This window comes from Malaclemys terrapin, chromosome 5, assembly GCF_027887155.1.
Source record: "Malaclemys terrapin pileata isolate rMalTer1 chromosome 5, rMalTer1.hap1, whole genome shotgun sequence".
Classification (NCBI taxonomy): Eukaryota; Metazoa; Chordata; order Testudines; family Emydidae; genus Malaclemys; species Malaclemys terrapin.
In genome coordinates, this window is record NC_071509.1 from 61,132,887 (window position 1) to 61,256,031 (window position 123,145).

General features: G+C 42.4%; 2 protein-coding genes across 4 annotated transcripts; both read right to left on the minus strand.

Annotated features, from left to right (window-relative positions):
• Positions 1-2,961: 2,961 nt before the first annotated feature.
• LOC128838596 (cytochrome P450 4V2) lies at positions 2,962-30,670 on the minus strand. Its single transcript, XM_054030909.1, has 11 exons — positions 29,679-30,670; positions 21,350-21,462; positions 18,049-18,134; positions 9,433-9,623; positions 8,919-8,988; positions 7,606-7,732; positions 6,365-6,556; positions 5,261-5,363; positions 4,634-4,768; positions 4,301-4,480; positions 2,962-3,275 (listed from the first exon to the last, which is right to left on the minus strand). The coding sequence occupies exons 1-11, from the start codon at positions 29,887-29,889 to the stop codon at positions 3,100-3,102; spliced, it is 1,584 nt and encodes a 527-aa protein (XP_053886884.1). The 5' UTR covers positions 29,890-30,670; the 3' UTR covers positions 2,962-3,099.
• A 5,623-nt stretch (positions 30,671-36,293) lies between these two features.
• On the minus strand, positions 36,294-114,511 carry FAM149A (family with sequence similarity 149 member A). 3 transcript variants are annotated; one of them, XM_054030906.1, is made up of 14 exons: positions 113,829-114,511; positions 59,943-60,050; positions 52,327-52,459; positions 51,879-52,021; positions 48,038-48,163; positions 47,419-47,595; positions 45,957-46,147; positions 44,052-44,206; positions 42,038-42,141; positions 41,606-41,833; positions 41,190-41,310; positions 39,480-39,608; positions 38,915-38,993; positions 36,294-37,268 (listed from the first exon to the last, which is right to left on the minus strand). In XM_054030906.1, exons 1-14 carry the CDS (start codon positions 114,305-114,307, stop codon positions 37,195-37,197), a joined length of 2,247 nt encoding a protein of 748 aa, XP_053886881.1. In that variant the 5' UTR covers positions 114,308-114,511; the 3' UTR covers positions 36,294-37,194. The 3 variants fall into 3 exon arrangements, with proteins under 3 accessions (XP_053886881.1, XP_053886882.1, XP_053886883.1); XM_054030907.1 differs by lacking the exon at positions 113,829-114,511 and adding an exon at positions 63,682-64,016; XM_054030908.1 differs by lacking the exon at positions 113,829-114,511 and adding an exon at positions 63,581-63,664.
• Positions 114,512-123,145: the final 8,634 nt, after the last annotated feature.

Sequence of the window (123,145 nt, forward strand, 5' to 3'; positions counted from 1 at the left end):
CGATAATAACACTAAGGTTTAATAACACTTAAAGATACTCACATTTTGGATTTATAATGCTGAAAGACATTATTCTTTATTCTTTGGCACCAAGAAACACAATTTTCCAAGGTATTCGCTCGATTCTTAACTATCTACCTGCGATGTGTGTTAAAATGTATCAACTTGCAATATCTCCACTCTACATGAATTTCTGGCTATGCAACCTTGACGTATATTCGAATTAGATGTCACTAGCATTGCAGCTCTTGCTGCTGGCAGATGTGTTTCATTGTGGCTGAGTTATTGCTTATCAAAATTACAGAGTGGGTCATCTTGACCCTACATTGCAAATTGAAAAAAAAATTGCTAAAATATTATTTATTTTTGCAGTAAATAAAAGATTTGACATATCAATAAATTCTCAGAAATGTACAGAAATGAATTATAATTCATATTCCTCCATTTGCGCACAGGAATTGAAATAATGACATCTTCGTTATTATATTTGTATTTTTTTCATCTTTTTCTTTTTTTTTTAATTTGTTTTTTTCCCTCAAATTTGGCACCCCATTTAACTTGACACCCTAGGCGACCGACTAGTTCGCCTATATGGACGGGTTGCCCCAACCAGGAGGAAAGAAACTGTGCCTTAGAAGCAGCTGACTCTCATTACAGAGTAGCTGGGAGAGAAATAGCTGGCAAGCCTTTGCCACCCACACAGATTTACCAAAAAGACAGCTTTGTTTTGTGTGTGGTATAATCTGGAAGACAGCTACTAAGCAAGCCTACCAGATTAGATAAGATAGGAGGGAGACCTCCTAGACTGAGGCTCCTGCTGGGGTTTAGATGTCCAGCTGCTCGGCTGTATCAAGACAAAGGTTGCAATTCCTAGTCATTCATGATGACAATGGATAATCATGGGCTAGAGAAAAGCCAGACAATGACTCCATAGCCCAAACCCTGCAACACAGCTCAGAAGCAAGGCACTTTCCTGAATGTGGAGAGTATCTGTGAAGTTCAAATACATTATCTATATCAATAACTGGCTCTGTGGATGAGGGGAAAGCAGTGGACGTGTTATTCCTTGACTTTATCAAAGCTTTTGATACGGTTTCCCACAGTATTCTTGCCAGCAAGTTAAAGAAGTACGGGCTGGATGAATGGATTATAAGGTGGATAGAAAGCTGGCTAGATCGTCGGGCTCAACGGGTAGTGGCTCCATGTCTAGTTGGCAGCCGGTATCAAGCGGAGTGCCCCAAGGGTCAGTCCTGGGGCCGGTTTTGTTCAATATCTTCATTAATGATCTAGACGATGGTGTGCACTGCACCCTCAGCAAGTTTGCAGATGACACTAAATTGGGAGGAGTGGTAGATACGCTGGAGGGTCGGAATAGGATACAGAAGGACCTAGACAAATTAGAGGATTAGGTCAAAAGAAATCTGAGAGGTTCAACAAGGACAAGTGCAGAGTCCTCCACTAGGGGTTACAGTGGACAAGAAGCTGGATATGAGTCAACAGTGTGTCCTTTTTACCAAGAAGGATAATGGCATTTGGGGCTATATAAGTAGGAGCACTGCCAGCAGATCAAGGGACGTGATCATTCCCCTCTATTTGACATTGGTGAGGCCTCATCTGGAGTACTATGTCCAGTTTTGGGCCCTACACTACAAGAAGGATGTGGAAAAATTGGAAAGAGTCCAGCGGAGGGCAACAAAAATGATTAGGGGGCTGGAGCACATGACTTATGAGGAGACGCTGATGGAACTGGGATTTTTTAGTCTGCCAAAGAGAAGAAAGAGGGGGGATTTGATAGCTGCTGTCAACTACCTGAAAGGGGGTTCCAAAGAGGATGGATCTAGACTGTTCTCAGTGGTACGAGATGACAGAACAAGGAGTAATGGTCTCAAGTTGCAGTGGGGGAGGTTTAGGTTGGATATTAGGAAAAACGTTTTTACTAGGAGGGTGGTGAAGCATTGGAATAGGTTACCTAGGGAGGTAGTGGAATCTCCTTTGTTAGAGGTTTTTAAGGTCAGGCTTGACAAAGCACTGGCTAGGATGATTTAGTTGGGATTGGTCCTGCTTTGAGCAGGGGGTTGGACTAGATGACTTCCTGAGGTCCCTTCCAACCCTGATATTCTATGATTCTATGATGAGGGAGGGAGAGAAATGAATCCAAGTCTCCCACATCCTACAAAAGTATCCAAACCCCTTGTCTAAAGGTTTCTAGGAAGCTCTTTCCCCCACCCCCTCTCATGAATCCAGCCTTTGTTTTAATAAAAATGCCCAAAACTAGAATGAAAAACTTCAGCTCAAAACATTGTGTTTTAACCCAACTTAAAATTTGTTGGCTGTTCAATATGCTGAATAATTTCATTAATGGTTCAATCCAAAACAAAATGTTTTTTAAAAAGAACAGGAGTACTTGTGGCACCTTAGAGACTAACAAATTTATTTCAGCATAAGCTGAAGAAGTGAGCTGTAGCTCATGAAAGCTTATGCTGAAATAAATTTGTTAGTCTCCAAGGTGCCACAAGTACTCCTGTTCTTTTTGTGGATACAGACTAACAGGGCTGCTACTTAGAAACCTGTCAAAATGTTTTTTGTTATTTTTTTTTAAATTGCCAGCAAACTTACAAATCCATTATTCATGCAGCTCTAAGTATGATACAGGCTTTAATTACATGATCAACATGCTTGTTTTTCCACAGGACCTGGGTATCTCAACAGATTTTGACCCTGCGTGCTAAATTGTTAGAATTATTTGTGCTGGCAACCAAACTTCCCATTTTGTGCACAGGCCAGGCAGATACAGAATCCCTACCTTGTTCTCCAGTACCTGCTCTATTAAGGGAGGGAGGTTACACTCGACACTACCTCCATTTTTATTGTATCCTAAGGAAAGAAGTTCATGTGGTGAGGATTGCTGTGTGAACAAAGTGCCAGAAACAGAAATTGAACAACAAGAAAAACCCCTTCTAGTAATTTGATACTGAGTTCCTTTATAAATGGTTACAATCATTTAAAATGCAGAGATTTACATAAATCTCAATGAGAATCAACTGCTAGCTGAGATTATTATAGCACATTTTAAGATCTAAAATCCTTGAGAGCTTTCTTCTAATGACACACACACACTCTTCTCCTCTTCAGTTGGATCCAGATGCCCTTATTTGGGCGAAGTATTAGTTCTCCCACAAGGCCAAGCCCTTCTCGCTCTTGACTAGTTTCCACCCAAAAGCGCCGTAGGATGATGGCTAGAACAGCTTTCTCTTCCATCTGTGCAAAGCGCTGGCCTTCAGGTTAAATTGGAACAGAAACAGTAGTAGTTTAGTACTCGTAATTACACGGCAAAGGTTTCCACAAAATCCAGCATGGGGATAACTGTGCATCTGGTGTCACACATTATAAACCAATATGAGCCAAATTCAGGGTTGAATGGATGTGCACGCACAGGAGGAAGAACAGAATTATGTCTATTTATTTATCCTAAAAGTAGAGTGTGCTGCTGTGATAGAGGGGGGAAGAATTAGGCAGATGATCAATGGTTTACGAGAAAAGAGGAGGGGCGAAAAAATAGAAATAAAAAAAAGAACTAAGCAAATTGACAAGGGTCACGGACCAGACAATTTGCCTGAGTCTACAGTAGAGATTTACATCAGTATAGCTATGTCTCTCAGAGACGTGAAAAATCCACTTCCCTGAGAGACGCAGCTATACCAACCTAACCCCCGGCGTAGACAGTGCTGGGTCGATGGAAGAATTCTTCCGTCGCCCTCGCTACCCCCTCTCGGGGACATGGATTACCTACGCTGAGGGGAGAGTCCTTCCCATCAGTATACGCAGTGTATACACAGAATGCAGCAGCTATGCTGCTGTAGTGTTTCAAGTGCAGACAAGCCCTTAGCCAAAGATTTAACTCTAAAGAGGTGTGGAATTAAAAAAGTTGTCTTATGCTGTATCTCACCCTTCCTTCAACCCCTTCTCTGTACATTATCTATTCAGACTGCCATCTATCTAGGCAGGAATCTTTATGTCTGCAAAGCGTCCAGATTATTTTGGGTGCTCTAGAAACAATAATTAATTAGCCTGGGTATGAGAAATTAGATCATCTGAAGAACCCCACGGAAAGAAAGAAAATGTTGTGACAATGAAAATGTGAGATACTGGTAAAAATTGCTCTGCTGCAGTTATCAGCCACAGAGACCTGAAATCTCCATTCAAATTCATAGACTCTGTTATGGGTACTACAGCAAAGGCATCTTCACCTAAGTGGTAAGAAAATAAACACGTATGGGACGTATTACACTTTACCACCTACCAATACAGTTTCTGGGTCCAGCAGAGAAGGGCACATATGCATATGGGTGCCTTCCCTTAGAATTCTCAGGGAAGAATCGCTCAGGCCTAAATTCTTCTGGGTCTGGGAAAATCTCCGGTTCTCTGTGCAGCACATAAGGAACCACGACTACCTCTGTTGCTTTTGGTATCTTAAATCCTCCTGCAAAAACAGTATCAACATGCCAGTGAAGTCGCTTTCTCTAAATGGATACAAAGCTCAAAACCAATTCTTGACGCAGACACAACCTTGATGGAGCAGATATTTATCATACCTAACATGATAAATACAGACAAAAGGCTGAGAACTACTTACTAATATGGCAATCTTCACTTGTGGTGCGGGCAAAGAATGGAACAGAAGGGAAGAGACGAAGGGCTTCTTTAACAACACACTCAAGATATCGGAGCTTCTTCAAGTCATCCATTGTGACAGGCCGGTCAGAATTCCCTGATCAGAATCACAACAGGGATGTGAGAAACAACTGTCCTAATCAGACTAAACACACAAGCTATCTTAAGAGGCTCACAGCTATCTTAAATGATGACCAAACTACAACTGCACCACTGTGCTTATGGGTTTGAAACATTTATCTCAATTTTCATTCTTGTGATGTCCTTAAACTATTATTAGTATTGAGATCGCATTGAAGAGCCCCAGTCATGGACTAGGACCCCATTGTGCTAGCCACTGTACAAATATAGAAGAGATGGTTCTTGCCCAAAAAAGTTTACAATCTAAGTACTGAAATCTGTCACAACTCCCTTAGCATCCAACCAAGTCCCAGAGACATTGATATCGCCACATAAGAGTTACAGCACATACAGTGGCAGTACTGTGGTTTATTTGCCTTTTTAAACCTCTACACAGAAATGAATATGTAAACCATATACTGTACCATGCAAACTTACACCCACATCCAAGAAAAGAGTAGACACTTACCAAACACTTCATCCAATTCTCTGTGAACTTTCTTCTGGGCTTCAGGATGGCATCCAAGTAAGTAGATGGCCCAGTTCATAGCAGCAGCTGTTGTATCATGCCCCTAGAGTTACAGATTTACTCAGATGTTCAGATCTGCATTGTCTTCATGCATATGAAGATAAATATATACAAAGAATTAGGGATATTATAGGAGATATTATAGTGGTGTAGCCTAACTGTACAGATACAGAAGAAAAATTAAGACTATATGAATCATGTAACAATTTGGCACCTAAGACTGAACAAGACATAACCAGTTATGTAATAGGATGGATGGAGACTAAGATGAGAAAAAAACGGAAGTAAATCATAATATTTAATAAGCAGAAGTCCCTTTGCCAGCCCTCTTCTATTACTTAGCTTTTCTATGTTGGCTGGGTGAAGGGTCTTCCTCTGCGTTCAGTTTCTGTAAGGAAGAGGTTTGCTATTGCTTCCTTGTAGATATAAACTTGTTGACCCACTAAATCTCTCTCGACAGTCACAATAATTTAAACACTATATAGCAATCTTAAAGTCACTATTTTTTCCTCAGTCAACTATTGGAAGTGCATTTGACTTTCTTCACCGCTTTACAATGAAATGTAAATATACCTGACTTTTTAGTTACTCACTATCTTTACTATCCCACAATAAAATATACAGTATTACCATCAATTACCAGAAGAGGGCAAAGCAATTTAATTTTGCTAAGATTATATATTACAAACATAAAACTCAGCCATTCAGGTACTATATGCTAAAGAAAACAAGAGAATGTTCACTAGCAACAGATTTTAGTACAAGTAGTTTAATTTTAATCAAATGTACTCTAATTATGCCATAGAGTAATAGCAACCACAGTACAATTAATTCCATTGCCTCCAGGAGTACAGAGTTACAGCAGCAAAAAACTGGAGCAGTACGGCAGGGAACCACACCCAGTGTGAGCATTTCCAGTCATCCTGTATCCCAACCGATATAAGTGTAATGGAAAGGGTCAAAAGACAGCTGACAAAAGCGATCAGAAGTATAAAGAGATTCATTGTGGGAAGAGATTGGGACCATTCCGTTTAGTTGGAGTACCTCAAACATGAAAGTATCCACTTCCTCTCGAATATCCATGTAGCTCAGTTTGTTCCCTTCATCATCAGTTGTACTGAGAAGCATATCAAGAAAAGCCCTTCTCCTTTTGGGCACACTTTGTTCGCAGTTGTCATCAAAGTCATCTTTCTGTTGTGTGTCGTTCTCTATTTCACGAGCTTTTTCTGCAATAACCTTAAATATAAATAAATCAATATATTATTTTTTCCACAGTTTAGATTCCACAATCTAAGTGTGTGGCCACTGCTTTAAATACACGTATTTTAAAATACACGTACTTTAAAATAACTTTTATCCCAGATATTTAAAGACTGACTCTACCGCTGACTCCATACTATGCACTGGTTGGTGATATTAAGAAACATCTATAACCACCCCCTTAGTATTTCCCTTAGTATTTGTTTTCCTATTGTACACTGAGTTTGCACAGGTCAGGGTTGTGAATCGTGTAGAATCTGAGTTTTTAAGTCCATGCTGGCTCTTTGCTTTGATTGTCCTTCATTTCTGAGTCTTCAATACCGTGTCTGTAGTAGAAAGAAAGGATTTGAATGGTAACCCATGTTAAGCACACCATTGTAGCTCGAGAAAATGAATTAAAATCAGATGTTACTTCTATGGATTTAAAATTAAGAGAAAATAGTGGACTTTTATAAAAAATAGGTCATCTCCATGTATTTTTTCCTTGCTGAAGTGTATTCATTGAGGTTTTTATATTTAAGTTTTCCATGCAGTCCAAATTTCTATAATTTTCTCAAAATTCAGATCTGAACTGAAATATTTAAGTACTGGGCAAAGCACCAGAACAAAGCAGAATGCCATTTTAAAATATTTTAGCTGTTACAAGCCTTAGGGTGAAGTGCTCCGATTATTTTAAAATGTTCAGAACGTTGCATGTTAAAGCAATTAGGATGATTCTATGTGATTTTTTTTTTTTACCACCAGTTACAACTAAGTTCTACTATTACCATGTGAGGGTGACCCACTGGCTAAAACCAACACTCAAGCAACAAGTTCTAAGTCACATTATCTCTCCTCTTCAGAGGATTTCTTTAGAGACTGAATATCATAAAAATTCAGTTCTCCTATTATATATGTACCACAGATAAGGTAATGTTCCCAATGGCTGATTCTCTGTCACCACATTCACAATCTGGAATCTCTATATTTACTACATTATTTTCTTCATTGATGGGAACACAGTAGAAAAAGGAATAACAGGTTACATTGTCAGTAAAACTGTGAAGGATCTTGAGGCTTCTAGTATGTTCCCTTCCTTCTTGGAACATAGGGTACATCAAGTTAGACCAAAGCCAAGGAGACTTCTGTCTATGATGAATGAGGTCACTCATCCTAGGGTAACAAAAATAGCATTATAATATTTATTTCTAAAAACATATTCACAACATGTCCACAAGACCCCTAACAGGGTCAAAATTCCTGGTCCTGGACAGATGATGCACTTGATGCTGCAGACACAAACCATTTTGTCTAATCTTTAGGGATGCCCTCAATCCACTTTTAATTAATTGTAATGCTCAGTACCGGCTATAATACTTTTCACATTTTTATTTATAGAAATGTTTCTGTCCAGTGAAATCTATTTTCCCATACAAATCAGTATTAATCCAAGAAGTTTGCCACCATGAAAAAAAACCCTAGGGTCAACTTTTTCTCTTGGTCACACTAATGTAAATCTGGAATAACTCTACTGAAGTCCACAATATTAATCTGCATTTCCAATAGGATCAGTCACAAAACAAATCATTATATTACCAATGCAATGCTTGTTCTAATATAATCTGATGTAGACCTGTATGGTCTGATTCTTATGGTCACTAAGGGACCTTTATACTGCTGTGGCAATAAAAAGGGGCCTTGGAATTAGAATAAATTACACTTACACCCACTGTAAGGTCACTTTACACTGCTACGGTGTGACTCTAAATTATTTTCACTTCACTGTTGTGTTGCACCTCCTGTAGTCTTTTACACTAATGCACGACGAGTGAAAAACATTACAATTCTAACCTGAAACCATTTCACACTCACTTTGCACTATGTAAATGTTTATACAAGGTGCAAATCAACAGTGAGTTGGGCTCAATGTGCTATATAGATTCAGTGTCCCCCCTCCTCCGCCTCCGCCCCAAAGAAGGCTCAAAGGAGCTGTGGTGACTAGTCCAGCCAATGTTAGCTATGGAAGGGCTGATTTTCAACTGCAACCTGTTGACACGTTATAGCAGCTGGCCTTGTGGCGCAATTACAGAGGTCTCTTCTGTGCATGTACAGCTTGCATAGGTTCTACCATCGTCCTGCCACTCTACCTCTATATACACTCCCCAATCCCCACACATGGGTAATGAAAGACCTAAGTTGCACAGCGGGCCTTGTGCGTGAGTCTCTTGTTGCTCTTGTTCCGGCCTGGTTGTCCTACCAGATTTTGCTTTAGGAAGATTTGAGGTGCTATAGCTGACGTTGGCATTCTCAATCCTACACCAACAAAACTATAAGACAGACTTGAAAGATCTACACTTACTTATAAATAGCACGGACATATTCAGAATCCCTATTGTTCTGCGCACTAACATTCTTGCCCATCGCAGTTTCTAGAAAGAGAAGAGAGAAACTTATTAAGAATACGTTAGCTGGATGGAAAGCCAGAAGTACATTGAGAACATACGGCCAGGTGTTGCATGAAAGCATTGCAGCCATTTACATCCTCATCTCATGGCGTTTCTCTTTTTTTAGAATGTGTACTCTCTTTGTGAGACTAGTCCTAATATTCCTGTTCCTTTAACTCTCCCTCAGGTTAGATTCCATATTCCTGTTCCACCCCATAACACAATGTTTGATTGTTCAGATAGATACAAACATAATTAAAACAGAAAAGATGTGTTCATTATTGATAATACAAAAGTAGTGGTACAAGACCAGCAGGGTTTTTTTGTCAATTATCTCAACAAATGAAACTGTAGCATTGTGGACAGCTGTAGTCTCCTCATCGTTTACAGCACTTTTATAGCAACTGTTGAATCATCACCAGGACTTACCACAGATTATATCCAGGGCACAGAGAGTGATGTCTAGAAAGCAATCAAAGGGCTCTTTGTCAACATGCTTTTCAAGTTTATCAACCAAAATATTGGCTTGTTCGTTCATAACTTCTAGAAAATCAGCTAAGATTGTGAAGTGGAATGTGGGAGTTATCATTTTCCTTCTGGAACGCCACTTATCTCCAGTGCTACAAAATAAAGAGTTGGAAATTAAGTATAAAAAAGCCTCATCAAAAAGGAAACAATTAATGGCTTGTGGAAGTGCTCAGTGGATATACAATTTCTGGCACTAGAGTAGCTACAACTGGTAGATAGATTCTTAGAGCTAATCTTTTCAAACGTTGTCAGTAGACCATGTAGTCTTTGTCAGTCTATCTTTGCTGATGACAGTAAAGAGTGGCGCTAATGACTTGTAACATTTTTCATACATAAATTAATGTTGGGAGTTGCAGCCACCACCACTCACTATAAGGGGCAAAATGGAAGTACATTTTGCTACAAAACTCTTCTAATCATACAGTGCTCCTAACAGCTTGATGCTAACTGTAGCTGCTGCAAGACAAATATGGTGAACAAAAAGTTACCCTAAGGCAAGGGCTCACATTGAGAAGGCATTTGGGGTGTAAGTGGGTAAGGAGAAGAGTAAATAAGAAGTCCCTTGTTAAATATTTAGCAACCCAGCTCCAGCTAAGCCCATCTTTACTGATAATAGTAAATGGTGGCTGCCCTCCTGTTACGGGGTGGTCACCCGCTCCGGCCCTGAAAGGGTTACAGCCAACCCTGGGAGAGTGCTAGGGCTATGAGCCAAATACTAGGCTGATGGGGGAGGCAGCCACAGCTGAGGCCACGCCCCAATCAGGCCACAGCAGGCCCTATAAAATGTTGTGGGCCAGGAACTCAGAGAGTCTCTCTGTAGCTGTGGAGAGATGGGCCTGGCTGCTTAGGAGCTCAGCAAGGTACCTAGAGTGGATCAGGGCTGGGAAAAGGCCAGAGGAGCTGGGGAGCTCCAGGATGGAAAACCCCCAGGCTGCAGGCCTTGTTAAGGGCTGGGAAGGGTAGTGGGGTTGCAGAGGTGCAGCCCAGGGTAAGCAAAGGCAGCAGGTCCAAACCCCACCTTGCTGATGGTGAGTGGTTTACAGACTGCAGTCTGCCCCAGTGTGTGGGGGCTAGATGGTGACTGGCAGTAGCCACTGAGGCAAGGTTGGGATAGAGGGTTGGGGATTCCCCTATGTGGGGAGACCCAGAGAGTGGGGGTACTGCCAGGGGTCAGCACCCATGATAAAGGGGCACCGGAGTCTGGGAGGGACACGGGGGTCTGAAGCATGTGGGATACTGGCCAGCAGAGGGCATTCCAAGGCTGGAAAAGTTAATTCCCTGAATGGTGAGTTGCCGCCTGCTACACGGTGGTGGAGAATGCAGGCAAGTGCAGTCTGCCCCGATATAAGGGGCAAGGCAAGGACTGGGACAATTGCTGAGCAGAGAGAAGAAAGGGGTGATGGATCCCCAATAAGCGGAGGTATTCTTTGCAGAGGGTTCCTATGCCATTCCAGGCTGGGCTCCTGGGTCTGGTCCCCTGAGGAAAGGGGCAGTCTGACAGCCTGAGAGGCTGGAGAGACTTGTACAAGAACTCAGGGAGACTCAGCAGAGATAGTGGGAGGTACAGTGGACCTTGGAAACACAGTTGGGGTGGCTAGCAGAGGGACAGCAGGCCCTGGGGAAACTCCTGTGGAGGGAGTTCCCAAAAGACCGCCGAGACTGGTGGGAGAAACCCAGCGCTGGGGCCAGGAGGCCCGGGGTAGATTGCCAGACGTGTTACACCTGTGGGCAGTGCGGACATGTAAGGGTAATTTGTCCCTACTGGGAGGGGGGCAGAGAGCCACACCCATGCTACACCTCCTTTTTCCACTATATAGAAAAGTGAGGTTTAGGGATAGTTACTGCCTAATGTCCAGTTTATTACATCAGTATCATCTACCAAACGTTTCTCAAAGAAGATTCATCTCCCACAGAGCTTTTGAGGTGATGGGACAGAGACTAAAAAATTGCGGATAAATTAAATTAATTCTTTGCTTCAGTCTTCACGTTGAGGATGTTAGAGAGATTCCCAAACCTGAGCCATCCTTTGTAGGAGACAAATCTGAGGAATTGTCACAGATTGAAGTGTCACTAGAGGAGGTTTTGGAATTAACTGATAAACTTAACAGTAACAAGTCACCAGGAGCAGATGGCATTCATTCAAGAGTTCTGAAAGAACTCAAATGTGAAATTGAGGAACTATTAACTATGGTTTGTAACCGGTCCTTTAAATCGGCTTCTGTACCCAAAGACTGGAAGATAACTAATGTAACGCCAATATTTAAAAAGGGCTCTAGAGGTGATCCCGGCAATTACAGACCGGTAAGTCTAACCTCAGTACCAGACAAATTAGTTGAAACAATAGTAAAGAATAAGATTGGGCAAAAGTCAACATGGATTCTGTAAAGGGAAATCATGTTTTACTAATCTATTAGAGTTCTTTGAAGGGATCAACAAACATGTGGACAAGGGGGATTCAGTGGACATAGTGTACTTAGATTTCCAGAAAGCCTTTGACAAGGTCCCTCACCAAAGGCTCTTCTGTAAATTAAGTTTTCATGGGATAAGAGGGAAGATCCTTTCATGGGTTGAGAACTGGTTAAAAGACAGGGAACAAAGGGTAGGAATAAATGGTAAATGTTCCGAATGGAGAGGGGTAACTAGTGGTGTTCCGCAAGGGTAAGTCCTAGCACCAATTCTATTCAACTTATTCATAAATGATCTGGAGAAAGGGGTAAACAGTGAGGTGGCAAAGTTTGAAGATAATACTAAACTGCTCAAGATAGTTAAGACCAAAGCAGACTGTGCGAACTTCAAAAAGATCTCACAAAACTAAGTGATTGGGCAACAAAATGGCGAATGAAATTTAATGTGGATAAAGGTAAAATAATGCACGTTGGAAAAAATAATCCCAACTATACATACAATCTGATGGGGGCTAATTTAGCTACAACTAATCAGGAAAGAGATCTTGGAGTCATCGTGGATAGATCTCTGAAGATGTCCACACAGTGTGCAGCGGCAGTCAAAAAAGCAAACAGGATGATAGGAATCATTCAAAAAGGGATAGAGAATAAGACAGAGAATACTGTATCTTATTGCCCTTATATAAATCCATGGTACGCCCACATCTTGAATACTGCGTACAGATGTGATCTCCTCATCTCAAAAAAGATATACTGGCATTAGAAAAGGTTCAGAAAAGGGCAACTAAAATGATTAGGGGTTTGGAATGGGTCCCATATGAGGAGAGATTAAAGAGGCTTTTCAGCTGGAAAAGACTAAGGGGGGATATGATAGAGGTATGTAAAATCATGAGTGGTGTGGAGAAAGTGAATAAGGAAAAGTTTTATTACTGTTCCCATAATATAAGAACTAGGGGCCACCAAATGAAATTAATGTCCAGCAGGCTTAAAACAAATAAAAGGAAGATCTTCACACAGCGCACAGTCAACCTGTGGAACTCCTTGCCTGAGGCGGTTGTGAAGGCTAGGACTATAACAGATTTAAAAGAGAACTAGATAAATTCATATAGGTTAAATCCATTAATGGCTATTAACCAGGATGGGTAAGTAATGGTGTCCCTAGTCTCTGTTTGTAAAAGTTGATGGCAGGCGAGAGATCACTTGATCATTACCTGTTAGATTCACTCCCTCTGGGGCACCTGGCATTGGCCACTGTCCGTAGATGGATGGATGGACCTTTGGTCTGACCCAGTATGATCGTTCTTATGTTCTTATGACTGTCCAAGTATATGTTCCTGTGGTCCCTGTCCCCTGCAAGTAGCTGTTTCTATTGCAGTGAGACCAACTACTCTCCCTCCTCCCATAAAGCTCTTTCAGGATGCTTGGTCCCAGCCTCCCAAGCCATCTGGCTTATTCTGGGGTGGGCCAAGTCTACTCCACCTTCCCCCTCTGCTGGGGTGTCTAGTGGGGTGTCACTGATGCTTCTCCAGTCCCCTCTCCCAACTACTGCTAGTCTTTGAGGTATGGATGTGCTTGATCTTGCACCATCACAACACTGCCCGGCCAAAGGAGCCAGTGGGCCTTCTCTCCTTAGCTACTCTAGCCCAGGGGTAGGCAACCTATGGCACGCGGGCCAAAGGTGGCACACGAGCTGATTTTCAGTGGCACTCATACTGTCTGGGTCCTGGCCACTGGTCCGGGGGGCTCTGTATTTTAATTTAATTTTACATGAAGTTTCTTAAACATTTTTAAAACCTTATTTACTTTACATACAACAATAGTTTAGTTATATATATTATAGACTTATAGAAAGAGACCTTCTAAAAATGTTAAAATGTATGACTGGCATGCGAAACCTTCAATCAGAGTGAATAAATGAAGACTCGACACACCACTTCTGAAAGGCTGCCGATCCCTGCTCTAGCCTTTCTGCTCCTTATGCTGAATTCCTGCTGCAATCTTAAGAGGAGTCCTAGCCTGTGTCTCAGATGGTTTCAGCAGGGAACACAGCATCTTCCTGTTTTGAGCAGGGGAGCTCACAACCACACCCCCACTCCCCGCGCCTGATATCTCCTATTTTTGAAATGTCCCTGAACTGATCCTCCTTTCTCTATAGAGTGAAAGTCAGGAATGCAGCACTGGTGAGATCCAGCCACAGTGTTAGTTTATTCTGAGTTTCTAAACAGCAAAAAATTATGGGGGAAATAATCACAAAATATTTACAAAAGATCAGAAATGGCAGATACCTATTTTAGACTTGTGCTTCCAGAATAGCATAAGTAGGTACTATTGCACGGGGGAGGAGTAAAGTGGGGCCTAGCCAGGGCCACCTCTCCCTCATGAATGACATCCCCAGAACTGTACAGGGGAGACATCCACAGTGGACATTAGGTGCCTTCCCACCCCAGGCACATGTCCTCTGGGGCAAAAAACAGCAGAGAGGAGCCAGCCAGAGGCCAAAGCCAGCAGAGCAGCAGTAGAAGCAACTGAAGCAGGCACCCATGAACACTGATAATATTTTCCACAGCTTTGACTGGACTTTCTTTGCCTTGTGCTGATTGGGGGAAGGGACTGGAGCAAACAGCCAAAGTCGCTATACCTCAGCTTCCCTCCACATCTGACTTGCCCCATATACCTTCCTCCCTTCCCTCTTCTCATCTGCTCTATCCCTCTCATCACTCTCCTTTCCTGCCTTTTCTGTGGTGTGAAACTCCTCCTAACCCCCTTCAGAAAAAATCATAGCTCTACTATGACATTTGTGCTTCCACATTATTCACTTCACTTGTGGGTCATATCCCTTTCCCTCACCCTGTGTCTGTCTTGTCTACTTATACTGTAAGCTCTTCAGGGAAGGGAGTATCTACTGCTGTGAATGTGTATGGTGCCTAGCAAAAAGGGGCCCTGATATTGGTTGGTCCCTTGGCATTCTCCTAATAATCATGATTCATAATAATAGGAGACTATCCCTTCAGCAGAGGTGATAAGTGTGCATAATGGATAAAGGTGCTGTGTTTATGTATTTGATATAGCACATAAATCCAAGCTGACTGTGTGAGTCAGATTCTGTCTGTAAGCTTACTTTTCATTACACCCCAGCAGCCGCACTTAAGTTCTAAGAACAATAAAGTTCTAAAAGCATAAACAAAGGCAGAATTTAATAATTCGGAATCAGATAACTGGCAAGGTGCTCAGGGTGTGCTTCCCAAGGGGGAGTTAGGTGCTGAATTCAGATACCTTGTGCAGAATTTAGGTCTTCCCCAAGGGTAAGTCCTAGCACCAATCCTATTCAACTTATTCATAAATGATCTGGAGAAAGGGGTTTAACAAATCTTAGAAAACAGGGGAAATGCCAAAGGATTAGAGCATTGCCAACGTAGTTCTAGTATTCAGAAGGGGAAAAAAGGGATGACTCAAGGATCTATACACTGGATAGCCTGATGCTGATCCCAGATAAAATGATGGAATGGTTAATTTGGGACTCTTATTAAAAAAAGAATTAGAGGCTACAAATATAATTAATGGCAGTTAACATGGTTTCATAGAGGGTAGGTCTCATCAAATTAACCTGATTTCCCCCACCCCCGTTTTTTTTTTTTTGTTTGTTTTTTGTTTTTTTTAAGAGCACAGTTCTGGTTGACAAAGGCAACTATGTTAATATAGTATACTTGAATTTCTCCAAGGCATCTGACTTAATGCCACATGACATTCTGATTAAAAAGATCACATTATATATGGTATTAACAGGGCATACTTTAAATGGATTAAAAACTGACTCACTGACATCTCAAAATGTAGTTGCTAATGGGGATATATTAGTGAGTGAGACCATTTCTAGCTGAGACCCCTGAGATTGGTTCTGGGTCAGCAGCTATTCAATACTTTTATCAGTGATGTAGATGATAATATCAAATCTTTGCTGGTAAAGTTTTCAGATGACACAAACATTGGTGGGGTCATCAATAATCAGGCAGACAGGTTACTGTTACAGAGTAATCTGAATCACCTGATTAAATGGTCACAATCCAACTAAATGTGTTTTAAGAGAGCCAAATGAAAGATAATACTTCTGGGAACAAGGAATGCAGACTATACCTACAGGAGGGTCACCTGGAGAGTAGTGACTCTGAGAAGGACTTTTCAGTCATTATAGAAAATCACCTCCAGATGAGCTCTTGGTGCAATGCTGTGGTAAAAAAGACTAGTCTGATCCTTGGATGTCAAGAAGAGGGAATAGCAAATAGAAGTAAGGAAGTGATCTTGCCTCTGTACACAGCATGGGTAAGATCGATACTACAATACCGTGACCAGTTCTGGTGAACATTTGGAGCAGGGGCTGTCTTTTTATTTTATGTTTGCACAGTACTTAGCACAATGGGGTTCTGGTTCATGACTGGGGCTCCTGGGCACTATGATAATACAAGTGGAGGAAGAGGAGGAAAAGGACAGCTTGAAGGAGGGCCACAAAAATAAACCAGAGGCTGGAAAACAAGACTTACAATGTGAAGCTTTATGAGCTCAATTTGTTCAGCTTATCAAAGAAAAGGATGAGAGGTGACTTGATCACTGTGCACAGGTACTTACACACGGAAAAGATATCTGATAGAGGGGAGCCTTTTCAGCCTTGCTGACAAAGGCAGAACACAATCCAATAGCTGGAAGTTAGACAAATTCAACCTTGAAATAAGATGCCATTTCCTAGCCGTGAGGGTAATTAGACTTTGGAACAATTTACCAACATAGGTGGTAAACTCACCGTTGCCTGGAGTCTTTAAAATGAAATTATATAGCTCTCTAAAAAATACATTTTAATCTATCTTCAGGCTGGATAGTCATTGCAGGCTCTTTTGGCTCAGAATCTGTGAATTTATGAATCCCACCCTTCGTCCCTTTTTTTCATGGACGATGGGGAGAACAGGTGTGTCTGCATTGCCCTCAGCATGCTCATTTACAGCTCTGTGTTAAGACAATGATTATAATCCAATCTCATTTTCAGGGTTTCCTCAGTCACCTGTAATCATCAGGGAGGAATTTTTTCCCCAATTCACAATTGGCCAGATTTATTGTGGGGTATGGTCGGGGGTTCACCTTTCTCTGAAACATCAAGGATTGGCCACTACTGGAGACAGCACACCAGACAGGGTGGACCACTGCTCTGAGTGGTACAGAAAAACCCTTTGGTGGATTGGAAGGACTGACTCATACCAAAGCCCCTGCTGGAGTAGAGCGTGATGGCTGTCATCTTTGGTAAGCTTTCCAGCATGTGTGTAGGTTCTTTTATTCTTTTTAATATGTTTTCCCTGTAATCCTTTCACCTTAAAAATAAATGTGCCTGCTTAGAAAGAGCTGTGTGGGAACTTATAACTGTGTGCAATTAAACTGTCTATAGCCTTTGGAGAAAAAGCAAAACACAGACACTGGCCTGTTCAGACAGTCTGGCTTGCTGGGAATATCACAGTATAGGCAGGGAAATGTGCAGCCTAGAAAAACCCCATCAGGAAGGAGAGAGACACGAAAAAGTGATGGGAGAGGAGTTGGGAGCCTCGAGTGGGTGCCCTTGCACATGGCTCGCCTTGAAGTTCATGAAGTTGAGTCTGAGGACAGCTGAGGGCTACATCAATGAGACTAAATGTGTCATTTGTGTGGGGAGAATATTTGATATTGCTGGATTATAATTGACTGATATTCTTTTGCTGAGGAATTAAAAGTTCTTTCTATCAATTATGAAAACTCGAGCTCGGTGCATCCGAGTGAGGTCTTGCTACATCGTTTGCTCTAAAGTCCCATTTACAGTCCTCACAGCGCACGATCCTTTCAAGAACTGATCCTTTCTAGGCTCCGGATGGTGGCAGGAGGACCCCATTTTATGGCCCTGCCGGCAATATGGGCCTAAAGCTGCTTTTTGGGCATCCGTACTTTAGATTCTAATATTCAGACCATAATTATGCTTTTATTCTGCTTATTAGCAAATAAAATATAAGACATTCTAATCTAGGCAGTAAATATATATATATATCTTAGAATTAAACTTTGCATAACTTTAAAGGTACATGACTCTATTTATATATTAAGATACCTTGTTAGAAGTCCTGTGCCAAGCCATGGATGTAGGAATTTGTACGGAAAAGATTTTTCTATGTGCTTTGAACTGTTTAGAACAACCTACCAGCAGGAGAAAAAACAGAGGGGAAATATCTCTTTAAAAGAAGTTGGTAACACTGTATACTCATTTCATTTTTTAGGAGGAGGGTATTTGCAAAATATATTCAAAGCTATGACTGCTCTCCTATAAGCTTGAACACCCATTTACAATCAAAGATAGCTTTGCATTGCGCAGTCAACTTTACAAACCCTGGAGGTACAGGAGAGATCATTAACAAGGAAATATTTATCAAAATAAAAATACATCACTTTGATACTACACTGTAAGAGCAGGAAAATGTTCCAATGGATTGTAATAGTCAATAGTATGAATGTGACATTCCTTTTTAATATATTGCAATATCTCCCAGGCCAAAGGTAAGCTGGATATTTGGACTGACAACCTGAACTGCAACAGAGGTTCTGTCTCTCTCATGTAACTGGTAAAAGTACATCTACTTAACAGTAATATTAAACATGAGACACAGAATATAATTATTTATGTAATACATCTAAAATCTTTGCCCAACTAGAGTAGGAGTCTTTCTTGGGGAATGACACCATCTTGTGAAGAATCTAAGCTTTCATTTTTAAAGTTAAGTTTCTAGCCCTTCGGGTTGTGAAGATAACTTGATTTCTGGTTGGATGGTTTACACCAAGGCAGCAACATCTTCCCAGACAAGGGAGGTCAGTCTCTGAAGCGGAGCTGAGAGCGATAACCACAAGTTTGTGAAGAAGAGTCCTTTCAAAGGCAAAAAATGGGTTGCTTTCTTGGGAAAGGGCGGGGATCATTTTGCCAGCCTCCTGGATTTTTAGTTGGGCTAGTAGATTTTTATAGGAATTCTGCAGCTTTAAGCTGGTGCAAGTAAGAGCAGAATCAGGCCCTAATCACTCCTTTTGGGTCCATTTCCTCAGCAGCCTTTCTTTTTGAGCAGGTTATAAAGGCTATCTGTTTACCAGGCTTTTTACTGAGGGTCTGAATGGGGAGGGTCTCAGGGCTCCATCCTCCTGTATGTGGGACACAACTCATGTAAGATACAGATACAGACAGACATCATCTTCCTTTCCAACTCATGTAAGGTATTTGAAACTCCATGGATTTCAACTCATGGAGTTTCCTGTGAGACCTCACCATCTCGGAAAAGGCATTAGGGTACTGCTTTCTTAACCTACGTATCATTCAAATCTACTCAGTTGTTGGCAGCCTACAAGAGACAAGTGACGCCTGTTTGGAAGCCTCTCCAGTTCTTGCTGGCATCTGAAAAACCTGGTCACTGTGAGTGTGTCTACACTGCAGCTGGGAGCGTGCTTCCCAGCCTGAGTAGGGCACACACTAGCTCTACTCCAGGTTGCCAACCCTCCACGATTGTCCTGGAGCCTGCAGGAATTAAAGATTAATCTTTAATTAAAGATTATGTCATGTGAAACCTCCAGGAATATGTCCAACCAAAATCGACAACCCTATACATGCTAAAAATAGCAGTGGGGATGTTAAGGCCCATGTGGCAGCATAAGCTTGCAGCCAGAGTACAAGCCTGCCCGACCCCCTGGGCCTGAGCTTGGGTGGCTAGCAGGGTCCACACTGCTATTTTTAGCAAACTAGCTCAAGCAGAGCTGACACGTGTCTCTCTACCCAGCTGGGAGGCTCTCTAAAGGTGCTGTGTTTCCAGGGGCTCCCCCCAAACCTGGATACATTTTGAATCCTACATAAAGGGCTGATCTCAACAGGGAGAAAATAAAGCACAAGTTAATACGAACTCAGGGTGTTTCCCAAACCAGTATAGGAGAAGGAGAGTCCACGGAAGCCCAACAGCTCATTCAACTACCCCTCTTAAATCCACAGAACTGATATATTCCCAGAGGCATTTCCATGGGGTCAGGAGGAATGGGGGAGCATACTGAAGAGGCAGATTTACTCCAGTCCATGGCATAGGGTAGAAGGGGCTCCTAGGGGTGACACTGGGTCAACCTGAATTTCTTGGGCATATATTTAAAGACTAAATTACATATACACCTAGTGGCTGATGTAGTGGGCACATTTTATACACTGAAATACATAAACAAGTGTCCTGATAATCAGTGGCAGAAGAGATACCTGAACAACAGAGTTGCCTTAAGGCTACTCTAAATAATGCATCCTCCTTTATACAATAATGCCTATGGTTTTAATTAAAACACTTTTTTCAGTTTTAATCTGATTGATGCAAGTTATATCATTTCCATCAGCCCTCAAGTCCTGTTGAGAGATTTCTTTGTATGCACTTTATTTAATAAATACAATAAAATGTATCTCACCCGTATATCACTTGCTAATAAAAAAACAACTGTACCTCGAAGATAATAGCACAACACTGATGTTTTAAACTAGTGGATCATTAACACAGTAACTGTATTCAGAACCTGTTATGTTGATAATGCGAAGTGAAGTTCAAGGTTTTCCACAGTCCAAAACCTGGATAAACATTTCCTCTCACTTAGTCGAGAATCACAGAAGTATTTTTAATCAATGTAAAGACAGAAGAAGAGATTTTGCATTTATCTCCAAGCGAACTACAAACTATTCAGGGCTAGACTGTGCCATCCCTTTAGCTCATGCAACATACCACTGGGATGAGCATCTGGCATGCAGTCCCTGTGCTCCCGAGTGCCTAGAGTTAAAAGCACCTGCACAAAAGTAGGGAGGGAGGGAGGGAAAGCAAGCAGGGAGGAGGAAGAGACCAACATGAAGCCTAAGCTCTAGACCAGTGGTTCTCAAAGCCGGTCCGCCGCTTGTTCAGGGAAAGCCCCTGGCAGGCTGGGCCAGTTTGTTTATCTGCCGCGTCTGCAGGTTCGGCCAATTGTGGCTCCCACTGTTCGCTGCTCCAGGCCAATGGGTGCTGCAGGAAGTGGCAACCAGCACATGCCTCGGCCCGCGCCGCTTCCCGCAGCCCCCATTGGCCTGGAATAGCAAACCGCGGCCAGTGGGAGCCACGATCGGCCGGACCTGTGGACACGGCAGGTAAACAAACTGGCCAAGGGCTTTCCCTGAACAAGCGGCGGACTGGCTTTGAGAACCACTGCTCTAGACGTAACAAGAAGTTTGGTGACTGGCATCTGTCCTTCATGACCAGCCATTTTCGATGTTTACTGTAAACTCTGGAGATGAAACAACACAAAATTTCAAATTAGGGAATAACTGTCATAAATTGTATGACTTGTACAAACAAATCTATTAAACATGAGATAGGAACACTCACCTCCACAGCATCTGGATGATATAAAATCACAAAAGGTAATGGTCCTATCCAAAGTTTTAGCAGGGGTAGATTCCTGTATTCTTCTAAGTTGTTTACTATTTGTTTAAAGAAATCTGTGGGGGGAAAAATCAATTTGAATGGGCCAAAACCAGAATGTCTGTAATCATGTAATTGATCATGAGTTCACTGTAGTGTTAGTTTTGCTACTGTGACAAACCATGTATGTTTTCCACTTATTTATTATTTTGATTATAGTAGCACTTAGGGGTCCCAGTCGAGATTGTGATAAACACTGTACAGACACAGGAATCTTGCAACCTAAATAGAAAGGACAAATGAAAGAGAGTATAAATATTTTATCCCCTTTTTACAGATGGGGATCTGACACACAAAGAGATTATGTAACTTGCCCAAGGTCACATAGGAAGTCTATGGCAAAGCTAGAAATTAAATACATTTCTCCAGATTCCCAGCCCAGTGCATTAGCACAAGCCCATCCTCAACTGATTAATTTTTCTGAACAACATGATAGATGGGATATAAATCCTTGGGGTTAAGGATCATCTATTAAGTACAAGAGAACCTCTACTGATTGATTTTAAAGACCTTAACTGAGTTCCTCTAAAATGGCACCAAGAGCATCTGAGATAAAAGGGGAAATGAGATTGTGCAGATTAATAAATCATTCCACAATAATGCTAGAGTCCACATTGGAGAGAAATTTCTACACAAAAGACCGGAGGGTCACCACCTATTATTATCATTGCCTGACACTTTCCACTATAAGGCCTCATTTTTAGTTGCTTATAATTTTGCTAAACTTTAACAGTTTGGGTTGCAATTTTCCATGCCAGGTGCTCACCACAAGCCAAATTTAAGCCAAAACCATTCAGTTGATTTCAAGAACAAGTCTAAGTAAAAATATGTTGTTGTTTTACTCATGTTAAAAAAATTCTTGAGATCTTTACTTTTAAATGCCTTAACACCTCCATGCAGGGGAATGGACTGTGTGTCAGGAATGTACCTTGTGCCATCTCACTAAAAATCCACCCAAATTTGATCATTTTTAGCCTTTGAAAAATCACATTTTGTATTTGTTCAGTAAAGACTTGCGGGATCTTAACAGCTAAAAATCTCTGAAGATTCCTTCTTCACTGAACAAGCTTGAGTCTCTCACAGCTCGTGCGTGTGACCGGACCAACCAAAGCGTATGTGCCATCCCTACAGAGCAACCGAGCCTCATCCCCCCACCCTCACAGCTCCTACATGTGACAGGACTGCACACATGCCCTCCCCACAGAGCAACTGGCTATGCTGCATCCCCTCCCTGCCCTCACATGTGACCACACTATGCATGTGCCATCCTCACAGTGACTGAGCTGCCTCTATCCCCTCAACAGCTCCTGCATAGGACTGGACTGCACATGCCCTCTCCAGCCACGGGTTAGGAGGCTAAGAAGAACTTTACCCATAATGGCTGCTTCAGCCTAGGGTGCAACTGGGCACCATAACTCAGAGCAGGGAGACTCTCTCTTCTGTACTCTCCATGACCCTACTGCTGGTACTCAGGCAGCATGGAGGAGGAAGCTGCAGACGGGACAAAAGTCAGACCGGGGGGGGGGGGGGGGGAGAGACAGGAGGGGGAAGGAAAGGAGTAGATTGGGACAAGAGATCTCATGAAACTGGGACTGTGGGGGGAGAGAAACTCTGACTAGGATTGGACAGGGAAGACTGGGCTGACTGGGCAAGGAGACTGGGAGCTAGGGAAGGAAGGCCATGTTGGGATTTGTTGGGTGGGGAGGCTGAGACTGGTTAGGTGGGGAGACAGGGACTAATTGGGCAAGGAGAAAAGGAATCATTGAGAGAAATGGGAAGATAGGGGACTAGGATACAGTTAGCTGGAGGATTGGGTGGAGGGAGGGAAACTGGGACTGTCTGGCCACAAGACTGATACAAGGAACCAGGGGGAAATGGGAGCAGGTGAGAGAAGAGACAGATCTAACAAGGAACTGGGGTGGGTGGAAAGAAATGAGACTGGCTGAGAAAAGAGACTGAGACGAGGAGCTAGGGAGGGACACTGAGACTGGATGAAGAATCCTGAGAGGGAGACTGGGACCAATAGACAGTACAAGAGGGAGGGGAAAGGCAAATCAGATGAGGAGCCAGATGGGAAAACTGAGTGTTGCTGGGCAAAGAGATGACAACTGGATGTGGGGATGGGGAGAGACTTGGAAACATGGGGATATTTGAATTCAGGCAGCGAGACCGGTGGGAAGACAAAGACTGGCTGGGTAAGACTGGGACAGAGACAAAAAGCCTGATATGAGGTGACTGAGTAGGCAAGGAGGCCAGGGCTGGAACAGGAACCCAGGAGTGAGGAAGATATAGGACTAGAACAGAGATAGGAACAGGTTGGAGGGGACAGGGAAGAAAGGGATCAAAACTTGGGGAAAACAGGCAGAAGAGTTTGTGGAGAACATGACCCTCCAGAGTCTGGAATAAAAACCAAGATTCCTTAATCTCATCATTCCTTTGCTGCCAACAAACATCTGTGAAACTGACTAGAAAAGTCTGTGTCTCATCCCTCTCTAGTGCTGGCCCACAAAGAGATGATATTGTACTATTGCTATCAGATAATCCATTAGTTTAAGTGGCAGAGGTCTGTGTGGTGGATTTAATGGTCTCAACCTTGCTGATGAACTATGTGGGTGTCAATTCAATGCCATATGATGGAATTTCTGGTGTTTTCAGCTTGCTTTTTTAAAAATTCAGAAAATTACACACACACAAACTCTGTTTAAAAACATTGTTCAGGTTACAAAATCAATCACTCAAAAGTTAGGAAATGCCAGAGTTAAGGTTCCCTGTGCATCCTTAAGAATATATATTATGACACAGTCTTTAACTACCTGATCACATATTTTTTCCATGGGCCCCGTGCCTGATTCAGTGCATGGGATGGACCTGCTCTGAGGATTAATTAAGTGAAGGAATCTGCTGTCTATAGGATCCGTACTCCATTTGTTATAGAAGTTGGAAGGCGCATAGTTAGGGCCATACCAAATTCACAGTCCACTTTGGTCAATTTCACGCTGAAAGTATTTTTAAAATAATTAATTTCATTATTTCAGTTATTTAAATCTGAAATTTCACAGTGTTGTAATTGTAGGGGTCCTGACCCCAAAAAGGAGTTGGCGGGGAGGGGTCACCAGTTTATTGTAGGGAGGTTTGCAATACTGATACCCTTACTTCTGCCCCGCTGCTGGTGGGGCACTGCCCTCAAAGCTGGGCATCTGGCCAACAACTGCTGCTCTCTGGCCGCCCAGCTCTGAAGGCAGCGCAGAAGTAATGGTGGCAATACTGCAACCCCCCACCTCCCTAAAATAACCTTGCAACCCTCCTGCAAGTCCCTTTTGGATCAGGACCCCCAATTTGAGAAAAACTGGTTCCCCCTGTGAAATCTGTACAGTATAGGCTAAAAGCACACAACAGACCAGAGTTTGTGGGGGGAGACCAGATTTCACAGTCTGTGACGCGTTTTTCATGGCCGTGAATTTGGTAGGGCCCTATGCATAGTGAATGAGGGCAGGGAGTTGCAGGAAGAGAAAGGAGGATCTAGTGGTTAAGATAGTGGAATTCTGCGCTGGAGAACTGGCTTCTATCCCTGCCTCTGCCACAGAGTGTGATGCTTTGCAGGTCCCTTAACCCAAATTTTCCAAAGGTAGTCACTAATTGTGTGTTCCTCATTTTCTGGGTGCCCAAGTGAGGCCTGCTCAGGAGAAGTGCTGAGGGCTCATAATTGCAGCTGAAGTCAGCGGGAGCTGTGCTTGAATATATAAAGGGTGATACACTGTTAAGTACTATAAAAAAATCACATCTTCAGCATCTCAGATTGGACACCTAAAATTAGTGGATTTTTTTTACCTTAATCTCTCTGTGCCTCACTTCCCCATAATAATACCCCCTCACCTCACAGTGGTGATACAAAAATTAATTAATTAATGTTTGGGAAGCAGATGAATACTACTGTGATCAGTATCATAGAAGAGCCCTTTCATATCACAGTTCGAGTAGCATGCAGTAAATACGGCCTATGGCAACATACTGAACTGTGTGGTTAAAATAAAACATTGAATAGCTGCTCATTAATTGAGCACTGTCCATCCTACAGCAGAATGAGGCTGGGATCCTATGGAAAATATAGTATGTGATCACGTAACTAAAGTCTATATCATAATCCATACACACAAAGGAGCTCTTTTAAGTTTGTATAGCCAGCCTTAATGCTGGCATTTTCTAACTTTTGAGTGCTTGACTTAAAAACCTTCATAATGTTCTTTTAAAAGAAAAGTGTGTGTGCGATAGATATAAATGTAGCAAATGCTGTCTTAGGCCCTGAACTTGCAAGGAATTCCACACAGGCAGCCCCCTGCACCTCTACAGAGCAAATGGCAGGATTGTGGCCCTCATGTATGGTTTTTTAACCACTTATGTCATAGAACAAAGTCAGAAATGACATGTAAAAAGAGCAGTTCAGCCAACTAGATCTTCATCAGAATGTATGATGCAAAATAAACATATTTAAACAACCCAGAGCCTTGAAAATTTCCCTGGCACTGGCAAGACATTCCTACAGAAGCATTATTTATGCTTACCCTGATCAAAACAAAATTCTGCTTTTAAAGACACTCATTGGCTTTCCAAATAAAATACTATAACATTTCCAAAACTGAGACCTGTCTGCTCTATAACTGGTTTCCAGGCCCGCCCTGGGCCAGGAATTCAAACAGGAAGACCTGGAATCTTCCCTAAGTGAGAGCTATTGGTTTCTGTAGAATCTATGCTTTTTGCTCCTTGTGGTTGTGGAGATAACCTTCCAAACATGACCCAAGTATGATTTGATGCAGCATTGCCTGGTCTTTCTAAATCAACAGAGAGACTGTGCCAGTTAGGCTTTTGGAAGGGGGAACAGCTGCTACCATTAGGAGCAGGGTTCTGTGTGTATGAGTATGTAGGAGGGCTGCACTTCCCACCTACTGGAACAGAGGCTTGAGTGCGGTCTTACCTCCTGAAGCAAAAGTCCATGGGAGCATTCAACCACCCAAGTAGAAGGCTCTTTGTGTGTAGGTGGGGACATCAACAACACCCAATCGCCCCTTAGAGACAGCTCTGTGGAGAAGAGTGTCTCTTGCCACAGCAACAGAGGATTCAGGGAGGAGGATGCCAAGTCCACCAACCACAACCTACCCCAAGCAGAGGTTCATCTAAAGGGGCACAACATAGGGCTGTGTGCTGGAATGTCTGCTCATGGTTTTAATTGACCCTTACAGGAGTTTGATTAAAGGATAAAGGGCCCCTGGGTCTCTGAGGCCTCTTGAGGGGCTGGTGCTTCAAAGCTCCACCCCCAAACAACTTGTGCTGGCCTAGTGGCTAATAGAAGCTGCTCTTTGTGAGTTGTTGTGTACCAACTGGGACCCAGAGTCTCTAGATGGATTCCCTGCCCAAGTGTAAAGGTCCAGGCCATTGTAGTTTCTCATGGTAGCTGTGCTGCGGCAAAGAGCTCTGGGGCAGCTTGGAACTTTAAAGCTCCACATCTAGAAGGCCTGTGGTGGCAGCTGTTGGGGCCATGGAGTGGGAGGTGCTGAGAGGAGCCAATGTGCTGGCTGCATTTGCCTTAGCTCCAGCAGGTAGGGAAGGGTCCAAAAGGTTACATAACAGTTATTTACAATGTGCTATAAATGGACTTTGTGTTGTTTCTCTAGTAAGAGAGTTGTGGTAGATGTATGTTAATTACACATAAAATAATTACATAAGATACTAAGTCCAGGAGTTATTTAGTTCTATAAAATGTGGACTTCATATTTTGCAGATAGAAGAACACAACGTGAAATACAGCTCACAGTTTATAACATTATTTATTAATATCTCTTTAGAACCATATTAGTTTTGGAAACTAAGTTATTCTATCCGTCTTATTTCTATATCATCTAAAGAAAGCAGAGAGCCATTTAGAGTCTGTCTAGGAGATCAGCTTGCAGCTCATGGTCCCGTATATGCAACTGTTGGCAACAGAGCCAAATGGAAAATTCTCTCTTACCTATAGTACATCTACTATAGTTCTGTTTTGCCACAGAAGCATTTTGCAGATGCAAGACTATATCTTAATCTATACTTTAATGAAAATTCTACAAGTGTGAGAAGGCAGGACTGAGCCTGTATATTTAGCAAAAAGCTAACAATAAAGCAGATCAGCTACCTTTGGGATATCCAGACACCAGATAAAATTCACTGGGTTAGATGTTCAGTTGGTGTAAATCAGCAGCGCTCCATTGAATACACCGGATTTACACCAGCTGCAGATCTGGCCTATTGTTTTCCCAAATGACATTAACAAGAAAAAACTTCACCAGCAGGAGCATTAAACTCACAAAATTTTGCAACACACCTAGAATACTTTGGACAGTTATTAATAAGCTGATGTTAACAGAACAATATATTAATGTCATAATGTAAACAACAATTTGACAAGACTAAAATACAACCTTGATTTGCTTTTCTAGGATTACACAGGATAAAGGGATGGCTGGGAATATTAATAATAATTATTATTATTTGTATTACCATAGCACTCAGGTGCCCTAGTCATGGACCTAGACCCCACTGTGCTAGGCGCTGTACACAAACAGAGCTAAAAGGCAGTCCCTGCCCCTCAGAGCATACAATCTGAAGCCAAGGGATGAGGTCTTGTATCTTATCTTAATGTGGGTGTGCAACTTCCGGACAATGCAAGGGTATCTACAAACAGCCCTCTGTCACAATCATGCCAGTTCTGCCAAAAATAGTTGCCTGTTTCTAAGTTTGTGACAGAAATTGGCCCTATACATTTATAGTATTGTCTTCTCCAGCACAACCACCACACCCACCCTGCAGCAAAGTTAAAGCAACTAAATAACCCTTTTCCTTCATTCCACTTCAGGTATAATTTAACTGAAAGATCCCTTTTGTTAAAAAAATCAAGACTCAATAATATAGCACAAAAGCCCATATTTGCACAGGTACAATAAGAACAGAAATCCATGCACATTGATATTTTTACTATCTCACTGTGGAGAAAGGCACAATAACTTCAGCACCTTACTAAGGCTCATAGGAATATAGAAAAATCTCACAGTAGAAAAAGAACTAGTAATGTGTGATTTGTCTTGAAAATCAGAGGAGCATAATGAATGGATGCATAACACCTAATGTGGAACTGTTCCAGTTTTGAGTAAATACTGCTACACTTTGAAAGTTTGTTCTGAAACAATAATTTTTATAAACATAAGAGGCTCATCTAATTATGTAATTATCCAGCGCTTTAGCATGACTCCTTTACCTTATAATCTAGTGGAGAAACATGTACCATGGCAGTTGTTTTTAAATGCATTAACCATAAAGAGGCTGACCAAGGGTATCTAAAGTTTCACTGAAAGGCAAGAAATGGATTTCAAAGCATACAGGGGTGGAATGGAACGGTAGCTTCTGAAAAAGGCAAACTTCAAAATATCCTTTTGAACTCTTGAATGTTTATTCAAAAATATTTGACATCAGTTAGGAAATATTTGGTAAAAATCAAAACAAACAATTCGTCCAAGTGTAATGTTACGTTTGTTCCAAGACATAGAGGGAGCTGAAAGCAACACAGCTGTCTGCCGTAGTAACTATTATTACGGCTGCAAAAGAGAAAGTAACAGAAGGGAGGCTTTGCAATGGGGTGAAGGGGGGAGGTGCTCAAACAGTTAAAGGGACAGGACATCACAATTAAGAGCTTGTTTTCAAGAAACAAATTATCATCAGATTATAAACTCTTTGGAAATAGCGGGGGAGGGGGAATACCTCAGGAACCATAAAGACTTGCCAGAGGTTTCTGGGGGAGGTTTTAGTTGGTTGAAGCAGAGTCTCGGTAATACTGCCTGGCTGTTTTGGCTGGATCTAGAAATGCAGCAGGATGCCGAGTATTGAACTGTTTTGTTTTTGTTTTCAGCTTGGGGGAAAAATCTTTAACATAAGAACAGCTCATTCCTACTCTGTTATTCTATAACAACAATTAGTGATGGGGCCAGTCCAGTTCCACTGCTGCAAATAAGCTCCTACCTATACAGACCCCGGAAATCCCCAGCCACTTCCCGAGCACCTAACAAATGTCTACACCGCTGTACGCCCTGTTGCCGGGGCTGATCCCCAGGGCATTGCGGTCTCCCTGGAGAGAGGATGCTTCAGGCAGCAGCTCCAGGAGGAAGAGGGGTTTGCACTGCAGGCAGTTACCGCTATGTCTCTGAGCGGCCGTTACCTTCCCCTTTGCGCTCGAAGAGCAGAGCATTTCCCAGCAGAGGGTAACAGGGGCTGACCCCTGGAATCGGCTTCAGCGCTTTCCACTTCCCCAGGTAATCCAGCAGCAGGCGGAACGTGAAGGCTGCCAGCAGCGCGAAGAGCAGAGTGACGACTCCGGCCCCCCAGTAGAGCAGCCGGTCCCACTCCTGAGCCAGCTGCAGAGCCCCCATCGCTGCCCCGAGCCCGGCCGCTGGGCGTGCACTGAGTCGCAGTCCCGCTCTCCCCGCCGCCGGGCCGGGGTACTGCGCCAGGGGACTCAAGGAGGCGGAGCCCGAGCCCCGAGGCTGGGCAGGAGGGAAAGAGGCTGGGGAACAAAGGAGTGGCAGGGAAGGAGGGCTCCCCAGAGAAGTTTGCAAGAGGGAGAAGAGCAGCAACTGTAGCAGCAGAGGAAGGAAACGCTGCTGTGATCTATGGCTGCTCTTGTTCTCACTGTGTAACCAGGGATCGGCAGCAGGTGGTGACACGACCACAGGGCAGTGGAAAGACCACGAAGGTGGGAAGCATCAGAGAGGACAGACTCAGCGAAGGCACAGAATCCATGCAACTCCCTCAGCTTCAGTTAGGCCACATGCCTGCAGCAAAGGGCAAAGTGTGGACCCAGAAGTAAATACTTCAGCTTTCAGCAACCATGGACCAGGAGCCCCACTCTGAATGTGAGACCCCTGAGCCTGTGCAGCTGGGATCTGAACTTGGAGGGTCAGGTGAGGTCTCCCTGTAGTTGTCAGTGACCCTAATTACTGCTGCTCATAGTTAGAGGGGTGAAACCATTTTTCACTCCACTACTGCAGGGCGCAGGGCACAACTCCCAGCCTTGTGGGCAACACTGAGAATACATTCAGGACACAGGCAATATTACAGAGGGGAGCAGGGAGAGGGACAAACTACAACAACCAAGTATAATCATGAGTTGATACCCTGTGAGGCGGAGGGTCCCAGAGCTCAGTCCTCCAGCCCAAGCCAGGAAGTCTACACAGCAATGAAACAGCCCTGCCGCTCAACCTGTGAGCCCAAGTCCACTGGCTCCCCTCTTAGGTCAGTGGAAGCACTCCTGGTGAAGACGTGCACCATTGACCCAAGGAGGGTAGCTGGATGTGAATCACTGCAGAAATTACTGCGGTTGCTGTTGTAGTAATGTAAAATGTAGTTAGATGAGGCCCTGAAACATAAACCCTTGTATCAGAGGCCTGGTATGAGGCCTAAGGCCTGAACTAAAATGAGATTCAGCTTGGTAAAAGGTATGTTGATGCCACAGTTAACTCTGATTACGTCTGAGTATTAAACTGAGGCTACGGCCTAACTTCCTCAATCCCTATAACTCTGTTTCAAGGGCAGTCACAGTAATTATCTTCCTCCCTACTTAATTGCTGTCCTGAATAACAGTGGGGGAGGTCTGGATATTAGGAAAAACTTTTACAAGGAGGGTGGTGAAGCACTGAAATGGGTTACCTAGGGAGGTGGTGGAATCTCCATCCTTAGAGGTTTTTAAGGCCCAGCTTGACAAAGCTCTGGCTGGGATGATTTATTTGGGGTTGGTCCTGCTTTGAGCAGGGGCTTTGACTAGATGACTTCCTGAGGTCTCTTCCAACCCTAATCTTTTATGATTCTTACATAACATGAGGGAAAATGGAACAACCAAACAGGAATATAGGATTAAGTCTGTCATAAAACTATTGGCCACATAATTGTGCCTCTATCCTGCTTCATGCATAATAAAAAGCCCTACCCTTACAGTCAACTGCAGAGCAAAGGGGAAGGAGTCTCTCTCTCTCTCTCTCTCTCTCTCTCTCTCTCTCTCACTTGTTGGCATGCATGTACACTCAGCCCCAGCCCCTCTCCCCTGTCTCAGAGGCTGCTCCAGGCACACTGGAACAGACGCGCTTCCGAGGAAGAGGCGCATGTCTCCCGGCAGAGTTTTATTGCATTTTTCTACATGGGGGTCACAGAAACATGCAAGCCAAATGAATTCTGCACCCCCACATTGGCGCAGAATCCCCACACGAGTAACATATGTACAAGAAACATAGGGGATTAGGAAAGTAGGTGTGAACTCTATACACCACAATCGTAGTGAATAGTTTGTAGATATATGCAAATATGTCCCCATTTTATTAAACAGCTATTTTATTATTATTATTAATAGAGATGCTATTTGTGATTTTCATGTATTTTACCATCCAGCTCTTATTCAGTATTGAACCCAGAAGGAAGCCTCTAACAGACTGAATAATTTTCCTTCTCTTACCCCTTTATGCATCATAAAGGATAGAATCCAGTAAAGGTTCCTACTTATATTAGACTGTTTAGGAATCCTTATTTCTTTCTTATTCTTCACTAGGATTTCTACCATCTTAAAGTTAGAGTCTCACTGCCCCTCACAAACACAATCTTCATGTGTGGCTTCCTATTTCTGAAGTCCCAGAGTTCATCACTCCTCAAAGTCTCATTTGCTTTGGCCTGTGTCTATTCTCTACATGAAGTGGAAACAATTACCAAGGCCTCCTTAAAGAAGCTACCTAGGATATTATTTCTCCTTTTCCTCAGAATACTTGTCAGGATTCTTAACTAAGTTCCACAATAGCTATGCTGGGACTCTCCAATATCACTCTGTGACACAAAGACTCCTTGCCAATGGGTCCCTCGGTCTTTGCAAACAACTCTCACCCCAGACCTGACAAACACTACACCAAACACTTCTTAGAGGATATTTATCCATAAACAGTAAAATGTAAGGTATCTACAGAAAGCTCATAACTTCTCAAGATTCATAATCATTGCAAGATTGCAAGGTAATATTTAAGGCATAATGTATTTATACAGAAAGCATGCTTTATAGACTTGGAGTAAAAGTTAGTCATCAAAGGATAATATGTCTCTGTGATGACCCATTCAAGAATGAGGGAGTTGCCACCTTGCCCTGGTTAGCCAGTGATGCAATACCAGGCTCAATTTTCTAGCGTTGCTCCATCCCTAGACTATCAATCTAAACATCAGAGACAACCACAAACAGTCCAAACCACTTGGATGTAAAAAAGGAACATTGCAACAGACAGGGGTTTGCCATGGCTGTGAATAAAGACAAAAAAGACTGATTCAGAATAATGGGTGGTGAAAAAAGACCCTCTGCATCCTTTCACTGAAGAGACATCTTGGGGATCAGGGATGTTCTCAAGAAAAATTGGATCCCGGTTCCTGTGAAGCCAGCCAAGCCTGCAAGAGACTGAACTTGGGGGGAGGAGGGGGGAGAAATGACCCACTTGTACTTTATTAGATAGGAAAGGTAACTGTTAATAAGTATAGACCCAGGTTTGCATTTTACTGTTTTGTATTACCACCATTTATGTACATCACTCTCTTTTTTCTAATTAACTCTCCATTTTTTCTTACAATAAAACAAAGTAGGTTTATTTAAGTGCTCACAAGCGTTGTATGTTACACCAGAGTTGGGGGGTGGGAGGGGATGAGGGTGTTTAAGGTAAAACTGGTAAAGGGATACACAACACTGTTAGGTGCACAGGATCTGGGATTTCTGTGAATAGCCACTGTCAGGGAGTGGATATCACAGGAGAAAGATTCAAGGGACTGGTTTGCATATATTGTTAGCCTGCAAGTCAAAGTCAGGGCTGGCACAGCACAGAGAGTGCTTGAGTAGCTGGTGGTGTTAGGCTGCTGACACCCAGCTAGGGGCAGGCAGGACTCTCTCAGGCTGGAGGCAGGGAGAACAAGGTGACTCACAGGCCGGGTGCCCTGAGAATCATCACACACACCTCTTATACAATAAAGTTGGGGGTCTTTTTCACCTCTATGTTCCACTATTCTATGTCTCATACAGGGAAGCAATACTCTATAATACTAAGATTATGTCACAGAGGTCACGGATTCTGTGACTGTCAGAGACCTCCATGACATTTTCCTTCCCCAGGGTGGCAGGCCAGAGCTGTCAGCTGGTGAGGGCCCTGGAGCTCTGAGCCACCAAGGGAGGTGGGAGCCCCACAGCTCTCAGATGCAGTAGATGGCGGGGGGACCCAGCGCTCTGAGCCACTAAGGGTGGCAGAGGGACATCGGTGCTCCCAGTCACTGCAGTTCTGACCCACTGTGGGTGGACCCCAGAGCTCCCAGCCACCCCAGGCAGCGGGTGCTGGACACACCCCTCCTTCTAAAGTGGGACTCAGGTCTCAGGCCTGCTCCCATCAGTCCCATTTTGTCAGTTATTTTTCTTCCATTAATTTTTTTTTAATTGCTCGTGACCGGTCCCTGACTTTTGCTAAAAATAACTGGGACAAAATCTTAATACTAACTAATCTATATTTTTGTGAGACATGGCCTCTTCTATCAATAATTTGGGTTCTTGTATTTCCATCTCACTTGAAGGTGATGCCTTGTGACCTTTAGAGCAAGACCTAGACAAATTTCTCCGTTTGACCTGTCTCCGAGGCTTCAGACACTAGGAAAGAACAAAAAGTATTAAGGAGCTTATAGCTAATTGCTTGCTAGTCTGTTTGGAAATGTTTATACAATCTTGAATCCAACAGAAAACATATTTAACTTGAAGTAGACTACTCAAGAAGTGTCTTAATTTAACACAGGCATAATATTGAGTTTGACACTCAAACATCATATCCAAGATAAACACAACACTCCTCTTATGAGTTAAATATCATCACATATTTCCCTTAGAATATTTTAATACTTAGAAATGCTTATTAAAAAGGTTAGGGATAGCTCAGTGGTTTGAGCATTGGCCTGCTAAACCCAGGGTTGTGAGTTCAATCCTTGAGGGGGCCACTTAAGGATCTGGAGCAAAATCAGTACTTGGTCCTGCTAGTGAAGACAGGGGGCTGGACTCAATGACCTTTTGGGGTCCCTTCCAGTTCTAGGAGATAAGTATAATTATTTTCCTGTAAAACTTGCTACTTTAAAAGGCACTATCACTGTAGACACTCTTTTAATTGTAACAGATTGTACTATAGACTCTACCCTTGGCTAGACTAGCTCAATTTTTTATTTTTTGGGGAGTCAAATTTTTGAAAGACTCCTACCCATTCTACTTTCCACCCAATTTCAAAAATGGTTTAATAAAATAGCACTAGTTCTTTTAGCATAGTATTGTTTCCCTAAATCACGTATAGTCTCTGTCTCAGGAGAAGTTTTGTTCCCCCACGCTGTTCACCCTCTACAGCTGTGACTAGTGTTGCTTCAGCCAACCAGTGGTGTTCATGCTGTGTCAGTAAGATGGCCATTTTGTTGAACAAATTTTGCTTTTGCTGTCAAAAAATATATACCAACTCAGCTTCCTCTCCACTATTTTTTTCCATCAGCCACCTAATTCCTTCCATACTGGCTTTTCACCAGTTGCCTGGCCCATTCCATTATTTCTCATCCCAGACACTTTAGTGATCCCTACACGGCATAGTGATCCCAGGCTCAGACTCAGGTTTAAGCCAAAACTCCCCTACTGTCCACACACAAAGCCTTATGACCTGTGCCAGAAACCTCTCAGGCCTGTAGCCTCACCCAGGCATATGGGTCCAAGCCAGAGTCCCACTGTGGCATGGGTAAAAGCCAGTCATTTTACAATGTGGACACAGCGGATGCCTGGGTCACCAAGCTCAAATCCAGAGAGTCCGCCAGCACTATCTCACAATCCCCTAGGCCTGTGTCCCCCAAGCCTTCTACCCCAAACTTACCACTTGATTCCCAGGAACCGGAAGCACTCTCCTGGTTCAAATACAACTCTCTGTGTTTAACCCTTCCTTTCCATGCAGACTGCTCAACTGTAAACACTGTTAATCTACTGTGTGTTAGCTATGTCCGTCACTAAGAAGAAACCCTACATCAAGCACATTGCTAGCTGACCAGAGGAACACAACCAGATTCTGGTAAAACTGCAGTGGAAGGAGAGCAAGACATTTGACTTCACCAGAGCACAAGAAATGATCATGGGTACAAAAGTATCTTGGAAAATCTGGGAGCATTGGGGAACCACCAGCATGTGATCAATACCAGGAGCAAGTTAAGCAGCTGAAGACCACTTATTGCCAAACCACGGGTGCTAACTACACCTCAGAGCACTCCCCATCAGTATCCCCTACCTCTTCTACAAACAATCAGATTGGCTGCTGGGAACTGTGCCAAGCAAAGAGCTCACAGTGCTGCATGACAATTTCCTGAGCAGGGATGGCTGATAAGAAGTAGTGTTGTTCCATGAACAGGGGACAGGACTGGGACTCAGGAGACCTGGATTCTATTCTCACCTCTGCTACTGACCTGCTGGGTGATTTGGGAAAGTCACTAAATTTCTCTGTCCCCATTTCCCCTACAACTTTTAGTCTGTCTTGTCTAATTAATTAACTATTAATTAATTAAATTAATTAAACTATTTAGACTGTAGACTCTCTGGGGCAGGGATTGTTACCTATTGTGTATATGTACAGAGCTAACACACTGGAGTCCTGATCCTGACAGTGCCCTCTAGGCACTACTGCACTACATATAATGAATAACAAAAAAAAATTAAGTTACTTTTTGTTTTTTTTGTATGGTCTAAAAAGATGCAAGGACTATGAAATGCTGCCTCTATTCATTAAGTAAATATTTTAATGTTAAAATAAATCTGCTGAAGGATTAGATACAGGAATTTTTATTAGGTTTTACATTAGTACGTGACATTAAAAAACTTCAATAATAACTGGGTTGGTAAGTGAGAACTGTCTTATTCACAGGTCAGCGAGCAGGTTCAAATCTTGAGAATGTATGGAATAATTCAGCCTAACAAGACAACTGTTGTTTCCTGAGACCAATTCCATTTGAGCTACAGAACACTTAACATATTGAACAGCTTAATTACTAATAATGAATGAAATACAGCTCTCTAATCACTGTTCAGATGAAGATAAATTAAACAAGGAAGAAAGGCTAGGGGCAGGCAATTTTTACAAAGAGCAACAGGAAAAGTCTGACACTAGAAAAGAGAAAGGGCATAATAGGGATAAACACTGGGTAGTACAAACTCTTATTTAAAAAGACATTAACTTTGTACATAATCAGTGCAAGGACAATCCAAAATGCCTGTAACACTGGAGAGGGGAAGGGGAATACAGCTACAGGGATTTGAGCAGGTTGTTACTTGCTTCTGCCAACAGAGAAGCAGAACTATGAAGTTGCTTCCCAAATGAAGGACTAAGTCAATGTATGTGTGTGAAAGAGACAGTGGCCTCATCTTTACCCTGGAAAGACACCAAATTCCTACAGTCCAGATTTAAACCATTGGTTTTATTTTCTTTTTCTTTCATTTAGTTCCAGTCTCTGCTGATGCTACTTTTGAACAAGGCCATACACATATGCCCAGGACTGGAAGACGAAGCAGCATACAGTATGCTGCAGTACTCTTTCTTTATTCTTTGTGATAGTAGCTAATAGGCCGAGAAGTATAGTCCTCCATTTACTGCCATGGATTTTCTATCTCTTTCAAAGTTGTATTAAGAGGCTACTTGAAATCTCTTCCTGGAAGTGGATGGATTTCTTTGAAAGGATTTGGAGTAATGTTGTGAGCCTGAAAATACAAAACATTATTTGTTAAGTGTACCATAACCAAAAGTCACACCAACCCTGTATTTGGGTTGCTTCTGTAGGCCTCCTTTAGAAGAACATTTATTAGCTTGATTGTATTCTCACACGTCACCTTTTTTTTATCCACGTAGTTCTTTTGGTTTGTATTAGTTTCTCTGGACAATGCTTTAACTAAAGAATTATCCAAAACTCAGGAAAACCTACAATTCTCAGAAATGAGAATGGACACACAATGTGTGGAATGGCAGACTTTCATTGGCTGAATGGAACCTAACATAAAAATTACTGCTTTATCCCAGAAGTTAGAGAGCCCCATATAAATACCGAATTCCACATCCAGTACCTGCTTGTTTTGCTGGTACAGCAAAGGAAAGACCTTAGCTGAAATCCAACAATGATTTAATTTAATTTAAGATTTGATTTAAAGAACATTATAAACAAAACATTTCTATTTTCTTTTTCACATTAAAATTACTTGTTTATGTTGAATACACTAATAATGAATGAGGGACTTGTACACTTCGTAGCTCATGTAAGCCAAGCTTATCGCACACATCAGGGGCTCCTTGCATCCCTCCATTTCCCCCCACCTCCAGCTTCTTATGTGTCACCATACCATCCCCCTCTTTTTCAGGGACTCCCTGCAACTCCCCCCCAGTCTCCTTGCTGCCAGAGGTTCTGTGTGCCCCCAATTTCTCTTTCCTCCCATGTAAGGGCCAACCCTTTCTACCCGCTAATGCCAGTGGCTCCGTGTCTCCTTATTCCCACTTCATCCCATGCCCTCCTCCCCTCATCTCCCTATGCCAAAGGGTCTGTCTCCCTCCTTCCCCCCATGCAAGGGGCTTCCAAATATCCCCCCCAACTCTCCCCATCCCCCTTGGCAGGGACTCTGCTTGCAAATCTTTCACCTTTTCCCCCATGCCACCCATAATAATTGCCACCCATTCCCTCTCTTGCCCCAAAAAATAATAGGGTTCTGGCCACTGATGCTTAGAAGGGACTCGGATATTTTGGAATTGATTAGATGCAGTGTTCAAAAGTTTTCGCATTACATAGATAGACAGACAAACAGAGAAATGCCATCAAGTTGGGTGTGAAGCTTTTGCAACCTCAGCCAATGAAAAAGCATAATTATATGGAGTATATTTAGACATTTTATAATCTAGTGTGGAATGTCATGTGCAATACACATCTATGAGTGTCTGAAAAAATTTATAAACAAACACTGCCACTGTTGCCATTTATATGGAACCTACAATGAGGGGATTGCACTTCATAGCTTTTGTAGGCCGAGCTTATTATACACACCAGGGGCTCCTTGCATTCCTCCACGCCCTCCTTCCCACCCCGCAAAAGCTCCCTGCATGCTGCCCTCCCAGTCCCCTCTATTTCAGGAACTCCACCAATCTTCTCCCTGCCAGGGGCTCTGTGTGCCTCCCCATTTCCCTCTCCACCCATACCAGGGTCTCCATTATCCCCATCATTCCCACTTCTACCATGCTCTCCTTTCTCCTCTTCCTCCCATGTCAGAGGCTCTGTGTGCTCCACACCAGGTTCCCCCAATTTCCCCCTCACCAGGAGTTCTGTGCAGTACAGCTTTTTTTATATTAATCTTTTGGTTTTGCTTACCTGTTAAAAAGCCTTGACCTGTCCATGTATTGTTAGCAAAATCCATGGGCGTCAATGACCTTTTATGAGGGGTGTCTGACTGTAAAAAGGGGGGAAATATTTTTGTTCATTATGGTCCTCTCACAGATTAAGGATCTGATTGTGACTTTCGCACCATAGCCTAGCACAGAGGTCAGTGGCGGAGTTGCACTGCTCTAGAAGGAGTATAAGAGAAATTGTGCCTCCACAGGCATCTTTCTTGCATATGGAGGTGGTGCAATCTGCTTCATTCATTAGGATGCAGCAGATCTCTCTTCCCAGCACACTAACCCCACTCTTCAGACCAGTGTAGATAGGGTGCAGGAACGTGGTCCCACCCTCTTTTAGACATCCTGCTCTCTGGAGGGAGTAGGAGTAAGCAGTCCCTGGGCTCCTGAGATCACAAGGTCTGCTACTGTGGGAGGCTGTTTTGCAGTCATATAAAAGTGGTGGTGGCAGTGGCGGGGAGGCAGGTGTCCTGCATCTCTCTCTGCCCCAGCCTTCCACAGATGTCTGGCCCAACATCTCTAATCACATAAAAACCCACCCTGAATGTGTGAGTTGTGTTGGGTCTTGAAAACTGATCAATAATGACAGTTCGTTCTCTAAGTGGTCGTCGCTCTGTACTGTCAGGTACTGCACTTGACACTCTACTATGAGGATACCGCCCTCTATGCTGAAAGAGAAAAAGAAAATTGAGCATTGAAATAAATGCAAATATTGGCATGGCGAAAATAAGAATCCTTTTGACCTTCGCTTAAATTAAAAGAAAAAAAAAAAGCAAAGAGCTAATTCTCCACTAAGTAAAAGGCTCAAGTTAAGAGTTTTTAAAATTACTAGGTTGGGCTTTTCAATTGGATTTCAAGTGTCTAAAAATTAAGGTAACATGTTTTATAGAGAGTAGGAGGGGGTAAGTGTAATTGCAAGAGGTTCTATTTAAGACTAAGAATGATAGCTGTGTTAATAGCATGTGTCTATGTCTCATGTTCTACATAATTTGAGAGGGTTATGCTAGACCTACTGTACCTATGATAAAAGATGTCTAGGAGGGTCTCCCACCTCCCAGGTGAGTCCTCTAACCACTGGGTTTTTAGTAGAAGGAGTGGGGGTGCAGGACCACCACTTTTCATGAGAAAGGACTGCCTTGGCTACAATGACTAATTCCAGGAAAGAGGTTACAGCTAGGAATCCTGAGCAGGGGGAAGCACCTCCCTCCCAGCACAGAGTTAGGCACCTAGCATCCTTTGAGGGGCAGCACTTAGACCTCACCCCTCTCCTCAACATTTCTACTGGCTAGGTTATGCAGCTCCTGCTCAGTTTGCTGGCTTCTGTGAATCCTTTTTTAGGCATCTAACTCTCTCCATGCATTGTATAGGGAATCTGGGCACCTAATTTAGGGTTGCAATTTCCACTAGGCGAGAGGATGCCAAGTGCTAGGTGCTGCTACCTCACAATCTTTAACATATCTATCCTCACAACACCCCTGTGAGATAGAGCAGTGCTATTATTTCCATTTTAGAGATGGGGAAGTGAGGCACAGTGAAGCTAAGTGACATGCTCACAGTCACACAGGAAGTCTTTGCCAGAGTAGGGAGTTGAACCAGGGTCTTCTAAGTCCTAGGATAGTGCCTCAACTGCTACACCATCCTTCCTCTCATAAAGGAGCATAAAAACATACAAAACCATAAAGGTTATGGGTTTCTTCATGTATGTCCATATTTATAATTTTAAAAATATTGGGAAGTACATTATTCAAACTGAAATAATTTCAAAATTCTAGTTTACTTTTCATCATTTTTCTCTTTTCTTGTACTTCATGCTTCTTGGACAATGAAAATGGAACAGTTTCACTTTTATTTATATTCACTTTTAGTCAATTTCATTTTCTACTTCTCACACACTAGCACAATGTAACAAAACACTGCAAGGCAATATATAAATCTAAAACACAAATATAAAATTCATTTATATCTGCTCTTTAGAAATTCAAGAACAAATTATTTAATTTTAAAAAAATGTCTTTAAAATGACCTACATTTGGGGCCTAAAATACCTCCCAATATCCCTTCAAATGTAACTATAAACTCTCACATATGTTAAGGCCTTGTATCACAATAAAATATGATTGAATGCAATTCTCCCCAAAGTACTAATTTCAACTAGTGATGCAAAGTGGGTTTGGGGAATTTTTTTTGTTTTTATTTTTTTGTTCAAGTTACTGATGGTCTTTAACAATATTAACAAGTACACATCTTACAAAGCCTTGCCGTGATCCAGGTACTGAAAGATACTGTTCAACAGCCTCTGTGTTTATTGGTGGTAACTTGTTCCGGGCTGTATGTACAAGTGGAGAGGACAAGCGATCTAAGCCAGTATACCTGTAGGATTCAGATTAAACAGATTTCATATTCCATCTAATACACCAGGGACAACATTTCTTAACACGTTTAAGTTACTGTAAATAGCAGAACACTTAATGCAGTGGCAGCTCTCAGAACAATGCTTTATGTATGCTTCATTTTTCTGTATGAAGTGTGGAATCTTTCAGAAATCTCAGCGCTAGTTCCCAAATCTTTTACAATACTTCACTAAGCCCTGTAACAATTAATGCTCTTGTTCAAGTTCAGCAAGGTCTTGACCTCAAGGAAGAAGAAAGTGAAACTAAAAACTCACAGTTTAGTTCCCCTAAGGACTTCATCACTGTACACATTAGGAGTCTTTGAACATAGTGGGTCTGAAGTGAGAGATGGTAGCCTACGATGGGTTGGCATTTTCCTAGAAGATGCCAGCAGTACCCGAGATGATGAGAGAATACTGTTATCAGTAATTCGCCCCCGCCGATTCCGCACTGAGTTGAGAACACTGGAGCCTATGTTATGTTGTTTGTCTTCTTGTTCATTCCTAAAGAGAAAACAAAACAAACACACACTTTTTAGAAGAATATAATTGTTACTTATACAAATTAAAACTCAGTCAATATCTATTATTGACAGAAAGATGTCTGCATTTTTAATTACATTTTTGAAATCCCAAAGCATATTTTATATGGCCAAAATAACAAAGTACAGCATAAAAAAAGTATACTATTTCCATATCAATATTTACTGTATCTTGTCTGCCAAGCCTGCATGCCTCTGTTGGAGTGGTTTAGCTTGAATTGTCATGACGCCATTCAAATCACTATAAAAATTGCTGGAGAAACGGTGAACCTAAAGAGAGCAAAAAAATAAATGTATTTAACCTTTCAGTCTCATTACCTTCTTCAAAGCAAGGCTTCAAAAACCCCAAAACTCACATAGTTAGGTCAAAAGATGCTTAAAAACTATGCAAGAGAAATCCCACTTCAGATCATAATGGAACATTTCTCCCCTATATAAGCTAAAATGCAAATAAATAAGGGTCAATACTCCACAAAACAAAGCTTGAAAATTAAGACTAACAATACATATTACAAGAAATAATTATTTAATATTATCACTGCAAACATAAGTAATATGTACCCCACTATTTATTTCTATTATAGGCAGAGTTGGCAGCAATGACTATAATTAAGGTTGCTTTTCCATTCTATTGTAAGTAACTGAAAACAGGGCCCTATAACTTTGCCTAAAGTTTTTTCTTCAGGCTAATAATTTTTTTTATTATGTGTCCACTTCAGGCTATTATATATAATTTATTTGGTTACTTTTTGAAATGTTTCAGATAAAATGGTTCGGCCATTTCTGAGAATGAGGTTAGTGAAATATATGTTCTGTTAATATTAAAAAGTTCTTACAACCACTTTACAGAGAAGCTCTACCATGCTTTGGAGCAGGGACTCAAATATTTAGCAGAGGAGTCGCTGTGGGGACAGAGAGGTGACTTGAAATGCCCCCATGAAAATCCATCCAAATTTGGCCACATTATAAACCTCTGACCATTGCTGTCTGCACTTGCTTCAGTAAAGGCTTGTTAGAGGATGGCAGCTAAATTCTCAAAATATTACTCAAGCTCAAGGCTGCAGGGGCTGAACAGGACTTTTTTTTTGGCTGCAATTTACTCCTGGCTCCTGGGCCACTACAGTGCCAAGCACTGGAACTACACTACAGGGAAAATTCGATCTAAGCTACGCAATTTGAGTTACGTGAATAGTGTAACTCAAATCGATGTAGTTTAGATCTACTTATTGCGGGGTCGACACTATGCGATGTCGATGGGAGATGCTCGCCTGTCAACTCCCCCTACTCTTCTCAATCCGGTGGAGTACAGGAGTCAACAGGAGAGTGATCTGCGGTCGATTTAGTGGGTCTTCACTAGTGCACCACCAGTGCATAGATCACCACTCATTGATCCCCCGTTAAGTGTAGACAAGCCCTAAGAGCAGAGAGACTGTCTCTCCTATGTTCTCAAAGCTCCCCCTGTGGCCGCCTAGGAAGCATGGAGGAGAAGAAGAAGAAAGCTGCTTGAATGCAGGGGCAGGGGCAGGGACATGCTGTATGGAATAGGGATAGGCTATGGGAAACAGAAGCATAGGGGACAGAGTCAGAAAGGGACAGGCTAGAGGAAAGAGGCAGAAAAGTATGTAACTGCTAGTGCATACTCACCTCCAGAAACTCAAATAGAACCCAAGATTCCCAAGTTCCAACACTGAGGCAGACTCTGAACAAGTCTCTTTGTCCACCAACCCATAATGCAGTGGGGAGCAGAGAGAGAAAAGGACCAACTAAGACAATCTGATGTTAGGGGTTTCGAATGAGGGGAGTTAGGCTGGAACTTCACATGCACCTTGCAGGGAAGAGTTCTTTCATGGTTCTATTGAAAGGGAAGGGTTGTCTTTCAATATAAAGGGTATGATTTTCTGGAAGTGAATAGGAAATATTGCTATCTGTTTTTATAGCACCTAACACAATAAGGTCTCAATTCTAATTGGGGTCTTTGGGCTCTAAGTGGGGTCCAAATAAAAGGTGGTTATAACAATGATGTAGACTTGTGTTTTTTAAAAAAACAAACTCAAAGGTGGAAAGTCAGACTAAATACCTTAAATATGCATAATCAATAAAATGGAAACTTTTCTGATCTAAGTTAGAAAAGGCCTAGGCCAACTGAAAACAGAATTCTGTTTTGTGGAACAATATTTTACCTGAGATGGAACAAAATGTGAACCAAAAGATGTGCTTCGTGCCTCAGAGCCTCTTGATGGGGGGACACTTGCTGTATCTGCTGTAATACGGGAGACTAGTAGATGTGGCAATTTGCTTGTAATAGCTTTCAATTTCTCCACCTGTTCATCATTCTCTGCACCAGTGTAGAATATACAAGTGATTAAGAAACAAATTTTTCTGCAGTTATACAAACTGATGATGGTAGGAAAATATCAGTGACTCAGATTTGACATATTATCTGCTAGATAAACAGTATTCAACATTTATTATAAATGTTATGACATTTTGTCTTAGATTAGTTTTAATTTAAATCTTTATGACATTTAAAAATAAACTAGTTGTCAGATTAAAAGCATTTATTTCTAAAAACATTTTCAAAATGACTGTATTTTCTCTGTCTGTGATAAATCAGTTGGGCCATGTATGTGGAAGAAATGTAATTTGTTTTTATTTTTTAGAAAACACTGGTAAAACAGCTGAACATTATTGAAACATTCTCATGTAAGGTGTGTTAGAAACAGAAAAACGTATGAACAGAAGCAACCAAATGTCCTCTTAGTCCATTCTGCCTGCAAAAAGCTGTATTGCTACTTTTTCAGTAAGTATAAGCCATTATTTCTATCATACCCTTAAATTTCTCAATGGTCCTAGCCCACATACTTTGCTTAACAGCCTATTCTCCACAAGTGGATGTCCTTCTTAGAGGAAAAGGTAGCAAACCTAAATCTCCCCCTCTTTAATTCATAATACTGAGCTAAACAATTCACTTGAGGCCTGAACAATTCTTGTGTAGTCTGGCAATAACACATGCAACACTCAGTTCTACCAGCATAGAATACTGCAAATATTTAACTTCTTCTACTTAGACCGTGTCTATACTACAGGGGCTATAGTGGCATAGTTACAGCACTGTAGCTATGCCAGCATAACTCCATTGTGTAGACACAGCTTAGAGCAATGGAATGGGTTTCTACATTGCTTAGGGAGGAGATGTTCCTCCTGAAATAGTAACTAGGTCAACAGAAGCATTCTTCTGTCAACCTAGCTGTGTCTATGCCAGTGGTTAGGTTGCATAGCTACACCACTCAGGGCTGTGAATATTTAAGTGTAGACCAGCCATAGTTTTAAAATGAATTTGAAGTTAATTATTTTACTAGTTTCCATTGATATATTTTTCCTTTTTATTTAAGATTGATTTTATGTATGTTTTTCTGGCATTGTTTCTTCAATTAATATACATTTTAAGAAACAATGCAGAGTCCATTAGCTTCTAAAGGCAACCCCATGCACATGCCAAAGCACAAAATTTCACCAAGAGTTATTTCTTTACCTTCTGCTTTTCTGTGCAATAGTCTGTTAAAAACACCAGGAAGAATTAAATTTAATCACAGTGAACTATGTTCTTTCATCCTGTGTTAATCTCTGCATAACCCACAGTCAGCGTGGCTCTCTCTCCCCCTCTAGTGGCTGGACCACACAGAGTTTGATGAGTCTATACTGTGATTTTGCTAACAAACTCGGGTCTTTTAGCGTAAACACTAGATGCTAATGCTTTTAGATACCAGGCCCCAGATTCAATCTCTACTGCTGAAGAGCTTCCAAGGGGCATCATGTTACATAATGCACCAAGGATCTCTTTGGGCTTACTTGCACTGAAGCACTTCTTGTGAGAGACCTCCTCTCTTTATGGGCCTGATCCAAAGCCCACTGAAGTCAGTAAGAATCTTTTCATTGGACGTGCATGCATTTTATAAAGTGCCATGTAAACACACAGTGACATTTAAGAAGACGAATAAAGATGTTTGCTAAGCCATATTTAATTAACATTAAATTACTGTTCCAAGTACAATTCTATAAGTGCCATCTACAAAAACTCTGAGTACCTGTGATAGCAGTTTCCCAGTTTTTTCTAATCAGCTCCTCCAATATTTCAACTATATTGCTCCAGACACCATCAAACACTTCAGCTGCCACTGCATCTTTGATACAGGCATTGGGAGAAACAGGAGGAATGCCACGTTTATTCCTCTTTCGAGCAAGCTGGGCTTTCTTTTGTTCCAAACTCTCATCATCACTAATGATTGAAGCAAATTCAGCTTTATTACCAAGTTCTACATGTTTTTGTTAACAAAAACAGTGAATCTAATATACTTTCTTATGGATCCAGAAAAGCATAAAATAGATTTATATTTAAAAGATCAAGTTTCGTATTATACATGATCCAAGTTCTGTTGGAAGAAAACAGAACTGCTCCAAACTGAAATTATGAATTGGTTTTACTTTGTTTTTTTGCCTCTTGCTGATTGAACGGCGGTGGTAGCAACATGAAAAATTAAACTGGGGCATTATAGCAAGAAGTTTTTGAGGATCTTGATATAGCAGCCATAGACATAGATAGTATTGCAGGAATGAGACAAAACTGATGGACTTGGGCATTTGGGGCTAGAATCCCACACCCCCTTACCTCACCACCACCTAAGGAAAATACCATTCCACCAGCTTTGAAGGGGGGAATATTATGTAGAATAGATTCTTAGCTCCACATCCTGCTCATCCAGACACATTTGCCATGACCATGTGGAGTGACTTGGAGGGATTTCTGCAGCTTTGCAGGAGCAGGGAACCATGAAACCTCATGTGCCACACCCACCCTTCCATTATTATATGAACATTTTCACCCCTTTTTATTTCTCTCTCTTCCTCTCTGGACTGGGGAACAGGTGTATCACAGAACCCTTACTCACTGCCTCATGATACACTTAGTATGAAAAGAGCTTTCTGGAACTAAATTTTATTCTATGCTTGTTCTAACATTAACTATATCATATTACAATTTAACAAAATGAAAAAAAAAATATTAAAAACAATCTCTATAATCTCAATTCAGAAAGGCCCCATCCTTGGCTGCATTCTAGATGTTCCGGTGGAAAGTGATGCTAATGATGGTGTAGCTGGCCCCAGAAGGATCAAACTAGTTCAGGAACAGGGGATCCTCTCTTGTGGAGAGGGCACAATGGTTCCTTTACCATAACTTCCCAACCCTACAGCCAGCGCTGGAGATGTGGTTTCCCTGCACTCTCACAACCCTCTTCAGGCTGCTTTAACTTATGCTGGGGGACACATAGGTAGCCCAGGGTTGGGGGGAACAGAGAGGGGGCTTAAAATCACTTTTGTATCCCCCCTTTTTGAGCTATACGGTGTACTTCTGAACCACAGCTGAGAGTGAGGACTAAGGAATTTTCTAAATTAATTGGAAGTAGGTTTAGAGAAAAGCAAAGCACAGGTTTTAAGCAATTTCATGATAGTTTCTCATTATATTCTCCAAAAAATATGTAATTTATTTACAGCTCCTTGTTGTCAAAAGCAAGATACTCTTCAATTTTTCCATCCACCTCATAGATTTCTTCTTCCAGGAATGAATACTCAGATGAGTCAGAAACAGAAATCCTTGGGGAACCACAGTCTAATGATTTGTGTACTGGGGATGCTATTGGAACTAGTTTAGATCCCGAAATGCACAGCCTGAAACAAAAGAATTAGAATTAAATATACATGGAAAGAAGTGTAAATAGGCAGCTGCTGCATTATACTGAGGTGTTTTAAGGTTATTAAAATTATATGCGTATAAACTTATGAAAAGATATGATAGATCAAAGTGAAGTGCTTTTGACTAAGTAAATTTTATTTCCACTACACAAAGACAATATACTGAAATGATATCCTAATAAGGTCTTAAAAGCCCACAGTACAATTGCTGCACAATCAAGGAAACTCTTTGATAAAGCATACAAACTTTTCACTTATTTGATCATCTATAAGAGATAATGTTTATGTATTTGTGACTGAGGTTTTTTTATGTTAATGTGGTTACAGTTTAGTTGCTGTAAATATTAGGAATATATGAAAAAAATGTAATGTCAATAGAAATGCTTAAAAATTAACATATATGAAAATGTTAACCTACTCTTTTGTGTTGCTAGTGCTTTCACAGAGGCCAAATAAAGATTTGGTGTACACCGAGCAAGTCGTTCTGCTCTGAAAATGCTGAAAGCCTTCATCTCTAGGAAAAAGGAGCTGTTTTCCTAAAATCCTGCAAAATATAAAATGTGAAGTAGTTACATCTAATTAAATCTGAATAACAGGAAGTGCAACAATGTGAAAAACACAGACACCTGCAATACAAACAAACAAACAAACAAACAGGTAGAAATAATTTAATAATAGCTCCCATACATTTATTCTGAGTAATTAATGGATATAAGGGGCCAGATCCTCAGATAATATAAAGTGGTGTAGCTGCACTGATGCCAGTAGAGCTATGCTAATTTAAACCAGTTGAGGATCTGGCCTATAAGCTTTAAAAATAGCCAGACATTTAATGAAAGGACAACAGATAACACCCACACTAGCTAAATGAACTATGTTATAAAAGTTGATTTGCACACAGAACATAAAACTCTCTCTCATATCAATAGTCCATCAGATAATATAGAAAGAAAAAATTTTAAAATAGATAGAGACCACGATCCCAATAGGGTTACTTTAACATCACTCTGCACAACTCTCTGGAGTAACACAAAAGTGACCTCCATGGCGACAAAGGATCTGACCCAAAATGTTTATAAAGGTGGCTGCTAATGTACGTTATTGAAATTGAGACCAGATAAGTGTAGGTTGTAATTGGGGGGAAACATTTATTTTTCTTTTAATGTATACACAATCACTTTGTGAAACAGAAAATTTCAGATCATTATTTATCTGAGTAATGCTCATTACTTATTGCATTGCTTTCCACTAAAGATTTGCAAGGGCTTTTGAGGGGAATCTACAGGTAATAAGCAGGAACTTGTATATTTCAATCTGAGATTCTCAGGTTCTTTCAAATACTTGGAAACTTTTCCTTGAGAAACCTACTTTTTCACTGAATGGCACCGTAAATAAGAAAGATCTGAGTCATGTTCGTTAGTCACTAACTCATTAATCATTAAAAATTCTCTACTTTATAAACTGACTCAGTAAGAAAAGGCCTTTTCTTTTAATAGGTTTGATCCCGTGCCTATTGAAATCAATGGCAATGTTCAGACGCAGTCTGAGCAACTAAATATGTTTTTACCTGTTCAAATGGAGACCAGTATGACTTACCTATTTTACAGAAAATGGAAGGACTGATTGTGAACCTCTTACTCACATTGGGGAACAATTACTCACAGCAGCAGTACCACTAGAGTCAATGGAGAAACTCTGGTAATTGCTCAACAATGTGAGTAAAGGTGTTCACAATCTAGCCCTAAGAACTAAGGGTTTTTTTTTACCTCAGAGTTAATTATTTTTGTACATGGCACATCATGCATTTTACAATATTAGGTGGTACAAAATTACCTAAAATAAACTCGCTTAGCACCTGTAATTCAGCACTGGAATGTTCACATAACTTCTCGTACCTGGAAATATTTGTTCTAGAGCCGACATTCATGTCAGACAGGCTTTTTCTATATCACTAGAATTTTTCCATACCTTTCCAGTAATTCATAGATTCCAAGGCCAGAAGAGACCACTGTGATCATCTAGTCTGATCTCCTGTATTACACAGGCCATAGAACTTCCACAAAATAATTCCTAGAGCAGATATTTGAGAAAACATCCAAACTTGATTTTAAAAAATGATCTGTGTGTGTGGAGGGGAGATATAGCTCTGAAAAATCTACATGACAGGATTTGCAAGAATGTTCCACTCAAGAGACAAGGACAAGGGGATATGGACTTGGAAGCCCAAAGATCCACAGAGAACTGAATGACCAATGCAATGGTCTCTCAAGAATCTAAAACGACAGTGCTGTGTGGCTCTCTTGCTAACACCTCCCCTAGTAGGATGGCTCCTTCAGAAATCATGTGGCTATAGTGCTAGAACTGTGCACTATTCCTCATTTAACAGGGTAGAAGGTTGCAGAGGCAAAGTTAATGTGGGTTCACTCATTAACTTGTACACATTTCCAAGCAGAAATCTACCAAGCTCCCAAGGGAGCCAGTCACTCAGAACAACTGCTTCCAACCTCCATCCCCAGTCCTGACAAACACTAGCAATCCTTAACAATCCTCTGGCAGATTACTGGAAAATAAATGGAGCATACAGAAACAACCCAGACTAGAGAAGAACATGAGGAGCACTGTATCAAGCTTTCTTTTCAACTATACTCATCTTTTTTCAAAATAACTTAACAAAATAGTTAATGACACTCACATTCCATATCTAGTCTACCCAGTGTTGTTGTAGCTATGTCAGTCCCAGGATATTAGAGAAACAGAGTGGTTGAGGTAATATCTTTTATTGAACCAACTTGTCCCTCTCACCAACAAAAGTTGATCCAATAAAAGATATTACCTCATCCATCTTGTCTCTCTACTATCTAGTCTATAACCTTTAAATTAAGTTAATATATTTCCCTCCTGAATCATGTACCGTAGACAGGTTCAATCTACCTATTTCCTGGAGCTCTTTAATAAGTTCCATTTACTTTTTACCATCATTATCAGATCTAAGCCAGGAAATCATAAGTACCCAACTTTCATATGAAATCTAGTCCAGTGAAAATACTGTAAAAATGTAATCAGCTGAGAATGAATATATTGAATTAGCTACACTTCTACACAACAGCAGGATTTCTGCATATCCTGTGAATTGTTATAGCATTTAAAGAAAGGAAAGATTTTGTATAACAATATGGAAATGTTGCTTCAAGTTTATGTATTTAACATTTCCTGATTCACATAAAGGGTAGTAGTATTTATTAGTTATTATTATTGTCAACCTTAACAACACATTCTAAATAGTTTTTCATTGACATTTGGTAATTATGATTCTCTGGAATCTTAAAACTAAAATCCTTTTAAAGATTAAGAGTTAGATTGTCCAGATACACATAGGCTCACATTAGAATGGTGTGGAGCCACCCTAAGACAGTAAGAGTGTGCATATGTGCGCACACAAAGCAGTACCACTTTAATGGTGTTGTGTGACCCTCTGAGCACATAACAGGGCATCGTCCCATGGCTAATTCTCTTCCCTGCCCTTGTTGGGTGGTTTGCTGTGCCAGGGATTGAAGGAAAGAGCAGTACCTGTGTTCCGCGGGCACCTTGCACCACCATGAAAGAGCCAAGGACACTTTCTCCCTAAGTACATATCTCTCCATTTATAGAACTACTTATTGCTTTGCTAACATTTCACATTGGTTCATATTGGTTTACATGACCCAGGATGGTGACATCACCATGGCCAAACACTGTTCCTGCAGCCTATGGACACTCTTTTCTCACTACTCCTAAAAAAGACAGCATTCAAAGGGCAGAATTGACAGCATGAGTCTCTTTGTATTGACTTCAAGGCAGTTAGGATTTTGCTGTATGTCTTCACTGAGGTTAGTTTTTATAAACATAGTATTAATTGCACTATTAGATGTATTCTGTAAATATTAAAAGTCACTACTGAAATATGTTTCTTCTTTTCTCATATTAATTTTCACACACATTACTATTCTCATGATACTGCATTAATATAAAACCCTTTGCAATGATTACATTACTTAGGATGAATATCATGAGCAGGTAGAGCACTGAGAGCCCATGCATGGCCAAGGACTAACATGCAGTTTGACCACTGAACTGCAGATGAATTTGAACACAATTCTGAAAATAATACTACAAATATAAGCCAATAAGAACAGCTCAGATTGAGATACCTAGAAAATAAATAAATTAATCAAACAAAATTCTGATAGCTTAGAACTAATTCTATTAAGCAATTCCCTTACCTCAGATGAAGAGACCGTTTGGTCCAGTCTTTACATTCTGCCTGCAGACTCTGGGTTTGAGAACTCACTTTTCCTTCAAACAACATTTCATCCACATCCCAGAATGACTGATGCACTCTTTGTGTATTAGCTTTGTCAAATTCCTACAAATTATAAGACTATATTTAGGAAATACATTTAAAATGAGAACCATATCAAATATACAACCTTTTTACATTTTTTATTATTATTAGTCACTGGAGATACAGTTGAGTTAACAAATGACCTAGTTACTAATTTGGTTTTCTTTACTGCTATAGCAGCTGTCCTGCACTGGAAAAAAGTAACTTTTCGATCACAAGTCATGTGCTATACGACAATTCAAAAACTTAGTTTTCTGTAAAACAGTTTGATCTTTCATCAATAAATTAGATAAAAAGTACTATTAATAAAAATTTCTGAGACATACATCATCCCTCCAAGAATAAATTGAGCTTCTTTCAGTGGACAAGCCAGTAGTATAGCTTTGTATTCCAGACCAAGAATTATTCAAGTCTGTTGGTGTTATAGGACTGCTAGAAGACAGTGACGAAACAGTTTCACTGTGGAAAGAAACAAAATAATAATCAAATATATTTTACACAAACATACTAAAAGTAACATTGCACATATTCATACCATATATATGGTAGTGATGTATGCCTGTGTGTGACACACGTGACTTTCTGAACATGCTGTGAAATCCATCTGTTAGATAAGGTGATGAGATGGGTATTGGCTTTTAGACAGAGTGGGATGGATGTATGCTGCAATCATATCGATCATCCAAAGGCTGATAGGTAGGGCCCTACCAAATTCACAGACCATTTTGATCAAATTCATGGTCATAGGAATTTAAAAATCACTAATTTCATTATTTCAGCTATTTAAATCTAAAATTTCATGGTGTTGTAATTTTAGGGGTCCTGACACAAAAAGGAGTTGGGGGGGGGAGGGTTTGCGGTACTGCTCCCCTTACTTTTGCATTGCTGCCCTTCAGAGCTGGGCAGCTGGAGAGCGATATCTGCTGGCCACAAGCCCAGTTCCGGAGGCAGAACCGCCTCCCGCAGCAGTGCAGAAGTAAGGATGGCATGGCATAGTATTGCCACCTTTCCTTCTGCGCTGCTGCTGTAGAGCTGGCCCCTCAGTCAGCAGCTGCTGCTCTCCAGCCACACAGCTCTGAAGGCAGCACAGAAGTAAGTAAGGGTGGCAATACCGCGACCGCCCTAAAATAACCCTGTGACACCCCTGCAACTCCCTTTTGGATCAGGACCCCCAATTTGAGAAACTGTGGTCTCCCCCCTGAAATCTGCACAGGATAGGGAAAAAGCACACAAAAGACCAGATTTCACATGGGGAGACCAGATTTCACAGTCCATGACGTGTTTTTCATGGCTGTTAATTTGGTAGGGCTCTATTGATAGGTTAACTTTTATACCATATTACACTGCTGGGTGATTATCATTTTAACTATTACCAGGACACCCAGAACATGTGTATAGGCATTTACTTTACACATGCACCCATGTACATGCATACATCCTCAATATGTGAAAGGTGCTGAAAGAATGTGTGTCCTTTTGCACAGTAAAGTCGTACAGTTTTGGCTGCACTAAGTTATAGACAATCGCCCCCGAAATCTATTAGAAACTGCATTATTTCTTATAGTAAAGTGTTTAAAACTATAAAAGTTTCAATTAGTATTGCTTTATTATATTTACTGCTATGGATTATATTTTACACATACAGAGAGTGGGCTTGTGATGGTTTGGGCCCTTTGGGGTGTCACCTGATGTGCTGCGGTGCCAGAGGCAGCCTATTCTGCCAGCCTGGGTCCCCTTTACCTGGCCTTGCTGGGCTAGGCTCACAAGCCTCTTCCAGGCAAACACACAGGCAGGGCGACACCCAGCTGCATAGAGAGACAGAGATCCGTTCTGTTGCCCACTCCCTTTAAGGGGTACAAACCCAAAGGTTTTATGAAATTCGCCCCCTCCCTCAATGTGGAGGGAGATATATACAACTTCTTGCCCAACCCCCAGTTAGCAATTACATAAACTAGGTTATATTATAAGCAAGAAATAAGTTTATTAACTACAAAAGGTGAATTTTAAGTGAATATAAGAGATAAGACAGAACAAAGCAGATTACTGATCAAATAAAACAAAGTACACAAGAGAAGCTCAATATACTTAAGAAACATTACAAAATGTAAATTCTCACACTAAATGTTATTTTAGGCAGGTTGCAAAGTATCTGTGGTTCAGAGTTCCGGTTATATTTCCTTTTCAGACTGAACCCCATCTTAGTCTGGACTCCCCTTTGCCTTCCCTTCAGGTGGCTTTAGCAGTCTTCCTTCTTGGGCAGATAGGCCATGGAGAGGAGGCGTCTCATTTGCCTTCCTCCCCACCCTTAAATAGGATTTATATAAGGCGGGAATCCTTTGTTTCCCAAACTGACTCCCCTTCCCTTCCAATGGAAAGTTATAAGAGGTCCCAGGTAATGTTTAGTATCAAGTGACAAGACCACCTGACTCTGTAGTATTACAGTGTCCATGCGTCAGTGGCAGTATGGATTGTCCGCAAGAAGGCCAAGCCTTTTCGCAGTCCACTGTCCTCGCTGATGGATCATCCACCCTGTCTAGCTTTTTCACTGTTGTACCTGAAGTGTTAGCAATGGGTGTCACCCAAAATAGCATGGTTGAAATAAAGATACATAGTTAATATTCCTAACTTCAGATACAGAAATGATACGGGCATACAAATTGAATAATCACATTCAGTAAATTATAACCTTTCCAATGACACTGTACAAGATGCATCTTGCATAAAGTACATCTCAGTTATGTCATATTCATATCATAAGCATATTTTCTTAAAGAATATGGAGTGAAACATCATACCTTCCCCAAGAGATTATTGCAAGAGGATTGGTCGCTGACCAATATGGAGGCAGTATGCCTAAAATCCCGTTTTGGCTTTGGTGATCCAACGTCCAAGTGTTATCAAACACTGTAATGTTATCTATAGGTGGTTTTGCAAAGTCCTGGGTTTCTGTTCCCAGATTGCCTGAAAACATTTTGGTATGTAGCATTGCAAAAATAATGCAGATATCAATATCTTCTAAAGTGTTGGTGTCTTGGCATTTAACCACCAATGCCATGAGGCGGTGTGCCTCAGTTTCCCCTTTCACACAGCAGTCTAGATTAGTTATGCCTTTTCTGCTGTGCCCAGCTCTAAGCCTGTTTACAGGTACTAGCTGAGAAGCAGTATTGTTATTGGACTTTCTTGTTACCACTCCCAGGCCGTACCAAAGATTCTTCCAAAAATCATGCATGTTACATATTTTTAAAGTATTTACCACCTGTATCCAATTCTTTGTCTTGACCCACAGTGTGTGTAGTAAGAGATATAAAATACCAGCAAATTCATGACAGAGAGGCACTTCCAAGTAGGATTATCATACCACGCCCACTGTCTAAACAGATCACTTTGTTTAGCATTCATTGTATTTCTCATCCCCTCAGTAAAGGTTCTTAGTTTAGGTATGTCTTTGAGGTTTTGGCAAGGAAAGGGTATATGGGGACCTTGTATGTTACTGGCCCACCCCCTGTGAAGTTGCATTTCCTCTCCAGGGTTAAGCCCATGCAAAGAATCCACTCCCACCCCAACCTCCCCGGGATTCCTTTGAGTTGCCCACCCCCATCACTCAGTGGCTAATGCTTAGCTGTGGGGAGGGGTTTACCTGCCTGGGAAGTGGCTGTCTCTGCTCTTTTCTCAGAATTTGCATATTCACTGACACCAGAATGCTTGGAAGAATCCCCCGAATCCCCCGCATTAAAGGGACAGAGTTAGTTTTCACAAGCACAACAGGAAAAACATTTTGCAAAAGTGGGACCTGGATTGGGGTACCCTTGGTCACCCCTCTCTCTTTCCCCAGAGGTCATCTGTATGGCTGCTCCACTCCGAGAAGTCAGTTACGTTCTCTCTTAAAACCTGAGCCACAGGTGAGGTGCCTGGGAGTGCAGATGCAGATCCAGCAAATTTCTCCTGGGCAAACCCTTCCCTGTAATAAGTGTGGGGGACACTCCTATACTCCCCCACATTCCTTCTTAACTCCTTGCCACCCCCCTGTCACCCCCCCCGCAAAGCACACACCCCTGTGTTCCTCAGAGCAGCATCTGCCCCGTTCAGCCATGGGCTCAGAGCTAACAATCAGAACAGACCCTTTACTGCTAAGCATTATGCCCTCCTCCTTCCTTGAATTGGGTTTGCCTTCAGTTACAGAGCCCATGGAAACCTTAACCACGGCAGCGGTCTCCAGTATTTCCCCCCCTTTCTCTGGGCTTTCTTTTAGGACACATTTTCCTATACATTTTAGAGTGAGTTCTGTTTCTTGCTTAACTGCCACTTCCTGGCAGCCAGCAACCTGGACAGACTCCCTACCATCAGACAAAACATTCCCATCCTCCGAGGAGATAGCCACAGGACAGGAGCTCACTTTACCCACTCCCACCTTTGGTAGAAAATTGCTTTGCAGGGCAGTAGAGGAATTAAAGAGACTCTCTCTCATTTCCTCAGCAGTTTCTGTAGTCTTGCTCCTTCCCACTGGAGCTTCACCATAAGATTTCTCCTTGCTGTTGACACACCCCTGGATAGCCCTAGCCACATTGAAAAAGTAATTTCCCAGAAGAATTTGTGTAGGATTTTGAGTTAACTCAGCTTGCAAATCCCAGTTTGCAAATCCATGTTCACTTTAGCCGAAGGCACAAAGATTTTGTGACCCCCTACTAACAACAGGTCTGCCATCTGTCCTGGCAGTATGTCTTTCTCCTGAACCTGGTCTCTCCTGACCACAGAGATTTCTGCACCAGTATCTCTCCATGCAGGGAGTTATCTGCAATTTACTTTAACAGCCTTCATGTACTTACTGCCTGGATGTGCAGTGGCAACCTTTACAAATCCTGTGTGATGAGTGGCAACTGCCTGAGGTGCCTCTATGCTCTGGGTAGCAGCATTTCCATGAGTTGCCTGCTGCCTGTTCCCACTCAGCACAGGGCATATATTCTTCAGGTGCTAAGTGGAATTACAATGATAACACCTTCTGGGCTCTTTTGCTTTCACAGGAGATTTGGGACGAGGACTGGAGGAGTGAACTTGGGGAGGTGAGTGTCCAGCCTCCCATCCACCCTCCTTCTTCCCAGGGGTAAAATGAGGACTTTACTTCCCACCAAACTTAAACCCCTCGGCCTGTGATTTATTCCTACTAGGTGCTTGGGATTGCTCAAATTTATCAGCATAAACTGCAAGTTCATTGACTGTTTCCATCTTTTTATCCCATAAACATTGTTTTACATCATCACTAGACATATTCAGGAACTGTTCCTGACCAACCAAATCACACATTCCTTCAAAGCTTGTAATATCTTTTCCCCTCACCCACTTATCCAGTAAATCTCTTATTTGGTTCATATAAGACACATTACTTAATCCAGCCACTCTCTTAAAGCTTCTAAATTTTACTCTATACATTTCAGATGTAATCTGAAACTGTTCAAAACCAAATCCTTACATTTACTATAATTGGAAGCATCACCCATGGGCATCTTATTGAATATGTCCAGAGCTCTCCCAGTCAATTTTGCAACCAAAGTGGTCATCTTTTGATCATCAGGAATCGCATGGAGCATACACAGCCTCTCAAAGGTGATGAAATATTCAGCAACATCACCAGATTCACTATATAGTAGACATAATCACTCCCACTTGTGGATTTTTGGAGAGGTGGCGCCCCCCTGGTGTGGGGCTCTGTCTCATCCACTCCATTACAGCCAGTTCGTGCTTCCGATCTTCCCTTTCCCTGTCAGCCTCGAGCTGCCTCAATTCCATGCCCTCTCATGGTTGCTTTCTGGGCCTCAATTTCTTTGACTTTCAATTCCAGGGCTTGCTTCTGGGCTTCCATGGCCCTCATGGGCTGCTTTCTCCCCAGCATTTTCTGCTTCTTGTAATTCCAAATGTCTTTTATGCTCTTTCTTGTTTTCTGCTGCCTGAAATCTGCAGAGCTCCAACTTTTTCGTAGCTTCACTTTCACTCATTTTGCTGTTTTTTCCTGTCCCTAATTCTCTTGCCCAAAATAAGCAAACAGAAAACAACAAACCAGTAACCACTTTGTCTGTTCTCTAGTCACCACCCTTAAAACTCACTTAAAATCACCACCAGTGTTTCAGGGCAATAATCTGTGCACGCTATCCTGCCGACTACACCACTGTGATGGGTTTGGGCCCTTTGGGGTGCCACCTGCTGTGCTGAGGTGCCACCGAGTCAGCTTATTCTGTCAACCTGGGTCCCCTTTACCCTCCTTGACAGGCTAAGCTCACAAGCCTCTTTCAGTCAAGCACACAGGCTTTCTTCTTGGGTAGATAGGCCATGAAGAGGAGGAGTCTCATTTGCCTTCCTCCCCACCCTTAAATAGGATTTAGATAAGGCAGAAATCCTTTGTTTCCCAAATTGACTCCCCTTCCCTTCCAATGGAAAGTTACAAGAAGTCCCAGGTAATGTTTAGTATCAGGTGACAAGACCACCTGACTCTGTAGTATTACAGTGTCCATGAGTCAGTGGCAGTATGGATTGTTCGCAGGAAGGCCAAGCCTTTTCACAGTCCATTGTCCTCGCTGATGGGTCATCAGCCCTGTCTGGCTTTTCTATTGTTGTACCTGAAGTGTTAGCAGTGGGTGTCACCCAAAGTAGCATAGTTGAAATACAGATACATAGTCAATATTCCTAACTTCAGATACAGAAATGATACAGGCATACAAATTGGATAATCACATTCGGTAAATCATAACATTTCCAATGACACCTTACAAGACCCATCTTGCATAAAGTATATCTCAGTTATGTCACATTCATATCATAAGCATATTTTCATAAAGAATATGGAGTAAAACATCACAGAGCCCATTGCAAACTTTCAGTTATGGGTTTTTAGTTTGTCAGAAGGTTTTTAAATGACTATACTCTGGATCCTCCAACACTGGAATGCAGTGAAGATCCAGGCAGTCATCTTTGCAGACCAGTCAACTTCTAGGCAGTGGTAGCTGGAGTGAGGCCTCTTTAAAGTTAGCTGATCTACAAAAACAGTTAAGTTTCTTTTCACTGAACTCTGACGTTTGAACCTGGACTCTCTATGCTGGCTGGTGCCTCTTCATTTTGCTCTGAGGTTGTGGAGCCCAGGAGCATAGTTCAAACCCAGAGATATTTACAGGAGATCTGATTAACAAGAACTTGGGTAAATTAGGGTTATTTGTATTTTATGCAGTACAGAGCCTGTGTGTTTCTGTTCCTAGATTAAATGCTTTGAGATTCAATAATAATAGTTTTATAAAAAAAAAGAAGAAGAAGAATGTGGGATTATGTTACTCAGGAAGTGGGGGCAGAGGTGGGGAAAGGAAAAATAAACTCCGAGAAGCAAAGAATCATGGTTGTACAAAATATTAAGTACATTGGAGAAAATGAAGACCATAGGAAAATGTTATCAGCCTGAAATGCAGAGAAGACAAATTTTGAGTTAAGCAGACTAATACATAAAAAGGTGAATTTACTTGCTATCTCAGCTAGTTATACTGCTGCTTCCCTTGCATGGCATAATGTTTATTTGGAAAGTTGAAGTCCACACTTACCACCTGTCATCCATGAAAATGACCTGGAAATGACCAATGTAATCCAAGAAGTAATCTGAAAATAATCACTTGAATTAAGCGATGATGTTTCTTGATCCATTACTCCTGCAGGAAAAGCTTACCGAAAAATGATTGATGACATTCATTTTAACTATGTTAGAGAATGTACTTTAGTGAAAAGAAACCGCACTACATTTGTGTAAAAGCATAGTATTAAATGTAGCCGCTTTTTTCCAAAATAATAAAGCAACCTGTTAATTATCCAGATTTGCTGTAGACACATTATAATATTTAGTTATAATGGATTATATTACCATACTTAGCCCATTGTTCTATTATTAATAAGTACTATTTCAGAAGTTAATGCATACCAGGTAAAATTGTCAATGGCGTCCTGCACATTTCTCATAAAAATTGCTGGAAGATCTCCACTCTTCCCTGGGAAACAATGATCTGTAGATCCTTTGGACAGCCCCTTTCTGAAAACACCACAAGAAAACAATATTAATTATATAGTCTGTACATAATCATAACTCATGTCTCCAATCAAAAACAAAGGGTAGAAACTAACTACTGTACAGCAGACTACTGTATAGCCAAATGAAAAGAGCAGATCTGATTTAAAAGAGGGTCAGAGCAAATGATTTTCACACTGGAATTGATACTGTAAATTCCAGTCACAAGTGAAAGAAGAGAACTCTGGATTCCTGTACAACACTCAAGAATGTGCACTTATGGTGAGAATGGTAGTACAGCGCTGTAAGACAGAATGAATTTACTCCCAAACTGGCAAATAAGAAGGCTTCTGCCTAGAAACTAGTACTATAATCAGGGATCGGAGGGAAGATCCTACAAACCTTTTGCACACAATCATCAGAGTCAATGGGATTATTCGTTTAAAGGATGGGAGAACTGGGTGCCAAGGTAGCAATGAAAAAAAGAAAATAAATTAGCTTTGCATTTAGTCCATTTATAGAAAAAAAAAGTATTATTTTCCATCTTCCTGCAACCTGTTTTTCTTTATGAACTCAAACAACTTATTTGCAGGATCTGGACTGATGACTGTATGATTGCAGAATAAAGCATCTCTCACCACTAGACAGGAACACTGGCTGAAAAGTATCTGGTCTATGAATTCAGAACAATTACTTGAATTTCCGCCTCGGCCAACTCCTTAAAAGTGTTAATTAACAAAAATGTTTGCTCAAACAATTTTAAGATATAGTAAGTCAATTTACAAGAGCTTTCCTGAGGAAAAAAAAAATCTGAGTGTACTTTTAATGGAATTAAAGGCTTATTTTAGGATTGGTATTAATCTGTACAGAAATCTACGTGTTATTCTTCAAACATTTCTTTACCCTGTATTTTGCAGTTCAGAAACCACAGGAAAAACACTCATGCAGCATTCCCTCCCGGCACCAGAGGTACTTCAAAAGTACAAAACAGTAATTGTTCAGACAGTACTCAGTTAAATAAATGTTGTTGTTCAATCATTAACCTGCAGCTGGTTTCACTGCCTGTAAAGTCTGCAGGAAAAGAAGTTACAAATATGCTACTAGGTAGAACAGGGCCTTTTCAAAGAGTCTTTAAACAGTCAACTTAACATTTTCATTAGGAAATCTGAGATGCTAGTTAAATATCAAGATATGTACACATATCAAAATTTTCATGAGTTGCTAAAGCACCATTACTTCAGTTCTGAAGAAATTTGGATAATTTGCATTAGGGATAGGCCATAAAAATTTTCATTACTCTGCCCTTTCCAATGTAACAAATGTTAGTACTGATCTTCTGACTCATTTTGATTGTTACTTATAAAATGTAGTTCTATGTCGCCACCCTCAATAACTTAAAAAGTCTATAAACCTTAAACTACATACTTTAAAATACACAGATGAGGAAAACTCTACTGTTGCTTTATTGCTATTTCTATTTCTACTACAATATCTTACTGTGGAGAGAAAAGTTAGTATTTTTTTTAACTGGAGTAGTTGTTAGTTTACAATTCTAAACGGCTATAATCTAACTCAGTTGTGCAATTAATAAATTAAACTGATCCATTTAGAACATACAACACTGAGAACTCCCATATAATAGCTCTAAGAGTACCCTAACAATCATTAGACTTATGACAATCACCGAGCGACCCTAATGCTAATATACAAATAACATTACACTGCCAGCTAGCAGCCCTAAATAGTCAAATTCATGAAACAATTTACCTCAGCCAGCAGACAATAAAACCAGAAATACTCCAGAATAGCCTCTCACCCTTAGATCACACGCAGTAATATAACCTTATCTCTCTCCAAAAACCCTATCAAACACAATACTAATTTTTTTTCAATATTGCCATAACAACATAATCTCAGATAACATCTTAATTTTTGATACTTAGTTTTAGTTAAATTTGAACACATAATTTCTATTGAATATAGTATTGTTAAATCATTATATAGCAGTTTATGAAGTATAAATATATCTTCAGAACACATACAATACTTTACACAGACACAGGAGAGGGTTCAAAACACTATTTGAATGGTAGCTTGATGGGACACCTGTGTTCTATTTTGATGCAGATACTTCTTAGGCATTTTTCTTAGATAATAAAAATAAATGAGCTAAATAAATATATACAAATAACTAAACTCTGATATTTATTAGGATCTGCTATGATGTTTTCATGATCTCCCCAACATAAATTATTCCCTAAGCTCCTAACTCTAACACTGCATGGAATACTACAAAGTAGCTTTCTTTAGAGAAATCATCTTGCTCAGAAAAAAACTGAAATCTCTTTAGAAGAAATACACGCATTTGTAAACACAATATATAGGCTCAATCCTGCAACCTTTTCTGAGATGAATAATTCCTTACTTAAGTAATACCCATGTAAAGACTGTATGATCAGCCATACTATTTTCCAATTTGTCTTAGTGTTGACTGGGATTGAACGCAATGCATAAAGACACTGTTTATGGTTATGAGAAGAGTTCTGTGAAGAATGACATGAGCAATTAAAGCCTTAAATTAAAGCCAAAACAGCCACTTTGAGCTATATTCTACCCTTGTTCCAAATGTGGGCCTTCCACGGATTTCAATTGTACATATTTGTTTATTTCTAAAGAACAAAGGTCAAATACAGCATTAAGTCACTACTCAGACATCAAAATTATTATTACATACATGTACACTCCTATTTAATCCTGCATCTATCATGCACCTTTGACTGCCTCAGCTGCACTCTGCCCTCTAATCCCTCTCCCCAGCGAATTCTAAAATTCCAAACTTCTGAACAGCTTCAAAACAGACACCATTATTTTAATTAAATCCACTGGCCACAGAAATGTTTCCTTTTTTTTCTCTTCCCAGATGTGAAACTCACACCTCACAAGCCTGATTAAAATGACCTGAGGCCCCAGTTGGACAACAGTCAGTCTACAATGGCGATGGTATTCATGGTCAGATATCTTGTGCCTTCTGAATGCTAGAAAAAGAACCTCATACTTTTCAAAAGGAGAGATTTCCAAAAGGTGCTGAGATACTAAACTGGAAATCATGACATTTGTATTAATAAACAAAATCTCTTTGTACAGAATTTTTAATATAAGAGATTTTCTCGCTCCCCCAGGTTGTTCTCCTGGCACTGGGAGAGCCTGGAGCTACAGGCTGAGGTATGAAAAAGTAACAAGAATAAAAAAAAATGCAAGTGTTCTAAAACAGGCTTTTTGGCCAGGAAAAACACTTGATGGAATGGTATAAAGGTTTTACCGGTGATCCTTTGGAATGACCTATTGTTAGTAATACAGTCATGCCAAATTTACACCAATACATCTTGCTACCACCCCACCCCATCATGTATTTTATACACCATTCACATACCCTATTCATAATAAGCTGTACACACTATCCATATTTGCATACATGTGTCCACACACTCCATATTCACACACACTGGACACGTGTAACACAGCCCCGCACACGCACTGCCCCCGAGAATTCTGACCTCCGCCTGCACACGCGCGGAGGCTGAGGCTGGTGTCTCTGCAGGGAGGGAGCCCCGAGGCCCGAGGAGCGCGCGCAGCCCCCCGTGTTTTCCAGCCTTACCCTATGACCACCAGCTCCGGATCTCGGGCACGCCGCGGCGGGTCGGAAGTCACGGGCGGGGGGCAGGGGCGCCGCACCCCGCTAGCCACGCGCATGAAAGGCGCAGAGAAGAGCGGCGCCCGGGCTCGCAGCAGCCCAGCTGGGTCCCTGTCCCTCCTGGCGGCCCCAACGCGGACGCGGCTGCAAGCAGCGCCCCCCTGTCATTTCTCATTGTGACCCTCCATCTCCCGTCGGGAGAGAGGCCGGGGGCGGGTGGAAAAGGGGTCTGCGGGGTCGGGCTGCTCCGGAGCCGCTGCAGCTTCACCCTCCGCTCGCTGCGGGCTCTTAGCGCCCCTTCCCGACGGCCGCAGGTGGCGGGGAGCGGAATTCCACAACAGCTGCAGTGAGCGGGCCGGGCGGCTCCTTCTGTCCAGGGCGCGGCTCTCCCCTGGGCAGATACTGTGCCAGCCGAGCCCACGCTCCAGGAAACCCCACTCTAGCCAGCCGCCTTCATTGCCCGAACAACCCTCGCCCCACCCCACAAGTGACCGACCCATCCAGCTGCCGGACCCTGCCCTACTTTCTCACCCTAGGGAGAGCCCTGACCACTACCCCATCACTCCCCCACACACAGGCGCCCCTTCCCTCATAAGAACGGCCATACCGGGTCAGACCAAAGGTCCATCTAGCCCAGTATCCTGTCTACCGACAGTGGCCAATGCCAGGTGCCCCAGATGAGTGAACCTAACAGGCAATGATCAAGTGATCTCTCTCCTGCCATCCATCTCCACCCTCTGACAGACAGAGGCTAGGGACACCATTCCTTACCCATCCTGGCTAATAGCCATTGATGGACTTCACCACCATGAATTTATCCAGTTCTCTTTTAAACTCTGTTATAGTCCTCCTACCAATTATTACCCTCCTTCCAGGAACAAGAGCCTTAGTGCCCTAATGCCAATGCCCCCTAAACCCAACAAAGCCCTAGCCATCCTCCGGGTGCTGGAGCAATTTGTATAGTGGGGGTGCTGAGAGCCATTGAACCAAACAGTTAATCCTGTATATAATGGAAATCACTTCAAACCAGGGGGTGCTGAAGCTCCCCCAGTTCCAACACCTATGCCCCCCCCCCTTCATGTTAGCCAATAAGAAAAGCCATACCCAACCATCCTAACACACACCTGCCAAGTCCTTCCACCCAACAGGACATCTGAATAGGTTCCCCCGCCCCTTCCCATCCCAGGGACAGGATTTTCAGAGCAAGGCTGCTGCTGGACTGCTCACTGGGGTCCAGATTCTGCCAGCAATGAGTAGCACTTTACTGCCCTCCTAACCCCACTGAAATGACAGGATGACTCTCAAAAAAAAGTACTACTCACTGAATATTAGTGGTTGAATCTGGCCCACCTTATTTGGAGGAGGGAAATGCAAAAATAAAACAAAAAGCAACACAGGTAGGGACAACTGCTGCCAGAAACAGTGGTTAAAAATACTCCTGTTCTTGAACTTGTACCAGGCATAGGGTTGGAGTGAGCTACAGCATCAGTCCAGGCAACAAGAATGCATACACACCCTCAATGCACAGTAAACCATAAACATATGGAGAAAAGAAGATCATTAATGTCACTCTGGGGAATGATGGTGATTCCTCCTTTGTCCTGGTGTTAGAATTTTTATTTCAAAAGCACCATTTAATAAAGAAATTCCAAGGGAGATTTTCACCAATTGACTTTAAATGAAGGTTTATTTCAGAAATGAGTTTCTAACGCAGTTTATTCACTTAAAAATTCCTGTGCTTGCCCATGGTACTGGCAGATGTAGCCTACTGAGTATTTCCAAAATGTACCATTTAAAAATTTCTCTGTACCTAATGATATGCCTTATTAAATAATTCCACACACTCCCACTCCTACCCTCATTTCCCCAGCTGTTTCTGAAACAATTCCTGTATGCTTGGTTTGATGCAAGAGAAAGGCAAAGCACCAGATAACACCTACATCAGGCCTTGGCTTTCCTTTGCAGGGGTTAATGAATTTGGGAAAACAAATCAATCCAGAGCAAAGAGTTGGCTAGCAGCCTCTCCCTCAAAATCCTGCTGTGGGGGCAGGCGGACGGCCATCTCAGATAAACTGGTATGGATTAATTTTCCCCTCCACTATCCCAGTTTTAAGTATAGCTAATCTTCATGCTACAGGCAATGGGAGAACGTGTGTGACTGCATATTTACTCCAGAGAACTTCCCACTGCTACCAGTGTACAGGTTCCAACTAAACATGTACATCCCAGATAAATACTGTACATCTCTCCATAAACAAATATTACCAGGAAAGGGAGCGGTCTCAGGGGAGCTAAAAATAAACTGCTAAAATAGCAGGAATATATAACAATTGGCTAAGCTATATTAAAATAATATTTAAATCTTGAAAATGTAATATTTAGATTATAGGGTTTTTTATTTTGGTTTGTTTTAAGAGAGGAATGAAAAGGAAAGTATGCAGAAATATTTCTAATGTTTACAAATACAGCTATCCTCACATACAAGATTGAAAAACATTTACTTTACACATTCTTCTGAACCACTACAACACTAAATAATAATAAACACATTACACAATCCAGACAATAAGCACAAAAGAGCACTGCAACATAATTTTAATTGTAAGCCACTATGAATAAAGACACTAACAAAATGCAACTTATGAATTGCACACTGTATATCTGAGTATAAATGAGAAATATTTGCTTTGTTCTAAACTATAACGTAGTTTTATACTGCCACTAGCTGGCTATTTTATCAGAGTGTTACACTAACAACACAATACAGCAGCCCTTATGGACAAGTCACTTCAGTTATAAGACCCTAATTTACAGATGCCTATGACAGTCTTTTAAAAAAACAACAACCTGAGGCTGACGTTTTTCATATTTGGTCACAGTCTAGTGATGAATTTTATGAGGAAAATTTGACAAAAATTCCATTTGGTTGCCTGGGATATTGGGGACAGGGGGATTTTCACCAGGTAAAACTCATTATTTTTCCTGTACTTGGATATCACAAATACTGAGGGGAACCAGGGAAGCTGAATCAGATGGATCACAAAGGGAGGAACCACTAAAGCCATAATTCCCCTGTGGAGCTCCACTAGTGGTAGCAATTGTGAAAGCTGCAATTAGGACATATAAAAAGCAACAGAGGGTCCTGTGGCACCTTTAAGACTAACAGAAGTATTGGGAGCATAAGGCTTTCGTGGGTAAGAACCTCACTTCTTCAGATGCATCCCAATACTTCTGTTAGTCTTAAAGATGCCACAGGACCCTCTGTTGCTTTTTACAGATTCAGACTAACACAGCTACCCCTCTGATAATTAGGACATGGTTACCATGGTATCTTAAAACGCTTATGGAATGGACTAGGAAAAGGACAGGATTGTGGCTACAAGGGGGCCAAATTTTCATCCCCTACATGGAGTTCAAGTAAAAGGGTTTTGCACAGGAGACTTATATAGTGGCTTGGAGGACAAAAATCCCCTCACCCAGAGAGGAAGGCAGGGCATGGAGCACCTGCACAGTGAAGTGCAGTGAATTTCCCAAGGAGGGATGAGATGTTAAATATCATTCAGTGGTCATTGAAGGCTACATCCTGCTCTAAACAAGGCGAGAGAGAGAGAGAGAGAGAGAGAGAGAGAGAACACACGGATCTTGAGGCCTCTACAGAGTGTGCTGGGCCCTTCTCATTGCTTCCTAGCCACTCACCAGGCAGAATCTCTTTCACAACCTGTACGGTCATTAGAGTTTCTACCAATCCCTCCAAGTGGAAGGAGTTTGGTGTGGAAGTCAATGCAGATTGAAGCATCATTAACTCCTTCACTGTTGGAGTAGAGTGTTCTGCACAGAGTGATTGCTTCCCCTCCACTCCATCCTCAGTATGTATCCTGAATGTCAGCTGAAGCCCAGCTGTGTGGAGTTGGTGCAGAGTGCCTTTTGCTGGCTCGGAGAAAATGAAGTGTGCATGCTGTGTAGGCTCCACTATAGCTTTCCATGGACTTAGAACCTCTCCATGTTATTTTTTACTCTGTTTTGTTTCAACACCTTGATGTAGAGGAGAATATAGGGTCTCAAATGAGACAGCAGAATCATATGGTAGTGCATAATGCCAAAGAAGTTGCACAGAGGGTGCTGAAGTACTCATAGAAGAATCTACAGGCAGGAGAGAAGGAAAGAATACTGGGCTCTCTCTAGGAAGGGTGCAAGAGAGCACCAGAGGTTTGTATAAAAAAGAGGACAGTACTGCTGTATCTTACATAGAGTTCAGGAGTGCATGAGGATATTTTAGATTATAAAGTCCTGAAGGCAAGGACTGTCTCCTTTTGTGTTTGTACAATGGGGTCCAGGTCTATGACGGAGCTCTCTAGGTGCTACAAATGCAATACAATAATAGCTATGAAATAGGTCTGGTAACAGATAAGGGAACACTTTAGGGCAGGGGTCCCCAATGCAGTGCCCGCGGGCGCCATGGTGCCCACCGGGACATCCATGTGCATCCGCCTATTGGCTGCCGGACAAGCAGCCACCAAAATGCCACCAAGAAGCGGCAACGTCAAGAAGCGCTACTGCCGAAATTTCGGTGGCAACGTCTCTTGATGACGCTGCATCACGGCGGCATTTCGGCAGCGACACCTCTTGACATTGCCACTTCACGGAGGCATTTCGGCGGCTGCTTGTCCAGTGGCCGCAGTCCTTGGTGGCTAGTTGTCCAGCGCCCACCCCACAGGAAAGCTTGGGGACCACTGCTTTAGGGGAGTGTGGGAATATCTCAAGAGTCTCTAAAACTGGTTGGCAACTTTTGAGAAGTGGTGTGCCAAGTCTTCATTAATTTAAGGTTTCGCATGCCAGTAAAAGGTTTCATGTGCCAGACTGGCAGCACGGGCAGCAGACAAAACCCCAGACCGGCAGTGGACGGGGCCCCCACCGCCGGCCCCGCTCAGCCCAGGTCCCGGCCAGGTTCCGTCCATCTAGACGGACGGCGGGCTGAGCGGGCCCAGCGGCTGGGACCCTGGTTGGCAGCAGCATGCCACTAAAAATCAGTCCGCCTGCCGCAGGTTGCCGACCCCTGCTCTAAAAGGAGGTTTGTGAGCATAATAGGAACCTAGGAAATGGACAGATTCAGGGAAACACTGAGGAGCATCTACAAAGCTGGAGCACTTAAATGAAGTATTAAACAGGAGGGGTGCAGAAGGGGTATTCACAGGGGATGTTCAATTACATGAGGGAACTCTGAAAATGTGGCTGAAGTGCACAGGAAGGCTTCTAAATGGTGTGCAAAAACCATCAAGAATTTAAAAAGAAATGGAGGAACATAGCGTATCTCTATAAGTTTGGTGTAGTAAAAGTTTCTAGGGGAAAGTTGCGGAGCACTTCAAGGTCTCTAAACAGGAAAACAGACAACTGAAATTTTCAAATGAATTAACAGACGTGTATGGCTGTGATATAGAATTGGGGTCATTAGAGGAAGGGTACAAAAAGTACTTGGAACTTCTATGGTGAGCATATATGGAAGTGTACGGGTGATCTTCAAGAGAAATGGATACTCAGAGCAAAGGAAAGTAAACAAAGGAGCACAAAATCTTTAAAATTAGGGTTTTCTTGGATATATCAGGAACTACAGTTCTTCAAGCAATCTTTAGAGCAGTAACAAAGCTCAAAGAATTCAGGAGCACACTGACTGTCCTTAAAAGGGCAAGGCAACCACATGCAACTTTGTCTCTTTCTTCCTTTTCTGACCCATTTATCTCTTCCACTACAGAATACTAAGCAACAGAAGAAAATTAACAATCAACATGAATTTGCCTACTGCAGTTTTGAGCAATATTTTCCCAGAAGCACTGGCTACAGTAGTGTAAATTAAACTAGTTTTGACTAATCATCTTCAAGCTGCTGCTGCAAGCACATCTGTGGAAATAATACTCTGCAGCAGGACAAATACAATGTTGCTGATGGGAAAATCCTGTGGAAATAACTATTAGTGTATGGGGGGAATGTGATGGGGAGGGAAACTGCAGATGTGGCAAATGTAGGATAACTGCAATATCATATCTTGCTTAAACTCCTGTATCCTCAGAGAGTATACTATAATAGATGTTAGATAACTAACTATGCTACAAAATGAAACCCTAAGAAGAAATGAGTGGCAAGCTTCCATGCCTGAAATGACAACTGTAGTCACCTCAACTTCCATTTTTTCCTCCTCTCTTAAGTTATATCTTGGTGCCTTAAAATATGCATTTTATAGTGGTTTGCAAAGATCTAAAGAAAATATATTTCTAGAATGAAGATGGTAAAATTACAACTCTGTTACATCAAGAAATAAATAAAAAGAATAAGATTATGGAAATGATAGACTATCATATCATCTGAACAAGTGGGTGCCAAAGAAAACAAAATATTAGAAGAAAAATATTTAGTGACTCTAATGCGATTTATTGCAGGCTGTAACATACATGCTCTAGTTTGCCAAAGGCAATAAAACCCAAAGAGGAAGTCCAAGATATGGAGAATTACAGTTGGAAAAGGGAAGCGAAAAAAGGCTGTCTGTAAAGCTACCATGTGAAAACTTAAAAAAAAAAAAAAAACTGCAGATGCTAATTTCTTTTATTTCTCTAAAGCCATGCAGTTTGTTGAATGGCCATTTTACCACATTTATTAACAAAGAACAGTATGACCTAGATTGCACGTGGTAACAAACAGTTCAACAAAGCTTCCTTTTAAAAAAAAAAAGGGGGGGGGGCATATTGCACAAAATCACCATCATCACTCCAAAAAAATAATGCAAATGGGAATGCCACTTGAATTTACAGTCCCAACAGAGATACAAAACCTTCACAACTGTATTTAAAACTTAAGTTAGGCTCAGTACATTATAATTTACACAATACATGTTTGCAGTGCAATACAGGGGACAAGAGAGTCCCTCCCCTGAAAAGCTTGCTATCTAAGTTAAGAAGAAATTGACCAGCACAGGTATGGATACATAAAATCATAGAAATGTAAAACTGGAAGGGACCTCAGTAGGTCATCTAATCCAGTCCCTTACACTCAAGGCAGAACTACATAAAAACTTGACCATTCTTGATAGGTGTTTGTCTAATCTGTTCTTAAAAACATGCAAGTATGAAGATTCCACAACCTCTCTAGGCAATTTGTTCCAGTGCTTAACAACCCTGACAGTTAGGACGTTTTTCCTAATGTCCAACCTAACCCTCCCTTGCTGCAATTTAAGCCAATTGCTTCTTGTCTTGTCCTTAGAGGTTAAAGAGAACAATTTTTCACCCTCCTGTTTGTAACAACTTTTTATGCACTTGAAAACTGTTATAATGTTCCCTCTCAGTCTTCTCTTTTCCAGACTAAAAAACCCAATTTTTTCAATCTTGCCTCATAGGTCATGTTTTCTAGACTTTTAATAATTTTTGTTGTTCTCCTCTGGACTTTCTCCAATTTGTCCACATCTTTCCTGAAATGTGGCACTCAGAACTGGACACAATACTCCAGTTGAGGCAATATCGGCATGGAGAGGAGTGGAAGAACTACTTCTCATGACTTGCTTACAACACTCCTGCTAATAAATCCCAGAATTATGTTTGCTTTTTTTGCAACAGTGTTACACTGTTGACTCAGATTTAGCTTGTGATTCACTATAATCCTCAGACTGCTTTCCTCTGAATTCCTTCCTAGGCAGTGAGGGGAAGGAGAGAGAACAAGAAGAGAGAACGAGGGTGATTACAGTAAGATCACATTATTAATATTTTAGGGATTAATGCATATAGCATTGAGATTCCCCTTCAATGTCACTACTTAGCAAGGGAAACTAAGGTTTATAGATCACTGACTGACACAATATGTGAAGGACTTGACAGAGTGGAGAGATGCAGAGAGGGTCAAGAAAGGAGTTCCAGACTTAGGAGTCACATAAAAGAAAGTGAGGAGAAGAACATGTGAGGAAGAAATGAAGGAGGTTGTTAGAATTGTGGCTTAAGCTGAATGAAGAGGTGAGGGGAAGAGTGAAGAGGATGGGGAGGAGCATCAAAATAAATGCGAACGGAGAGAGATGCAAAAACTAAGACTGTCTCTGCTACAGACTTCTGCCAGTATAGATATACACCTCTACTTCGATATAACGCTGCCCTCGGGAGCCAAAAAATCTTACCGCGTTATAGGTGAAACCACATTATATTGAACTTGCTTTGATCCACCGGAGTGCGCAGCCCCGCCCCCCCGGAGCACTGCTTTACCGCATTATATCCGAATTCGTGTTATATCGGGTTGTGTTATATCGAGGTAGAGGTGTATGTTGATTGGGGTGTGAAGAGGTGTGATCACTGACTGACACAGCTATGCTGACAGACATCTGTAGCATAGACGCAGTTATACTGGTAAATCTGTGCTTTTACTGGTGTAGCTTGCTTCACTTGTAGCGGGTGGTTTTACTATACTGGTACAAATCACATCTTTGCTAATATAGCTGTAATGTAGCCATACTAGGAGTGCTTCGTCAGTGTAGTATACCGGTATTCCTAGACCAGTAAAGTGCTGCTAGTGTAGATTTAGCTTGAGTTGTGCATGGCCTTAAAGGAGTTCAAATTTGTTACGAAAAGCAAGAGAAAGCCAGGGACTGAACATAATAAGAGAGATAGGTGTCAGATCATTTTCACATCTAACTTTGGACAAACTAAAGAGGAAGAATAATCAGGGAGACCAGAAAGGAGGAAGTACTTTAAATTCAAGGAAAAAGATTGGAATAGATAAGAATGGCTTGAGGTGGACAGCATCACAATAGCAACCATCTAATTTGATTTGGACAATGTGGGGAGGGTGACATATGGTACCACACTTCGGCAATATTAAGAGTATGGTCACTGGCACTGTCTAACTCAAAGTTCCCCCAACCCAATGGTTCATTGGGCTGACACAGTGAAGGCAGGTCAGTTTCATAGTCAACAGTACACAGGGGAGTGACATGGCCAGCATTATGTCTGACTGTAAGGAATCAGGGCATAGGCAGTCTTGCCTAGCATCACAGCTGGGCCAACCCACCTGTCAAGGATGGCTACAAGGCAGAAGTCAGCAAGCAGGGATCAGAATAATCACTAGAGCCAAGATCAATAAGCAAGAGTCAGGGTCAGAGTCAAGGCAGGGTCAGAGGCCAGAGATCAGAGGTAGTTAGGCTGGAATCAGGACACAAGAAGAGTGAGAGTCAGGCAGGGGTTGGAGACTGGAGATCAGAAAGATAGGTGAGGTCTGGAGTCACAGCAGGCCAGAAAGCTGTGTAGTTGCCCAGACAAATTCCTGTTGTACCTCTAGGGTTAAATAGCAAGTATGGGCCAATCAGAGGACCGTAGGTTGGTGTCACTCTGGACAGTACTTCCTGCAGCACCTAATCTCCATAGTGCCCCTTCTATGTGGCAGTGCATGGTCTCCTGGTGGCAACACCACCTGTCCCAGGCTCTGCAGACCTGGGTTCTAGTCTCATGGATCAATACATTACACTTACACACACACACACACACACACCACTTCCTCTGGGTTGGCCTCAGGCCTGTTTTATCCAGCAGGTCCTAAGGAAACCTTTTTACCAGGTCAGGTCATGACATGGGCAGCAGCAATGCTCTTCAGGATCATAGCCCTCCCAGTCACTGAGATAGTTCAGTCTCCCATTCTGCAGTTTAGAGTATGGGATAGTATGGGCTATCCTCATGCTCTTGGACCTGGAATGGTGGGGGTGGCTGTTTGGACTGGTCAGGAAAAGGGTCCTCCATGTAAGGCTTCAGCAGGGATACACTGAAAACATGATATGTCTTAAGGGATTGAGGGAGCTGCAATTTGAAGGTTACAAGGTTGATTTGCTGATAAATCCAGAATGGTCCAAGTAACTGGTGGTCTAGCTTGCAGATCAGCCTTTTCATACAGAGAGGTTTTGCTGCAAGCCAGACTATTTGGCCCACTGCGAGAGCTGGGCCTTCCTGGCATCAACAGTCCACATACCACTTGTAGTCCTTTTTCGTGTCTTCATGATGGTCTTTAAGCTCCTCCTGGATATGATTAATTCATTGGATCCAGTCAGTGGCTGCTGGGTTTGGGCAGGCTGCCGGCAAAGCTGGGTGGAAGTGAGGGTGAAACCCATAATTTGCAAAAAAGGGACTCTGCCCCATGGAGGCATGGTCAGCATTGTTGTATGAGAACTCAGCATAAGGCAAGAGGGAGAACAGTTATCAGAATGGTAGTTGACAAAGGACATTAGGTATTGCTCTAGTACTTGATCCACCTTCTCTGTCTGCCCATCTGTCTGAAGGTGGTACGTAGAGGAAGTAAAAGCGCAAATGTTCAGTAACCGGAGCATTTCACGCCAAAAGCGTGAGACAAACTGCTGACCTTGGTCCAAGATAATACAGTTCAGAAGCCCATGAAGATGGATTAATATGCACCACCAGCAGTTGAGCCATTGCTTCAGCAAAGGACAGGGCGCCAAAGGAGATTAAATGCATCATTTTGCTCACTTAGTCCACAATGGTCAAGACTACTGTGTGGCCATCAGAGTCAGGGGGTCCCTGGAAATCCAGGGTGATCGAGGCCCAGGTTATAGATGAGAATGCCAATGGGCTTAGCGTGGGGTATCTTGGTGTGTGCACCCAAGTCACAAGAATCAACATAATCCCAGACTTCAACTTGTATATGGGGTCACCAGAAGAAATGGAAAGCCACGCGGGAAGTCTTAAGGCAGCGAAAATAGCCCAACAATGGAATGACATGGCACATATGACACACTTCTAGCCTGGGATGCCCTGGTGGAATGTAAATACGCACACTGAGTTATGTGATTGCATTCCACGTGGATCACTGCATTTTGGTTCTGGCTCTCATTTGTTCAGGCTGTTCCATCACCTCCTGGGTTTATAGATTACTCCACAAAGCAGATCAGATTAGACCAATCAGGTCTTGGTGTATTGCAACACTAAGGAAATTGCGAGTTTTTAGGAAATAGGGTGTTTTTGGTTAGTCTCCTTGTCCTCTTGGTAGTGTTCACCCTTTTGGGATAAGCCATTGTCTTTCCCATTCCTGGCTTCTGGATGATAGGTAATGATGAAATCAAACCAACAATGCCTATCTGAGCTGTCTTTGGTTCAAGGTTCAAGCCTTATGCGGCTAATCAAGGTTATTATGGTCAGAAAAGACTTGCATCAGGTGTCAGATTCCCTTGAGGTGATGGCACCACTCTTCAAAGGCTGATTTAATCACAAGCAGTTCTTGTATAATATTTCATAATTCCATTCAGCAGAGGTGAGTCTTTGGGAGGATTTTGAGTAGCGGTACAGCACTTGCTGTAGCACTCACTGAATGAGTATGGCCTCAATGAAAACAGCCTCCACTATGAATGCCTGGGACAAGTCCATATGTGCTAGATCAGGAGCAGTCATAAAAGTGGCTTGGGCTATTCAAAGGCATGGCGAGCTTCAGGCTTCTAAACAAATTTGATGGCTTTCCAGAGGAGGTTTGTCATGGTGGGTATTTGCCCTGAGAAGCCTGGAATGAACCATCAATTAAAAATTTGCAAAGTCCAGAAAGCTCTGTAACTCCCAGAGAGACCTGGGAACTGCCCAGCTGCAGATAGCCTCCACCTTTTGTGGGTCCATCTTAATGCCCTCTGGGGAAAGGATATAACCCAAAAATTCTGAGAAGGATTGGTCAAAGGTACATTTTTCCAGTTTCACTTATACTCTGTGCTTCCATAGTCTTTTCAGGATGGAACGAACATGGTAACAATGTTGACCAGGGTTCTTTGAAAACACAGGATGACACCAAGATAGTTGACTACATACTGGCCCAGAATGAAGTGTTGAAAGGTTATGGGAGCATTGGTCAGACTAAATTGCATTACTAAATATTCATAGTGCCTATAGCAGGTTCAAAAGGCTGTCTTCCATTCGTCTCCTGCTCTAAGGTACACTAGGTTGTAAGCCCTCTAGAGATCCAGTTTGGTGAAAATTCAGGCAGACCATACATGATCTAATAATTCTGAGATTAGGGGCAAGGGATACTGGTGTCAGACCATCACCTGTCTTAGGGCTTGACAGTCTACGCAGAGGCATAGCATTCCATCCTTTTTCTTAACAAAAAGGACCAGAGCCCCTGGCAGGGAGATGGAGTACCAGGTGAAGCCCTACGCCAGATTTTCCTAGATGTATGAACAAAAGGCTGCCAGTTCTGGCTCAGACATTGCATAGATCCATCCGTAAAGGACCTTCATCACAGGGTGCAGGTCTAAGGGATAGTCATAGTCCCAGTGCAGATGTAGCATGTCTGCATTTTTCTTGGGAAGCTCGGAAGCAATTCCTTCTGGCTAGCCAATGTCAGAAATCTGTATGGTTGCCCAGACAACTTCTTGGAACACTCTCCAGGGTTAAATAGTGATCATGGGCCAATCAGAGGGCCACAGGGTGCTTTCACTGTGGACCTTTTGTGTGGTATTTTCTGTGGCACATAAGCTTCACAGTGTTCCTTGGATGAGGCTCTGCATGGTCTCCCTCTGGTGATGTGGAAACATCTGCTATCCCAGACTCTGCAAACCTAGATTCTAGTCCCACACATCTAAGTCCTTACACTTGCCTTTGACTGCCCTAACCCAATGGATCAGGTATTCATTTTGCAACTGGGTGAACTGGAGCTGGCCATTCAGTGTAATATCAAGAGAGACTTGAACACATGACCTTCAGGCTTCTAGTCAAGCACCTTAACCACTCAGCCACCAACAATTTTGTTTGTTTTAAACTTAACTGGATTTTTATTCCCCCTCACAAGCCTTCTCTCAATAGTGAGGATTTAAGAATTTAGCATAATTCCTGATACATATATAAAATTAAACTCTACGTAATAGCATCTGAATAAAGGAGAGATGGAGAGCAGAGTCCCTTACATATGAAATTTACTGTTTTTTAAGTGAGTATTTGGCACTTACATCCCACAGTGATAAGCAGATTAGAAAGACAGACTGAGAAAGAAAAAGGAAAGTTATCTTGCCGTTGAACATTTCATGAGTTTTCTCTCTGAGTCTGGATATCATATCAGGGTTCTAAAAGAAGGGAAAACTCAGGGGAAGTGTAATTGCATTTGTAAAAAGAGGTTTATTACTTTAAATAACAGGAAAGCACATGGCTGATGCCCGATGCCAGTTTTCAAACTGTATGCAGACTCAATATGAAGATACTGGGTCAGATTCTCAGCTGGTTTAAGTCAGCACAGTTCTACTGAAGTTAATGCAACTACACCAATTTGCACTAGCTGAAAACTAGCTCTGTTTATGTGTCGAATACAGCACTGTATAATAAATTTGTTAGGCTCTAAAGTGCCACAAGTACTCCTCATTCTTCTTGCTGATACAGACTAACATGGCTACCACTCCGAAATCTAGCACTGTTATAGTTACAAAACTAGATGGTCACTAGATGTCACTCTTGTTCCATAAAAGTGAAACAGTATGCACTGACATTTCACTGGAGAAATTCATGGGTGTCTTCCATAGTAACATCTACATGGCTAAAAGGAAACTTTAATACAATGATGGTATTTACCTTGTCACAGAACACTGTGTGATGAAACTAAAATGCTTGAAATATTAATTCTCCACTAGAGATGGACCTGCATCCAAACCCAGGATCTGACCCCCCTTCCCACAAATTTTTTTTTTTGGGGGGGGGGGGGAGGTGAAAGGGGGATTCAAAATCCAGATCTGAATTTTGCAGCTTTCAGGTCTATCATGTGCCTCTACATTATAGCGGGGGGACTAGAGGTCAGTACCATGGAGTGTTATTCTGAGCTCTTTTACTGTCCTGCTATGTAAGTTTGGGAAAGTCACTGACCCTTTCTGTGCTTCATTTTATCCACATACTAAATGAGTATATTAATATTACTTGCCTCACAAACTTTTTTTTAATAGAGAGCTTTGAGATTCATGAATGAAAGCCACACTATCAGAGGCTCGTTCACCTGCACATCTACCAATGTGATATATGCCATCATGTGCCAGCAATGCCCCTCTGCCATGTACATTGGCCAAACCAGACAGTCTCTACGCAAATCAGACGTCAAGAATTATAACAGTCAAAAACCAGTCAGAGAACACTTCAACCTCTCTAGTCACTCAATTACAGACCTCAAAGTCGCAATACTCCAACAAAAAAAAACTTCAAAAACAGTCTCCAACAAGAAACTGCAGAATTGGAATTAATTTGCAAACTGGACACCATTAAATTAGGCTTGAATAAAGACTAGGAGTGGATGGGTCATTACACGAAGTAAAAACTATTTCCCCATGCTAATTTTTCCCCTACTGTTACTCACACCTTCTTGTCAACTGTTGGAAATGGGTCATCCTGATTATCACTACAAAAGTTTTTTTTCTCCTTGCTCCTCCACCTTAATTGATTACTCTCGTTACAGTTGGTATGGTATGGCATTTTTTCATGTTGTCTGTGTATATATATCTTCCTACTGTATTTTCCACTGCATGCATCTAATGAAGTGGGTTTTAGGCCACAAAAGCTTATGCTCAAATAAATTTGTTAGTCTCAAAGGTGCCACAAGTACTCCTCGTTCTTTTTGCTGATACAGACTAACACGGCTACCACTCTGAAACCTGTCACTATAACCTTTGTCATCTTGCTGAACAAATGAACCACAAGATGTCTTTAACATAAAAGCAATATATACAATCTATCTGAGGAAACTAAATATTGAAAAAAAATCCTTTGACATTATTTTGGGAGAATAAATATTGATATCTAGTTTTTGTTTGTTTGTTTTTGTTTACCTGATTAAAAGTACGTTTGTTATTTCACAGAATCACTTTGCTAAGTGTAATGCTCACTATGAGTAGTCTCAAGGAAGTTAATAAGACTACTCATGGTAATGAGTGGCATACCTGATAGTAAGTGCTTACAGATCACTTCCTAAAGCAGAAGCACTAGGTCTTGGGGCCTGTAATGTAAACTTAAGTTCCTTCCTTTCTAGTGCATAGCAACAACTAACACATCTGATTTTAGCTTATACTTTTGAACTATTTTTATTGTCTTTTGTTTTTCTGTGTCAGTAGTGCACTAGCCTTTCACAATTATGGCCTAATTCTGCATGCCCTCATTCATATTCTATGCAAATGGTGTCTGAAAACTTTCTTGCAGTTGAATGACTGCCAAATTTTGGACATCATCCTGAAGTACTGTACATGGTTTGAATCGAACATTACCCCGAAAATAGAAATTGGGAAACAAAAAACTTGGTAACAAAACTGCCTGAAAGCAAATATTAAACTTTATCATGCAATAACCTGAGCATTTGCTGAGTATTAACTCGCACATTTTTTATCCTGATTTGGTGCAAAAAATTTGTGTTTCCCAAAGCATCAGGGCCATCTGTCAGATGATGTATTATATATATGTTATTTCTTAGACTGAGCTTCTGAAAGCTACTGAGATAAGACATACATACTTAGGAGTTCATTTATCTTTGGAAGCAAATCTGACATTTTACATATTTTTACATAAATTATTAATTAATGTCAAGAAAATGCAATCATCTTGATTAACTACAATAATAAAGAAAGCTAATTAGTGTTTTGGTAGAGGTGTTTTATTTCTTTTGGATCTGATAGGAAGCATTTACTGCAGCAGGATCAAGTGTCCTTGGAACAGAAGGGGGAAGGGGAAAAAAAAAAGGTTGAATAAAATTCTTGGAAATGGTCCATAAGGCTTTCAAAGCACATCAGTAATAAGAATATAATGATAAAATAGAGGGAAAACACAATTACTATTCTTTTCGCATACAAAGGATTTCTTTTATCAACATAATGATTATATCAAAGTGGTCAGTAAATCTTTCTTTTCTCTTTCTTAACCCAAAAAGCCTTGATCAAACAGCCATCATCAGACCTATTTGATCTACTGTATATCAGGCACTATTGAGCAGCTAAGATAAGGGTGTACTTTAGAGTTTGCATTGTTTCAAATAAACCTTCACCGCTCACAGGAGGTCTGAGCACAGCAGGAATGCTCAAGCTATGTTTGGAGCAGGCCAGAGAAAGAGTCTGCTCTAACTTGTGCAAGGAGCCAGACTAGGCCCTGGCAGCCAAGGCACAGGAAGGCCCATACCTTGGTCACTGTACCAGGTTCACCAACAGCACCTGGGGTAATTTGGTCCAACATGTGTGCAACAGTAGACCAGACAAAAACTTGGTTTAATCTGGATGGGTGTTCAGAGGTGCAACAGGACAGCCTGTGCCCCAGAGCGACAGCTATCCCAAGACATGCACACAAGGTGAGTATACTCCAACAAATCAATATTTAATGTGTGATGCCTCAGACATTTGATGTCCCTGACCTTCTCGCAACTCATATAGTACCAAATACCGGACTGAAAACTATCCCCACAGGCATACTACTGTATATTTGTCTATTTTGGGGATTGACACTTTCTTTCAAAGAATCTGTGCGCTTTAGAAAGGGCCAGTTTCACAAAGCTGAAAACAATTATGAGCCAAATCAGCTGGGGAGGTGGGAGAATTTAAAGAGAAAAATGCAAATATCTGTGAATGGTTTATTAGATGCTCAAAAAGCAACAAGAAAGAAAGAAGTCTGCACTGGTTAAAAAAACAACCTGGCTTAGAAGGCAGCTATAAAAAACGAAATATATGTAACAAATGAAGGAAACCAAAGATAGTAATGAATATAAATCAGAAGCTAGGAATTGCAGAAAGTTGGTAAGGGAAACAAAGGATACACAGGAAAAAAGATCTATGGCCAGCAGAGTTGAGGATAATAAGGAAGATTTTTTAAATATATTAGGAACAAAAAGAATCCTGAAAATTGTATTGGTCTATTACCAGATGGAAATGGTAGAATTATCAGTAATAATGCAGAAAAATCAGATGTGTTCAATAAATATTGTTGTTCTATATACGGGGGGGAAACAGTGATGTAGTCATTTTATGATGATAAAACTCTTCCCATTCCACTATTATCTCAGCTTAGGTGGTCAGTGTGCAAACGCAGCCCCTGGCTTGAAGGGGTTTCCATCATATACAGGAGTTACAGTTTGGTTCAACAGCTCTCAGCACTCCCACTGTATAGATTGTTCCAGCCCCCCATCTCAGCAGCTACCACATTTAGAGATTTTTAAATCAGCAGGTCCAGATAACCTGCATCCAAGAGTTTAAAAACAACTGGCCCCAGAGCCCATTGGACAATTAATGTTGCTTTCCACTAATTCTTGGAACACTGAGGAAGTTCCAGAAGATTGGAAGAAGGCTAATGTTTTGCCAATATTTAAAGAGGGTAATCAGGATAACTTGGGTAACTACAAGCCCGTCAGTCTGACATCAATCCTAGGCAAAATAATGGAGTAGGTGATACGGGACTCAATTAATAAAGAATTAAAGGAGGGTAATACAATTAATGCCAATCAACAAGGGTTTAAATAGATCCTGTCAAACTTTCTTGATGATATTACAAAGTTTGGTTGATAAAGGCAATAGTGTTGATGTAATATATTTAGACTTCTGTAAGGCATTTGACTTGGTACCGTATTATATTTTGATTAAAAAATTAAACAAAAATCAACATGCTTCACATTAAATGCATTAAAAACTAGCTAAATACAAGGCCTCAAAATGTAATTGTAAATGGGGAATCACCATAGAGCATGTATGTTTCTAGTGGAGTCCCATAGGGATTGATTTTTGACCCTATGCTATTTAAAATGTTTATCAATTACTTGGAAGAAAACAAAATAATCACCGATAAAGTTTTAAGAGAACAAGAAGATTTGGGGAGTGGTAAATAATGAAGGGGACAGGTCACTGATACAGAGCAAACTGATACAAAGCAAACAAATGTGTTTCGATATGGCTAAAGATCAATGTACACATCTAGGAACAAAGAAAATAGGCCACACTTACATGATGGGAGACTCTATCCTGGGAAGCAGTGGCTCTGAAAGTGACTTGGGGGTCATGGTGGATAATCAGCTGAACATGAGCTCTCGGTGTGACACTGTGGCCAAAAGGGCTATTGTGATCCTAAGGGCTGGTCCATACTAACCCCCCACTTCGAACTAAGATACGCAACTTCAGCTACGTGAATAACGTAGCTGAAGTCGAAGTATCTTAGTTCGAACTTACTGCGGGTCCACACGCGGCAGGCAGGCTCCCCAGTCGACTCCGCGTACTCCTCTCACGGAGCAGGAGTACCAGCGTCGACGGCGAGCACTTCCAGGATTGATCCCAGAAGATCGATTGCTTACCGCCAGACCCGGAGGTAAGTATAGACGTACCCTTAGATGCATAAAACAGAGGAATCTCAAGTAGGAGCAAGGAGGTATTATTACCTTTGTATTTGTCACTGGTGCAATCATTACTGGAATATCATTTCTAGTCCAGACATCTGCAGATAAAGAAGGATGTTGATAAACTGGAGAGGGTTCAGAGAAAAGCTTTGAGAATGATTAAAGGATTGGAAAACATGTCTCAATGATAGACTCAATGATTTTGTATCTATTTAGCTTAACACAAAGAAGGCTAAGGAGCAATTTGATCACAGACTAGAACTACCTACATGAAGAGCAAATATTTAATAATTAACTCTTTAATCTAACAACATAGGTATAAAGAAGAGCCAATGGCTAGAAGATGAAACTAACAAATTCTGACTGGAAATAAGGTGTACAGTTCTACAAGTGAGCATAATTAGTCACGGGGACAATTTCCCTAGCGTCATAGTGGATGCTCCATCACTAGCAATTTTAAAATCAAGATTGTATGTTTTTCTAAAAGAAATCCTGTTTCAAACTGGAATTATTTTGGAGAAGTTGTATGCCTGTGTTACGCAGAAGATCAAACTAGATTATCAGAATGGTCCTTTACAATCTATGAATCTAGTAGTGGCCAGTGCTGGAGATAGGGCACTAGTTTAGCTGCATCATTGATCTGATCCAGTGTGGCGGTTCTTATTTTCCTTTGAAGAAAGCCAAGATAACAAATTGCTAATGACTTCACTTGTTCAGCTCTCAATTTTACATATAAAGTCTGGGGTCACTTCCCTGATCTAGTTATGGATGGATAAAATTTTACTGGTCACAAACATTGCATTAAATTGCATAAACACAAGAATACAGACTAACACGGCTACCCCCTGATACTTGACAACATGCAAGGCACTAAATTTAGCCGTATGGAGTGGAAATCCATCAACCTCAACAAAAAACTTGCACAGATACAGACAGACATCATCTTCCTCTCCAAATGCAAACAGATGGACATCATACCAAAAGGACTGAAGGTAAAAAATCCATTGCAATCAACATACTACACTGAGTATGGTGAGAGACTGTGCCACACACTCTCAAAGAAACTGAGGAACCACCTGATCAGCATCCTATACAGCAGACAGGAGAAGATCAAGAATGAGCTCTCAGAACTGGAGACTCTCATACAATACCAGCCTTCTACACAAACTTCAACGTGGCTGGACTTTACAAAAATGAGACAAGCCATTTACAATGCACATTTCACTTCTCTACAGAGGAAAAAGGACTGTATGCTATCTAAACTAATACCTGCCACTGGGGGCTATAACAATGGTACCCTCAACTCATCTAACAACATTGTCAATCTTTCCAACCACACACTTAGCCCAGCAGAAGAGTCTGTCCTATCTCGGGGACTCTCTTTCTGTCCCACCATCCCCACGAACATGATACAGTTCTGCGGTGATTTGGAAGCCTACTTTCGTCGTCTCCGACTCAAGGAATATTTTCAACGCACCACTGAACAGTGCACTGACCCACAGGAACCTTCCTACCAACACTACAAGAAGAGGAACTCTGCGTGGACTCCTCCTGATGGTCGAAATGACAGACTGGACCTCTACATAGAGTGTTTCCGCAGACGTGCACAGGCTGAAATTGTGGACAAACAACATCACTTGTCCCATAACCTCAGCCGTATAGAACGCAATGCCATCCACAGCCTCAGAAACAACTCTGACATTATCATCAAAGGGGCTGACAAAGGAGGTGCTGTAGTCATAATGAACAGGTCAGATTATGAACAGGAGGCTGCCAGGCAACTCTCCAAGACCACATTCTACAGGCCACTATCCTCTGATCCTACTGAGGAATACCAAAAGAAACTACACCATCTGCTCAAGAAACTCCCAGCTACAGTACGGGAACAAATCTACATGGACACACCCCCAGAACCCCGACCAGGGGTATTCTATCTACTACCAAAGATCCATAAACCCGGAAACCCTGGACGCCCCATCATCTCAGGCATTGGTACTCTGACAGCAGGATTATCTGGCTATTTGGACACTCTCCTCAGACCCTATGCTACCAGCACTCCCAGCTATCTTCGAGACACCACCGACTTCCTGAGGAAACTACAGTGCATTGACGTTCTTCCTGAAAACACCATCCTGGCCACCATGGATGTAGAAGCACTTTATACCAATATTCCACATGAGGATGGACTACAAGCTGTCAGGAACAGTATCCCTGATGAGGCCACAGCAAGCCTGGTGGCTGAGCTTTGTGACTTTGTCCTCACCCACAACCACTTCAGATTTGGGGACAACTTATACCTTCAAGTCAGTGGCACTGCTATGGGTACCCGCATGGCCCCACAGTATGCCAACATTTTTATGGCTGACTTAGAACAACGCTTCCTCAGCTCTCGTCCCCTAGTGCCCCTCCTCTACTTGCGCTACATTGATGACATCTTCATCATATGGACCCACGGAAAGGAGGCCCTTGAAGAATTCCACCTGGACTTCAACAATTTCCACCCCACCATCAACCTCAGCCTGGACCAGTCCACACAAGAGATCCACTTCCTGGACACTACAGTACAAATAAGTGATGGTCACATAAACACCACCCTATACCGGAAACCTACTGACCGCTATACGTACCTACATGCCTCCAGCTTCCATCCAAGACACATCATACGATCCATTGTCTACAGCCAAGCCCTAAGATACAACCGAATTTGCTCCAACCCCTCAGACAGAGACAAACACCTACAAGATCTTTATCAAGCATTCGTAAAACTACAATACCCACCTGGGGAAGTGAGGAAACAGATTGACAGAGCAAGACGGGTACCCAGAAATCACCTACTACAGGACAGGCCCAACAAGGACAATAACAGAACACCACTGGCCATCACATACAGCCCCCAGCTAAAACCTCTCCAGCGCATTATCCACGACCTACAACCTATCCTGGAAAATGATCCCTCACTCTCACAGACCTTGGGAGGCAGGCCAGTCCTTGCTTACAGACAACCCCCCAACCTGAAGCAAATACTCACCAGCAACTACACACCACACCACAGAAACACCAACCCAGGAACCTATCCCTGTAGCAAACCTCGTTGCCTACTCTGTCCCCATATCTACTCTGGCAACAGCATCAGAGGACCCAACCACATCAGCCACACCATCAGGGGCTCATTCACCTGCACATCCACTAATGTCATATATGCCATCATGTGCCAGCAATGCCCCTCTGCCATGTACATTGGCCAAACCGGACAGTCCCTCCGCAAAAGAATAAATGGACACAAATCGGACATCAGGAATGGTAACATACACAAGCCAGTAAGTGAACACTTCAATCTCCCTGGTCATTCTATCACAGATTTAAAAGTCACTGTCATTGAACAAAAAAACTTCAGAAACAGACTTCAAAGAGAAACAGCAGAACTAAAATTCATTTGCAAATTCAACACCATTAATCTGGGCTTGAATAGGGATTGGGAGTGGCTGGCTCACTACAGAAGCAGCTTTTCCTCTCCTGGAATTGACACCTCCTCATCTATTATTGGGAGTGGACTACATCCACCCTGATTGAATTGGCCTTGTCAACACTGGTTCGCCACTTGTGAAGTAACTCCCTGCTCTCCATGTGTCTGTATATAATGCCTGCATCTGTAGCTTTCACTCTATGCATCCGAAGAAGTGAGGTTTTTACTCACGAAAGCTTATGCCCAAATAAATCTGTTAGTCTTTAAGGTGCCACCAGACTCTTTGTTGTTTTTGTAGATACAGACTAACACGGCTACCCCCTGATACTTGACAAGAATACAGTCACTGTTAGCAGATACCCACTTTGCTTTCATACATAAACAGGGCTGGCTCCAGGGTTTTTGCCGCCCCAAGCAGCAAAAAAAAATAAATAAATAAAATAAAAAGCTGCGATCGCGATCTGCGGCATTTCGGAGGCAGCTTTACCGCCGCCACTTCATTCTTCAGCGGCAATTCGGCAGCAGATCCTTCGCTCCGAGAGGGAGTGAGGGACCCGCCACCAAAGAGCTGGACATGCCACTCCTCTCCATTGGCCACCCCAAGCATCTGCTTGCTGAGCTGGTGCCTGGAGCCAGCCCTGTACATAAACACTTGAAAATAACTCACCCAAACATAATATGCTACCCATGCCCCATACCAAGATTAATAATCTTCTGCTATCAGGATGGCATGCCTGCCATGTTTGAATGTTTATTTATTAATTTTTATGGGAAAGTTCGGTGTTTGGATTCTGCTGTCTAGCATGGATTTAGTGGCAGGAGGTTCCACGGGCTTCAGTTATTGTTCCAGTACAGCGGTCTCTAATTATAGTGAGTAGAGGGACCAGGAAGAATCTCAATGGCTATCATCCTGAAAAGTGCTTGGATTTCAAAGTCTCTTCTCTACCACTCTAGAGCTAGGTCCTGTTAGTGAATGGTGGAGCAGAGGCCATGGTGAAAGATATTTACAGAGAAAGCCATGTATGAGTCTCTCAACTTACCACCATTCTTTACAAAGGCCCAAGACACAAGATAGCAGCAGCATACCCTGAGAAGTCCAGGGAATGCCTGTTTTATGTCTCCTTAATCATCCATTAAAAAAAAAAAAAAAGCCCATGAAGGAGATCCCATGGTACACTCCACAATCATCAACCAGGTCTCAGGGAGTCCTGCTGGTAGGCCTGACGGAAATAACTTATATATAGACCCACCAGAAAGTATATGGGGTTCCCAGGACAGGGCCACAGAAGCAAAATGTTAAGAACACTATTCTCTATGCAAGTTGCAGAGTCGGCTGCCGAGGAAAGTCCTCTCTGCTCTAGGGGAGCTGAATTTCAGAATAGCTCCCCCATCCCACAAGGAACATGGCAAAGATGTCTGTGAGGGAAGTACTAGTTATTTAGTTATTTCTTTTTTAACCTTTTCTACAGTGAGTGGTGCCGGAACATTAACATTCCAATCCTTTCTGAGTCAAATATCCAAGTGCACACTTGTCACCAGCCAATTCCAAATAGAACACAGATGACCTATCACAGAGAGGCAAAAATTTTCATTCAGTAAACTTCTTCAACTTGTTGCTACCCAGTAATATGAGGTAGTGGGAAAACTATAATTTGGTGATAAAGGCTTCAATTCTGTTTTCTTCTTGGCAGTTTGCTAAAGCCCTCATTCTTAGAAAACACATAAAAAACAACAAAACGACAGTTAAGACAAATAATTTTCAATTGAAAAATTGCTAAAGGTTACAAACTACATCCTGACTTGTCTCTCTCTTTTCTTAAAAATTATGTACTGAAACTCCTGGATAGGATATCACAGCACTTATGTACTCATTTTCAAAAACACCATTCAGTATTATGGTCTGTCGGCTTTACAAAGTAATAATTTTCTTTCAAGAGGTAAACTTATTTAATAACTTTATGTCTAGTAGAATATTGAGGCATCTAACAAATGGAAATAAAAAACACTGATAGAGATTGGGCCTTGGTACAGTTGTCATCTTTTAAGAAGCATATCCTTGCTTTCATTTACTGTAGGCTACTATATAGAATCATAGAATATCAGGGTTGGAAGGGACCTCAGGAGGTCATCTAGTCCAACCCCCTGCTCGAAGCAGGACCAATTCCCAACTAAATCATCCCAGCCAGGGCTTTGTCAAGCCTGACCTTAAAAACCTTTAAGGAAGGAGATTCCACCACCTCCAGGTAACCCATTCCAGTGCTTCACCACCCTATAAAATAATATTCTGTCTGCTGAGATGATAAGTACTTTTAATAGCAAGCTTCAATGAATGTAAAATTCCTCTTCCACAATATTACATTTTATGAAGGAGCACAAGCACATCTCCCTAATCCTCCCATCTCTGGAACAATTACTACTAAAACTAAGAATCCAATTTAAATCCTGCAATTGCCATGGACATAATACAGGCCTGAATATATTTTGAAATTGATGTTAAGAGGTACTCTTCTTCCAGAGCCTCTTAACTCAATTCTAATCATAGAGCAAGTTCTCTTCTCGGATTTACTTGACAAATCTTTACTCCAATATTCTGCTCTCCCTTTGTGTAAGGAAACATCTCTCCTTCACAAGCACTGCAACAAAAACACATACTTTTTTTTTTAAATCAGATCTGTTTGATATTTAATTTCATTATGGTGAAACAGAATTGTCTCAGCCAGAGTGAAGGGAAGATGTACACTTACTGACTGTAAATGTACAATCATTTTGCAGTTATTTAATTCCCTGCACAATGGTTGATGTGAGTCTAATCTGCATAATCTTTGCATGGTTATTAAGAAATAATCACTTGTGATTATGCAAATCCCTCTCTCTCACTGGATGCATCCTTCACCACTCTGTATCCAGAAGCCAAAAACAAAGCCACATCAATATCTGACCCCATTCCCACCTATTGTCAGCACTTAAATACTACAAAAACAACAAGGAGTCCAGTGGCACCCTAAAGACTAACAGATTTATTTGGGCATAAACTTTTGTGGGTAAAAAAAACCCACTTCTTCAGATGCATGGAGTGAAAATTACAGATACAGGCATAAATATACTGGCACATGAAGAGAAGGGAGTTACCTTACAAGTGAAGAACCAGTGTTGACAAGGCCAATTCAGTCAGGGTGGATGTGGTCCACTCCCAATAATTGATGAGGAGATGTCAATACCGCATTCTACGGGTCACTATCCTCTGATCCCACTGAGGAGTACCAAAAGAAACTACATCTGCTCAAGAAACTCCCTGCTATAGCACAGGAACAAAGCTACACAGACACACCCCTAGAGCCCTGACCAGGGGTATTCTGCTACCCAAATCCATAAACCTGGAAATCCTGAACGCCCCATCATCTCAGGCATTGGCACTCTTACAGCAGGATTATCTGGCTATATGGACTCTCTCCTCAGACCCTATGCTACCAGTACTCCCAGCTATCTTTAAGACACCACCGACTTCCTGAGGAAACTACAATGCATTGGTGTTCTTCCTGAAAACACCATCTTGGCCACAATGGATGTAAAAGCTCTTTATACCAATATTCCAAATGAGGATGGACTACAAGCTGTCAGGAAAGTATCCCTGATGAGGTCACGGCACACCTGGTGGCTGAGCTTTGTGACTTTGTCCTCACCCACAACCATTTCAGATTTGGGGACAACTTAGACCTTCAAGTCAGCGGCACTGCTATGGGTATCCGCATTACCCCACAGTATGCCAACATTTTCATGGCTGATTTAGAACACCACTTCCTCAGCTCTCGTCCCCTAGTGCCCCTCCCCTACTTGCGCTACATGGATGACATCTTCATCATGTGGACCCACAGGAACGAGGCCCTTGAAGAATTCCACCTTGATTTTAACAATTTCCACCCCACCATCAACCTCAGCCTGGACCAGTCCACAAAAGAGATCCACTTTCCTGGACACTACAGTGCAAATAAGTGATGGTCACATAAACACCACCCTATACCAGCAACCTACTGACTGCTATACTTACCTACACACCTCCAGCTTCCATCCAGGACACATCACATGATCCATTGTCTACAGCCAAGCCCTAAGATACAACTGCATTTGCGCCAGTCCCTCAGACAGAGACAAACACCTACAAGATCTTTATCAAGTATTCTTAAAACTACAATACCCACCTGGGGAAGTAAGGAAACAGATTGACAGAGCGACATGGGTACCCAAACGTCACCTGCTACAGGACATGGCCAACAAGGAAAATAACAGAACACCACTGGCCATCACGTACAGCCCCCAGCTTAAACCTCTCCAGCACATCATCAACTATCTACAACCTTTCATCACTTTGACAGACCTTGGGAGGCAGGACAGTCTTCACTTACTGACAGCCCCCCAACCTGAAGCAAATACTCACTGGCAGCTACACACCACACCACAGAAACACTAACCCAGGAACCAATCCCTGTAACAAATCTCGTTGCCTACTCTTTTCCCATATCTACTCTAGCCACACCATCAGAGGACCCAACCACATCAGCCAGACCCTCAAGGGCTCATTCACCTGCACATCTACTAATGTAATATATGCCATCATGTGCCAGCAAAGCCTCTCTGCCATATACATTGGCCAAACCAGACAGTCTCTACGTAAAAGAATAAATGGACACAAATCAGACATCAGGAATGGTCATATATACAAAAGCCAGTAGGAGAACACTTAATCTTCTTGGACATTCAATAACAGATTTAAAAGTAGCCATTCTTCATTAAAAAAAACTTCAAAAACAGACTTCAAAGAGAAACTGCAGCGCTACAATTAATTTGCAAACTTAACACTATTAATTGGGCTTGAATAGGGATGGGAAATGGCTGGCTCACTACAAAAGCAATTTTCCCTCTCTTGGTATTGATACCTCCTCATCAATTATTGGGAGTGGACAACATCCACTCTGACTGAATTGGCCTTGTCAGTACCGGTTCTCCACTTGTAAGGTAACTTCCTTCTCTTCATGTGCCAGTATATTTATGCCTGTATCTTAAATTTTCACTCCATGCATCTGAAGAAGTGGGTTTTTTACCCACGAAAGCTAATGCCCAAATAAATCTGTTAGTCTTTAAGGTGCCACCAGACTCCTCATTGTTTTTGTGGATACAGACTAACACAGCTACTCCTCTGACATTTAAATACTGTAAAAGTTGCAACAGAAATAATGAAGCTATATTCCCAGCTATTAAAGGCAAGTTGATTAACAAAGGAATTTCTCTTACTGAGTAGAAGAAAGGGGATGTTTACACAGCAAATAGACATCCATGGCTGGTCCATGCCAGCTGACTTGGACTCACAGGACTTGGACTGTGGGGCTGTTTCATTGCAGTGTAGACTTCTGGGCTCAGGCTGGAGCCTGGGCTCTAGGACCCAGCTATGTGGGAGGGTTGCAGAGTTCAGGCTCCAGCCCAAGTCCGGAAGTCTACACAGCAATGAAACAGCCCCGAAGCCTGAGCCCCACAGACCCAGCCGGCTGGCACAGGCCAGCTGTGGGTGTCTAGGTGCAGTGTAGACATATCATCCTGAAGTTATCTTAGCCTAAAGAGGGCAATGAAAGATGGTTACAGGTTGGAGAATATCAGAAGCTATAGGGACCACATTTATTGAGATGAGATGTTCTGAGGCTAGCAGCCAATCAAAGTAGAGGTAGCTGTTTTAGGGTTCTCTGTTCAGTTTCTTAAGGTGAAAAGTTTAAACAAGCCCAGAACAGAAGGCCTAGAAGGGAAACAGTAAGGGTTAAAGGACTTAGTGGCCAAAGTACAGATGGTTGGGAAAGGCTATAGGGGAAAGGATGGTTAAAGGGGAAAAATAAAAGAAAACTGGGTATTATATTATAGCCATTGTGGTAAATAGATTTTTAATAGAGAGCAAGAGATAGTAGTAAATATCTTTTCTTCCCCTCCAGTTTCTTATATTTTTACCCATATGTGATTAATTAGGGCTATATCTACACCACTTACGAATTCTAATGGATATTGTGAAGTTGTATTATGAGAAAAAATGCTCTATTGTGAATGCCTATATGTATGTGAATCCATCTTTTGCTGACAGTGCCTTTAGCATGTACATCCCAGACAGATACAAAGAGAAACACTTAAGGTTAACAACAGTACTTAGACCGCACAAGGTTATGCGGGGGAGGAAAAAAAAAAAAGAGCATCTGCATCCTTTAAGAAACCTGTTTAGCTGATTCCTCTGAAGAGAAGGGGGCAGGTGAGCAGTGGAAGTTACCCTGAGGAGAACAAAAGAGGCCAGGAGGCCAGACAGGGTTTAAAAAAATATATGAACGCACACAGAAACAGAACAAGCAGCATGCGGCAGGAGAAAGCAAGGTTACGGATGCTGGATAAAGGTTTTCATGAGGGAGAGAGGCAAGCTAACATGCAGCAGACTGAAGGAGGAGGGGACATTCTACTTATCTGCCTTCTGGGACACTAATGGTTCCCCAAGGACTCACAAGGGACAGATAAGCTAGAAAGTGAGGGACATTTGCAGTTTGAGATGTTCACTATTTTTGATCTGTATTCTCCTGTGCTTTACATGATTAAGCATAAACAAGAATAAAGGTTTTACACCATACAAAGTGTGTGTGTATATATGCTTCACAACTACTGGGTGCCCCAAGAGAGTTAAAGTGTAAACCAGAAGCTTGACACCTTTGGGGTGGAGTGTTGGTCCATTTAAGTGAGTGACATATTTCAGGGTCAGCATTGGTCCCGGGGCCTAGGCAGCGCCGGTGAAACCCATTGGGCGATCGTCTAGGGCACTAGCATTTGGGGAGCGGCATTTTGGGTCCTCTGGCGGCGATTGCGGCGGCCGGATCTTCGACCGCCCCAGTCGTCATCGGCATTTAGGCGGAGAGAGCTGGGGCGGGGAGCGCAGGGAGGGCTGCCTGCAGCAAGTAAGGGGGCGGTGGCACACAGGGGAACTCCCGGCCCCAGCTCACCTCTGCTCCGCCTCCTCCCTTGAGCATGCTGCCCCACTCTGCTTCTCTCCCTCCCAGGCTTGTGGCGCCAAATGGCTGATTGGCGCCGCAAGCCTGGGAGGTGGGAGAAGTGGAGCAGCGACGGCGTGCTCGGGGAGGAGGCGGAGCAGAGGTGAGCTGGGGTGGGGAGCTGCCGCCCGGCTCCCCGGGTCGGGGGGAGCTGCCGTGGGGGGGGTGCCTCAGGGTGGAGGGAGGAGCTGCCTTGGGGGGGCGCCTTAGGGCGGAGGGGGGGCAGAGAGCTGCCACAGGGCTTGGGGGGGGGGCGCAAGGTGGAAGTTTTGCCTAGGGCGCGAAACATTCTTGCACCCGCCCTGGGCCTAGGGCACGTGGACTAAGGAGACTCATTTTCAAGAAGTAATAACAGACTGAGAGCCAGTGCCCAGGAAATGTGCCAGAGAGACCAAGGGAAAGGCCAGTGCTGCAATCTGTTGAGGCTCTAAAAGCTTAACGCACCCGAAGAGATCCACAGCACAGAGACCCAGATTGTTCTCACAGCAGTCCTAAGTGGATGCCAGGAGGGAGAGCTTGCTAGAGCTGCAGGTATTTATTTTGAGGGAGAGAGGGATGAAATCCTAGTTATGTTCTATTGGGAGTTGGTGCATGGTTGTGCCATCACCAAAAAGATCTAAGCAGCCTAAACAAACCCATGGCTTTGAACAACTAGTGTCTCCAACCATACTCTAATAAAACTCATTTCCCAGTCACGAACTAGGTGTACTTTTTAATTGTCTGCTGAACTGCAAACATGTATTCTCTCAAACCCTACACATGACCTGTTTTTACTGCACCTCAGTATTTATGCATTATTTAACGTTTTCTTTCTGCATCACATAGGTAGTTGAACATGTTCCAGAGAATGACTAGTGCAAGTTATTGTAGCTCTGCTGATAAAATAAACTAGAACTTGTTCAGCCTTGACATATGTAACCAGATACTTTTAAACAATTAAAATTTTAAAACACTTTTAGATGGGCTTCTTTGTCTTATTTACCATATAAGTGAAGGTTATATCTAACTTTTGTCTCACAATGAAGGTTTCAGTCTGGATGGAAACACCACAACAATATTCTCTGAAATAGTTAAACCGGTTCATTGCAAGATATTTCGTTGTGCTGTTCAAAGTATTGTATTTAAGATTCCACTCTTAAAGCTTACAGAATATAAGCTTTTACAAGAAACACTTTAAGCTCTATCAGAATAATGTGCATGATATTTAGTTATTCAATTATTAATACAGCTTGATCTAGCTCATGCAAAAATTTAGTGTTGATTCTAACAGTTCCATGTTTTTTTAATAAAATTTGTTTCATTTTTACAAACATGTGAAGCAGTCATTAATATATATGCATTCCATATTTGAATTTTATTGCAAATTTCTCTTTCAGAAGAGAAATCAGTTTGACTTCACAAAGCTTTTAAAACATTGTAAATAAAAGGGCCTGATAAGCAACATCATTTCCAACCTAGCTTTTCTCTGTGCACATGCAACTTTGTGCACAAGCATGCACATACATTGTTTCTACACTATCACCAGAGTATTCTAGTGAAAGTTATAAAATAATGCACATGCAGATGTGTGCACCTACGATATGGCTCATACACAAATGAAAGTCACCTTTAAAAAATAATTCCCTAAGTGTTTTTTGTTGTGGTGGTAATGGTAGTATATAGTTGGTTCTATTTTGTTTACATGCCTGGTACTATGGGAACATCTTATCACAGTTTATCAAAACCTTAGCTGGTTACTCAATATGTTTTATTTTTATGAATAGCAAGCTAAAGCCACAAACACTACACATTGATCAGCAACTGAAAATACAGTATAGGCTTTATAAAGTGAAACATACTTCTTACACACTAACTCACATATCTTAGAGGAAATCATGATCAAGGTATCTTTCATAATACCATCTACAAATAGATTAACTGCTTGATTGTTCTCCAACATTCCAGATATACTCCAGGTAGACAGCACCTGCTATGCAAAGTTTCAGGTTTAGCAAAACATTCTAGTTACTTTAAAAGAATGTTAATAGAAAGAAAGGGATTAATCATTTTTATAATACAGTTAATAAAATCAAAGGAGCTGTTGCTTTGTTAAGAACTGTTTCACAGTTTATTATAAGGTAATCTAATAGTAGAGCTGGTCAAAAAAACGTTCAGTTTTGAAATTTCAAACTTTTCCCACAAAAACAGGGACTTCCCCCCCCCCCACAAAAAGTGTCCTGTTTTTCAACCAGCTCTATGTAACACTTTTGAACAAATGTGCATCATTCAACAGATATGATTTACAATGAAGTGTAAGGCAATTACAGAAAGCATATTAAAAAGATAAGGGTTTGATTTAATCACACACAAGGCAAGTCTACACTATTAAATTAAATTGACCTAAGTTATGTCGACATATAGCCATCGCAGTAAGTGAATCGGTTTTACATGTCCACACTACGCTCCTTGTGTCAGCGGCACGTGTCCTCACCAGAAGCACTTGTACTGATTTAACTGCCAGTATCGGTATTGTGGGATGGTTTCTGAAAGGCAGCAACAGTCCACATAAGCAATGCAGTGTCTACACTAAGTACATCAATTAAAGCGCTATGCCTCTTTCAGAGGTGGAGTTATTAAGTTGGTGTAGTGGATGAGTTACGTCGGTGGGAGCCACATTTTAGTGTAGATGCTTACAGTGCTAGGTCGAAGTAAGCTGCCTTATGACAACCTAACTCTGTAATGTAAACTTGGCCACAGTTAGAACATTGAGAAATTTCACTTTTGCCATGTCCAAATACTGAAACACAAATAAGGGCAAATTCCTTTAAATCAGTGGGTTGTCCAGAAAATGAGAGAAGCAATGATATCCCTATAGCAGTTATATCCTTCCTTTACAACTCTGATAATTCTACTGTTTTCCAGGAGGAACTTTTTAAAAAATAATGTTTAAGAAATTGATTTTTTGTGAAATAAATCTGTTTCTTTACAATTTCCAATATTAATGAGAATTGTGTGCAAGGAACGAGTGTACAATTTGGCTCTATTTATTTTTTAAAGTTTGCTGGAATATGGGAATATTTGTACAGTACCAGCAATATGTTCAAAGATATTCTTAAGTATGCATTCCTTTTAATTCAATTTCACACTGTCGGAAACATTTTTCAAGATTACTTAACACACCTGACTCTAGCAATATTAAGGAAATTTAGATAATTTTAGGTGATGAATGCTTACTACATTTATTTTATTTCTAGTAACTCATAATTTTGCTGAAGTTCACAGTTTTATCAATTTGCTAAACTAAAAAGCCTGAATGCTCCAGTTTACTTCTGCTATTGTAAATTATGTAGATTTTGCCAACATGCATCTGTACAGAACAGCAAAGCAAAACATGTTCACACACAATTGTATATTCTACAAATTTACCTCTATTACTGATTTTTAAAAACAACTCTTCTGTTCCACATTAAAATTGTTACTCTTGGATAATATTCAAGTCGTATCAAATATATTTCCTACTGGTCCAGTACCCAAAACCACAGCAGCCAGGAATTGCAATTGCAAGGAAAGTCTTGGTCAGCAACTACAGTCTTTGGTTGCAGTGAAATTCTGTACAGATTAATCTTTTGAGAATTTGGCTGCAAACTCTAACAAGTCTCCACTTAGAATTTGCAAATTGAGATTTTTCAAAGGTTTAACATTTGGATGCTGTTTCCAAAAGGCACAACTCTGACACAAACTCAACCCCCCAGCCAAATTTCAAGCCCTTTCTCCAAAGCATGGAAGCACTAGAGATTCTCAATAAAAACAATTGTAAACATTATTTTTAACATGGGAGAAATAATATTTTTTCTAATATTGTTCTCAGAAATGGCTGAACCATTTTTGCTGAAAATACAGCCTGAGGCTGGCACAAGGCATGGAAATTTTCAGCCTAAACAAAGTGTGGCAGAGTAATAAGGTCATGTTTTCAGTTGCGTATAACAGAAGTATCAGGCTACCTTAATTACGGATGGTGCTGGTGGGGATACCTATAATACTCTGGTTCAATATTTCCTGAACAAAGCTCACATTATTAATCAAAGTCTTAACCTGCAGCAATCAAGAGACAGTATTGTTTTATTTTATTTTTTAAAATCACCAAGTGTTCAGTCTTTACATGTGAAAGCTGACAAATTGTACAATACTTGTTTTTGGTGAATGGAGAATCTCAAGAGTAGCATTACCAGTAGTAAATAAATACATTCCACTGTAATTATATCAGCTATTTGCATGATATTTATATAGTTCACCTCACTGCAGTATATTTTCAGCCAAATTAATGAAGTATATCTTCATAATGCCCTTCTTGTAATCATTGAACTGAATTTTGTAACCCTGCCATTACCAACAAACTACCTCGGAGACTAGAAGGACTATATACTCTGTACTGTACTCTGCCATATCAAGGTCATAAATACAAGTGTATTACTGCTTTTCAGAATAGGCTATTAGATGAAACAATTGAAAATCTGTTTGTTGTATTTTAGTGACAAAAAGACTTTTTTTACTCCTGTTAACATTATGGAGTTCATCTAGCTATGGGAATTGAGCTGGATTCTCTTATGGCTCATGCATCATCAACATAATTGTTAACTAACTGCTAAATTACACAAATTTATTACTGAGGTGTGAATATAGCTTGATTTACAGATCTTAGGAAGGATCCCAAATCATGTGGTCACTTTCTGTGTAACGCCAGCAGACCCCTCGAACCGGGGACCTCTAGAGCTTAGTGCATGAGCCTCTACCGCATGAGCTAAAAGCTAACTGGCTGTTCGCTAAGGCTGTGGAGCAGACTCATTTTTTCTCTCTCTCTAAGTGGTCTGGGTGCCACTAGATGGAACAGAACACCATACCCACAAGGTGTCTGAGTTACACATGGAGTGGCTAGAAACCACACATGTACTAGTTAAAGCCCCCTTGGTTGTCTAAAGGTTTGGCGCAAATTCTCTAAAATGGATGTTTTGGGCCAAAGTTCATAATCATTCAGTAGAGTAGGAGAAACCACATTTGTCCAGGGGATGATCAGTCTTATACTGCACAAATTGAAACTCACTTTTCTGTTCCCTTTCATGTCCCCAAACCCTTTCCCAAGGAGAAGATGCTGAACTGGCAATGAGGAAAACCATTCTTTTACTGTGAACTAGAGTGGTGAATAATTTTTACCTTTTTTTTTGCAACCTCCCCCCCACCCCGCAAAAAACAAAAATAAACTTTTTTTGGCCAGCTCTACTGTAAACAAAAGTCACCTTGAAAAGTAAAAGAGAGGAGGTTAAAATAAAATAAAAATTCTACATCACAAACTGGGTAGGAGTTTTGAAACCATAAGATATTGACCACTCCTCTCAAGCATTTCCAAACTTTTTGATATCAGTATTTCAAGTGACATCACCTATGCAGTTATATATTATTGTTTTGTAATCACCTTGCTGGCACAAAAGAAGATAAGAGGCAGAGGAGAATTGAAATACCATTCTTAAGGGTGTGCAAGTATTATTGCTAAAAAAAATATAACTATATGATCTGAAACAAAATTAGTAGCCAAGAATGAATGAAAAAGGGCTGTTTATTAGAAGGATTTAAAGTTTGCTATAGTTCTTAGCCACAATATTCAAAATGTTGTGAAGTGCTTTCCCTCACTCCCTACAACCTATGCATACCAATACACACACACAAAACACCATCTTCTGGAAATTCATCTAATCCTTTGTACAGAGAAGGAGTAAATTATACACTCATGCCCACACTTCGAAATACCAGAGAAATTACATGAAGATAAATGGAACACAGTCCTCTCAGTCCAACAAGGGACAGGTTCTGTGCTGCCCTTCCTGAGGGTACTTCTACACTACACCCTCTTTATGATGGCGTTTAGAGTACACACACTGCACACTTCCCAGCACTGGTATAAATATTAGTGTAGATGGTGAGACACGGCTTATGCGAATAAAGACACCCCTGTGGGTATGTACCCTACATGGCTCTCTACATACTCAAGCAGTGCATCCCCTGTCTACATTGCTATTTTTAGCAATGTTGTGTCCCACTGCCAGAGCCTTTCCCCACCAGAGACGCCAGAACTTTTCCCCGCTGCTTCCTCAGCACCAGAGCCTTTTATTGACACATGTAACACTGGTCTACAATTTTTGAGAAGTCGTCTGCTTCAGAGATAAAATGTGCTATTTATTATGTATTTTGATGTGCTGAATTCAAATATGACAATTAAAACAACTGATTGGCTACTGTTTCCAAGATATTTAAGTTTTTACATTTTATGCCTATGTATATTGTGTAGATAGTAGAGTTTTAATCATAAATTGTAAACCTAGGTCTTTTCATGTGTTTATGGTTGCTTTACATGATAATATTTCACCTGTCCTGTTTATGGAACACTTTAAAAATCAGCAAAAGGATTATATAAATAAAATTTATTATGAAACAAAAGGCAAAAAACTATTATGTACATAGTTTAGTCCTATTCAGTATCTACTCGGCGCTTCTTGGCTTGTCTCTTGTATTCATTAAATGGAGCATCTCTTCTCACTATCCAGCAATAGTCTGCAAGCATTGATGGGCTCCATTTGCCCTGATAGCGTTTCTCCATTGTTGCAATGTCCTGGTGAAATCGCTCGCCGTGCTCGTCGCTCACTGCTCTGCAGTTCGGTGGAAAAAAATCTAGATGAGAGTGCAAAAAATGTATCTTTAGTGACATGTTGCAACCAAGGCTTTTGTATGCCTTGAGGAGGTTTTCCACCAACAACCTGTAGTTGTCTGCCTTGTTGTTTCCGAGACAATTGATTGCCACTAACTGGAAGGCTTTCCATGCCGTCTTTTCCTTGCCACACAGTGGCATGGTCAAATGCATTATCTCGAAGAAGTTCACGAATCTGAGGACCAACAAAGACACCTTCCTTTATCTTAGCTTCACTTAACCTTGGAAATTTTCCACGGAGGAAATTTGAAAGCTGCTTGTGTTTTGTCAATGGCCTTGACAAAGTTCTTCATCAGACCCAGCTTGATGTGTCAGGGTGGTAACAAAATCTTCCTTGATTCAACAAGTGGTGGATGCTGAACACTTTTCCTCCCAGGCTCCAATGACTGTCGGAGTGGCCAATCTTTCTTGATGTAGTGGGAATCTCTTGCACGACTATCCCATTTGCAGAGAAAACAGCAGTAATTTGTGTATCCAGTCTGCAGACCAAACAAGAGAGCAACAAACTTCAAATCGCCACAAAGCTGCCACTGATGTTGGTCATAGTTTATGCACCTCAAAAGTTGTTTCATGTTGTCATAGGTTTCCTTCATATGGACTGCATGACCAACTGGAATTGATGGCAAAACATTGCCATTATGCAGTAAAACAGCTTTAAGACTCGTCTTCGATGAATCAATGAACAGTCTCCACTCATCTGGATCGTGAACGATGTTGAGGGCTGCCATCACACCATCGATGTTGTTGCAGGCTACAAGATCACCTTCCATGAAGAAGAATGGGACAAGATCCTTTTGACGGTCATGGAACATGGAAACACTAACATCACCTGCCAGGAGATTCCACTGCTGTAGTCTGGAGCCCAAAGTCTGCCTTACTCTTGGGTAGTTCCAAATCCCTGACAAGGTCATTCAGTTCACCTTGTGTTATGAGGTGTGGTTCAGAGGAGGAGGAGGGGAGAAAATGTGGGTTCTGTGACATTGATGGTTCAGGACCAGAAGTTTCATCCTCTTCCTCGTCTGACTCAAGTGAGAATGATTCTGGTGCACCAGGAACCGGCAGTCCTTCTCCGTGGGGTACTGGGCGTATAGCTGATGGAATGTTTGGATAATGCACAGTCCACTTTTTCTTCTTTGACACACCTTTCCCAACTGGAGGCACCATGCAGAAGTAACAATTGCTGGTATGATCTGTTGGCTCTCTCCAAATCATTGGCACTGCAAAAGGCATAGATTTCCTTTTCCTGTTCAACCACTGGCGAAGATTTGTTGCACAAGTGTTGCAGCATATATGTGGGGCCCACCTCTTGTCCTGATCTCCAATTTGGCAGCCAAAATAAAGGTGATGCTCAGTATAACCACTATGGTGATGCAAAAGTCACTTCACCACAAACATAGAAGTTATCTGCACTGTTCACACAAGTACGAGGCATCTCTGCTCACTTTGGCTAAACAGAAATGTGTCCCTTTGCAAAATCAAACACTGACAAATAAGAGAGCACGACACTGTATGATTTCTAGAGCTGATATAGGGCAATTTGTTCAGCAGAGTGATGTAAGCTTCGTTATGATTGCATCATCCATGACTTCTAGGAATAACATGATGCAATTCATATCATGTATGACACAATACCAGCTTCAGATTGCATCATTCATTGTTTTGCCTAAAAAGCAAGTACTGTCCAAACCCAGTCATAGATTTATTCATAGATCCAGTCAAAGATGTATTTTAGTCATTTCGGGTTTAAATTGAGATCCCTTCCCTTTATAACTCACTTATCCTCCGCCATTCCCAAGTCAAGGGTCGTATATACTGACCCAATAGCATATCTTGCAAACTAGAGCCAATCAACAATTTTAAGCATCATTTTCGTTCTCAATGACCCAGAATTAGTAAAGTTTGACTACATTTATTTCAGAAGCATTTTGGCTGTAGAGCAGTGTAATTAATGCCACAATGGGGGCATAGCTTGCTTTTCACTGCAGTGTGTTGCTACATACATCCTACACACAGCCGCCAGTGGTGTGCAGTGCAGACATACCTTAAGAGGCTCAGAAGGCACAGTTCAGGGGGAAAAGGAGAAAATGTGGCATTAAGCTTTTTGTCACTGACAATTGCTTGGGTGGCCCTGGGCAGCAAGCTCCGGGGACCAAACCTTCTTTTCATGAAGAGCCCTATCCAAAGAACAGCTATATAGGAGCAAATCCTAGTCCCACGTAAGTTAAAAGGAGAGTTCCCATTGATTTCAGAGGTGTTGTGTTAATTAGGATTTAGCACTAAAGGATTTAGCACTAAATATTTTGTTACTGATATATTTTCACTCAATGCCAAATCCAAAAATATCCTGCCAATGCACCACAAATTATTTTAAAGCTTTCTTCTAGTTACAGTATTTTTAAGTGACACTATAATGTTATGTATAGAATACTACATATTAGAGTGAAAAAGATATATGTTAATTGTCTAGCACTTGGAAAAGGAGACTGGGACTCAAGGGATTAGGATTCTATTTCCATCTCACTCTGCCACCTTCCACAAGTCACTTATGCCCCCTTTTTCAAAGTGACCACTGATTTTGAACGCTGAAGCCAAGACTCAGGGGAACAAACTGGAGGTGGAAGATGACATCATTGATAGAACCTGATCTTCTAAATTCTGACATATGAAAAGTTAAGTGCACAGTTAAACAGAACCTCCAGGGTTTAGTACCACTTTGACAAATGGGGGCGGATGCTTTTGATAGAAAAGGGGGAGGTTGGCTGTGACTCAATAAGTTCTTCAAAGTATTTCCGTCTTCCAACCAATATCACTCCAGTCTTGTCCACTTTAAGTTTGAGCCAGCTGCTCTTCATCCATATGCTGACCTCCTCTAGGCATTTTTCATCCTTAAGATGGCACTGGTTGCAACTCTGGAAGAAGACGTATACAGCTGGGTGTCACCAGTGTATTGCTGATGGTGAAGTCTATGGCATCTCATTTCCAAATGATTTCATACTGAATAGTGCAGAGCAGGATAGATTTTAGATAGATAGATAGAACTCTGCAGGGGATGGTGCTTTGTTTTGGGGTTAGGAGGGGTTTTTTGGGGGGAGGGGAAACAAACAATTGCATATTAGCATTCTTGGGCCCTGCTGGAGAGGAATTCATTATATACCTAGCCAATCAGGCAGTGGGGATGGAAGGGTGGAATCCTTTTTGACCACACAGCACTTTACACCTCTTCCAGTGCTTCAGACTGTTCTCTGATTATTATGGACTTGAAAGAATTTGAGTGATTGGCATATTCAATATTCAGCCTACGTAAATACAATAGGGCGAACTGAATTCCAGATTGTCTCTCTTTTGGGTATTTCAATTTATTCAGGATGCAATCATGCTAAAGTAGTGAGGAAAATGATGATGAAGTAGAACATGAATACTTATTTATCTGAATGATTACTTTTCAATAAATGTTTTTTTAAAAGACCAATCACATTTTAACATTAAAAAAAACTCATGGAAAAGAATTTTATGTTTGGATGAGCAGAAAACTACACCATCTGCTTAAATACTAAGCGAAAAAAATATACTTTGTAATTTAGACCAACTTAAATCTGAACTCAAGGTAAGGAGGACTATAGTTCTCAATATTTAATTTGGGTGCTTCTAAAAGCTTAAGTGGAATCATCTAATTAAAAAAATGCTAATGTAGAGGTATAGACTTTCCTTCTCCAAGTGCCATATCTTATTCCTCCGTCTGTGTATCTTCTTGGTGTGTTTTTTTCTTTTTAAGACAGACAATACATGTTTGTTACATGTCTTTTGGGTATGAATAAAATATTTTATTTGCTTATTAAAATACACAAAAGAATATAAATTATATCAAATAGAAGGGTCTGAACTCTGAAGGACATAGTTTAATAAAAGGAAGTAAGCATTTTGTAGTGCATGTCTATCTTGGATCTTAGCAAGAATATCCAACCAATTTTAAATGACAGAAAGTAAATTTCAAAGTGTTTACTGATCAGCCCTTGTAAGATAGGCATCAATTTCTTTTCAACAGTTAACTAACAATAATCTGATCCATCTTTTAATTTGTCTAATAAATTACATCATCTACTTTTCACTAGGAAAACAAATTCAGATTGCATTATATTCTGCTTTATTTTTCTTACTCAAAAAAGAAAAAAAAAAAAAAAGGATAAGTTTAGTATTCATGAAATTAGACACACAGGATTGACCTGATTCAGGCATGATGTATGCAGGCACTGCACAGCCTTCCTCAGACAACTCTGCCGATGAACCTCAATTCTGACCTACAACAACTCTGCTATGCCAATCCTGTACTTCTTTGAGCAGAGTGCAAGCAATTATTTTGAAACAAGACACAATGTAACAAAAAAGGAAGGGAAGTGGGCAGGGAGGATCAGACTTATAAAGATAGAACCATACAGTTATGTAGGTTAGTGTGAAGGGGCACACCCTCACTCTAGTATAGTGGAGACTAACAAGCTCTTCTGTGCTTCTTCAGCAAACTAGGCACACCTGTAAGGCTTGCTATGCTTGGAAGGGGAGCTTAAAAAGGGAAAACCTGCCACAGGAAGGGGTGGTGAACAAGAGGAAGACTGCTGTACCTCAGAGACAGATAAGCCAACAGAAAGACAGTTGCAGGCCTCACCACCCCTGAACTTACATGGACCAGCTATAAAGCAAGGTGCCTCCAGGAGGAGGGGTAGGAGGCAGACCCTAATTATAGATACTATACCTGCTGATAAACCAACCCCTAGAGGGGTGACCCCCAAAAAAAGGCTATCTAAGAGACAAACCACCTTTGCCTTTCTTTTCTTTTACTCTGATTCCCCGCTCTCTTAAGGGAGAGAGAGAGAGAGAGAGAGAGAGACCTTTCTTTTGTTTGTAAAAAGAAGAACAGGAGTACTTGTGGCACCTTAGAGACTAACAAATTTATTAGTTAGTCTCTAAGGTGCCACAAGTACTCCTGTTCTTCTTTTTGCGGATACAGACTAACACGGCTGTTACTCTGAAACTTGTCTTTTGTTTGTGTTTATTTTGTTTGGAGAACTCCCTTGTGAAACTGTTAAGCAAAGAGGTTCTTTTCACCCAAAATTCAGGCAAGCACAGACAATACTGATGGGGGTTTATTCTCGGTACTGGGAAGACTGACAAGCAGCTTCAAAAATATGGTGCCATAGTGGCCAGTTGTATACATTCTCCTATTAATGCATTGGCATTTATCTGTACATACAGAGACAGACATTGTTACAAGTTGATTTTTCCTTGTTTTAAGATCCAAGGGGGTTGGATCTGGGCTCACCAGGAATTGGTGGGGGAAAGGAGAGGGGATGGTTAAATTCTCCTTGTGTTAAGATCCAAGGGTTTGTATCGGTGTTCACCAGGAAATTGGTGAAGAAATCTCTCAAGGCTACCCAGGGAAAGGAGTTAGAATTGGGAGTGGTGGCAGCAAAACCAGATCTAAGTTGGTAATTCAGTTTAGAGGTTCACGTGCAGGTCCCCATATCTGTACTCTAAAGTCCAGAGTGGGGGTGAAACCTATGATACAAGACAAGAGAGAACCTTGAACAAAGATAAAAATAAGAACAGTACATACATATAGAGGTCATCCTAATTGCATTAAAGTCTAGGACTACCTTGCAGGGGAACGAGGCGGGATGGGAGGGGGGTAAGGATGAGTGCTTACAGATATCCGGTGGGCTGTGAAGGGAGGGTTTATTCTGTTCAAAGAACTGAGTTACTGGGAGGGCATTGACCATATAAGCTTATTAATTGTTTACAGTCGTCAGTGTCTTTTGAGCTACTGAAATATTCTTGCTTGTTCCGTGGTTTTTGTCTTAGCTGTTAGCTAAATTATCATGTATTGACAGAAACTATATCCTTGTTTCTTAGCAGCTTCTGTTTTTTCTGATGGCTAAATTTTAACTCCTTCCTGACAGTACAAACAGGGGAAAGACATCATTAACAACCCGAATTGGAATCTGGTGGGGATTCAAAGGAGCCCCAACCACCACCCCACCATTAACTATTACGCAACTTGTATGTTTCAAATCATCTGTGTTGTTTTGGTTCTAATAAATAACTACATAACTACCTAGCTATCTCCAATTACTGTATAATCAGCATTGTTTGTCCGATTTCTTGCAGGCATCACAGCAGAACTGGGTCTTGAGACAGAATTAGAAAGATCAGAGGGCAGTGATCTAAAAATGGATTTGAACTTTATTCACAAAAATAAATGGCTAGTGCACTATTTCCACTGCATTATATCTAAAAGATCTAAAAAGATCCCAGATATTTGTGCTTTGATTCTCTTTCATATTTTTAAACCAAACACTTCAGTTCAGAGTCCAAAACTGTTTGTTTTTGTTTGTTTGTTTTTTGGAACATATCTGCTAATGAAACAAATTGTTTGCTCAATAAGTGTTTATGGACATTTATTGTATCTGTTTTTCAAATTAACATTTTACACCGTGATGAGAAACACTGAAAGACAAAAATGTCCCCAGTCCTCTGCATTTTTTAAACTGTATTACCAATACTACAAGTGTTTGTTTTATGGGAAACATTTAATAAAAAGAAACAATTAGTTAAACACCTTAACTTAATTATTCTAACTTGTAGTATTATAAACCATTTAAATATCTAAGCTGAATTATTTTAGTTTGAAGTATTAAATACAGTTGGCTTTAGTATTCAACTGCAGATATTAATTTTGATGGGTTTTTTATTTCAGAAGAGAAACATATGTTTTATATCTATTTTCTATTAAAATACAGGCAAACCTATTATCCAAATTTCATTTAGGTCCATCGGATCCAAAGTTTGCTGAAGAACATACCAAGTACACACTAAACTGTGTTCAGATCAAAATGTACAGCTCATTTTCTCAGCTAAATTTAGATCCAAGTCCAACTGTTTTTCCTCCAAACCAAAAAATGTCCACCCTGTAACAAGGGGAACAAATACACTTAGAAGTGCCCTGTGTATGTGGAGAGCACCCAATACACACTGAGGCACAAACTTGCATTTTGGATGAAAGAGTGGGAAAATGTGATCTTAGAGATGTCTCAATTGTTCAAAATTTGTTGACATACTCCTAGTGCTCTTCTTCAATATGAATGCTTTTTAACTGGATTATGAAGCTACTGAGCATACGATATTGGCATTTTGATAATATGCATTTTTATATGACTCCTCTACATTTATCTGTGTTTGTGGATGTATTTTAACTTTTTAATAGGCGCCTCAGTAATATCTATAATTTTGAAAGCTTACATTTATTTTTGCTTTGCCTCAATAGAGCTTAGTTTTATTTTGTATAGGTATTAGACTTGGTAGGGATGAATAATTAGCTTAGCCTGTGTGTTTCTGCTGGCATTTCCCAAACCCTTGGCTTAAACTATGCCAGGTGAGATTTTAAACTATGCATTTAGTCGATAAATTAGCAAAGTCTTTTTATTTTTAGGGTTTGTTCATATAAGTTCTAGTGTTTTTCTATAATTTATTTCTAGCCCCAAGGGGTAATTCAGGAAATCTTTTGTTTACAGGGGCTATTACTATCAAAGGCCCCAATTCAGCAAGGTACTTCAGTAAGTGCTCGTTTTTAAGTATGCAAATAGTCCCACTGAATCAGGACCTAAGATCATGAGGCAAAGTAACTGAAATCAATGAGAGTCTTTCAACAGCTTCAATGACTACTAAATCAGACACTAACTGAATCAAGTCCTCTGTGATTAGTATCCTCACCTAATAAACTGCTCATTTAAGGGCCACAAATCCTTCCCTGTTTTCTTCTTCTAGTGTAACCCTTGAGCATCTAAAAGGCAAACAGCAAGTCTTTAATTATTATTTGCATTATGGTAGAATCTAGAGTCCTCAGTGAAGGATCAAGACCCCACCATAGTAGGCACTGTACATACATACATAAAATGGAAAAAAATGTCCCTACCAAAAGCTCTGAGATACTAAATGTCTTCATAATTATATTTGGTTATAATCTGTGTAATAATTCAATATATGTGTTACTTTTTCAACTTCTCAAAGAGAAGAGTATGTTCAAGTTAATTAGTACAATCCAATGAAAGGATAATTAGTTGCAAGTCTTGTGTGCTACCATTTAGGCCAACTAGGAGGTTGCCTAGGGCACCAAGATTTGGGGCGCCAAAAAGCGGCGCCCCCATTTTTTTTTACAGCGTTCGAGCAGCCGCTGCGCTGGGAGGGAGAGGGAGTCTGAGCCGCACACCATGTCAGCGCGCCGCCAGCAGCCCTCTGAGCTGGGCACCCTCCGACCCCATCCGCCCCACAGCCCTGACCCCCAGCTCCAAGCCCAGCCCCTCTGAGCTAGACACCCCGCTGACCCCATCTCCCCACAGCCCTGAGCCCAGCCCCTGTGAGCTGGGCACTCCCCAACCCAGAGCCCAGCTCCCCACCCAGCCCTGGGCAACAGCAGCACCACCCCAGGGCAGCGACAGCCCATTGGCACCAACCATCACCATCACCCAGCAACAGCCCATTATATAACTGCAAATGTATACATACCATTACAGCTTTTAATGTTTTTAAATAATGTATTTAGTATATTTTCAAATTACAAATTAATTTTTGAATGTATTTCACTAGTTATTTTTTACATTTCCAAATACATGTTACTATAGTATTGCAACTTTTTTTTTTTTTAATGGAAGAGGCCCCCGAAATTGCTTTGCTTTAATTCTAAATTATAGCATGTTACTCTGTGACCATGTATTGTGTATAATGCATGTGATTTATTGGGGGGGGGGGGGGCGCAAGGTGGAAGTTTCACCTAGGATGCAAAATATCCTTGCACCGGCCCTGACTCCTGCCGTTCTAACACTTCCCCCAGATCTCTCCCCAGAACCTCAGCTCAATGAATCAAACTGATTTATCTTCACTCCTAAATCTTTTCCTCTATTTCTTTCTCTGTTTCTGTTGATTTTACCACTATATGTTATTACCAAGAGTCATAACCATGAGTCATCATCAACTACCATGAAGTCATCTTCAACAGCCTCTCCTCCCCTTCTATCTAGGCCCTTACCAAGTCCTTTTGTTTCTTCCTCTACAATACCAAACTTTACCACTTTTATGATTACTGCCAACATACTAGCACATACCCTAGTTTTTCTCTCTTCTTGACTACTGTAGTCTTCAGCTCTCTTATTCAAAACTGTTCCCAAAAATTATAGAATCATAGAAATGTAGAGCTGGAAGGGACCTCAAGAAGTCAGGTGGTCTATCCTCCTGCACTAAGACAGGGCCAAGTATATTCTGACCTTTGTCTAACCTGTTCTTAAAAACCTCCAATGACAGGGATTCCACAACCTCCCTTGGAAACCTATTCCAGATCTTAACTATCCTTACAGTTAGAAATGTTTTGCTAATACCTAACCTAAATCTCCTTGCTACAGATTAAGCCCATTATTTCTTGTCCTACCTTTAGTGAACATGTAGAATAATTGAACCTCTTCATAACAGCCCTTTAAGACATTGCAAGATTTACCAGGCCCTGCTCAGTCTTCTTTTTTCAAGATTAAACATGCCGAGTTTTTTAAGTTTTCCTCATAGGTCATGCTTTCTGAACCTTTTATCATTTTTGTTCTTCTCCACTGGATTCTACAAATTGTCCACGTCTTTCTTAGTGTGTAGCACCCAAAACTGGACAAAGTACTCAAGCTGAGGACTTACCAGTGCAAATTAGAGCAGACAACTACCTCCTGTGTCTTACTATACGACAATCCTGTTAATACACACCAGAATGATATTTGCCTTTTTTGCAACTGCATCACATTGTTCACTCATTCAATTTGTCATCCACTATAACCCCCAGATCCTTTTCAGCAGTACTTCCTTCTCACCAGCTATCCCCATTTTGTAGTTGTGTATTTGTTTTTGTTTTTCCTTCCTAAGCGTAGAACTTTGAACTTGTCTTTATTGCCTTTCATATTGTTGACTTCAGATCAATTTTCCAGTTTGTCAAAGTAGTTTTGAACTCTACCCCTGTCCTAAAGTGCTAGCAAACTCCCCCAACTTGGTGTCATCCTCAAATTTTACAATCATACCCTCCACTCCATTCTCATGGCAAGTTATGAGAATATATGGCATCCCTGAAAAATTGATCAAGCTGATCGAAAACATCTACAGCAAGTTGATGAGTGCAGTGAGGTAGACAAGAAGCTGATGAAATGGTTCAGGATCACTGGAGGAGTGACAAAAGGATGAATGGTATCACAAGATTTGTTCAACTTGGTACTGGAAGCAGTAATAGCTGTAGCACTGATACATGAAATGGGAAGAGTCATGTTAATATGTAGAACGACAGTGCAGAACCTTAGATTTGCAGAGGATATTGACCTCATGGTACTGAGCAAGAAGGATTTACAGAGAATAACTGACAAGGTTGACAGTAAAAGCAGAAAATTCATATTGAACATCAGCATGGAGAACACAAAAATTATGGCACTTGGAAGACAAGAAAAAGAGGTAAAGATCAAATTCAGAGACAAAAAACTAGAACAAGTGGGAAAATGTGCATACCTTGCAAGCCTCTATCAAAGAATGGAAATTGTGAAGATGACATAAAAAGAAAAATCAGACTAGCCACTACTGCATTTGCAAAACTTTGCAAGATCTGTAAGGCTAAAAACATTTCAATAAAAACAAAAATCAGCATATACCAGACAACTGTCATGACAGTAATGCTCTATGGGGTCAGAATGCTGAAGTATGAGTATATCTGACGATGAAAGATTTTGACTGCAGAAATTAACTGGCTCGGGGGTAATGCTGACAGTTTCAAAACTGCAGAAAATAAAAAGATGGAGAAAAGAAAATGGATTGAGCAAGAAATAATGCTATTACAGAAGATTCAGAAAAGACAACTGTGGTGGTTTGAAAAGATGTCAAAAATGCAGCTGAAAAGTATACCATACATGACAATACATATCAAAGTGCAAAGAACTGGAAATAAGAGGAAGACCAAGGATGTGTTAGATAGCTATGATGAAGAATGACATAGAACAAAAAGATTTCAAGATGTACCAGCTTCACAGCTTTGATCAAGACAGTGGTGGGCAGACTTCAATCAGGCCCATCGTTGCTTTTGAGCTTCCAGACAGGAATCAAAGACGACAACAACTCCTCTCCACTTCATTATGCAAGTTTTCATTAATGGAATATTGAATATTATCAGAGCCAGGACAGATCCTTGCAGGACCTCCTAGATGCACCCCTCTGGTTTGACAGCAAACCTTGATAACTACTCTTCAAGTACGGTATTTCAACCAGTTGTGCACCAACCTTATAATTTCACCTAGACCACATTTCCCTTGTTTTCCTTATGAGAATGCCATGTGGCACTATCCCAAAAAGCTTACTAAAATCAAGATATATCACGTTTACATCTTTCCCCTATCCAGTAGGCCAGTAACCCTGTCAAAGAAGGAAAATAGATAGCTTTGGCATGATTTATTCTTGACAAATCCATGTTGGCGATTACTTATAACCCTATTACCCTCTGACACTCCTCTGCCTTTTCTACCAGTGTGACTTTCTGCACTTCCAGAATTCCTGTTTTCCTCACAAAGTTCAAGTTACTTTACTTTTAGAACACTGCACATTCTCCTCCTCTACATGCTCCCATCTTATATTTCATTACAAAAAGTTATGACTATTACTGTAGTACAGGGGTCGACAACCTTTCAGCAGTGGTGTGCCGAATCTTCATTTATACACTCTAATTTAAGGCTTCGTGTGCCGGTAATACATTTTAATGCTTTTTAGAAGGTCTCTCTATAAGTCTGTAGTATATCATTGATATATATTCAATTTTTATGCTGAGAAAGTCAAGAAAATTGAAATCATAAGTGACCTCAGCAATCTATGTTACAGCTTTGTCCAACATGATTTTCATATCAAAATAATAGTTGATTTCACATATCAATTTTATATTATATATTAAGGACTAAAAGAAATCCAGACACATATTTTGCAACACAACGCTGTTTTCAAATACCCCAATTAAAATATGCTCTCGCTAGCAGCATTACCAAATATTTGTTTTTCTCTGATCATAACTGTGCTAACTTTAGCCACTACTGAAGCATGATATGGGCATAATATAATATCCATTTTTATGGCTGACCTGGAACAACGCTTCCTCAGCTCTCGTCCACTCATGCCCCTTCTCTACCTACGCTATATTGATGACATCTTCATCATCTGGACCCATGGGAAGGAGACCCTGGAAGAATTCCACCATGCTTTCAACAGCTTCCACCCCACCATCAACCTCAGCCTGGACCAATCTACACGGGAGGTCCACTTCCTGGACACCACCGTACAAATAAGCGATGGCCACATTAACACCACCCTATACCGAAAACCCACCGACCGCTACGCCTACCTTCATGCCTCCAGCTTCTACCCCGGTCACACCACACGATCCATCGTCTACAGCCAAGCACTGAGGTACAATCGCATCTGCTCCAACCCATCAGACAGAGACCAACACCTACAAGATCTTCACCAAGCATTCTCAAAACTACGATACCCACACAAGGAAATAAAGAAACAAATCAACAGAGCCAGACGTGTACCCAGAAGCCTCCTGCTACAAGACAGGCCCAGAAGAGAAACCAACAGAACTCCACTGGCCATCACCTACAGTCCTCAGCTTAAACCTCTCCAACGCATCATCAGTGATCTACAACCCATCCTGGACAATGATCCCTCACTTTCACAGACCTTGGGAGGCAGGCCAGTCCTCGCCCACAGACAACCTGCCAACCTTAAGCATATTCTCACCAGCAACCACGCACCGCACCATAACAACTCTAACTCAGGAACCAACCCATGCAACAAACCTCGATGCCAACTCTGCCCACATATCTACACCAGCAACACCATCACTGGACCTAACCAGATCAGCTACATCATCACCGGCTCATTCACCTGCACGTCCACCAATGTTATATATGCCATCATATGCCAGCAATGCCCCTCTGCTATGTACATTGGCCAAACTGGACAGTCACTACGCAAGAGGATAAATGGACACAAGTCAGATATCAGGAATGGCAATATACAAAAACCTGTAGGAGAACACTTCAACCTCCCTGGCCACACAATAGCAGATGTAAAGGTAGCCATCTTACAGCAAAAAAACTTCAGGACCAGACTCCAAAGAGAAACTGCTGAGCTCCAGTTCATTTGCAAATTTGACACCATCAGATCAGGATTAAACAAAGACTGTGAATGGCTATCCAACTACAGAAACAGTTTCTCCTCCCTTGGTGTTCACACCTCAACTGCTAGCAGAGTACCTCACCCTCCCTGACTGAACTAACCTCGTTATCTCCACACTGATATATACCTGCCTCTGGAGATTTCCATTACTTGCATCTGAAGAAGTGAGGTTCTTACCCACGAAAGCTTATGCTCCCAGTACTTCTGTTAGTCTCAAAGGTGCCACAGGACCCTCTGTTGCTTTATCCATAACTTTATAATTTTAGCATGTATTTTTCTTTTATAACTTTAGACAAGGTAATTATCTGGTAAATTGGCTTAACTACACTTGATGTTATTGGAGCTATGCTGCTTTACATCAGCTGAGAAACTGACCTGTTTTCTAATGTGGTACAACTTTCTGTAAGCAGAACATCCCAGAGTGGAATCACACAAATTCCACATTTAAGTGGTTGGATATGTGTAGTTGTCTTTAACTTAATAGTCGAAGTTAAGCATTTTCAAACTCAACGCTGGAAAAGTTCAGATACAAAGAAAGTTTCCAATCTGTTTTAAAGTATCTCTTTACATTATATTTATGAATATAATTCAGATGTGTACTTCAACACACAGCAGGTATGTTGAAGCAGCCTTTTACAGTGAGCACAAGTGTAAAAATAATCCTATGGCATCCTCATTTGAACTGCCAGGCCCTTTTACTCTCTCCTTTGCCTTAGCTGGTTTCTCTGCTGAGCCCCATTTTTAACAGAATGATTTTACCCTACCAGGATAAAAAGAAATACGTGAAACTTCATTTAGGAGAGTATTACACATCCTGGGAGGATGGAATCTGATCTCAGCTACCCTGGCATAAATCCAGTCACCTTGTCGATGGTGATAGAGTTGCTCTGGATTCATTATACCTGTGTAACCTAGTGCAGAATCCAGTCCTGTGTCCCCAGGAGCACAGCTGATTTGCATAGGAGCATTTTAAACTTTTTCCCCCAAACATGGGTCCTTCCCAGAGGGGAAAGTTCATTAGCGCTTTGGGCACCCCAGGGGCTCGCTGCATGATTGGGGCGGTTAGGTTACCCATTAGGTGGGCAGGACGCAAGCTCCAATACACCCCTTACCCTAGCCCTCCCAACACAAAGCTGAGCCTTTCCTCGACCAGAGAGCCAGGCTCTCCCAACGCCCCCACCCCCTGGCTGCCTGGGCAGGGGAAAACCCTGCGTCATTTGGGACCCAGACACAGCCCCCCGCCCAGCCATTCCCCACTCACGCTAGGTCGGCGGTGCTAGAGGCGCAGGCTCGGCCCTCGGGGTCGCTCTCGGCCACCCCCTCCTCGCCGATGTCGGGCAGGGTGACGAAGAGCAGCGGCTTCGCACTGGGGGCTGCCCAGGCGCCGGGCTCTCTGTCCGCGGGAGCCGCTGCCTGGCGCGGGGAGCTGCCACCTCCGCCCGGGGCCTGCGCCACCCCAGCCCCGCCACCGGGAGCCGCCCGCCCCGGGAAGCCCCCCGCTAGTGGGGGGAGCGGCCGGGGGCTGACGGGCAGGGGGCCGGGCACGGGAGCGCGAGGGAAGGACGGGGCGGGCAGGGGGTGGAGGGGAGACGGGGGAGGCAGCGCCCTGGACGCGGCAGGGCAGCCGGGAGCCGCCCCGGGCACGGGGGAGCACGAGGCGGCGGGGCCCGGGGCTGGAGCCGCGGAGGGCTTGAAGAGCCTGGCGAAGATGGTGCCCAGATCCAACACCGCCACCTTCATAGCTGCGCGCCCGGCTGCAGCCGCTCGCAGCCCCGCGCACAGCGAGAGCAGAGCCCGGGCGCGGAGCGGGCAGCGCCCGCCAGGCGGGGCAGGGGGGCTGAGCCTCCTCCCCCCACCTCCAGCCAGCCGAGCCCGGGGCCAAGGCGGGGTGTCCCCCCGTCACTGGCGAGCGGTGCTGGCCGCGCTCGCTGCTAGGGGCTACGGGCTGGCAGGTTGCCGCAGGTGCCCGAGAGAGAAGCAGCAGCGAAGGAAGGGGGCGGGGGTTGCTAAGCTAAACAAAAACCGAGGAGCTGCGGTAATTGGGTGCTTGACTTCAGCTCCGGGGCCTGGGCCGTGCGTGGGAATTGACAGTATGCATCACGCACAGCTCCACCCGGCATAGCCCTTAACAGGGGACGTGTTGCTGAAGAAACAGACCTGTCCAAATTATACATCATCCAGGCTGGACAAAAACAGTCTGCTGGAGCTGAACAAAGCCCCTTAGAACAATTCCTGGCTGGCCAAAGCAAGAGCTCTGTGGGAGGCGGGGAAGGGGAACGTGCAAAAGAAAATGGGACTATTTCTGCATGGCAAACAAAGCATGTTTCTGAAAAGGCTTTTGGTTTTAAATAATGTACTCTGTTTGGAATGAGGAACATAGTTCTTAAAGCTAAAATCCCAGCCAAATCAGCTCTTAGGTGAGTCTGTCAAACAAGGGTTTGTGGTAAAAGATGTTAACTGTTCTGGCCAAGTGACAAATCATTCCTGAGAAGAATGGATGAAAACTGGCTGCCTAGGCTCAATCCTGCTAAATCCGGCGATGTTGTTGGGTTAGGTGAAAGGGACTGGGGGAAACATCAGGAGTAATTTCCCCCCCTTTGATTAAGGTAGAATATCACTTTCCATTAACAAGGTTTGCAAACCAGGGTCCTGATACTGCTGCTCCTAACCCTTGGGTGGATAACTGCATAATGAGGCTCTGCACAGGCACAGAAATCCATCTGTGAGCTAAAAATTGCAAGAGTGAGGCCTAGAAGTCTAAATGGCTTCTCAGCTGTTTATGGATCTTTGGATAGCAATAATGAAGAGTTCAGTTTTACATTTGTGCTTGGTTGAGAGACATTGCAACTTTTCCTATAAGATGCAAACCTCACAACCACAGTTATCCATGCCATAGTTTCAGTTCGGCTTATTGCAGTGTGCTTTATTGGGTAGAACACCCGAAGACTATTTGAAGCTACAGCTAGTGCAGATTGCAAGTCACTATGGCTTGGAGATTCTAGGCTGTTGGAATGTTCCCCTTAAGACCTGCAGGCAACATAAGTTAGAGCAGCCTTCAGATCTGCACACTTTGCCCCAAGTTGTGGGGCCACAAAGATATCTGGAAGCCACCTTTGCCCATCACCCCTCACTTTGTCAGCCACAGCCTGGTTGGACCAGAGAGTCTGGTCAGGTGTTTCACTATTGATTGGTGCCTCTCAAGGGGTATCACAAACTAAAATTATGAAAATGTTCTTCCATTTTGAGTGTGCGCACACACACTGGTTTAATACTGCTGCTTGTGCATAAAGATCTACCTTTTCTTAAAGAAAAAACATAAAAGTATTTAGTGAGATCATTTAGATTGTTACAGTTTACTCATCAGGGAGTCTCCTTGGTGAGGCTAAGTAGTCTATGTATATTATGATTAATTACCGGAAATCAAACTGCAATTGATTTCTATCTTAATGTTCTCCAATCAATTTTCAACAAAAGAAACATTTTGAAAATATGCATCTCTGAATAAAGTTTAGATATTGGGGGAAATATTACAAACAGGTTATTACTATTAATATTTATTACTATACAAATAAACAATCATAATAATCTTAATTACAACAAGAATTATTAATACAAATACCATCCAGAGGATTCATTTAGGATTGGACCAAAGAGAGAGGTCAAAAAGGGTACAGTAGTCAAGACCAGAGATGAGCCTGCACAAGACTTTTGGCAGCCAAATAGGAAGAAAAATATGAAACTAGAGAGAAACTCTATGGCAAAAGAAGCAGCAGATTTGGACACAAAGTGGAGTGTGGCTGTAGTGAAGCAGAGTGGCTTCCCTCCCCTCCCCACTGGAGGGCAAGGGACCATTACACTTGGTGGAGAACACAGGTAGCGCCCCCTCCTCTGAGATAAGGAGACGAGCCAATGACAGCGGTAGACAGAACCCCTTCACCCTTCCTCAATTTAGGAAGGATGGAGGTCGAGAAGTTGATTAAATGGCCAGCAGCAGCAGCAGCAACAACTGCTGCAACAGCTCAGGAATCAGCAACAGCAACTGATTCGAGAACTGGGGGCCCAGAACTGTGAGCAACAACAACAGTGCTTGCAGCAGCTTGCAGCACTTCTGCCGACCCCCACGGGCCCCAACCCCAGGGGTGCCACGGCCCCAGCTGACCGCACGGTGCCAGTGCACTTGGCAAAAATGGGCCCCAAGGATGATCCCGAAGCCTTCCTTATCATGTTTGGCAGGGTTGCCTACACAGGAGCAATGGGCCATCTTATTGGCTCTGTACTCGACGGGCTCAGCCTAGGCCATCTACTGGGGGGTCCCGGTAGGGAAGCCCAAGAGCATGGGTAGTTGAAGGCCACCATCTTTGATGCACTTGAGATCACACCAGAGACATTCTGGCGGTGACTCCAGGAGAAGAGCTACCCTCCCGGGGCCTGACCAAGGGCGGCAGCCCAGCAGCTGAAGGATGCCTGCTGGCGCTGGCTACAGCCTGAACGGGGGGCAAAGTCACTGAACAAGTTGTGCTCAAACAATTCATACATATCCTTCCAACTCGAGACCCTGATGGATGACTTGTTGGTGGCAGAAGCCACTGTTGGGCCTGGGGCTCAGCACATTAACCTGGTGATGGTTCTCCCCTCCCCCTCCGGGGAAGAGAAGACCAGGGCCCAAAGGAGCGAACCCCGACCCGGCCCAAGACACCCTGAGAGATGGGAGGTCAGCAAGCCCCAACACCCACCCCCTACAGCACCGCCATTACCTGAGGACATAGTTGTCATGGGGAAGCCCCAGACTGCAGGCACGCCAATGTCCTCACCCAGCTCTACAGTCTGGCCCCGTCACCCCAAGATCGGCCCTTGTTTCACTTGCAGCCAATTTGGACATCTCAAATGAGAATGTCCCATGATGGACTGCAGTTTTGGCCAAGTCTGTTCCGGGGAGGCCCCGGGCCCGTAAGCAGCCCTTGGATAAACTGATAATCCCCCTTAGCATGAACAGAGTCCAGGTATCCACTCTCCTTGATTCAAGGTGCAGGCAGACTCTCATCCGCCAGGATCTCACCCTGTGTCCAGACCCGCTGTTGAGTGTCATTCAGCTGCAGTGCATCCACGGGGATGTGAAGCCCTATCCCAAGACCCGGGTCACCCTGACTGTGAAAGGGGAGACACGGACCACAATGGTTGGGCTGGCACCAAGGCTGGCATACCCCATCATCTTGGGCCGTGACTGGTGGGCATTCCTGGAGGTCCTGCATGTGATAACCACAGGGCTCCCCCAGCCTGAAGTAGCCAAACCCCTTGAGGAAGCTGACAGATGCAACACCTTTATTTACATCTTTATTTACAGTTGTTTTCCCACCACCTATGTAAAGGTTTCACAGCCAACTTTGCCAAGTGCAGGCCTGGCCAGCAACAGACCAGAAGGCTCCTGGCTTCCACCTCCCTCTGTGTTTGTCCATTCTCCATTCCCCCTTCTCTCTGGCTTCCTCCCAGCCTTTATAGCCCAGGCTAATGAGGCTGGCAGGTGCTGCCTGTTACCAGGCAGACATAGGGCTATCTAACCAGTCCCAATCTGTTCCCCTTGACTGGGGCTGGAGTGGCAGGGGCTGATTAAGTGCTTCTCACTCAGCACCCTGTCACAAGCCTACTGGGAATAAAAAAATTACAGACCTCTATATACCACCCACAGATGGACGGGCTGGTGGAATGTTTTAACCGAACACTGAAGGAAATGTTGTGGAAGTTCCCCCGGAAGATCTTAACCAGTGAGACCAACTTATCCCACCCCTGTTACTGGCCATCCGGGAGGTCCCCCAGTCTTTGACCAGGTTCTCCCCCTTTGAGTTGTTATATGGCCAGCAGCAGGGCCGGCTCCAGCATTTCTGCCACCCCAAGCAAAAAAAAAAAAAAAAAGCCGCGATCGGCAGCAGCAATTGGGGAAAAAAAAAAAAAAAAAGCCACGATCGGCGGCGGCAGTTCAGCGGCAGTCCTTCGCTCCTAGAGGGAGTCAGGGACCTGCTGCCCCCGAATTGCCGCAGGTGCTGCCCCTCTCCCTTGGCCGCCCCAAGCACCTGGTTGTTAAGCTGGTGCCTGGAGCCGGCCCTGGCCAGCAGCCAAGGGGGCTGCTAGATCTTATGCATGAGAACTGGGAGCAAACACCATCTCCATTGCAGGGCCTCCTCCAGTATGTCCTGCAGCTTCAGGAGCAGTTAACTAGGATGGGGGATCTGGCAAAGGAAAACCTACCAAATGTGCCGAAGGAACAAGAGCGAATGTATAACAAAGGAGCCCAGGGGAGAACCTTTGCGCCCGGCGAAAGGTACTGCTCCTACTACTTTCCGAAGAATCAAAGCTCCTCGCATGCTGGCAGGGGCATTATGGAATTATTAGCCAGGTCAGGCCGGTCACCTATGAAGTGTCCCAACCCAACCGAAAGAAAAAAATGACAGGTCTACCATGTCAATTTGTTAAAGGCATGGTGGGAGCAGGAGCGGCTGCTAATCACCCCATATCATAGGCACCGACTCCATGGGTGCTCTGGGGCTGGAGCAGCCACAGGGAAAAATTAGTGGGTGCTCTGCACCCACTGGCAACCAAGGTCCACCCCCCCCAGCACGTCACGTTCCCGCTCCTCCACCTACCTACCTCCCAGCGCTTCCTGCCTGGCCGCCACCAAACAGCTGTTTGGCGGCATGCTAGGAGGGAGGCGGAGGAGCGGGAACATGGCGGGCTCAGGGGAGGAGGTGGGGAAGAGGTGGGGATTTGAGGAAGGAGTTGGAATAGGGTCAGGGAGGGGACAGACTTGGGGCAGGGCAGGGCCTCGTGGAAGGGGTGGAGTGGGGGTGGAGCTGGGAGCAGAGGGGGGTTGAGCACCCACCGGCGGGAGCAGAAGTCGTCACCTATGCCCCATACCTCCTGGAACTGGACCTACGACCCAAACCCCCTGGTTCCACCAACTCGGAGGAGCCGCAGATGGGGGAATACCCTGACTGAGGAGCAACTGAGGCAGGCCAGGAGCCTATTGAAGTCATTCCCCAAAACCTTCATGGTGCAGCCATGGCACACCACACTAGTTTAACATAGAATATTGACGAACCTGGAAGAAGTCATCTGAGAGACCACAAGGCCGTTGCCCGGTCACACCGGTGAAATAGTGGAGAAGGAGGTCCAGACCATGCTGGAGCTAGGTTTAATCGAGAAGTCACAAAGTGACTGGCACAGCTGCATCATCCTGGTCCCAAAGCCGGATGGGACCCTTAGGTTTTGTATCGATTTTTGGAGAGTCAACACCATCTTGAAATTCAACGCGTACCCAATGCTGCGGATTGATGAGCTACTAGACTGCCTCAGTGATTCCCAATACATCAGTACTCTGATTCTCACAAAGGGGTACTGGCAAATTCCCCTGGACCTGAGCTCCTGGGAGAAGACTTCCTTTGCCTCCCTGACCGGGTTGTACCAATTTTCCTGGGTGCCTTTTGGTCTCCACAGGGCCCCAGCCACCTTCCAGTAGCTGATGGACTGGATCCTACAGCCTCCCTGTGCCTACGCCACAGCCTACCTCGATGATGTAGTGATTTACAGCAGCCCCAGGGAGGACCATCTCAACCATGTAGCCGCTGTCCTTAGAGGCTTACGGGATGCCAGCCTGACTGACAATCCCAAGAACTGTAAAATTGGTTGGCAGGAAACCACCTATTTGGGGTACACCCTTGCCCGAGGCCAAGTACGACTCCTGGTAGTGAAGATCCAGGCGCTGCAGGCCTAATCGGCCCCTACCACAAAGAGACAGGTGTTGCAATTGCTTGGGCTAGCAGGCTACTTTCATTGCTTTGTCCCTGACTTTGTCTCGATTGCAGTACTGCTGACAGAGCTCCTGAAGGACAGACCCTGATGCGAGTGTTGGACCAACGATTGCAGATGGGCCTTCCAAATCCTCAAAGACCAACTGTGCCGAGAGCCCATGTTCTTCAGCCTGGACTTTAACTGCGTGTTTCTGTTACAGATGGACGCATCGGAGATGGGCCTGGGAGCCGTCCTCTCCCAGGAGGTAAACGGAGATGAGCACCTCATCTATATATCAGCTGCAAGTTGTTGCCCCAAGAACGGAACTACTCGGTTGTTGAGAAGGAAGCTCTGGTGGTCAAGTGGGCTGTGGATGCCCTGAGATACTTCGTCCTAGGGGCACCCTTCATGCTAGTGACTGGACATGTCCCCCTTAAGTGGTTGAACACTGTTAAGGAAATGAACATGCGACTAATACGCTGGGATTTGGCCCTGCAGCTATATGCTTTCATGGTACATCATCGAGCAGGTAGAGACCATACCAAGGCCGACTTCTTCTCTGGGTTGGGGGAAGGAGACGTTGCCATCTCTGGTTTCCCGGAGACAGACTTGAGGGGAAGGTGTAGTGAGGCAGAGTGGTCTCCCTCCGGACTGGATAGCGAGAGACCACCACACTCCCATTGGTGGGCAGAGCCGAACCTGCCCCATTCCCTTCACCAGAAGTACCGGGGCGGGGCAGGAAGTATAAAGGGAGTGCTCTGCAGCTCAGTTGAGTGGGAGCCAGCTGAGGAGACAGATGCCTCTGCCCTGCTGCGGCATCCGGGAGCTGAATCTACACTCTGCTGCACACTGCCCCTGGAGGAGAAGAACCCAGACAAGATGTTGCTGGGACTACTGTTGGCTGTCTACCCAGAGGAGCCTGAGGACTGGTGGATGCCAGAGATAGGATGTAGCCCAGGGGCAGCTAATGACTGTCCAGCTACCGGGCTGATTGCTTCTAGGTCAGCGTGTTGCGGCTGGATCCCTGCCGTCCCAGTGGCAGACCAGTCTCTGTTAATGTTAGGGCCCTCAGCTGGGACGTAGTGGGGGAGTTGGGCGGGCCCACATCCCCCTGCCACCCCAACCCTGGGGTGGCTGACTCCCCACCTTAGGCCAGGAGGCTGTGACTCTTGAATGTTCCTGTCAGCACCCTAGACTGCCTGTTGGGTGCTCAACCCCTTAGGAGCCCCTAGACTGTGTGGGTGCTCACCACTATCTGAACCCTAAGTCTGTCCATGGTTGCTGGCTGCCTGAGCCCACAAGCTTAAACTAAACCCTGCTCTGCTCTGCCCTGCCCCAAAGGGCTAGAGCTTATTAAGTGTATCTGGCTGCTGGCTGCCTGAGCCCAAACGCTTAGGCTAAAGCCTGCTCCCTGATCTGCCTGCCCAGAGGGCCAGAGCTATAGACTCTGGCTGGGTCTACACTACCCGCCTGAATTGGCGGGTAGAAATCTACCTCTCGGGGATCGATTTATCGCATCCCGTTGGGATGCGACAATCGATCCCCGAATTGACGCTCTTACTCCACCAACGGAGGTGGGAGTAAGCGCCATCGACGGGAAGCCGCAGAGGTCGATTTTGCCGCCGTCCTCACAGCGGGGTAAGTCGGCTGCGATACGTCGAATTCAGCTACGCTATTCACGTAGCTGAATTTGCGTATCTTAAATCGACCCCCCCTGTAGTGTAGATGTAGCCTCTGTGTTTGCTGGCTGCTTAGGCCTGAAGACTTACCTAGACAGTTAATTGGTGTCAGCTGAGGGGCGGTAAACTAAAGACTAGATTGGGTGCTGCCCTGCCCAAGGGTGGGGACAAGAGCCCCAGACTATTGGTGTGTGTTTGCCTTTGTTAGCCAGGCCCAGAAACATAGACTGCATACGGCTTGGCCCGTGTTTGCCTTTGTTAGCCAGGCCCAGAAACATAGACTGCATACGGCTTGGCCCCGCTGGTGCGGCCCGAGCCCAAAGACTACCTCCTCTTACAACAAGGCAAAGTGACCTCCTTCCCCATTGGAGAGCGAAGGACCACTACAGTGGGGCAAGAGAAAAAGGAGTCAAAGATGACTGAAGTTATGGGCCTTATTGTCAGTGAATATCAATGGTATTGTCACAAGTAACAATAGAGGGAGGGAAGAAGGTTTTATAGGAAAGATGCCTCCTTCTCCATATCTCTAACCATTGTTATGGGGCAGATATTTCTCAGCCTGATCCTTATGTGCCTGATCCTACAATACTTTAGTCAAGTGAATATTCCTTGTGGGAATAGTCCATGAACTCAGGCCCTTTGTTCATAACTCTAAAAATAAAAAATATTCTAGGAATAAATAACAATTAAATTTTTACTGTTATTTAAAACTGCTCTTGGTATCTTACCTCTCTCAGTTTACAATAGTAATGAGTAAGACAGTAGAGCTTCACTCTAATAAAACTACCCTGAAAAATTTGGGCTTACAACCATGTGGAGGAAAATCACTACGTATGGGGCACATTGTGGTTCATCCTGTACATTTGTGCAGGGGAGTAGCTGCCCTGCATGAGTGTACAGGATGAACCACAAGTATATAAAAGGTTGTTACAAGGAGGGAGAAAAATTGTTCTCCTTAACCTCTGAGGACAGGACCAGAAGCAGTGGTCTTAAATTGCAACAAGGATGATTTAGGTTGGACATTAGGAAAAACTTCCTAACTATCAGGGTGGTTAAGCACTGGAATAAATTGACTTGGGAGGTTGTGGATTCTCCATCATTGGCAAGTTTTAAGAGCAGA

Bases quoted from the DNA above. Each gene is read 5' to 3' on its own strand.
- FAM149A (XM_054030906.1), bottom strand. From the start codon at position 114,307: ATGAAGGTGGCGGTGTTGGATCTGGGCACCATCTTCGCCAGGCTCTTC. The intron at 52,022-52,326 runs GTATGTCTCAGA...TATAATTTGTAG, and splicing joins TTTATTCTTGGAGGGATGAT to GAATTTGACAAAGCTAATAC. The intron at 42,142-44,051 runs GTAAAATATTGT...TGCTCTCTTTAG, and splicing joins CACATTTTGTTCCATCTCAG to GTTCACCGTTTCTCCAGCAA.
- LOC128838596 (XM_054030909.1), bottom strand. From the start codon at position 29,889: ATGGGGGCTCTGCAGCTGGCTCAGGAGTGGGACCGGCTGCTCTACTGG. The intron at 8,989-9,432 runs GTAAGTCCTGGT...TTCTCTTTCTAG, and splicing joins TGCCCTGGATATAATCTGTG to AAACTGCGATGGGCAAGAAT. The intron at 4,481-4,633 runs GTAAGTAGTTCT...CTGTTTTTGCAG, and splicing joins AAGTGAAGATTGCCATATTA to GAGGATTTAAGATACCAAAA.